This window comes from Oryza glaberrima, chromosome 11 (genome assembly GCF_000147395.1).
Source record: "Oryza glaberrima chromosome 11, OglaRS2, whole genome shotgun sequence".
NCBI lineage: Eukaryota > Viridiplantae > Streptophyta > Magnoliopsida > Poales > Poaceae > Oryza > Oryza glaberrima.
The window spans coordinates 7,581,111-7,717,951 of NC_068336.1; the positions used below are offsets into that span (position 1 = coordinate 7,581,111).

At 42.7% G+C, this 136,841-nt stretch overlaps 9 protein-coding genes and 2 pseudogenes across 18 annotated transcripts; 3 read left to right on the forward strand and 8 right to left on the reverse strand.

Moving 5' to 3' along the window:
- Positions 1-601: 601 nt before the first annotated feature.
- Positions 602-9,130, reverse strand: LOC127754653 (la-related protein 6B-like). The gene is made up of 10 exons (XM_052280221.1): positions 8,499-9,130; positions 6,723-6,804; positions 5,084-5,178; positions 4,669-4,740; positions 4,516-4,595; positions 4,316-4,412; positions 3,582-3,629; positions 3,417-3,485; positions 2,113-2,256; positions 602-1,217 (listed from the first exon to the last, which is right to left on the reverse strand). The coding sequence occupies exons 1-10, from the start codon at positions 8,898-8,900 to the stop codon at positions 855-857; spliced, it is 1,452 nt and encodes a 483-aa protein (XP_052136181.1). The 5' UTR covers positions 8,901-9,130; the 3' UTR covers positions 602-854.
- A 20,066-nt stretch (positions 9,131-29,196) lies between these two features.
- LOC127753976 (disease resistance protein Pik-2-like) lies at positions 29,197-38,133 on the forward strand. Its single transcript, XM_052279424.1, has 2 exons — positions 29,197-30,112; positions 32,610-38,133. Exons 1-2 carry the CDS (start codon positions 29,334-29,336, stop codon positions 34,576-34,578), a joined length of 2,748 nt encoding a protein of 915 aa, XP_052135384.1. The 5' UTR covers positions 29,197-29,333; the 3' UTR covers positions 34,579-38,133.
- A 1,408-nt stretch (positions 38,134-39,541) lies between these two features.
- On the reverse strand, positions 39,542-41,510 carry LOC127753895 (uncharacterized). 2 transcript variants are annotated; one of them, XM_052279343.1, is made up of 4 exons: positions 41,379-41,510; positions 41,180-41,219; positions 40,973-41,088; positions 39,542-40,808 (listed from the first exon to the last, which is right to left on the reverse strand). In XM_052279343.1, the coding sequence occupies exons 1-4, from the start codon at positions 41,415-41,417 to the stop codon at positions 39,768-39,770; spliced, it is 1,236 nt and encodes a 411-aa protein (XP_052135303.1). In that variant the 5' UTR covers positions 41,418-41,510; the 3' UTR covers positions 39,542-39,767. The 2 variants fall into 2 exon arrangements, with proteins under 2 accessions (XP_052135303.1, XP_052135301.1); XM_052279341.1 differs by having other exon boundaries at positions 39,542-40,817.
- Positions 41,511-41,714: 204 nt separating this feature from the next.
- LOC127753896 (polygalacturonase-like) lies at positions 41,715-43,296 on the reverse strand. Its single transcript, XM_052279344.1, has 3 exons — positions 42,451-43,296; positions 42,145-42,373; positions 41,715-42,057 (listed from the first exon to the last, which is right to left on the reverse strand). The coding sequence occupies exons 1-3, from the start codon at positions 43,203-43,205 to the stop codon at positions 41,809-41,811; spliced, it is 1,233 nt and encodes a 410-aa protein (XP_052135304.1). The 5' UTR covers positions 43,206-43,296; the 3' UTR covers positions 41,715-41,808.
- A 3,715-nt stretch (positions 43,297-47,011) lies between these two features.
- Positions 47,012-48,920, reverse strand: LOC127755571 (polygalacturonase-like). The gene is made up of 3 exons (XM_052281251.1): positions 48,486-48,920; positions 47,882-48,400; positions 47,012-47,425 (listed from the first exon to the last, which is right to left on the reverse strand). The coding sequence occupies exons 1-3, from the start codon at positions 48,918-48,920 to the stop codon at positions 47,048-47,050; spliced, it is 1,332 nt and encodes a 443-aa protein (XP_052137211.1). The 3' UTR covers positions 47,012-47,047.
- A 3,643-nt stretch (positions 48,921-52,563) lies between these two features.
- Positions 52,564-56,303, forward strand: LOC127754864 (probably inactive leucine-rich repeat receptor-like protein kinase At5g48380). 2 transcript variants are annotated; one of them, XM_052280453.1, is made up of 3 exons: positions 52,564-52,866; positions 53,440-54,322; positions 54,850-56,303. In XM_052280453.1, exons 2-3 carry the CDS (start codon positions 53,504-53,506, stop codon positions 55,849-55,851), a joined length of 1,821 nt encoding a protein of 606 aa, XP_052136413.1. In that variant the 5' UTR covers positions 52,564-52,866; positions 53,440-53,503; the 3' UTR covers positions 55,852-56,303. The 2 variants fall into 2 exon arrangements, with proteins under 2 accessions (XP_052136413.1, XP_052136414.1); XM_052280454.1 differs by having other exon boundaries at positions 52,564-52,863.
- A 1,214-nt stretch (positions 56,304-57,517) lies between these two features.
- Positions 57,518-62,185, reverse strand: LOC127754803 (heterogeneous nuclear ribonucleoprotein Q-like). The gene is made up of 9 exons (XM_052280393.1): positions 62,033-62,185; positions 61,451-61,862; positions 61,236-61,352; positions 61,002-61,142; positions 60,740-60,919; positions 58,573-58,777; positions 58,138-58,298; positions 57,971-58,056; positions 57,518-57,889 (listed from the first exon to the last, which is right to left on the reverse strand). Exons 2-9 carry the CDS (start codon positions 61,844-61,846, stop codon positions 57,778-57,780), a joined length of 1,398 nt encoding a protein of 465 aa, XP_052136353.1. The 5' UTR covers positions 61,847-61,862; positions 62,033-62,185; the 3' UTR covers positions 57,518-57,777.
- A 559-nt stretch (positions 62,186-62,744) lies between these two features.
- Positions 62,745-63,642, forward strand: LOC127755655 (uncharacterized; annotated as a pseudogene).
- Positions 63,643-68,157: 4,515 nt separating this feature from the next.
- Positions 68,158-86,425, reverse strand: LOC127755333 (ankyrin repeat-containing protein NPR4-like; annotated as a pseudogene).
- Positions 86,426-106,302: 19,877 nt separating this feature from the next.
- On the reverse strand, positions 106,303-111,324 carry LOC127754559 (ankyrin repeat-containing protein At5g02620-like). 4 transcript variants are annotated; one of them, XM_052280135.1, is made up of 5 exons: positions 110,731-111,324; positions 109,850-109,919; positions 108,577-109,396; positions 107,939-108,465; positions 106,303-106,962 (listed from the first exon to the last, which is right to left on the reverse strand). In XM_052280135.1, the coding sequence occupies exons 3-5, from the start codon at positions 109,136-109,138 to the stop codon at positions 106,372-106,374; spliced, it is 1,680 nt and encodes a 559-aa protein (XP_052136095.1). In that variant the 5' UTR covers positions 109,139-109,396; positions 109,850-109,919; positions 110,731-111,324; the 3' UTR covers positions 106,303-106,371. The 4 variants fall into 4 exon arrangements, with proteins under 4 accessions (XP_052136095.1, XP_052136096.1, XP_052136093.1 ...); XM_052280136.1 differs by having other exon boundaries at positions 108,577-109,146; positions 109,252-109,396; positions 109,850-111,324; XM_052280133.1 differs by having other exon boundaries at positions 108,577-109,181; positions 109,252-109,396; positions 109,850-111,324.
- An 823-nt stretch (positions 111,325-112,147) lies between these two features.
- Positions 112,148-119,155, reverse strand: LOC127754558 (ankyrin repeat-containing protein At5g02620-like). 5 transcript variants are annotated; one of them, XM_052280128.1, is made up of 5 exons: positions 118,945-119,155; positions 116,817-118,399; positions 115,095-115,781; positions 114,270-114,799; positions 112,148-113,375 (listed from the first exon to the last, which is right to left on the reverse strand). In XM_052280128.1, the coding sequence occupies exons 3-5, from the start codon at positions 115,717-115,719 to the stop codon at positions 112,776-112,778; spliced, it is 1,755 nt and encodes a 584-aa protein (XP_052136088.1). In that variant the 5' UTR covers positions 115,720-115,781; positions 116,817-118,399; positions 118,945-119,155; the 3' UTR covers positions 112,148-112,775. The 5 variants fall into 5 exon arrangements, with proteins under 5 accessions (XP_052136088.1, XP_052136092.1, XP_052136087.1 ...); XM_052280127.1 differs by having other exon boundaries at positions 112,149-113,375; positions 118,056-118,399; XM_052280130.1 differs by having other exon boundaries at positions 112,149-113,375; positions 118,056-118,389; positions 118,945-118,993.
- Positions 119,156-136,841: the final 17,686 nt, after the last annotated feature.

Below are 136,841 nucleotides of genomic sequence, written 5' to 3' on the forward strand. Positions count from 1 at the left end.
TGTGTTTGTTTGGTTGTCTATGTGCTAATTCTAAGGACACGCCACAGGCTTTAGGCGTGACACAATTTGTTACATCGATGCTTTGCTTCATTGTTAGTCTTTCCTACATATCATGTACTACCGTTCTAAACTATAGTAACCCTGTACAAGATTATAGACACAACCTATAGTAGTATGAATTTGGAGAAGTCTATAATGTTGTATCTAATTCAATACTAAATTGTTATATTGCCAGGTCATGATCATATGCCTGTTCAGTAACCAACCAAACATGCTCTGAATAACACACTTCCAAAATTTCTAGCATTTGCTTCTCAACATTCCTATAATTTGTTCTTGCACATTCTATTTCACAATTTAATCAAACCATATTAAGGTGATACTACGTCGTTATTTACGGGAACTTCAATTATATCGCTTTCAAAGTAAGGTACAAGCATGACACACCAAAACATCCAGTTGAGCAACAAAAACAGAGGACAACACAACACAGTACAAGAAACATCATCACATTTTACTATGTTCTCCTCCCCTATCTTTCTGGAATCAGCTTTTACTACTACAATCTTACAGTCAGGGCGGCAAAAATGGTTTAAAAAAAAAACAGAGCTGCAAAGTGACAGGGAGCACACTCAGGTCACTCACTCACACCGAGTCACACAAACGGTGTGTGCTCTACCTGTTTCAGAAGTAGTACTACACAACAACAGCACACGGCAGAAAAACGTGTATATATAGAACAAACAACAAAAGGAGGCACGCTTCCAAGGACAGACTTATAAAAAAGACAAGTCTCTCTCAACCGCATCTCTCTCTATCAACATGACCAACAGCAACATTGCGTGTTTTGAGTTTCAAGGTTCGCTACCGGATGATGCGCTGGGTGTTGTCGTCAATGTTTGCGGCATCCCTCTGCCCATGGCGAACCCGCGTGTTCCGTCAGGCATGCGTGGCCCTGGAGGCTGCTTGTTTGCTCCTGCTGGTGGCTGTGGCTGTGCCTGCTGTTGCTGCTCGTTCTTGGCAGGATGGTTGGATGGCGGCGTTCCGACTGGATGGGCGGTGTTCCGGTTGTTGCTGTTCTGATGATTATGCTGCTGATGGTTGTGGTAGCTCTGTTGATTGTTGTTGTGGTAGTGGTAGCCACGCCCTCGGCCTCTACCTCCACGGCCACGGCCTTTGCCACGCCCTCGTCCCATATCCCCCGCGCTCTCATCAGGCTGTACAGAAACAAATTGGTTTCAGATCTTTGGGAGTATAGTTTCTTTAACAAGCTTAGATGCACAACGCAACTATTAGGTAAAATTTTTACAACCAATCATGAACCTTCAAATGAGAGAGAGAACCATTCATTGTGATGTAACTAGTTATGTTTTTGGCATGAGCTGCTTAAAGAAAACACTATATGTTCAAAGGTAGAGCCCATATAGACACTTAGATAACGCATGCTTATTTAGAGATTATACCTTTACAATGGTGAGACAACAAATGCTCTAAACCATATTGATCCAGAAAAAAAATATATTACTATTCTTTCCTTCTTCACACCCTCATACAACAAAGTTTCCATTTTATATAGGTTAAGAGTCATTGCTAAGCAGTTGTTAACAGTAGCAACGACGTTTGCCTCTCCTCGCTTCTCTCTTCCATGTCAGCGAACACTCCTAACTAGTAGAGACCGGAATGGTCTCTACCTTAATTAGAGGCTATCATGTTACAATAGTTAAAGACAATACGGTCTCTAACCATTAATGTACCAAAATACTTTCTTACTAGTCATCTTTCCTTTATTAGACTCAATGCAACGAAAAATTTCCTAATAAATGCTAAGAGTCGACTCTATGCCGTTGTCATGCGTAGCAACCATCTTTCTCTTTCCTTCTTCCTCTCTCTTCCACGTCACCAAATATGCTTGCATGACAATAAAGAGAGACCGCTAATAAAGACCATTGTACATGCCATAAGAAACCCTTATTAACACCAGTGCCACAAATTGTGCTCATATTTGGAAATAAGTTTACGCACACTTGGAAACTCTACAGCAGTAAAGCACTGTTTTGTTTCTTTTTTGTGTTTCCAAATAAGGGATTATACAAAGTAAAATGGAGAGCTTACCAATTGTTCTCCCTGTGCATCTGGTGTTTGCAGTGCTTCTTCTCCATGTTTCTCATTTGATTGGTTAGAAGTGGAGACATCATCCTCTACACCATGTCCATCATTGATATCATGGCCACCCTTTTTCCCTTTGCCTCCCTTTGTCTATACCACAAAAAAGGAACATTATATAAAGGTAAAGAGAATTCCTTTCTTTTGCATTGTGCAAACAAATTAAAGAAGCATTTATGGCATGCATTAAACTACATAATCATTTTGAGATATGCAACCAATTTAAGGATAGCACTGCGCAAATAAATTAAGATAGCACTGCGCAAATTGATTACACTACATAATTGTTGCAGTGAACACAAACAAAAGAAAGGAAGGATTGATGGCATACACTAAACTGATGATGATGATTATGCCAATTGTTGTATACATATTACTGATAGAAAATAACCCAAATAGAAGGGGGGTACTTGTTACTTGAAGTTCGAAGTAAGTCTGAACATGGCATAAATTGCGCTCACAGAAAATAAACATGAATTGTCCACGCTGAGAGCATAAAAACATGCTTATTTTGGCACTGAACTGCTTGTGATCTTTTAGTCAAATGGCTATTTAGATAAATATGACTTCTCTGTTGATCTGCTGCCATGTTTATAATTTCTTGAGTAACTGGTTATGTTCACACATATTAGCAACAAGTTAAGATTATGACGTTGAAAGTTGAAACACATCAACCTATATACCACAATACCAAACTTTCCCTATATTCTTGCAAATGCATTCTCTAGACCTGTCTATAATATATTGGACAATATATGAGGTACAGGGTCACCAACTCCCCATATTTGATCTGTTATTAATATTCGTGGAGAGTTGGGATCAAAGTGGGGTCACCTGCAAATTGGGGGCATAACAACTGAAGTGTATTTCTTTTCAAGGTTACTTGTGCCATACTTGAGAGCAAATCTGAAATGTAACGCTATTATGAGTGCACTAGTGCAATCCCCTAAATCTTGCGTATTTAAAGCTGGATAGATTAATGGACCTCATACTCTATTAGATGTTCCAATGGATGTTAAGTGCCATACGATTGAATCCGTCCGCATGGTTTGATCCATTCTAATAAGGATTAGATTTAAAATCATGGTCTCTTGCCATTAGAGCAGATTCATACACAGCAAAACCAACTAATGTTCTCTCAGACAGGTAAAGCAACACATACATAACAAGTGCGCATTAACATGACATTTGCATATGCACTTAAGCACCAAAGTACTGAACTCTCATGTGCAATTGACTAATCCAATGGTTACCATGCAAGTATTCAATAATCGAACTCTCAGCCCATTTCTCCAGTTCCTCTCATCATTAAGTTCCACGATCTGCATAGGATGAAGAAAACATCAGAGATGATGCATGTGCAACAGTGATTACCATGTTCATGAAAATATTACAATGCATCATGTAATGGTCCATACCGCTTTCTCAGCATCCTCTACAGTATCGTACTCAACAAAAGCATGCAGCTGCCAACAAGGGGAAAATATATTAATCCAACAAGAAATCAATGACAAAAAGTGTAGCACATATGTCGGCCACAACAAAAATGGAACAAAGAAATAACCTTGTTAACAAGGAATATTAGTCATTTGAGCCAAGTTAATTAATATCTTATTATTACTTCCTATGTTTATCCATCATTTCATCTGGACCTACATCGAAAAAATAATGAAATATTCCCCCCCCCCCCCCTAAAAATACTGAAATGAAATAATGAATATGCATGCACATATATATAGAATATAAAGTTTTTTTTTTTCCTCAAAACACATCAGATAAAGCAAAATATCGACCATGTCATGATTTTATTCATGCAATCTAGTGCAAACAGAATAACCATAGGTCAAGATGGCAATTGGGTTTCCAGAATTTCCTGCACCATATAATCAGACTCTGAACCCCCAATAAAGGAACTGAGATGTCTCACATGCAAGGACCAGTGTGTTGTAATGGAGTTAACCCACTCGTTTTTTTTCTAAATCCTCATTAGACTTTTAATTTCCATAAATCTTTTGGTAGTTGTATTATGCTCAATAATTATTGCTACTGTGCAAGAATACATTGTTCAGGGAAGATTACTACAGGAATTACTAGAACTCAGTGATCGGTAACAAAGTGGTGTTTGAGTAATGGAAATATTAAAAGTAATTACCTTGTTAGCAAAAAGCATATCTAGCTTGGCAGATCTATTAGTAACTGGACCAGTGCCATTTGGGGTTTGAGGATAGCATGTTCGAATTGTCTTGACACTGGAACATAACAAAACATCAATCTAAATAGAAATATATAGAACAATTATTTTATGATCGAAAGGAAGAGGAGCATATTACATTGACCTAGATAAATCTTTACCTGCCAACAGTTGAAAAAAGCTTCATGAGATTCTGGTAACAATGATCATCTGGAAGATTTTCTGCAACAACGATTCGGGCCTACAAGACAGGTGAAGTGTTCACCTTACTGTCTAGCATTTTTTTCATAAAAAGCAATCTAGGATATGGTTACCTGGAGCTCTTCTAAATCTGACTCTGTAAACGGTTGCTCACGTTTTACTCTTGTTCCATCATTACTAACAACCTACATGTATTGCCAAATAGTTATAAATTTATTGCAGGCATAAGCAACATGCATTTTGCAGAGGAAAGACATAAGCAGCTGTAGTTGTATGTTGTCACTATTCTGATGCCTATGACTTATGAAGAATTGCAACCCATTGGTAAACAAAACAACTTTAGAATAATACGTACTCCCTCCGTCCAGCAAAAACCAACACCTGGCAATGAATCTGGACATAGGCTTGTCCAGATTTGTTGCCAGGAGTTGATTTTTTTTCTAGGGCGGAGGGAGTACATTACAAGATCAAGCATTAAAGCCACAGGATATAGGTATAAGTGTATAACACAATTGTAATGAAACTTACGAGTTTTGATGATGTCCGAAGAGCTGAAGCAAGCATTGCATTACTTTGTATCAAAGCCTTAATCTTCTTAAAGCCAGCAACAACTGATATCGGAACTGCATTAAGTGAGATGACACGTCAGTTTTCCCTAAAAAAACAGATTTATATTGGCTTGCCCTAGACCAGTAGTTTTATTTCATAACTTCTTCTGCTTCTGTGAGTAACTGCCTTTGGTTTTTCAAACTCATTTTTTCCTAGATCCACTTTATTAATTATATCATTTTTATAAACTTGCTTAGATACCAAACATAACTTGTTCCCCACATATTAAATGTACAAACAAACTTCGCAAAAAGAAAATGAAGAAGTACTGAAATAAACATAATTAGAAAACTGAAATGTTGGAGTTGTCATCTGCACTGAGACTAGTTAGTTGAATAATAAAGAGGTAGATTATAGTTAGCAACACAATACTATTGTTTTACTAATAGCTACTACCTCCGTCCCAAAATTTAGCTATTTCTAGCACAGTACCTTGTCCCAAAATAAAGCTATTTATCCACCTACCTATTCCTCTCAACAAATCACAACTATTCTCTTTCATCTACTTTCTCTTCTCAACCAATCACACACTTATTCCAATCATTTCCACCTACTTTCTTAATACCCGTGCCAACCTCAAAAATGCTTACATTTTGGCACGGAGGAAGTATGAGCTTAATTTGGAAATATAAGAAATAAATTACAAGGACTCATAGAAACCAGTCTATTGCACACATATGAAATATGATAAGATATATAAAGATTTATGTTTTGATTTTGAACTAAAAACACTGTACCAGTTGGTTCCTTTACTACAAATTAAAATATAATGAATCAATCTTATCCTGATTATTTAACAAAAAAAATATCCTGTTAAGACACATACTCCCACCTGTAAATACATGTCGTTTCGAACATCAACTCAGTCTCCCACTCCCAAACGCAACTTTGGCCACTAATTTCTATTGTAGTATATCCATAAAATCTACAGAAGTTACAATATTATGGAAGTACATTCAGGGACAACTTTACATATATGATTATCATGTATCCAGTCTATATTTGTTCAAAGATATTCATACTAAGTTTTGAAAGCTTGGCCTAATGCTTCTTCAAAACAACAAGTATTTGTGAGCAGAGTGCATGAGAAAATGCATCTACCACATGAGCAATGCATGATATTTAATAAAACATAGAAATTCTAGCATATGAGAATATAGTTTGTAAAGTTGATTAAATTATCTTCATTGTCTTTGATGGTAAACATAATGTTGTTTCTAATGATGGAACAAAGGCTCTAAATGTTAGTCCCTCCTAATAATATTTGTATCATCTGATCACTTTAGATTAAAAATTGTCACCTTACATTTACATATGCGTGCATTCCAACTTTCCCTGTACTTATTCCTCTAGCACTACACATTTGGTCAGACAACGGCCTGTTGACTTAGTTTTCTAAGGCAGATCGGTCGCATTGGATAAAAACAAATGATTGTCTAGGTTAGCATGTGTTGTCAAGTGTTACTGGTATTTGTGAAGGTGCTATAAAAGGAATAAAAAGAAACACGTATAATTTCATTCTGGAAGAAAAGGCTTCAGATTGAAAAATTCAACTCACCATATCCTTCTGGATCCTTGGTAATGAATCTCATCAAATGTTCCGTGGTGGCTAGATTTATATCACTGAAATAGTACTCCACCTACAATATTTCAATTTGTGAAAAAAGACATTGTAGGAACTAAAAAGGGTTTTCATCACAATACAAACTAAAAGCAACAGCATTCCTCTTTATCAGGGCTTAACAATAATGGCTAGAGGACTATAAGCATGCAATTCCCATCTGGCTCTTCGCACCCATATCAAACTAATTATAAAATCAACACTATCCGAACTAAAAAGGTAAGGTAAGAAGCACCAAAGGATAGGTAAGTAGAGATTCTCAAAACATAATTAATAATCTAAATGGAAGTACTCCATCTGGTTGTTGTTAACACTTGACATTTAGGACTGGAGGTAGAAAAACAAGGAATGAATTCTAGATTCTTTAATCACTATTCATGTTCATCTATCCATTAATTCCTAATTATCGTTTTATTTTTATTTACTGTGTGGGGCCTCTATTTACTCCACTCCATGTTTTTTGCTGCTGCTGCCTCTCTCTCTCCCTTATGTGCAGACCAAGCATGCATGCACAAAAAAGGCACAAGCCTACCACTAACTAATGCCAATAAAATTGCATGCATGCAGATCTAATTATAGGGCCTTCAGTGGAAGAAGCCTGAGAGAACCAGAATGTCTGGTTTTCTTGAACTTCTGCAATCAGCCCAGAACTACAGCTATTCTCCGAATGGATGTAGTAGTAAGCTGAGTCATACACACAAATCAACACATGAAACTATTTAATTTGGCAAGATCACACCAAAGAAACTGGATAAATTTTCAATCAGACAATACACAACCAAACAATTTGGCACTTTAGTGGCTAGAAAGAGGATCACAAATTGTCAGAAAATAAAAACAGATAGTTGGTTAAAACTGACAGAAATAACCACCATGCATGTCTACAAAATAAAATAAGCATGGTGCCTGGTGAGATAAAGGAAAGTATTGGCGGTAAAAAAAAAGGTTCACGATAACATGACACCATGAGCTTAGACTAGAGTAGTTGAGCATTGAAGCATGAAGATACACCACACACATACCCCTAAATGTTCACCATAAGTAAATAACTGAAAAATTGCCACCATAACTAACTGTAAATAGCATGAAGTACATTAGGTTCAGAGAGCAGAAGATAAAATAATATATTATAAAAACATAAAAACGGTAGATACTTAGGACCTTAAGTCATAAGTCGAAACACTACACAGAACAAAAATTAAGGAGCAACCTGAATTTTGGCTGAGTCACTACCTTAGAGACAACAGCATGAACCACGAGACATCCCCTACGGACATTACCACCAAGCAAACAACACGGGAATACCTATACCTTGCAAGCTGCAACTACCAGCAAGCAAACATCACAACAATAATTAATACATCGTAAGCTGCAAACAATTCCAACATAACGGGAATACTTGATCCCTAGCAACTGCAACTACATCCATATACTGATATACACCTCTGACTGAGTGCAATCAGAAGTACAGCTCACTTCCCACCCACCACCCACCAAAGCAACCAGAATGACTTTTCCTGTTTATATTTGATCCAATCCTAGTAGTATCCTAGTGCATCGAACAATCTGAAGTTACTAATTTTCTGATTTACTAAGGCATCACTAAGCTTCCAACATATTACTGCGGTAGTTTGACTAAAAGATGACCCAATCTCCTCCCTGATCTAATCGCACCAATCGAATAGGGACAACGCAGCACGACGGAGAATCCACCTGCTTCGTGATCTTGTGCACCACGTCGTCGGAGATCCCGTCCCTCCCCGACTGCTGCCCCGGCGGCGGCTGCTGCTCGGCCTCCGCCTCGAGCTCCACCGGCGCACCGAACCCGCCACCCCCACCGACCGCGGGGTAGTACTCGAACGGCGGCGGGGGCGGAGGGGGCACCGCGGCGAAGAACGACGCGGGGGGAGGGGGCGGCGCCGCGGCGAACACCCGGATCACCTGCGGCGGCGGCGGCGGCGCTGCCACCGCCGCCTGAGGCGGTGCCGCCGCGGCGCGCGGCACGAACTCCGGCGCCTGCGCGTTGAGCCTGCTGGAGGAGCCGCTCCGCGGCAGCTCCCCCGGCCCCTCCTCCTCCGCCGCCTGCGCCGGATCCGCCACCTCCTGCTGCGACATTCTAGGGTTACGCTCCCCGCAGCGCCAGCTAGTACTACTAGCTGAGTAGCTCAGTGGCAGCAGCGGCGGTAGTACTAGTAGTGGGCGTGATCAGTAGTAGTGGTAGGGGGGTAGCGACAAGAAGAGAGCGCCGTCGCCGTCTCCGCCGCCGCCGTGGGATTTCTCGCGGGGTCGCCGGCGAGGTCGGATATTTATAGCGCGTGGGGGGGAATCCGGCGCCGCGGCCACCACCCGCTGCGTCCGATCGGAGAGGGGGAGGGGGAATCTGTGGACCCGGCGCACGGTGGAATAGGGGCATGGAACGTACGATCAGCCTCGTGATGCGTGGGGGCAGGGGTTGGCTGGTGTATGGACGAGGCGTAGGAAGCGGTGGCGGTGGGGGGATCGGAGGGGTGTCACTGAGGGGTGGGGCCCATGAGGGTAGGAGGAGGATTGGATCGAAGCGAGGAGAGGCGGACCGACCGCACCGCGGATCGTGTCCCGGTGTCCGTGGAGTTTGGTTGCTCGTGCTGTCGTGCGATGCGATCGTGCGCGCAGGCAGGACACGCAGGTGGATCGGGCTGTGTTCTCTCTTGGTCACCCAGGATGCTGTCCCTCCGTTCCAAAACAGGTCCGTTCTTTTCTCCAACAAAAATTAAATAAAGATTAAGATTTATATGTCACGCTTTTTAAACTGCTAAATAGTGTGTTTCGTGTGAAAATTTTCTATATGAAAGTTGCTTTACAATATTATACTACATCCATTCTAGAATACTCGTCGCTTTGATTTTTTTTAAACATCTTTCGTCTTATTTGAAAAATTATAAAATTATTATTATTATTATTTGTTTTATTATCAAAAGTATTTTAAGTATAACTTCTCCGTTTTTATATTTGCACTAATTTTTTAAATAAGACGAATAGTCAAACATTATAAGGAAAAAGTCAAAGCGGCTACTAATTTAGGACGGATGTAGTATTAATCTATTTTTTAAGTTTGTAATAATTAAAACTCAATCAGTCATACCTTAATACCACTTTTAATACCACCTAGTTTTGCGTAAAAAACTTAATATTTATCTTCAGGAGAAAAGAACACCACCAATCTAATTAAAATACTGACTAGAATCATATTATATTCTAAATTAATTTATTTAGGATGAATGGAGTGAACTACTATAAAAGATGGTACATCTATGCGAGTTGAACTGAACCAGAGGGGTAAAGGCTGTTGTCGGTACTTCTGAGGTTATTTTCATGGATAGCCTAGATGGTGCGGGGATTTTTTTTTTAAGAAAAAGAAAAGTTAATGTGTAAAACCACTATATGACTCGACTGTTTATTCTTAGTACTAAATTTATTTTTACACCTAAATTATCAGGAGTGTATGATTTAACCATTTCTATTATGTTATCACACAAATTCACCCTTTTGTAATTTCTTCTTACACGTTGTACGATAGACTAATTTTTACATTGTCATGGTCGGTATCACATATCATAGTAGGTGGAAGAAGGCGCAACACGGGGCAAAACAGACGCCGCGGGCATCTCACGCGGCAGCTACATAAGCAGCGTGTGCCAGATGCGCTACAGTGGCTAGAGGATTTTGATTGAGATAGAAGTTGTTAAGTTAGTTTGAGTTTATTAGGATTTGGATTTATCTCTTCAGCTGTAAGCTTATAAAACCACAGGTTTTATCAATAAGAAATCAAGCCAGATTCAATCTACTCTCTCATCTCTTTATCCATTTTCTCTCCTCATCTCTTCTCGGTGTCGCCATCGGCAACGCTCGTCCCGTCAGCCGTGCCCTCGTCCGCCCACATTCCACACATATAGGTGAGGGATGTTATGTCCCAATCTTCCGATAGATATTGATAAACAGTCGATTTGGGCGGAGTCGCGACACAACTCGATCCGGCTTCTAAACGAACACGCTATTGAGCCCTGCAATCACAGCACCACGTCTCCTCTGGTTATCACTGTGCCGAAACCCGGTTGACCTCGCCGAGAAGGCTAATCCCTGCATGCGAATCGAAGAACACAAGCAAGAACAAGATAAATAACAACACAATTGCATATGAATGATTAAGCACTCGAATTTGGGGTTCAACAAACCAATCTAGCAGCGAAACTGTTCTTGACAAAATAATCTAAGCAAAACCCGACTCTAAACAATGACGGCTACTGATTAAGTATGATTAGGGACGTCCTAGGGTTTCCCTAGGGTGCACACCCCCGTGGGCTTAGGGCACACACCACCATGGGCTAAGCCCACGACACAATTACAAGGCCCAAAAACCCAAATCAGATTCGGACTGGATGAGACACGTGGCTTGTTTTGCAGATTCCCGGCAGCTCGGTAGGAATTTTGACGCAGGGCCAAAACCATCTGAAAGTAGACTACATAAGCTTTCCAACAAGTACTCATGGGACCCGAAATTCCATATAGTCAACGGCTAGGTCCGTTGGAAGTTGATGCTATCAGGAGGCTCGAATCCGAATCCAAAACGTGTAAAAATTTATCTTTTGTCTTCTATGAACCAAAAGTGACGTGGTGAGATGAAAAAAGACTTGGAGAAGGTCTTGTTTGGTCCCCAATCAACTTCTTCAATCATACATGCATTTCTTACGCTCGGTCTCCTTTCTTTCGCCCAACCAAGTACCTCTGCAAACAAAAATACACAAAACTCATTGTGTAGCAACGTTTGTTCAAATATATAACAAGTAAATCTAATATAGAACATATACATCTTTGGTTGATTAATATATAAGGTAATCATAGTTATATCCGAGCTAGTTGTGTCCTCATCATCCTCCCCTTCTTGATTGAAAACCGTACTCGGTTTCACCTTGTCATGGAGCGTATTGAACTTATCATTATATATCACAACATCCGGAGAGGAACATTTATTGATGGCTATATGGTTAGATCCTGAAATCTTTGTAGTCGAAAAACCACAACACTCCCCTTCCCCGACAACACTAAGGACTAGATATGAATCTGCACAACTCTACACTCTAAAAACATACTCAAAGGATGAATGATTTTTTTTGTGTGTGGCTTTTTTTAAGCACCTTTTTGCCTTTTTTCTTTTTTAGGTGCGGCTTTTTCTTTCTTTTCTTTCTTTGCACCTTTCTGCCTTTTCTTTCTTCTTTTTTTTTTACTTCTTTTATCAACAAAAACTAACCATTAAATGTAAATATGAATATTATAGGGACTCAAACGCAAAGTGCAAAACTAAAATTAGACCATCTCAAAAAATGAAATGGTCACATCGCGTAGGTTCCGTTTTTATAAAAATATCTCAAATCTACACCCACCAAAATACCTAACAATGTGATGACCGAGGAGGAAGCACGGAAGGAACCGTGAGGAGGAGGTGGGGGTGGTCGATCGTGAGGTGGAGGTGGGAGTCGGCCAAAGGGAAAAGTCGGTAGAAGCACTAGCAAACCCTAGCCGTAACTCCAAACTCGTCCGATAAAAACTTCTGAAAAGTATAAAAAGGGAAACTCGATGACGTGACGATTCAATTTTTCAAGGTCCCGGCAACAACCGGAGATGCAAAACTGGACCCAAAACTGACGTACAACTGATAGAGACTTGAGTGATGAACCCTAGACCTAAGTAATGGACAGATACAATACTCAAAACTAAAAATTAAATCTAAAACTAAACCAGCACTCGACACGACGATGCAACCTAAAATTCAACAAAGCAAAACCTAATAGAACAATGCAACGACTCAAATTGTCTAGGTAAAGAATAAATATTTTTGTGTGGCAATTTTTTGGTTATGGGAAGATAAATTACCTAATGGGCAACCGCGCTCTAATACCAACAGATGAGGGATGTTAGGTCCCAATCTTCTGATAGGTATTGATAAACAGTCGAGTTGGGCGGAGTTGTGACACAACTCGATCCGGCTTCTGAACGAACACGTTACTGAGCCTCGCAATCGCAGCACCACATCTCCTCTAGTTATCAACCGTGCCGAAACCTGGTTGATCTCGCTGAGAAGGCTAATCCCTGCATATGAATCGAAGAACACAAGCAAGAACAAGATAAATTGAAACACAATTACATATGAATGATTAAGCACTCGAATTTGGGGTTCCACAAACCGATCTAGAAGCGAAACTGTTCTTGACAGAATAATCTAAGCAAAACCCGACTCTAAACAATGACGGCTACTGATTAAGTATTATTAGGGACATCCTAGGGTTGCCCTAGGGTGCACACCCATATAGGCTTAAGCCCACGACACAATTACAAGGCCCAAAAACCCAAATCAGATTCGGACTGGATAAGACATGTGGCTTGTTTTGCAGATTCCCGGCAACTTGGTAGGAATTTTGACGTGGGATCAAAACCAACTGAAAGTAGACTCCATAAGCTTTCCAACAAGTACTCATGGGCCCCGAAATTCCTTCTAGATCAACGGCTGGGTCCGTTTGAAGTTGATGCTGTCAGGAGGCCCGAATCCGAATCCAAAACGTGTAAAAATTTATCTTTTGTCTTCTATGAACCAAAAGTGACGTGGTGAGATAAAAGAAGACTTGGAGAAGGTCTTGGTTTGGTCCCCAATCAACTTCTTCAGTCATACATGCATTCCTTATGCTCAGTCTCCTTTCTTTCGCCCAAGCTAGTACCTCTGCAAACAAAGGCAAAATTTGCTATAGGACACAAAAAAAAAAAACGCGTAGTTAGCTGAGGGACACCGAGAAAACGTGAAACCACCCCAGGACACTACAAAATTTATGAAATTTGCCATAGGACATTGAGCTTATTATTTTATCATTTCCCGGCTAAAAATGGCGAGTATTTTTCCAAAATACCCAGATTGCCCCTGCGTCCCAAACTCGGTCGCCACACCCTACTCGGCGGATGGCATCACGGAGCTCGCCGCCGGGGAGTCGGCCACGTGCAGCCGTCGGCAGGACCCATCACAAAGTGGGTCCATGTCACTGCCGTCTACTTTTTGCCCTCTCCGTCACTTTCTCGTCGTCCTGCAGCTTCTAATTCCTTCTTTCTTTTTCTCTTCTCACCTATCGGCGTGGAGGGGCGGCGCGGCATCGGCGCCGAGCAAAGCAAGCGGCTCTTGCGGGTTTAGCAGTGAAGCGCAGCCCGAATGAGGCTAGCGACCGTCTCCCCCTCGTTGATCAGGAACTGCTGCACTGCGCCCCGAGCACAGTCCATCACCAGCATGTACGCTCAGCCGCCGGACCCTGCCGACGCCAGCTTGCTGATGGCGGAATTTGCCTTGCGCAGCTTCATCATGGACGGCACAGCAATGGCCAAAGCTAACCAATAAATCCAACCAAATCAAAAGAATCGTTTCTCTTTCATCGGCATGCTAACTCCCATGGCGACGGTGATCGTCGTCTCCGGTGGCGGGACGAGCAGGCTGTCGGCGCCGCCGGCGACGACGACGACGGAGCACAAGATCTGCCTACAACACATGGGGGAGGAGGAGACGATTATGCACCGGCAGGAGCTGGTGATCCGCCAGGACAGGCGGTGCCGCCGTCGGCAGGACCAATCACCGGAGTCGCCGGCGCAGACCGACCGCGACGTGGAGATGGGCCTCCCCTGCGGCGAGAGCAGCGCGACGAAGCCGCAGCCAGGTTTTTGATTGCGAAATTGCGAGCGAGTTTGGTCCAACCGTGCGACCGAGTTTGGTCCGACCGGACCGCGCATCGGTATAATTGGGATGCGGGGGCAATCTAGGCATTTTCAAAAAAATACTCGTCACTTTCAGCTGGAAAATGATAAAATAATGAGCTTGGTGTCCTACGGCAAATTTCACAAATTTTGTAGTGTCCTAAGGCAGATCCACGTTTTCTCGGTGTCCCTCAGCTAATTATGTGTTTTTGGGTATCCTGTAGCAAATTTTTCCGCAAACAATAACACACAAAACTCATTGTGTAGAAGCGTTTGTTCAAATATATAATTAGTAAATCTAATATAGAATATATGCACCTTTGGTTGATTAATATATAAGGTAGTCATGGTTATATCTGAGCTAGTTGTGTCCTCATCATCCTATACGCTCTCTTCCTATAGCTCGTGACAACTTAGTATCAGATACTATGGTTTAAGACTATGGTTTAAGGTGACTCCTCATCCGATAAGCAGCCGCTGCTGGAACCAACGAACTCCATCGCTAACCTCCAGGACATGTCCGACGTCCTTTCCGGGCTTTCGCTCTTGGCATCCAAGTGCGATCTCGTGGACATTCGTTGTTCGGTGGCCGTGGTCACACCCCGGCTGACGTCTCTACAACAGCACCAAGGGTCATTGTAACACCCTGAAAATTTTGGTTTTTAAATACGAATTTAAAAATTCAGAATAACCAAAAAAAATCTTTTCAAACTTCCTTGATGTTAACAACTAAATTTGGTAATTCAAGTATCAGAGATGAAGATAGAAACGAAGAGGAATTTCAAGATGGAGATCGTTACGGAAACAGAGCAAGAATCGGCTAAAGTCCGAATCGGCTGCGACCAGGATTGGAAGAGTTCGAGTCGGACAAGATTGGCCGATTGAGCCGATATCGATAATGTGACGAGGTACACGTTGTCGGGTTGAGTTAATGTGCTTCATGAGGATTGCCATGACCGGATTGAGTCCTGAAAAGGCAATTGTATCTATTAATTAGGATATTTCATGTAATTTCCTTAGAGATAAGTTTGGGCAAAAGTCTGCCACAAAGACTTATGGTATCTTAGAGTTTGTTAGAAATAAGAGTCGTGTTGAACACGGACATATTTTGTAATCTCGGGTATAAATAGACCCCGAGCCCCATGTAATACAACAACACACGTTCAATACAATCTCGGCGCATCGCCACCCTTTTACTTTCGTTTTGTTTCGACGAGTTCTTGCTTTCGGGTTGAGCTACATCAGTTTCAATCTTCAACTAGAGGTAAAACTTGTTATGGCGGCTTGCGTTCTCGGGATTAGTACTTCCATCTTTATGATACTTTAATCTTGTTTATGTAATTCGTCGAGTTATCATATATTCTGTATAATCTTCGACAATATCGTTATCTAACCTTCAATCGGCTAACATCTATTATTGGAAGGCAGCCGATTAAGTTAAATATCTATGTTGACTTAGATTATACAGGGTATCTACCACTATGAAACATCCAACAGCTTGATTGTCTAGATATTATCCTTCTTTTCATACTTAATGCTGCATGAGTTAAGTTTGATCTATTAAGTCGTGCTTAGAATCTCAATCTCTAGCCTGCTTTTGGTTGCCGATTAGGGTAGTATCAAGGTTTCAGCCGATCTTACCTGATTTAGCCTTATGTTTCATGTGCTTAATTGATATGCTAGATCTGCCCTTTATGTTAAGATTTTATTACAACAAAGTATATTAGGCTTCTGTTTGGTATATTTTACTTGCTTTAATATCTTAATACAGAGTACTATCGGAGTATTAGCCGATACATGCTAGATCTATCTGATCGGCTATGCTATAAACATCTATAATCTCATTGTTAATATATATTTCGATCTAAGTGATTTATACTGTCTCGGCATGGCGACCGATCTATCCCAATCACTTGATTTAAGTATATATCGACATAAGGATTACATATTGTTAATATCTACAGCCGATCGAATAGATTTAGTCCTTTCTTACTTATCTATATCTGCCGATCGATTCAAATATGACATCGGCTCAGAGATAAATGATATGTCATCGGCAACTAGCCGATCGACTATCATTTATGGATTTAACTGCTATTTTCATGTCTTTATTTCTTGTTGATTGCAGGATCAAATCAACTGGCACGCTCACGAACCTAAAGGCATGATTTTTGGACCTGCACTGAAGTTAAGCAGATCTTTCAGGCCTCTTGTTTTTCGCATCAACACTTGCATACTGGAATTTATTTGATTTTATTTTCTGTGTTTTTCATGCTATGCATGGGCTAAAGGACCGACGTATGAGAATATGCGTGTATGTTGATTTCAAACATTATTTATTCAAAGAACCATGATTTTGTAATATATTAATATTTGAAAATACCAATTATTTTCCTAAAAACCCTTCTCTGTATATTAGAATCCCTCTGATATATTTGTTCTATACCTAAAGTTATATATATTACAATTTTGGATAAAAAACCCCCTGAGGGATAGTATTAAACAAATACTATTTTACAAGGGAAATATAACTTTGACTATTTTCCAAGAATCCTTGAAAAGGAATAAGTCCTTTGGAAAAACTTGCAAATAATACCTAGTAGCAAAGTATTTACTAAAAACTCTATTTGTGAAATATAATTCCTAAAAGGCTATTTTAAAAGAAAAGGCTTTCTTAGATGAAGTCTGGTCTCCCTCTTTGAAAGGCCTAGCCCAGCCCGCATAATAGAATTTCTGTTATTTGTGTGTGTTTAGGTTTGTGCCAAAGATCTGGATTAAATCCTAAACTCTAAAAGGTTGTCCTCTGTTTGACACCCTCTCCTTTCCTTATTCTCTCCGTCTGTTTGGTTAAGCGCCCCGATGCTAAACTAATCACAGATCCGAAGCTCTCTCCTCCTATCACAATATTATCGCTCTCTCTCAAACTCTTATCTACGGTTAATTTACAACCGCTCTGTCGATTGAAACTCGATGATTCCCTCGAATACCTATAATCGATCGACGTATTTATTTACTGTACATTGGTTCGAATATCCTCGATTCTATTCCTGCCGCGACGATTGGATTTGTATGCCACCCGTCGTCCCTAAAACCCCTTTTTGTGTTACCATCGTTCGTTCGTGCAAGCGGCTAAGCACTCACACCTAAGACAACCGATGAACTCGTTTATTGGGCGTTAATCCTAAATCCCTATTTGACAACACGGTGTATCCATCCAAGCAAATTCAGGGAAATTGCTAAGATTGATCCTCGCACGTCTAAATGTCGAATTTAATTCAAAAGTCCATATTTGACAATCCGAGTGCAGTCCAACTATACAGCACCGTGTACTATCCAAACTATAAATATACAGTCCATTATGCAGTCCAATTATACAGTACCTTGCACAGTCCAAATTATAAAAAAGAAAACGAGCACAAAACGATGGAGGAACGGAGCGAGTACCGTGTTCATGAGTGCTTGGAACGTCGCCGGCGCATTCGTGAGCCCGCACGGCTTCACCAAGAATTCAAAATGCCCTTGATGTGTGCGGAATGTCGTCTTAAGTACATCGGCGGTGTGCATCCTGACTTGGTAGTACCCGGAGCGTAGGTCGAGCTTGGAGAAGTAGCGCGCACTGCGCAATTCGTCGAGCAACTCGTCAATGATGGGAATGGGGAACTTATCCTTCGCCGTCACCAAGTTGAGCGCTTGGTAGTCCACACAAAGACACCAGGTTGCGTCGCTCTTGCAGCCTAGGAGCACCGGGGAGGAGAATGGCGACGTGGTCAGCCAGATGATCCCTTGGTGGAGCATGGTGGTCGGACTGCGACTGGCACCGAATCGGATTTGAGATGAATTCGATGATCAATGGCTCGGGCAGGTGGCATCTATTGACGGTCGTTAGAAACCAATTTCAACCGTCAATATAACTAAAATAAAGGAGAACTAGTTATGCTTGTAATGCATATTTATTTTAGAATAATATAGTTCCACTTGTACTTGGAGCATTAATTGTTTGCAGGGATTAACATATAAATTGAGAAGAAATGAGTAAAACTCACTCCTAAGCAAGCTTAAGGATAAGATGGGCCCACATGTCAGGTGTAACCATCCCGAAAACCGCCATAACTGCCACAACCGTCATAGGGACCCACCTGTCAGTGACCCTAGAAAGTTTGGAGGCCTGTTGGGCCGGCCAAGGTTCGGCCGAACTCTGGTGACGCCGTCTCTAGCTGGCCTTACACGTGGACGCTCCAGATGGCTTGCTAATGACGGTTGTATGGCATTTTGGACATTTCGCATAGGCTACAACTGTCATACCTGCCTATATAAGGAGCTCAATTCATTCTCAACACACTCAAGCAAGACTTGTTCTCTCTCTCTCAACTTTAGTTTAGTGCTCTAGTGCTAAGTAGAGTAGTATAGAATAGTTTTTGGAGTCCTCGAGTCTTCAGAGGAATTCGGGTATGGCTCTAGTAGTTTTCCTTTCCTCTTTATATATTCTCGGTACTTTACTTTGTCTGAGTATCGGTTTTACTTTATATCTATGTCGCTATAATTGTGTGGTTAGCCTACCAGAGAGGTACAGTGGTGTGGATTTAATGTCCGATTATACGGTTACTCTATGTCATTCATGGGGATATAGAGTAGTATTTAATAATGTGGGCGTGGTGTTTAGATTATTAAATATCATTATTTGGGCATATATGCTACGGGACAATAGATGTGGGCCGCTGATGGTGATAGCTCAATATGGGTATTCCTTCACGTTAGTATATATTCTAATTCCCTAGGGATGATACTCTTCCGTATTTAGCCCCGGTTGGACGGCCATGAGGGTGGTCTCTCGAAACACCAGGAGGGCACTGTTAGGGGGTATTGGCCGCACGGTTGTATACTAGTAGATGTGGACTAGAATTAAGTGTATATTAGAAGTATAGGAATTGATTGTTTTTGTATTTTTCCACATAGCCAAGGATTTATTAATGAGAGAATCAACATTCTTCTGCTTCGTGTTACTCTACCCATATATGATTTAACCCCTGCTTAGACTTTGATTATACAAGTGAAGTATATAAATTGTTAGCATAGTTCTCTCTTATAAATCTTCCCTTGGGATTAAATAAATACAATACCTTGAAATACTTCCGGGTAAAATGCTACAATGGTATATTCGTGGGCTTGCGGATTACTTCTGTGACCATAAATATACCAAGGCTATTTCTGCGCCATTACTGGGAATTCATATTTCTAGTAATGTCGTTAAGAAATACCAACAAGTATTTCTGGTGCTGTTGCCGGGGAAGATTAATAAACAAATTACTATATGCTAATAATTTTATATGCATTAGCTCTGTATGGATCACTGTCCTTTGCAGGCTAACCGTGATTGTTTTCACTTGTATTGTGAAAACATGGTAGGGTATGACTGGTTTCAACTTGCCGGAAAACTTTAAGGAAAACCCAGAAGTTTTCTTCCGGAGTGTTAAGCCGCGAGTCGATCCACCAAAGAAAACTCTTCCGACCAAGAAACTAGCCATCCTCGCGCCACCAAACTTTTAGACTATGACAGAAGACCCTCTGTGAGTTCGCTGCTCCCTCTGTTGACAACGTGCCGCAAATCAACCTGGGGGATGACGACTTTGACTTGAAGACCAGCCTCATTACAATGGCGCAGGCTAGCCCATTCTATGGTAAGCCAAACGAGGATGCAAGTGCACACCTGCAGCAGTTCCAGGAAATCTGCAACACATACACCATGAAGGGTGTCAACCCGGACACCGTCAGGTTACGACTGTTTCCGTTTTCCCTCATAGGGAAGGCAAAGCATCGGCTTTAGGCCAATCGTGCTACAGTAAATACATGGGACAAATGCTCAACTGCATTCCTCTCGAAGTTCTTCCCGATGGGTAAGACAAATGCCCTTCACGGAAGAATCTCAATGTAATACCCCAAGTTTCGAATTAGTGTATTTCGGAAAATATTATAACAAACACGCAAAAATTCAACTTTTAAACCGTTTTTTGAATAGGCAATCAAGAACCGTGGATGTGTAGGGCTCGCCGAGTAGTGCGAAATAGACTATAAGTTTGTAGTAATCGGAGTCCGATCGAAGTCTCAGCAACTGAATTGATGTGGGCCGTTAGATCTCGTTTATAGTCTCTTTATATAACCAACAAAATAAAAAAAAAGAAAAGGGGAAAAGGAGAGATCGAGGGCCTGAAACCCTAGCCGCCACTGCTCTTGCGCCCCTGCTGCTGCTGCTGCTGCCATTCCTGTCATCGCCGGCACCGCCTCTGCGCCGCCGCCGCTGGTTCAGCCGTCGACGTCCTTCGCCGCCAAGTGAATCCATCTGCTCGTCTCCTTGGTGAGTTGCTGCTGCTGTTTTCCTTGCTGCTGCCGCCTGTGCTGGTTTTCCTTGCTGCTGCTGCTGCTGGTGGTCTTCAACGAACAGAGAGGAGGTTTAAAAGCAGAGAAAACAGGAGGGGAAATAAGATAGAAGAAAGGGAAATTTGAGGAATTTGGTGGATAATTCCAAATTCATTGTTTTTCTTACAAATCAGTACTGCTAGGTAATCCGTTTAGTCCTAGTTGTTTCTAATTTATATATAAGACGATCCGTTTCCGGTAGCTCGAATTTATTTTATCATCCGCTAGGCTAAAACCGTATTTTCAAATCTGGTAATTATTCATATGGATTCAAGTTTGGTGACCTAAATAAGATTTGTAGGTTTCGTTGTTATCTTTCCAACACTGCTGGTTTCGTTTGATTCCGATAAACAGTTCAGGAGAAACACTAGAAACAGTGCTGCTGACCGGGTTCGAAACCGGTAGTTTATCGTTTTGCTTGATCTGGGATTGATATATGCAAAATCAGTTATTCCACTCAACATGAAAGTTGTAGATTATTTTCTGTAGATGCCTAAAGTGCTATTATTTGCTATTTTTCATTGGGCGATTTATGAGTTATGTCTATAATATTTAATGGATCGATATAGGTTGTTCATGCGCATGTCGTTGAATAATTTAGATTTATAGTCCTAGCAAGCGTTGTATAGAGTCTAATATGTAGATTGCTCCACAGGTGTGGGGGGTTCCGGAACGAGAGGTGTTATGTTATTTGACCGGTGGAGTTAAAGGCAAGTGCATGACGAACCAATTATGTGATTCATGGATTGTTTGCTCTATTTATTTATTTCCGATATATTTCTATGTGATATATAACTGCTTATGTTTAGATTATTGTTAACGCCATTTAGATTTCAATTTTATCTTATTTTTACGATGTTATTCTTATTTCAATATTCTGGATTCTGGTTCTGGGTAAATAATTCAAGTTCCATGCTGGTCATGGATGTGCAATATGGTATTAATTTGGTTCTTTGTTTCTGGTTTCAATTATTCATGATCTATGCGAGTCATGGATATGTTATCTGGTTTTTATTCATGTTCCTGTGGGTAAGCACTGATCACGCTTAGTCGGCTTTACCAGCAAATGCTAAGATGTATTCACAACTGTCCGGGATGGAAACTACTACTTTATTTCATGAATGCCCGGGATAGGAACTACTATTTTCTTTAACCTTAATATTTATTTTCAAAGAAATATAGCTTTTTGCTCATTCTTTATTTCCAATCATGTGTGTACATGTTTTCTAATTCCATATTGTACTTGCTGAGTATTTCCGTACTCACTCTTATGTTTATTTGGTTTTAGGTACACATTAAGATCAGCATGCATGGATGGGAAGTAGCACACTATCTGTACACTATCAAACTATATTGCTTAAGTCCATAATGATACTTAAACTATATCCTGGTTTGGTCGTGTAGTAATCTTTTAGATATCGATTAGTTTCTTTCCATGGATTATATGGATGGGTAGCACTGTGGGAATGAAATTATTATTAGACTAATTTATAATTGCATGTCATGGATATCCATATTTACAGGGGATATCCATATTTTGTTCCATAGTGTGTAGCATACTAGGTAGGAGAATACCTGGGGTGTTACACTCAAGCTTCCAGCAAACAAGGGATGAGTCAATTCCCAAAGCATGGGAACGACTACAGGAGTACGTGGCCGCTTGTCTGCACCACGGGATGGACAACTGGCTTATCCTGCAGATTTTCTACAATAGACTCACTCCCTCATCCTGGGATCACCTGGACGCAGCTGCTGGAGGAGCATTCTTCTCCAAAACAGTTAGAGGGGTCGTTGATCTAAAAGAGAAGACGGTGTCCAATATATGGTCTGGAGCGAATAATGACTCCAGACCCGTCAACGTGGCATGCACACTGCTGGTATCTCTTAACGACATTACTAGAAATATAATTGCCAGCAATGACGTCAGAAATATTCATGGTATATTATGGTTACATATCATATCTACAAGCGCACGGATATACCGTTGTAGCATTTCACCTGAGAGTATTCCAAGGGTATCATATTTGTTTAATCCAGTGGGAAGATTATAATAGAGAGAACCAAGCTAATATTTATATGTTACTTGTAATAATCAAAGTCTAAGTAGGGGTTAATTCCATTCAAGGGTAGAGTGACACAAAGCAGAAGCACTCAATATTCCCATACATACTAATTCTAGGATAAGTGGAAAAGAATTAGAAAAGAATCATTTCCTATACTTCTAATATACATACATATAACTTTGGTCAATATTATCTACTATATAATTATATAGCCAATACCCCCCTTATGATGCCCTCCTGGTGTTTCGAGAGACTACCCCTGGTTGCCAAGTTCCTTACGACAACCCGTCATGGCCATCCAAGGGGGTTAAATACGGAGAAGTACCATCCCCAGGAAAGTAACTTAGGATTATATATTAACGTGGAGGAATACCCGTACTGAGCTGTCACCATCAGCAGCCCACCTCTACTGTCCCACAGCATATAACCCCAAATAATGATATTCAATAGCCTAAGCACCTCGCTTATACTACCAAATACTACTCTACAATCATCCTCATAACATAGAGTAATCATATGAATGAACATTATACCCACACCATTGCATCTCCCAAGTAAGCTAGCTAGACAATTATATATATCTCGAATAATATATCAAAAAGCTGGTACTCAAATGATCAGAGTGAAGTAAAGTACCGTAAATATATTGAGAAGAATATTCTATAAATGGTACATGTCTTACAAAAGAAGGGAAAGCTAGTAGAGCCATACCCGAACTCTTCCGAAGACTCTATTCTATTTCTATTCCACTATATTCTAGAGACTAAACTAAACTTGACAGAATATAAGAAGCTTCTTGCTTAAGTGTGTGGAAGAGTGAAGGATGAGAGCTCCTTAAATAACCTTCCAGTGATGGTTGTGGCGGATGGAATGGTCGGAAATGTCCTCCAACCGACATTGGGATTCAATCCTGGACGTCCACGCCAAACCTTGCATCCAATGACACTGGTGGGGGTGGTTCGGCCGAACCATGGGCTGGCCCAATCCAGCCCATTTTCGGCTGGCGGCCTCTTTGACTTCTTCTCTCCGCAGACTTGTGAATTTTGGCCCAATTTGGTTGTGTCATTTCTGAGATTTTGGCCCATCTTCCTCTAAGTCTGATTCTCGACATCGTCTTATTGATCGATCGTCTATTTTTTGTCGGTTCTCCTCCATTTAATGTTTATTCTCTACAAGAGGTTAGAAATCCTAGTGCTAGTGGAAAATATCTTATTCTAACATGAATATGCATTGCAAGCATAACTAGTTCTCTTTTATTGGTAATATTGACGGGTGAAACTGATCAATAACGACCGTCAACACACACCATCAAGGAAACAGAGATGCTAGCCGCAAAGTTGGACCTCCTGATGAAAATGCTGGACGATCAGGACAAAAGCAAGCCTCAAGGAACTGTGAAGGCATTGGATTCGCACATCACGTGCGAGGTCTGCAGGAACATGGGCCACTCGGGAAATGACTGCCCCGAGACCCGTGAGGAGGCCATGTTCATGGGGAACAACAACAACAACAATGGGTATCGTCCGCACGGAGGCCAGGGGTGGAACCAGCCCCGCCCGTTCTACCATGGACGTAACAACAACTATGGTAATTTCAATAACCAACCCTCTTTACGGCACACTGTTCCGCCGAATCACGAAAGGTGAGAGCAAAGAAGCATCCATCCATCCATCCATCCATCGGTCGATCCTTGGATGTATCTAGCTCTGCCGCATGGGGATCGATGGTGCTAGTGATATATTGTGCCAAGCTATAGCCACAATGTCGAGCAACAGGGGCTTGCCGACCTCGATCGGAAAGGAATCCAGGTCGCTGACCTTCCCCGTTAGCTGCCAATCGATATCATCGTCTCTCTTTGATCCCGGACTCTCCGAGTGGGCCATGTTTAGTTCACGAAAAGAAAATTTTTGGGTGTCGCATCAGACGTTTGACCGGATGTCGGAAGGGGTTTTCGGACCAGGGTTTAATGTTTCGGTTTGATGATTTGTATCGGGGGTGGCCGAAATACTAAAATTTCAAAAATTTCGGTCCGAAATTTTATGAATTTTTGAATAAAATTTGATCAAATTTGAACAAAATATTACCAAATTCATGAAAAAATGAAAAAAAAAATAAAAATTTCGGCTGAAACTATATTGTATCAGGGGGAGGGGTCCAATAGAACCGAAATTTCCGAAATTTCGAAAATTTCGAACCGAAATTGTGAATCCTATTTCGCACACGAATGGAAAAACTAATTTCATAACTGTTGGTATTTCTTAACGGCATTACTAGAAATATAATTCCCAGCGATGGCGCAGAAATACTCCTGGTATATTATGGTTACAGAGTTCATCTGCAAGCGCACGGATATACCATTGTAGCATTTCACCTGAGAGTATTCCAATGGTATTGTATTTATTTAATCCCGTGGAAAGATCATAATAGAGAGAACTTGACTAATAATTTATATGTTACTCTCAAATGGTATGCCTCCATCTTAATAGAGAGAACTTGATCAACCCCCTAGATCAAGTGGTATGCCTCCATCTCCAGGTGAATGGCGCTCAAGTTCCTCTCGTTGGGACTTGGGTGAAATCACCAGGAGAATGGATACCCTTGATATGCATATGGGATAGATCCAATACAACATCGAGGAATACATAGCATAGACGCAATAATAGCAACAGAGTGCTGATGTTCAGTTCACCAACATCAACAACCTGATGCAGCAACAGCATGATGACCTTCAAGCGTGCTTCCACTTTCAGGGTATTAGCTAGTTAATCATATAACTAGAATGTATGTATACTATGTATACTAGAAGTATAGGAATAGATTCTCTTTCTATTTTCTTTCCACTTAGCTTAGATATTTTAGTATGAGAGTGAGTAGCTCCTTGCTTGTGTGTCACTCTACCCTTGGATTATCTTAACCCCTACTTAGACTCTGATTATTATGAGTAATATATAAATTATTAGTCCGGTTCTCTCTACTATGATCTTTCCACAGGATTAAAAAAATACGATACCCTTAGAATACTCTCGGGTTAAATGCTACAATGGTATATACGTGGGCTCGCGGATGAACTCTGTAACCATAATATACCAGGAGTATTTCTGTGTCATTGCTGAGAATTATATTTCTAGTAATAATGTCTTTAAGAAATACCAACAATAATCAATATAGTTTGGATATATGGTAAAGTTGGTATTCATATACTCGGAAAGTGGTACAATACCAGAATACTAGAGTAGTATAAAGAAAAATATTCTAATAAAAGTATAAGTCTTACAAAAGAAAGTAAAGCTCCTAGAGCCATACCTGAATTCCTCCGAAAACTTCTCGGATTAAGACTCCTATTCTATTCCTACTCCACTAACTTGAGAACACTACTAAACTAGAGATAGCTTGATTCTTCTTGCTTGAGGTGTGTTTAAGAAATGAGGAGGTGAAGACTTTATATAGCTCTCCAATGACAGTTGTGACGGTTGAAATGGTCTGAAATGCCCTCCAACCGTCATTGGAGAGTGATCCAGAGCGTCCAGAAGAAATCCTGCATCCAACAGCACATGGGATGGTTCGGCCGAACCATGGGCTGGGCCTTCCTGGCCCATTTTCATCAGGTGGCCTCCTCTCTTGCTCCCATATGCAGACTTGTGAATTTTAGGCTGCTTTGATCGTGTCAAATTAGTGTTCTCAGCCCACTTGTCCGTAAGTTTGATTCTCGCAGCGTCAGATTGATCGATCGTCTATTTTGCTGTCGGTTCTCCTCCATTTATGCTCATTCTCTGCAAAAGGTTAGAAAGCTTTGTGCTAGTGGAACATGTCTTATTTTAATACGATATGCATTGCAAGCATAACTTAGTTCTCGTTTATTTTAGCAATATTGATGAGCGAAACTGATCGATAACGACCGTCAACAGTGGGTTACTGTAACACTTATGGCTAATCATGGACTAATTAGGCTCAAAAGATTCGTCTTGCGATTTTCATGTAAATAGTGCAATTAGTTTTTATTTTTATATATATTTCATGCTTCTGTATGTGTCCAAAGATTCGATGCGACATTTAAAAAAAATTGGGAACTAAAACCAGGCCTGACAGGAGGAAATAATAGCAGATGGCGGCGGCGTGCACATGGCGGCAGCGTGTGCAACAGCGTCATTGCTGATTATGAGCTTGAGTAGTGCCAACTTTTAATTTGGACTGGGCTACCCCTCCGTCTCAAAATATCTATACACCAAATTAAAAAAAAAATACAAAGCTTCCGCACCAATTTTCATTTGGTCCTTTCTCCCTCCCTCCTGGCACCCCATCTCTTACGGCATGTTTAGTTCGCGAAATGAAATTTTTTGGGTGTCACATCGGATGTTTGACCGGATATCAGAAGGGGTTTCGGACACGAATGAAAAAACTAATTTCATAACTCGCCTGGAAACCGCGAGATGAATCTTTTGAGCCTAATTAATCCGCCATTAGCACATGTGGATTACTGTAGCACTTATGGCTAATCATGGACTAATTAGGCTCAAAAGATTCATCTCGCGATTTCCTCCTTAACAGTGCAATTAGTTTTTCTTTTAATCTATATTTAATGCTTCATGCATGTATCCAAAGATTCGATATGATGTTTTTGAGATAAACTTTTTTGAACTAAATGGGGCCTTAGTAAACTTCGTCTCTACAGCTTTCAACTATTGCTGAATCGTAGATGTGTTCTGAATTTCTGCATGTTTCTTTTATCCTGACTTTTGTTTTCTTATACTCTCCTGGTGAAATATTTTATGTAGTGGACTTTGACTAGCCATTTTATTTAAAAAATAAAATTGATATAATATCATTTTATGTTATGTCTTATTTTATTATTAAAAATATTTTAAATGTGAATTATGTTTTATATATTTACACTAAATTTCTAAATAAATTGTCAAACTTAATGGTCAAATCAATTGCGTGACTAGTGGTAGTACTCCCTTCGTCCCAAAATAAACTAACCTCGACTATAATGTGACACATAATCTTAGTACAACGAATCTGGAGATAGTTGTAGTAGGATATGTCACATCCTTAGGCCCTGTTTTGTTAGGGATGAAAAGTTTTTACGTGTCACATCAGATATACGGACACACGTTTAAAGTATTAAATGTAGTCTAATAACAAAACAAATTACAGATTCCGCCTGTAAACACGAGACGAATTTATTAAGCCTAATTAATCCGTTATTTTCAAATATTTACTGTAGCACCACATTGTCAAATCATGACGCGATTAGGCTTAAAAGATTCGTCTCGCAATTTACACTCAATCTGTGTAATTAGTTTTTTTCTATATTTAATACTCCATGCATGTGTCCAAACATTCAATGTGATAGGGTGAAAAGTTTTTGTTTGGGAACTAAACAGTGCCTTAGGGCCTGTTCACATCGAACATTTGAATAGCTACATGAAGTATTAAATATAGGCTAAAAAAATACTCCCTCCATTCTTAAAAAAAGGCAACCTACTACAACAAATCTGGACATAGGGGTTATCTAGATTCGTTCTAGTAGGAGGGGTCACATCATATCCCCTCCTAGGTTGCCTTTTTTATAGACGGAGGGAGTAATTAATTGCACAGATTGTGACTAATTTGCGAGACGAATGTTTTAAGCGTAATTGCTCCATAATTTAACAATGTGGTGCTACAGTAAACATGTGGTAATGACGGATTAATTAGGCTTAATAAATTCGTCTCGCGGTTTACTGATGGATTATGTAATTAGTTTTTTTATTAGTGCCTAAATACTCCATGTGTCACCCTATATAATACCCGATGTGACACGCCAAAACTTTACGCCCCTTATCTAAATATCCCTTAATACGAGGATGGTTTATTTTAGGACGGAGGAGGGAGTATATATATGTCCCAGTCCAGCTGTGGTCCAGTCTGGCTGTTCTTTTTCAATGATACATACGTAAGTACTGACGCAGTCTGCAAACGCGCTAAAATAAAAGTGCAAATAGTGTCATGAAAGCTCTTGTCGTGGAAATGAAACATCAAATGACCAGAAAATATTGTATTTGTGGTTAGTGGCTAGCCACGCATGACAAGAAAAATAAATTATGACATATGAGGAGGCTATTAACTATAGTCATATTGCATTTGCGCGTGAGAAGATGTGGCCGTGCGACTGCTTGTTACGTGATGAATAGCGAAATTCTACCCAAAAGAGAGAGAGAGAGAGAGAGAGAGAACAGCTCAGTGTGCTAGAGACATACAAGGAGAGGCACCATTGCTCTTACACCAGCACAAGTGCACAACATGTGCTGGGAATTTGAAAGGGGAACTACCAGCTATGGAAGCAGCGATAGTGAGTGCTTCGACGGGAGTGATGCGTTCCCTCCTCGCCAAGCTCACAAACCTTCTTGGTGGTGAGTACAAGCTACTTAAGTGGCTCCGTAGGGAGATGGAGTTCCTCGAGAGCGAGCTCCGTAGCATGAGCATCTTCTTGGAGAGGTTGGAGGACACGCAAAAGCTTCACCCCCAAATGAAGGATTGGAGGGATCGAGTACGCGAGTTGGCATACGACATTGAGGATTGCATCGACGACTTCATACTACAGCTTGATTCCAAGGTTGGGTTTGGGCAAAAGCTTCTTGCATCCCGTAGGATTGGCCACATGATTCGAGAACTCAAGGCGCGTGTAATGGAGGAGAGTGAGAGACAAAGGAGGTACATGCTTGATGGCTTGGCATCTGGGCCTAGTGTTCGTGTGAAGGTTGATCCACGGCTATCGGCTCTCTATGTCGACGAGGACAGATTAGTTGGTATTGATGCCCCGAGAGATGAGATCATTGGGCGGCTGTTGGACAAGCGGAGAAGTGCCTCAGCAAAACAGGTCATGACAATTTCCATCGTGGGTTGCGGAGGATTGGGGAAGACCACCCTTGCCAATCAAATTTACTGCAAAATCAAAGGAAAATTTGAGTGCGCAGCTTTTGTGTCAGTGTTCCAAAATCCCAACACCAAGAAGGTTTTGACGAATATTCTTTCCCAAGTGGCCACTACTGCTGCTGTGGAAGACGATGAGCAAGCCATCATCAACAAGCTAAGGGAATACCTTAGTGACAAGAGGTATGTACACCACCATCCCTATGTTTTTTTTATGACGTTTTAATATGGATTAGGATCTAATACTCCCTCTATTTTAACTTTGACCAAGTTTACAGAGAAATTTTAGCAACATCTATAACAACAAATTTGTTTTATTAAAACTAACATTCAATATATTTGATAATATGTTTGTTTTGTGTTGAACATGTTGCTATATTTTTTATAAACCTGGTCAAACATAAAAAATTAACTAACAAAAGAGTCAAAACGATTAATGATATGAAACACATGTAGTAATTGATATTCGTAGTATACCATGTAGGGTACTACACTCAAGGGTAATATAGACTTTTCGCTAATGCTATACACCTCACATACTACAAATGCTGATCTAATATGGTACTTCTCCACACTCCTTATAAGTGGACAGGTGCTCCGTAACAATTGAGACCTGCCAATAATCCTTCCATTTACCCTTGTATGTGTGAACCCAAATGTACTTATTTGTAAAAAGGACCAATACAATAGTTTTAAATCTCGATGGGTTGTACAATTTTGTTGTTTGTGCTTTTTACATTTAAAACAAAAAAATCAGCCTAAAATTAAATTTAAAGTTCTCATAAATTGAAAATAAAAAATACCACATAAATTGAATATAAACATTTCATATGGAAAATGGAAAAAATATTCATCGGTGATAGGCATTAGTTAATGGCCGATAGAGATTAAGTCATCTCAATCGGGCATTAGTATAGGGCCCGTCACGGATGAGTCATCTGTGATGGGCTTTAGTTAATGCCCGATAGAGATTAAGTCATCTCAATCGGGCAGGGGGATAATTCGGTCAACCGCGATAGTTCGGGGGGGGGGGGTAAGTCGTACTTTTTCCATTGGAAGATTCAACAATTTAAATTTTGAATGTTCAAAATTTGACAACTTCGAACAAAAATTAGGGTTAATAAATGATTTTAAATAGAAAAGTCACCAAAACCAAAGTTTTTATTTTAAAACTCTATTTGAACGATTTGAAATTTGAAATTCAAAGTTTGAGAACTTCAAATAGAATTTTTTATTAGTGAACAACTTGAACTGAAAAGTCATCAACAACAAAGTTATATAACTCATCAAGGTCTATAACTTTTATTTTGGCCATTTTTCTATATAACATTTTTTTGAACAATTTGAATTTGAATTTGAAAATATGACAACTTCAAACAACATTTTTAAATACTAAATGATTTCAACTGAAAAAGTCATCAACAACAAAGTTTTATAACTCATCAAGATCTATAATTTTTATTTTGGTCATTTCTTCATCCGACAAAGTGATAGTAACATTGTTCACAAAATTCACATATCTCTCCTCTGGCTATTTTGTGAACAATGTTATTAACATTTTGTCAGATGAAGAAATAACAAAAATAAAAGTTATAGATCTTGATGAGTTATACAACTTTGTTGTTGATGACTTTTTTAGTTGTAATCATTTAGTATTTGAAAATGTTGTTTTGAAGTTGTCATATTTTCAAATTCAAATTCAAACTGTTCAAAAAAGTTATATAAAAAAATGACCAAACTAAAAGTTGTAAATCTTGATAAGTTATACAATTTTGTTTTTGACAATTTTTCTATTTGGAATCATTTAGTATTTGGAAAATATTAATTGAAGTTGTCCTATTTTTAAATTCAAATTCAAACTGTTCAAAAAAAAGTTATATAAAAAAATGACCAAAGTAAAAGTTGTAAATCTTGATAAGTTATACAACTTTGTTGTTGACAATTTTTCTATTTGAAATCATTTACTACCCCAAAAAAATTATTTTGACTAATAAAACAAATTATTATACTGCGGTTAATTATTTTGCTACAGGTCAACTTACAAATATAAACATTTCATATAAAAGATGGAAAAATACTCATCGGTGACGGGCATTGGTTATAGCCTGATAGAGATTAAGTCGTATCAATCGAGCATTAGTATAGAGCCCGTCACAGATGAGTCATCTTTGACGGGCCTAGTTGTTATCTCAATCGGGCCCCGAGTTGGTCCCATCATCCGTGACGGGCGCCAACTTGAGGCCTGATTGAGATATGGAATGTTATCTCAATCGGGCCTAAACTACGGACCGTCACGGATAGGTGACATCCGTGACGGGCCTGAGTTTTATACCCATCTAACATGTCTGTGCGACCATATCTCAATCGGACGCTTTTTCGGCCCGATTGAGATGACTTTCTTGTGACGGCCCACTAATTCCAGGCATGATAGAGGCCGTCACAGATGGAAGGATCTGTACTAGTGTCAGATAAGCATAAAAATTTCGTCTAGCTCCATTGCTCATGCTCCCTTTTTACTTATTTTTTATTTTTTTTTTGTCACTCATTTTAACATAAGAATTAATAGTTATTTGAGATTTAATTTCCTATTTACATGTAATAATTAAGGTAGGACATGGTTATTCCTCAGAAAACTGTAACTCCGTGCGTGCATAACTCAAGCATGTGATGTGTTACACAGGTACATTGTCATAGTTGATGATATATGGGATATGCAAATATGGAAATTTATTGAATGTGCGTTGGTCAAGAACTGCCGTGGTAGCAGAATTATCACAACAACACGTATACATGATATTGCTAAATTGTGCTGTTCATCTCATGGCGATTATATTTACGAAATGAAGCCTCTTGGAGTTATTGACTCCAAAATATTGTTCGACAAAAGAATTTTTGATCCAGAGGAAAGGCGCCCACCGCAGTTGACAGAAGTTTCTGAGGAAATATTGAAAAAATGTGGTGGTTTGCCTTTGGCGATCATTTCCATATCAAGTTTGTTGGCAAGCAAACCAAAGTCAAAAGATCAATGGGACAGGGTCAAGGTTTCTCTTAGCTCTACGCTTGAAAGGACTCCAGACATTGAAACCATGGAATGGGTGCTATCACTCAGTTACTCTGATCTTCCTAATCATTTAAAAACATGTTTGTTATATTTGAGTATATTCCCTGAGGGCTATGAGATAAACAGGGAACGTTTGGTGAGTAGATGGATTGCTGAAGGATTCATTTACAAAAAACATGGACAAAATCCATATGAAGTGGGGGACAGTTATTTTAATGAGCTTGTGAACAGAAGCTTGATTCAACCAGCAAACATTAAGCCTGATGGTCAGACAAATGCTTGTCGAGTGGATGACACCGTTCATGATTTTATTGTGTCCATGTCAGTTGAAGAAAATTTCGTTACATTATTTGGTGGTTCAAAATTGGTACCAAGGTCACATGGTAAGGTTCGTCGATTATCTATTCAAAATGGCGGCATCCAAGAAAATATTATCACATCAACACACTTGGTTACATCGTCGCAAGTCCGGTCACTAACTTTATTTGCTGTAGAAATGCCATATCTTTTAGGTTTTGGTATGTTACGTGTATTGGACCTAGAAGATTGTTATGCATTAGAAGACCATCATCTTACGAACCTGGAAAGGCTAGTCCAGTTACGGTATTTGAGTATAAAAACATCACCCATTAGTGAACTCCCGAAACAAATTGGGCAGCTTCAATATCTGGAAACACTAGATTTAAGAGCTACGGGTGTGCAAGAATTGCCATCAACCATTGGTAGACTAAAGAGTTTGGTCCGTTTATTCGTTGATTATCATGTTAAATTACCAAAAGAAATCAGCAATATGCATGCACTGGAAGAGCTAACAAGTTTCTCAGCCTTGATGTACTCTCCAGACTTTCTGAAAGAACTAGGTCAGCTTACAAACATGAGGGTGCTCCGAGTAATTTGTGACTGTGATGGCTTTAAAGGTGATGCAGGAAGTTGCTTGGAAAATTTAGCTTCTTCTTTATGTAATCTAGGCACATCTAACCTTCATTCCCTTTTTGTTGACATCAATGGATATGGTGAAGACAACTTCTCACTAGATACATGGCAACCTGTTCCATCTAGACTAAGATTTTCCATTGACCGGTGGTGCCCCATCAATAAGATTCCGAATTGGGTGGGTTCACTGATCAACCTTGAAGAGTTAGTCCTATATGTCAACAAAATTTGGCAGGAGGATTTCGAATTGCTAGGACATATGCCTGCTCTGTCATCTCTGACCATATACTCAAATACTGCCCTTCAAGGGAGGATCATCATCAGTGGATTCCATTCTACCAAGTTTTTCAAGTTCTATTGCAATCCTGCAGGGTTAACCTTTGACGCAGGAAGTCTGTTAAAGCTCGAATGCCTTGATGTCATAATGAATGTGTTCAACACGAAGTCTTCAAATGGTAGCTTTGATTTTGGCATTCAATATCTTACCAACCTTAGAAATGTCTACATTCAACTTGATTGTAATGGGTCGACTGGTGGAGAATTGGAAGCAGCTAAAGCTTCCATCAAGAGCTCAGTAAACAAACTTCCAGGACAGCCTAAGCTGAACTTGAGCACATTGAATGAAAATATGTTAGTCCATGAAGAAGCTAATTAATTAAATGGAAGGGGACGTAAATTTCGAGTACGAACATTGCAGGTATCAATTTCGGTTTTGATTTTTTTTTTTTTGCAGAAAGGACCAGTACCAAAAATGCCATTTGTAATTTATAGTCTAATAATTCTTTACCCATCAAAATAATTCTCCAGAATTTCTGTTGAATTTGGTAAATGTTCACCATCACACTCCTAGAAAAAGCATTTCCCCATGCAGGGGAAATGCGTCTTCCCAGGCAGATGGTGGCTCCGCCTGCACACCAACGTCGATCTTCGCAGGCGGGCAGGAGGTCCGCCTGGGAAGATCATTTTCCCTGGCGGACTGGAGCTAGACACGCTACCTGGGAAAATATATCTTAGTCCGCCTGAAAAAATGAGATAACGCCGCCTGCGAAAATAGGTAAAAAATTTGAAAAAATGTTACAATAATAATTTGTGATAAATAATGTTCCAATTAATTAATTAATTGATGCTTAAATAATATTAGTAACTAACAAACATTTGATACTGACAAATATACATATATTGCATAAGTGAATAGCGTCATCAAAATGTTAAAATATTTTTTACATTGTCACTTCGAGTACACTATCTAATTATATTATGGCATCGCGTTGTTCGGTTGTTCCACTCCCGAAGATTCTTGTAAGCTTCGCTTGTAGCCAGAATGCTCTCTGCGTCAAAGAATCGTACTTTGACATGATAGCACTCATGGTAGATGAAGTGGTAGAGGTCGCACTGCACATTTATAATGCATGTATCGTCAAAGCTTGTTCGAAGTTCTATTCTAGGCAACTGCATGCATGAAAGAAACACAATATATTAGTATCATCTAGATGTGCAGTTCTCCGATGCACTTATACGTTGAGTCAAGAGATTTACATCCTCTGCATTAACCATGTATCTTCCATTAACCCTGAGGAATTCGCATGCATAATACCCGCAGAGGACCGTGCCTCTAGGTTGCTTGTGACACTTCATGACATATCATAGAAGAAAATAGTTAAGTTTTATAATTAGTAAAACAATTGAAATACATTAAGTGAGTGGAGTATTACCGGCCAATATGTATATACTAACAGCTTCTCCCTTGTTTGAATCTACTCTCCACCCTTCTTCTTGTAGTAGTTGTATGCACTGTATGGATTTTTTACCGTTTCATATTAAGTAGGAGATTTAATTTTAATACATTATTAGTAGACATGCAAGAGTATTAGAATCACTTACTATTATAAGATTGTTAGAAATTGTTTGTACGTCATGTGATGATAATCAAGGGGGTCCAAGATTGTCACGGTGCCGTAGTTCGGTTAGATAATGAAACAGATGTAATAATCGCTACATAGTAACGACGTTGTAGTTAGTCACGGATGAAATAACACAGATATGTACAAAAAAATCTACTGGACTTACTTAAAGTTGTACGCGGTCAGGATGACTCTTATTGTGAAAGTGTAAGTGTTGACAGTCCTTAAATCATAATTTCTGACCGTCAATGCCTGCATATAATGAGATAAAATATGATATCCAACTTAGTGGTAGGGATTATTACTAATAATTTCCACTAGTGCTGGTGAAATATGTGTATGCAGGTATTTTACGAAGAAAACATATCCGTCATGCAACAAAATACACCTCCGAACAATCAGGACGCGTTTACACAGATTGGAGGCCCAATAAGTCAATAAAAACCACTTAGAATTGGACCAAAACATAGTACATAATGTTAGGGGCCCAATAAGCAACCTCCCAGCTGAAGGAGAGGCTAGGAGGAGTGTTTTTGGGTTCGACCGAACCCTTCCTGGCGCATCCTGCCATCTGCTTTCACGTGGACAGCCCTGATTACTCCCTAATGATGGTTGAAGGGTATTTTTGTCATTTCCCATGGCTATAACTGCCATCTGGAGCCTATAAAAGGAGGAGAGGCTCTCGTTCCAAAACACACAACTTTGAGCTGAATTACAAGAGGCTCTATTGTATCTTTTGTACATTAGAAAATAGGTAGAGAGTGAGGGGAAACTCTGGAGGAGTGCCCGAAAGTTTGGCGCTCTCTCCAACTTCTACCTCGACGAGTGTAGCTTTCTTTCTATGAGGAATTCTAGAGGAGTACCGGAGCTGTCGGTACACTCTGCTCCGGGTTCGGAGAGTCTTCTTCTATAAAGTAAGTATTCGGGATCATTTCTTATGTTATTTAATTACTTAGTCTAAGTAGCAGAGATTTTCATCTTTGTGGGTTTATTTTTTAGTATTCATACTAAGTGCTCTAGTACTAGAACTTCGGATAAAGAAGGAAGTTCCTGCGCAAGTATTATAGAGTAGTATTATGTTTTGGCTAGACACCTAGACATCCCTAGTGGCTAGACGACCTAACCATGAGCAGTCTTCTTCTTCCAGATGACCACGCAAACGCTTGGCTAAAAAAAGACCACGCAAACAGGAACCTCACCTCGACCACCAAATCATATGCTGCTGCCTGTGGATTTCATTGCCAGCTACTGAAAATCAAACCCTTTACAATTCCGGTCTCATGTAGCTTATTATCCCCATCGATTAATCTGTGTAGAGGCTCTGATTTGAAACCTAATCCAAGTCTAGGCAGCAGCAGGAAAGCTTCCCTCGAGGCCTAGAGCCCAAGACGGACGAAGGGCGAAGGAAACGATCCGGATTTAGGAGCGATGCGTGAAGCCGATTGAAAAGTTATGAATTTTTTAAGTTGTTATATATATTAAGGATTTGTTGGTATAAGATAACGGGTCCATCAATTTAAGTGAAAATCGATGGCAATATAGATCTAATCTAACGATATAAAATAACGGGTCCATTAATTTAAATGAAAATCGACGGTGAGATTAGACAGTACCACGTGGCTGCCTATGAGCATTTGTAGGAGTGCAATGTGACGACCTAGGAGTGTTTGTAGAAAATTTAATAGACTTTTAGTGTATAACTAGTTGGGCGGCCCACGCAATTGCGTGGCTTGCATCAATTTTTAATTATCTATTTTTACACATTATTTTTTTTAAATTATCATTCGCTACCCCTTACTCCTTTGACACCTTTTCATTTGGTTACTCGATCTACCACTACATCCATTTATCCTCTTTAGAACTTTAAAAATTAAGCCTTATAGTTTTTAGAGTTCATTATCTTGTTGGGTTTCGTTTTCATAATTTTTAGAAGTATCATTAAACATCGCCAATTTACTACTCTACAGCCCGTCTGCTGCCACCTCTCCCAATTTACTACTCTACAGCCCGTCTGCTGCCACCTCTCTTTATTGTCATTGGGATTTTAAAAGTCTTTCCAAATCGTTAGTGGTTTCACCACTATACTCCTCTACAGCCCGCCCGCTGCCTTCCCTCCTTATTGTCATTGAGATTTTAAAAATCGAACATGATTATGGCATTTATTTTTACTCTCCATAAGTCCCGCTAACCGTCATGACCATGCTGCTTAACGGCATGCCTATCGTCACTCCTCTTAATCATTATTAGGATTCCATTTGGGGTTTTGTCTACAGTTTTTAGATATACCATCAACTGCCAGCACTCTACTCCTTGCCTATTGCTTCTCCCCTCTTTATTGTCATTTATCATCGTTGTGTTCTAGATGAACTATTTTAAAAAAAATTGCATATTTTTCATTCTGATAACTTTTATTCATAAATTATACTCCTACTTGAACTCTTATAATTACTTTTCTATTTTTTAAAATTTATTCTATTTATTATTTTGAACTTTAATTAATCTCATCATGTGTTCTAGATTGTATTTTATTTCAATAGTCTTTATTTTTTTACAAATGTTAGTTATTTATAAATTGTATTCTAGTTGAGCTCTTATTTTTCTTTTTCTATATTCTGAATTTATTTTACTTTTTATTTTGAAATTTAATTAATCTCGTATTGTGTTCTATATAAACTATTCTTTTAATATATTTCTTATTTTTATTTTAAATTTCAATTGTTTCAAAATTGTATTCCTACTTGAACTCTTGGATTTTATTTGATATTTAATTTTTAATTTTAATTAATATTATCTCCGTCCCAAAATACCTGGCGCTTTGAGTTTTTATTTATAATATTTGATCATTCGTCTTATTCAAAAAATTATGGAATTATTGTTTATTTTGTTTGTGGCTTGCTTTATTATCAAAACTACTTTAAGTATAACTTATCATTTTATATATTTGCACTAATTTTTCAAATAAGACGAATAGTCAAACATTCCAAGCAAAATCTCAAAGCGACCACTAATTTGGGATGGAGGTAGTATCGTATTGGTTTCTTATCAAAACTCTTCTTTCAATATCACTTATTTTTATTTTCGAATTTTAGTTATTTTCAAATTATATTCCTACGTGAACTCTTATTATTTATTTTCTAATTTCAGATTTTATTTTATTTTTATTCCGAATTTTAATTAATCGCGTATTGGATTCTTATATTGACTCTTATTTCAATATTTCTTATTTTTAATTCCGAATTTAAGTTATTTTTAAATTTTATTCATACTTGGACTTTTTTTTTCTAATTTCAGATTTTATTTTTATTTTTATCCAAATTTTGATTACTCTTGTGTTAGATTCTTATATGGACTCTTCTTTCAATATTGCTTAATTTTAATTCCGAATTTCAGCTGTTTTTAAATTGTATTTCTACTTAGACTCTTCTTTTCTTTTTCTCCGATTAATGTGAGAATTTCTAGCCCCCACAGCGAACATGGTGCCTATTTTCAAAGCTGTTTAATAATATAATACTCCCTCCGTTTCGAAATGTTTGACGCCGTTGACTTTTTAGCACATGTTTGACCATTCGTCTTATTCAAAAAAATTTAAGTAATTATTAATTCTTTTTCTATCATTTGATTCATTGTTAAATATATTTTTATGTAGCCATATAATTTTACATATTTCACAAAAGTTTTTGAATAAGACGAACGGTTAAATATGTGCTAAAAAGTCAATGGTGTCAAATATTTCGAAATGGAGGGAGTAGATAGATAAATAGATAATAGATAGATAGATAGATGACCATAGAAGCAGGCATATAGTGTTTTCTGCCTGACATATATAGTGGCATGCACTCGTACAACAGGCTGGGTAAAAACACCAAACCTGAAAACATGGCACCAAATCACCAGTTGCCAATACAAAAGGAAAAATTGCTTCAACCTGAACAATGCATATGCTTCAATCCAGTCGGCGCAACCATTGCCCCAAACGCAGCTGTTTCAACGGAGGACCAACATAGTGCTTCCCTTTGCGAGGGCACTTCCATTTACCGCGGATCTCTGTCGTTGTTGGAGCAGCTGCTACTTCTGAAACATTAGTCATGTCTGCTAAGGGGCTTCTGCTAGTGCGTTCTTGGACTACGACTTTCTGTTCCACAATGTCACGGTTCTCTTGCAACGTCGTGGACTTCGCTCTTCTCGTTGGGGGCTTAGGAATTTTGTTTGTGTTGAATGTTTGTTCTGGTTTCTCCTTTCTCTTGATGGCAACAAAACCATCAGCTGCAACTGTTTCTTCCTGCTCTTTGTCATCCATTGCAGGGTTGCCATGGCAAGTTTCTTCTCCTGGAGAATTTTCTTCAGTGTCAGGTATGATGATATCATTACAACCGATGGATGGTAGGCTGCTCTGAATGCCATTTCCGTCAAACCGCCTTTTGGTGCGATCCTTGCATGTTCTAGTACAATCAACTGACAGTTTGCTCTGCTCATTACCATCTTTCGGGGTGATTTTGTCAGCATGAAATGAACTCATACCATCACCAATTAGCAGTTTGCTCTGCTCTTTCTCCTGATCAACCTGGGAACCTTCTTGAGTATCACCTACATCGATGCCATTACAATCCACCGGCAGCTCACTGCATTCGATCGCGCCTTCCTGACCTCCTTGAGTATCATCATCATCAGGCAAGCCCATGGCATTGCGATCTGGCAGAGGCTCGGCTTCATTTCTCTGAACAGACAACACCGCCTGAGTTTCAGTTTCAGAAGTCTCACCGATGTTGTCAAGAAAGCCATCTCCGAACAAGCTCCACAAGCTTTGCTTCCTCTTCGTGCCACGCTCCACTTTGCTCTTACTAATGGGAATGAACTCTCTAATAGCAGAAACCTCATGCTCGTGTTGCTGTCCACATTGGTTTCCCCTCAAAGCAGAATCACCATCACCATCACCATCACCATCATGGGTGGTCGGTTCCAACAACGAATCCACAGGCACCCCGACCTGGATATTCTAGAACAAAATATGAATTTAAGGAAGTCAATTTGGATAGGAATCTCTGAGAAAAAAAATTGGATTGTAATAATTTGTGAGAATGGGTAGCAAGATAAATAGAAGCAAATCGAGCATGATCTGACCAAAAAGAAAAAATTGCAGCAACATTTTACCTCCAGCGGGTCTTGGGTCTCGCTGCCGCTATTGCCGCCATTGCCACCAACCAGCTCCGGCACCTCCGGCGACTCGTACTCGTAGCTCGAGAACCAGTTCTTGATATCCGGCGGCTCTGACGAACAACACCGAAAATGAGATCGGAAGATCCAAAATTGCCGTATCAAGAAATGCTACAATCTGTCAGGGAACACAAGGGAACCTACGGGAAGGGAACGAGAACGGGTGCGAGCTCCATCCTTGCGCCTGCAGGACCAAAAAAAAAAAATCGCCATCGTAAGGGTAAGAGCATCCCGAAAGGCCAATCGGTTGAGCCGGCGAGCGGCGGTCGACGGGATAGCATTGAAGAAGCAAGGATTGGGAGGATAGGAGGAGATCGAAGGGGAATGCCTTGAGGCGGCGTACCTCGATTGCGGCCGCGGATTCGTCGGGGGTCTCGGCCATGGCGGCGACCGAGGCCGGAGGGTGGGAGTCGCGAGGAGGAAGAAGAAGATGCCGCTCTGCCGCGGTGCCGCGTCTGGGGCTCTGAAAATTCGAAGTGCCCGCGAAGCGAAAAGCTCATGTTGCCGCGCGAAATGAAAAAGGGGAAAAAGAAATCGCCAAAGACTTTTCGGCTTCCCGTCAATGCATTGACCAGGCCGTGAGGCCCCTCGTGGCTAGAAATGGCGGGCACAAATGAGCCGGCCCATATAAAGTTTTTCTTTTCCTCTTTCTGTATTCGTAACAACCCGTAATAAAATATTGACTCGTCAGGCAACTGTCACGCTTTACGTTTCTTGATCTTGACAGAAGCTAGTCAACCGTCTCTGACAAAAGTCAACCAACATTTTGATCTCTACTCGGTTAGACAGCTCGGTGGATCGACGTCCCCAAACGCCACCCCGTGCGCGTTCCGGCAGAACGACGCCGCCGGCTGCTCCTCCGCCGCCGCCGCCGCCGGTGGCTGGTACCTCAGCCGGACGTCCCTCATGGCGATCCCGGCGCACGGCCGGCTCGGGCTGCAGTCGAACCTCACCGCCGTCGCCGTCGCCGACGTCCCCTCGATGTCCGTGTACGACACGCCGCTGATCTCGATCCCCGACCCCTGAACACACAGCAGAGAGAGAAGCCATTACGACGTCGGCATCCATGGCGATGGCGCGACGAGGTCACAGGTTTCAGGGCTGCGTGCCTCGGTTGGGCAGCTGGCGTTGCCGGGGCAGTAGTTCTGGTCGACGATGATCGGGTTGCTGACGTTCCGCATGACGACGCCGGAGAAGGAGACGCCGGCGACCGCGCCGGCGTTCGCCTTCGCCCACGTCTTGATCCGCAGCCCGTTCGTCGTCCCGGCGAGCGCCGAGCCCTTCACGGTGATGTTCCGCACCGCCACCTGCTCCGGCGTGTCCCCCAGGCTCCCGATGCTGCCACACAACACAGCAATGGAGCTCTCTCTGAGCATCTTCGAGCAGACGACATGGATTCCGGCTGTGTCGCTCACCTGATGCCGTGGCCGGGGCCGCAAGTGACGGCCTCGATCAGGACGTCGGAGGAGCCCTCGACCATGGAGACGCAGTCGTCGCCGGTGCCGATGACGGCGTTGCGGACGGTCACGCCGGTGGACTGCTTGATGTGGATGCCGTCGGTGTTGGGGCTGCGCCCCGGCGCCGACACCACCGTGTCCACGATCGCCACGCCGGCGCTCGCCTGCACGGTGATGTGGATCCCGGCGCTGTCCCGCGACGTCAGCCCGCGCACCGCCACGTTCCTCGACCGGTATATCGTCAGCGACCTCGTGGCGGGCGGGCAGTCGGGGCGGCGTGCGCGCCGGCACGCCCAGAGCGCGCGGCCGCGGCCGTCCAGCGTCCCGCCGGCGACGGACACGCCGTCCACGTCCTGGAACACGATCCACAGCTGCACGCCGGCGTACGGCACGGGCGCGACCACCGTGGCGCCCGTCATGTTCACGGCCACCGCGCCGCTCCGGCACGGCCCGGCGAACCTCGCCCTGGACACCAGGTACACCCCGCCCGCCGGCACGACCACCGTCGCCGCCGCCGCCGCCGCGTCGCCCGCGCACGCCGCCGCCCACGCGGCCTCGAACGCCCGCGCGCTGTCCGTCACCCCGCCGTCGTCGCCCACCGCGCCATAGTCGATGACATTGTACGTCGCCGCCGCCGCCGCCGCCGCCGCAACGAACGCCGACACCAGCAAGTGCGCGGCGACGGCGGCATGAGCATGAGCGCGGCGCGGCATTGGGTGGTGGGGGAAGATAAGCTTGCGATGCAACAAGAGTTGGTTGTGTTAAAGCGACACGTTGATGTGGCCTTCAAAACTGTCTTGGACGTGTGTGCCATGAGTGGTTTGAGGGGCAATTACTTGTAAGATTAGGCAATGTTATGTACTGCTGCTAATGTGTGGACCAGTTGCTACGCCACTTATTCGTGTGCACGGGTGCACAGCAAGGTTAGGCAGGACTTCAGGAGCTTGCAGTGCAGTGCAGCCTTGCAGGACATTACCTTCTTTTCTCAGTTCCCTCTAGGCCTTGGTGCTACGAATCTTAGGGCATGTATAAGGCCATTTACAGTGCGGTGAGGTGTCGTGTGGCAATCTCCATCCACGTTGGCCCAATGCATGCGTGGAGGAGAGAAGGAGGTAGGGCCCACGTTTTTCCCAGGTTCGCGTGGCTAGTTTTGGCTCCAAGAACCTCAGCAAATTTTGTCAGAGAAAAGCACATGCCACAGAGCAAGAGAGAGAGAGAGAGAGTGAAGAAGCTCGCCGGAGAGGGAGAGGAGTAGGGGCGCCGAATCCGTGCTAGATCCGCACCGAGTTCGCCATCCCATCCGGCGGCGACGAGAAGAGCTCGCCCGCGGAGGTGGTGAAGCGACGGCGCCCTGCTGGCCGACGCCGAGCTACCCGGCGGCCGAATCCTCCGCCGCCGAGCTCCCCCGCCGCCCAATCCTCCTGCTACGAGTGGTCTCGATGTGACATGCAGGATAAGACCACTTAAAGACCACAACTCCCACAATGGAAACCACTCTTGAGTGTTTTTTGTGTTTCAGCCCTTAGTTTCTTACATGTCGGCCCTTGTAAAACTTTATTATTAAATCCTTGATTTTTTTTATAATTGGACTCTATGACAACAAAAAGAAACACAAATATACCCCTGATCTCCTGTCGGTCCCACTTGTCAGCCCCTATCTCCTTTTCCTCCCCTCCCCCACTCATTTTCCCCATCGAAGCCACCAGACGCCACCAACTCCTCCCCTCCCACTCCGCTCACCGCCGGTGGCAGCACTGCCTCTACCCTCCCCCGGCTACACTGATCGGGGCGTCAAGCTCCGTGGCGGAGGGCTACGAGCTCGAGCTCTCTCCTCTCTCCGCCGGCGAACTGGAGCTCTCTAGTCTCTCCCCTCTCCTCGCGACGGACCGAGGGGGGCACGGCAGCGATGAGACAACGAGCTCACCTGATCCGACCGTTATCTCGGCAGGCAATGAGCTCGTGCGGTGGAGTCCTTGGCGATGGCGCAGACGATCTCGTTGAATTCAGACGCAATCTTGCTAGATCCGGCCATGACCTTGGCAGGCGACAAGCTTGTGCGGTGGAGTTCGTGGCACGTACGAGCTCGCCGGATCTGGACGCAGGCTCGTCAAATCTGAACGTTGGTGACTTGCCGTACTCCTCGGAGGCGTTGGCGGCACACGACGACAACCTTGGCAGTGGCGGCGGCGCATATATAAGTCATCCCTCATATATAAGTCAACCTTGGGGCAGGGCGGGCAGTGCAGCCGTCATGGCCCCAGGCGTTAAGCACCCCCCCCCCCTCCCAACCAAACTATATGTAGTTAAGTGTGCATATATAGTTTGGGTTTATAAGTGCATGTTGCTTTATGTTGTACTTCCTCAGGAAAAAAAAAAAAGCCTCATATTCATTATACTATATTATGTTACGTCCCCTTCTAGATTTTTTTTTTGATGGAGTATTAGTTATCTCTTGGAAACAGAGTTAGGTTCTTATATATATATTATGCTATATGTATGTACTACTTCCATCACAAATAAACCAACATGGACATGGGTAGGGATGCGATACTAGGCAGTACAACAAATCTGGACATGATTCATTGTACTATCTACTGTCACATCCATACTCAGCTTGGTTTATTTTGAGATGGAGGTAGTATGGTTAAAATCCCTTGAACACACAAAAAAAAAGATAATAGTTCGATGATTTTTATTTGTTCTACGAGATGGCCATGTTAGTTAGTGCCTTAGTAATCTATAGCATAATTTCCATGATTGATTCATTTCTCTTGTAGCACTGCACTAATTTTCTACAGATTGCGTGATTTTTAAATTTTAGGGCCATAACAGATATTATACACTTGAAAAGTTTGGTGTTGATAATTCCTTTTTATAGTTAATTTGTTTTTCTATTCAATTATCACCTAACAAATAGTTTATGTTTAGTGATGTGTTAAAGTTAAACATTCCATTCTATTTAAAATAAAAGGCCACCCGTTAGGGTTCAAATCCTATTGCCCATATACATTAAGCACACGTAAGTGGACTTTCAATAAGAATTTATTCAGGCTACGGATGTGAAATTGGTCTTCGTGTATGTTAGGGGTAGACTTGTGTGTAGTAATGTGCACATGTGTGTCTCCCGTATAGTATGAAAAGTTTACTCATATTTATATATACAAATGCTAGTTATCGTAGGGTCTCAATTTTTTTCTCGCTCTACACTAAAATTTCAGGTCCGGCCCTGCTCACGTAGGGCAATCTCTAGACAAACTCCAAGAAAAAGTAGTGAAAATAAAAGGTGAATTAAACAAACAAATAAAATAAAAATATTAAGGTGATAGATTGTACAAATTATCTTTTAGTTTACAAGAATAGAATTAGAGGTGATAATTGCCTATTCTACACAACTTGCTCTTGCTCCCTCCGTCCCTAAATATTTAACGTTATTGACTTTTTTAAACATGTTTGTCCATTCGTCTTATCCAAAAAATTTAAGTAATTATTAATTCTTTTCCTATTATTTGATTCATTGTTAAATATATTTTTATGTATACATATAGTTTTACATATTTCACAACAGTTTTTAAATAAGATAAATAGTGAAATATATTTAAAAAAGTCAACAACGTTAAATATTTAGTGACGGAGGGAGTATTACCCTGTAAACTGATGGTGTATGGTCAGCGGCGTTGTCCGTTTGGAATTTGATCGTTTCTGCTAACTAAAAGCGAACCTAGTTTCAAGTGATATATCTCGGACTTTCAGACGGAAATTAATTTGACATTCATGTGGAAAGCGCGACAGCTTTTGAGTAAAGTTGGGTAAACTTAAACTGAAATTAAAGGCAGAACAACTTCCACCTAAAGATATCCCATCCACTCTCAACCAAAAGTCTCGAGCTTCCGGTTCACTTTCAATTAATCATTGGCATTATTAACCATGATTTTGGAGCGGTTTAAAGTCAGATATTATCGGCTGACCGCTCAGGACAATTTTGCAGAGGCACATGCATGAAACATTCGAAACATTTGTTCTTTTTTTTCCGGACACTCAAGCTTTGGCATGAGCTTAGCACGACAATCCATTAGAAGATGCAGAGTCAGGCCTGGGCGACAAGGCTACTCGTTTATCTCAAAATTTATAGAAAGTCTGAAAATATCATATCACCGTTTCGCTCACGGTACTTAGGTGAAACGGCTGTTAGCGTAAAAGTTTTTATAAGTAATACTTTTGTGTTCCTCAATGACTTAAAAGTAAATGCTGAAAAATTAACTACAAACAGAAAAACTCAAAATCAAATCTAGTTAAACTTAAGTTTTAAAATTCAATGTTTTATGCTTAAAAAAGAAACCATATTTGATACCGGAATATTTGTTTTGATAACATGCAACTGGTTTCCCCGTTGGGTAATCCTTCACATTTGGCAAAAAAAGAAATTTCAAGAACTAGAAAGCCTACGTGGCTACGTAATACTCTGTTTTTATATTAATAATTTGGAATATTTTGAGCATACTTTAGCTTTCTTTGCAAAAATCCAAGAGAGTGGCTTAATCCGCCCGTTAGTCCGTTACTAGGGCCGGCCGTCGTAGCTTCCGGATACACCAACCAATATGGCTTGCTTTTTCCGTCGCAAATCACCAAGATTTTCACATGTAGATGCAACCATTGTACGCTTGCTGCCGTACGTCGGCGGCGTCGTGCCGTGCCGTGCGGTCGCCGGTCGGAGGCAGCTCGGCGGGATGACCACGCCGGACGCCGACCCGCCGGCGTTCTTGCAGAAGGACCTCGCCGGCTTGCCGCCGCCGCCGTCGTACGTCAGGTTGATGTTCCTGAGCCTGATCCCCGTGCATGGGTTGCTCCCGCTGCAGTCGAACCTCACCGCCACCGTCGTCGCCGACGTCCCCGTGATTCCCTCGTACTCCACGTCGCTGATCTTCACCCCCGAGCTCTGTTGATCATCAGCCATGGCGCCCGATCAGCTCACACGCACCGAGCTCCAAGCTCAAGCATGGCGTGTTGCTAGCAACAAGCTAGGTTTGGATTTTTATTTTTATTTTTTTTGAACTTTTTTAATTTTAAAAATATAAACTCTTTCAAAACTTATTTACAAGATATGAATCATTTGACCATGCCAACCAGACAAACGTTCAGTTTACCTGATGTGATAGTGTTATTTGGCCACGCCGGATTGATTGGAGTGACAATGTTATTTGGTCACACCACCCTAATTGATGGTAAGATAAAACTGTCATGCCAACTGTGTGTTTGGTATGTCAGTGTTATTTTACTATGTCAGACGGGCTAGGGTAGCCAAAAGGTTCATATTTTAAAAAAAGTTTTGGAAGATTTATTTTTAAAATTTCAAAAAGAAAAAAGAAAAAAAATATCCTATGTTTGTGGTTACCTGGCCGGGGCAGTTGACGTTGCCGGGGCAGTAGTTCTGGTCGACGACGATGGGGTTCTGGACGTCGCGCATGGCGACGTTGGCGAACCGTACGCCGGAGACGCGGCCGGCGAAGGGCTTCCCCCACGTCTTGATCCGGAGGCCGTTCTGCGTGCCGGCGAGCGACGCGGACTCCACCGTCACGTTCCGGACCTCACCCTCGCTGGCGCGCCCGCCGAGGCTGCCGATGCTGATCCCGTGCCCGGGGCCGCACCGGATGTTGCGGATGGCCACGCCGGAGGTGCCGGGCCCCACGGAGACGCAGTCGTCGCCGGTGCGCACCGTCGCGCTGAGGACGGCGACGTCGCGGGACAGCGCGACGTGGATGCCGTCGGTGTTGGGGCTGTCCGCCGGCGCCGCGATCCGCACGCCCTGGAGCGTCACGCCGGCGCAGTCGAAGATGGAGACGTGCACGTTCTTGCTGTCCACCAGCGTCACCCGCTTCACCGACACGTTGTTCGACTGGCTGATGTCCAGCGTCTAAAAGCCAAATTCGATCAAATTTACGAACAAATTCAAACGTGAAACACAGTATGGGTTTGAATATTTGAAAGAAATTAATTACTGTGGTGCCTGGTGGGCAGCGGCGGCCGGCGGCGGCCTTGCACGCCCAGAAGGCGTGGCCGTTGCCGTCGAGCGTGCCGCCGCGGATGGCGAGGCCGTGGGCGTAGTGGAACGTGATCCACGACGCGTTGCCGACGGCCGGCGGCGCGACGACGGTGCCGTCGATGGCGAGCACCACGCCGCCGGCGCTGCGGCAGGGCCCGCGGAAGTACGCCCGCCCGACCAGGAACGTCCCCGCGGGGACGCGCATCACCGGCCGCTCGCCGTCGTCGCCGCACGCCGCCGCCCACGCGGCCAGGAACGCCCCCGCCGCGTCCGCCCTCCCGCCCGCCCGCGCGCCGTAGTCCACCACGCTGTACTCCGCCGCCATTACTGACGCCGCCGCCGCGAGCGCGAGGACGACGCCGACCACCACAACCACCGTGATGACGCTCATCTCCTCTGCTCGATCTCAAGGTGATCGAGAGAGAGGGAGATCCAGAGACGGGATCGGCTGCGAGATTGCTCGTATTTAATGGCGATCTTTCTTGCATTTGCGTTGATTTGCGGGCGGCGCGGCCATGTTGGGGTGCCTCGATCGGAGTGCGTGTGATCGGCTAGGTAGGAGTGTGGGGTGAAGGATTGCGCGGCGGCTTCGCGCGCTTGAATGGCGGGAAGGATCGGATGCACGGAATGGAATGAGATTAGCGGCCGTACAGAATGCCGTGGTGTGTACGGATTGCTTGCCGTACAGATGAATGTGTAGGAGAGACGGTTTGACCGCGGGCGACGGAAAATTGTTGGTGATTATGCATATTTGTGGTTTCATCCATGATACTAATGTGTCTTTCAAAATACTCTCTCCTTCCCCCTAAATGTTTGACGCCGTTGACTTTTTTAAATATATTTCCCCCTAAATGTTTGACGCCGTTGACTTTTTTAAATATATTTGACCATTCGTCTTATTCAAAAACTTTTATGGAATATATAAAACTATATGTATATATAAAATTATATTTAACAATAAATCAAATGATAGGAAAAGAATTAATAATTACTTAAATTTTTTAAATATAAGACAAACGGTCAAACATTTTTAAAAAAATTAACGGCGTCAAATATTTTGGGATGGAGAGAATATAGTAGAAGTGTTATATTAATAAGAGAGTACCTTTTTTTTGAATGGGCTGACATTTCTTAGCTGGACGTTCTGCTATGGTTCTTTTGTAATTGTACTGAGCAGATAAATTACTTAAAAGAAACTAGCACTATATATCATGAAGAAATGAAAACATACGGTATAGTTGTTTAATATAGTATAGGAGGAATTAGATTACTTTGTAATATATATTGGATTCGTTGTATTGAGTCCTGTATATATGACCAGTATATATAGAGATTATATGGATAGAGATAAGAAAGGATAGGATACAATCAATCCTATCGTATTACAAATTTAACTATCATATACTTTAGTAATATAATATATTCTAATAGTATATAATTGAATGTGTCAAACAAATAGGGCTTATGATCTTGATTATGAATCGAACAACTATGTAAATGTAAGAATGATGTGATCTGACTTTTGTGTGTTGTCCATGTACAAGCTATAAACTATATATACCTAATGAGTGCATTGAAATATCTGATTGCTAAAAATAACGAAAAGTTAACCTACTGCCGCTTATTCGTGCTGTTTGTACGCTACTGACTGGTCATTCGTCTGGTTAATTTGCTACCTACTTTCTTCCTTCGTCCTAAAATGTTGCTATTTAAGATTGTGATCCAAATAAACCTTTGATTTGTACTTTATCCAAAAAAGAACTCAACATAATATAGGATATGATCTGTCCATATTCATTTTACTAGAAGATTCATTTTACTAGAAGAAGTCATATCTCCATCTACAAGCATAGGTATCTTTGATAATAGTGTTTTCATTGTCTTGATGAGCTCCTCTTTACTTAGGCTTACGAGCCATCTTATTAAAAAAAAGAGAATAAAGCCCAAACAAATAAACAACTTAATCCGATGAATAGGATGGCAGGAAAGGTATCATCCTAAATGAACTTATCATGATACATGCCAAATTAATACTTAGTCACATAAAACCCCGGCCTTAAACTACTAATCCACAGAAAATACCAAAAATTGATGGGCGGATGCGTGCATGTTTCTTTTTTTTTTCTCTCCCACCGCATTATCCTCTTCTGTGTAAGCAGAAATTTTATATGGCCAATTCTGATTCAGAATTGAAAGTTTCTTAGGGCATTCTCAATGGTTAAGGTCACTAGAGCAATAAGATGGGACCCACATTCTTATGTTCTTTTGTATATAACATATGCTACAATGTATATAGCTTTTTCTTGATATTAAGCTGGGACCCACTCATGAAAAAACTCTATTCAACATAAAGAGCATCATGCGTGGTGCAAAAGGTATGAAATATTTTTTTATTTCTTATGGTCTAACCTTAAGGTTGGTTATAGCCATATTTTTTACTTTCTCCTCTCCCAATGCATAAAGGTAGAAAAAATACTACTTTATTCTTTAAGGTGGCTTTGCATGCAACGTTGTGGATGCCCTTATGGAAAAGTTTTCGAGAATAACACTTTATGATAGACTTGACAATCCCAAGCCAAACCATACACATTTATGTGTGCACCAGGGATGCAAGTGTGCTTCTTTTTCTCGCTTATCCTATCTATATTTTATTTTTTTTCTAAAATTTATATTACCATGTAAAAAATAAACCACCAAGCATGTTTTTATATGGATAGTAGAACTGCCCATTTATGCATTTGTACGTGTTTTTATATGGATAATAGAACTGCCCACTTTCATGGCTAAAGTACATAAACATTCGCCAATTTATCTATTATATAATTAAAGGAATAGAAAAAGAAGCCTACACGGTCGCTCTCATGGCCTAGAAATTCTCACATTAATCGGAGAAAAAGAAAAAACAAAGTCCATATAGAAATATAATTTAAAAATAGCTGAAATTCGAAATTAAATAATAAGGAATATTAGAAGAGGAGACTAGAGTCCATATATAAGTACAATTTAGAAATAGTTGAAATCGGAATTAAAAAATAAGGAATATTAGAAGAGGAGACTATAGTCCATATAGAAATACAATTAGGAAATAACTGAAATTCGGAATTAAAAATAAGGAATATTAGAAGAAGAGACTAGAGTCCATATTGAAATACAATTAGGAAATAACTGAAATTTGAAATTAAAAATAAGGAATATTAGAAGAGGAGACTAGAGTCCATATAGAAATATAATTAGAAAATAACTGAAATTCGGAATTAAAAATAAGGAATATTAGAAGAGGAGGCTAGAGTCCATATAGAAAAACAATTAGAAAATAACTGAAATTCGAAATTAAAAATAAGGAATATTAGAAGTAGAGTATAGAGTCCATATAGAAATACAATTAGGAAATAACTGAAATTCGGAATTAAAAATAAAAAATATTAGAAGTAGAGTATAGAGTCCATATAGAAATACAATTAGGAAATAACTGAAATTCGGAATTAAAAATAAGGGATATTAGAAGTAGAGTATAAAGTCCATATAGAAATACAATTTATAGAAAATTCGGAATTTTTTTTAAAAAAATATTAAAAGACGAGTGTAGAGTCCATATAGGAATATATATAATTTACAAATAACTAAAATTTGATATTAAAAATAATTAATAACTAACACGTATATAAAATATAATATGAATATTACACATTAGTAGTTTTATAAAGTTATTGCAAAATTTAAAATTATGTTGTCATTTTAATATATTTGAATAATAAAATGAGAAAACATATATGCTATTATATGAGAAAAAAATATAATGATGATAGCAGCGTAATCTGCGCGGGCCACCATGCTAGTTATATAAAACCAACCAAATTTAGCGTAAAAACAACCATTCATCACGGCTTACCTCACCCAAAACAAACAAAAAAAAAAACAAACAAACAGCTGAGCTCCTCTTTTTGACTGAACTATCACAATCCACCATCAGTTGACTAACCCAAACCATCATCATCCAACGGCCCTCCGCCCTCCTCTCCACATCGTCATCACATCAAATCCGTCGCACCAGACCAAAGCACCCCACCCCACTCCAGTCCACGCTCCAAACCCTCACGCCCCCACCTCACCGCCGCCGGACGGCGACCCCTCCCCGGCCGGGATCGGCGGCCAGGCGAGCTCGGGCGCCCACGGCTAGCCCCAATCTTCGGGGATCCACGCGCGGCTCGGCTGCAGCCGGCGAGCGCGAGATCGACTGCGGGGGAGGCCGCGGCCTAGGTGTACGGGATCGGGCGGCGGCCGCTGCGACGGCGAGCTCTCTCGGCTGCGTGACCGCCGGCGTGGTGCGGGGGACTGTGGTATTCTCTTTACCTCCACCGGCCTCTCGCGACCTAGCTGTTTCTTGGTCAAAGTCAAACCTCCTCCTGATTAGCTCTGTATTTAGCTGTTCATAGTGATGTCGATTTCCGCTTTTCCCCTGATTTGCTCTGCTGCTAGTATCGGATCGAATTCCTGCTGACGGGGATGCTCCTGTTTCGCTCGTTAGGTGATCCAGGTTGCATGTCCTAGTGCTAGTTGGTTGTTGACCATTGGTGAGAGCTTTTTCATGTTAAGCTGTGGTCTGGTCGATGACCAAAAAAAAAAAGAACTCTTGCTGTTGTTATCTTTCGGTTCCAGCATTTATTTTGTATAGATCCATGGTGCATTTAATCCACTTGCCTTCATGCCTTGTATATATCTTAAATAAGTTTGCCTAGCAAGAATGATGTACTTGATGCCTCGATGAGCCACAGCATCAATGTGTGTGTTACGTGTGATTTAGCTATAGTCTGATGTGCTACAAATCTACACGTTAGTTCTTATGCATTGGTAAACTCTGTATGAGTATTCTTGTGAATGTTCACACTATTTTCTCTTATGTTTCCATGTAGGCATCCAAGAGCTTCATTCTCAAGTTTGGATGTTGAAGGGGTTCAGGAAGTAGAGCACACCAGGATGTCTGTCAAGTGTTCCATTACTATTATCATCCAACTTCTCTTCTGCTATATGCTTTGTCAGCCATGCTATGGCACATTAAGTGACATCCAATGCCTAAAGAGACTGAAGGAATCAGTTGACCCAAACAATAAATTGGAATGGACATTTACTAACACTACTGAGGGATCTATATGCGGATTCAATGGCGTGGAGTGTTGGCATCCTAATGAAAACAAGATTCTTTCTCTTCATCTTGGCAGCATGGGTCTTAAGGGCCATTTCCCTGATGGGCTTGAGAATTGTAGTAGCATGACTTCACTGGATCTCTCGAGCAACAGCCTTTCCGGTCCAATCCCAGCTGACATCTCAAAACAGCTGCCATTCATTACAAACCTTGATCTATCTTATAATAGTTTCTCAGGGGAGATTCCAGAATCCCTAGCTAATTGTACTTATCTAAATATTGTCAATTTGCAAAATAACAAATTAACTGGAGCAATCCCAGGGCAGCTTGGTATTCTATCTCGCCTAAGCCAGTTTAATGTTGCCAACAATCAACTGTCAGGGCCGATACCTTCATCTTTTGGCAAATTCGCGTCATCCAATTTTGCAAATCAAGACCTCTGTGGGAGACCTCTGAGCAATGATTGCACTGCCACTTCAAGCAGCCGTACAGGGGTCATTATTGGTTCTGCTGTTGGTGGTGCAGTTATAATGTTTATGATAGTTGGTGTTATCCTGTTCATTTTCTTGCGGAAAATGCCTGCCAAGAAGAAGGAAAAGGATTTGGAAGAGAATAAGTGGGCAAAGAATATCAAGAGTGCAAAAGGAGCGAAGGTATACTTCTCATTTTGGAATTGTGGCGTATTTTTGAGCGTGCACATCTATCTATTTGAATTCACCTTGTTACTCTTCCCAATTTATGAAACTTGGTTATTTTCTGGTGGTGGCAGTTATTGTCTTTTCCAATCACGCTTTTGTTCTTGGGATTTAAGAATTAATAGGTGCCTGTACTTGTTCAGATGTTCAAAAATTGTGGGTGTTGGTTAACTCGCTAAGCATACTAACATATTTTCATGCCACCAAATAACCACTTAACAAAGATTTTATTGTTATACAATCTCTCTTTCGTAATTGATGGTATATTAATGTCCAAAGCATGTTTCTATTTTCCCAATCTGTTATCAAGTGGCACCCTCTTCCCAGTTCCCACCCATCTCTAAAGAAACTTAATTGTATATTTTATCAGTACAGCGCTTAGGGATTTATTTTTAGCATCAGACCTGATAATATTTGATTAGTCAGCACATTCACCTACAGAAACAGTATTGTTTGATGGATTTTCAACCTTTTTTTTTATTCAGGTATCCATGTTTGAGAAATCAGTTGCAAAGATGAAGTTAAATGATCTGCTGAAGGCAACAGGTGATTTTACTAAGGATAATATTATTGGATCTGGTCGATCAGGAACTATGTACAAAGCTACACTCCCAGATGGTTCATTCCTTGCTATCAAGAGGCTACAGGATACTCAACATTCCGAGAGTCAATTTGCATCTGAGATGTCAACATTGGGAAGTGTAAGGCAGCGCAACTTACTTCCTCTTTTAGGCTATTGTATTGCTAAGAAAGAGAGGCTCTTGGTATACAAGTATATGCCCAAGGGTTCACTCTATGATCAGCTACACCAACAGACTAGTGAGAAAAAGGCATTGGAGTGGCCATTGAGGCTCAAAATTGCCATTGGGTCTGCTAAAGGTTTGGCATGGCTTCACCACAGTTGCAATCCCCGCATCCTTCACCGGAACATTAGTTCGAAGTGCATATTACTCGATGATGACTATGACCCTAAAATTTCTGATTTTGGGTTGGCAAGGCTTATGAACCCCATCGACACCCACCTGAGCACATTTGTCAACGGTGAATTTGGAGACTTGGGGTATGTAGCTCCTGAGTATGCACGTACCCTCGTGGCCACTCCAAAAGGGGATGTTTATAGCTTTGGAGTTGTGTTGCTTGAACTTGTCACTGGTGAAGAGCCCACACAGGTGAAAAATGCCCCGGAAAACTTCAAAGGAAGTTTGGTGGATTGGATAACATACCTGTCAAACAATGCTATCCTTCAGGATGCAGTTGATAAGTCCTTGATTGGAAAGGATCATGATGCTGAGCTGCTTCAATTCATGAAGGTTGCATGCTCGTGTGTGCTTTCCGCTCCAAAGGAAAGACCGACAATGTTTGAGGTTTACCAGCTAATGAGAGCTATTGGAGAGAAATACCATTTTAGCGCTGCAGACGATGAATTGACGATGCAGCCGCAGAATGCTGAAGCCGAAAAGCTTGATGAGCTTATTGTAGCAAACTAGATGAGGGTGATGAATGGATGTTGCTCAGATGCAGTAGCTACTGTGAAGCTTCTAGATAATCAGGGTGATCCGAACTGAATGGAATCCTGCTCAGTATATTTTTTCCAGCAATTGCACTACTGAGCAACACTAGGTAAAGCTGTAAGCTCCAAGATATGCATGCCATTTGGTTTGTAAGATCTGTATCAATTAGCCATGTTAAAACTTTTTCTGTACATTCTTGCCTTGCTGTGTACTATCTCTAGGATTGGCATGTCCTGCTGTTGTAAGATGGATCAACTGTATCAGCATCCGAATTTAGTTGTAGTAGCTCTTAGATTTAGCAATGTTGAACAGTACTACTGGGTTGTTGATCCTCCACATTTTTTTCGGTGCGTTCCTTTGTCATTTTTGTTAGTTAATGTGGAGTGAGCCCCTACAATAATCTGATGAGATGTGGGATTACTGGTTTCTTTGGTTTCTTGGTGAGTTTCAGCTACCGAGTTGGTAGTTATCACCCTTGTGAAAAGACTTTGTCTTCATGTCTTTGTTTGCATGAAAATTACCACGCTAATATCAGCATTACAATAGCTAGGGATCTCGAAAGGAAGCAATCTGTTATGCATGCACAGCAGATCAAGAATCAATTTAAGAGTGAGAACTAAGATCTAAGCTCTTCAATGCTGACAAGTGACAATTGCAAAATCCGCATCAAGTAACAAATCCAACAGTTTCAGTTTCATACCCCTGAACTGTATTATACGGATTACGGAGTGTTGATATTACTGAAGAAAATGTTGCCAAAAATAGCACATTATTAGTGTAGGATAATTTGATGTCACCTCTTAAACTGAAACTACATGCCAGTACGCAGTACGCAGACATTAGCTCAATCACCGCAATACGTATCAGTATTAGAGAATTGGTTAAATTCATTGCAATATATGCTGCAGCCTAGGAGAAACAAAAACTTGTGAAAATTTTGAGGAAGAGATAAAACAGACAATAGAAGAAATATACACTACAAATATTATAATGGCATTGTCAATGAAGTTGGGGTATTAGTTGCCAAGAGAAAAAAACACACACATAATCAGCCATGGAGTACCATTTTCCTATCGGTCGGCAGATGAGACACTTCCTGCAAAATCAGGAAAATAGTACTCTCCGTTCCATATTCAGGCATGGAAGAAATCACCGTGTTGAAAAACACTTTCCTTAATTTCACTGGCTTGAGATCAATCGTGTGGATATCGACTCTTTTATTTTCGTTAAAATGAAAACTACCTCAGAAGCATGCCGATTTGGATGACACGACCTGAAGAGCCTCATCTGTTACCCTAGTAGGTCAAAGCCAAAACCAAAATTTAAATTTCCAAACTTAATTTTGAAGTTGATTTTAAAATACTTTTAACGCAGCTTCTTTTTCAGCATTGGCTTTTAAATCGCTAAGAACACACATAAAATTTTTATCTATAAATTAATTCTTATTCCCTAATAAGGGAAAACAAATATGGGCAACCGATGAGGACCAAAGAAATGGATGACACGACATGATGTTTGGCAAGGCTCCCTAAGAACTCGAGATTTGGCAACCAAATCACAAGCACAAAACTGGCATAAGCTCGAGTGCTGGACGTGCATTTGCCAAAAAGAAAAAGGAAGAACATATGTAGGTCCAACTGGATGTCTGCAGATAAATTCTTCCATCGGTTTACTGCTAAAGACGCCGCGAGAAATACAAAGCTTGAACACACTGTTTTCAAGTCACAAGCACCGCATTACACGACTATAATTGGAGAAAAAAAAAGGTGGTACGTGTCTCACGCTATTGCAGGTGTTATGCTGGAACAGGAATACAAGCTTCTCTCTTGTTTCATAAGTTAACAAATCCATCACACTGCATGATGGCTGGTGGCACAGGGGAACGGAAAAAAAAAAGAAAAACTAGTAAGGGCGATATCGCCGGCCATGACTCCCTTCACCACCTCGGCTGCCACCATCCCTCCGGTCACCGCGTCGCATTGGTGGTGGAGGGGGAATTCCACCAGGCTGTTGCCTATCGACATTGGAAACAAATCGTGAGGAATGGAGATGGTATGCTAAAAAATTGTCTAGGGCAGCAGAAAAATTGTCTTACAGAACATATCCAAGACGACCGTCAGGGAGCACCATTGGGACCATCCTCATTCCAGCTGGTGCTGGTCCTCTACCATAGATCATAGGCTGCCAAAAAAAAGGAGAAAAGTCCATAAAGACAGACTACAATGTCAATATGGTAGCCTACAAATGTTTAGTTTGGTTTACCTGGTTGAATCCAGGACCACCACCACCATAAGCACCATATGGATCTCCCATGTAGCCACCATAAGGAGGAAGTGGAAAATTTGGAGCTCCTGCTGGCTTGAACGAGTGATCAGGTTTCTTGTCACCCAAAGGTTTGGCCATGGATACTTCCAGCACTTGCCCTGTGTTTCAGTCAGAGCAAGATTAACTCTAGTTCTGATGAACAAAATTTAGAAGTAGCCATTCACATAGTCCTTGGCAATGCCAGTGGTTCCTTGATATCCAAAACTAACAAGTTACTAATATACAGTGTAACAGTGCTGACTGCAAAGGTCCTGTAAAATCATCAGAGCAAATGATCTAAACATATCTGCTTTCCACAGGAAGCAACTACCTAAACAAAGAATACCAAGTTCCATAAATAGTGATAAATGATAAACAAGGAGAAAACATTACCATCAAATTCATATTTTTCGCTTCCTTTAACTGCCTTCAGTGCACTTGATCTTTCAGCAAAGTGAACAAAACCAAAATCTCTCTTATGCCCATCCTTAGCAGGTGGCAAAACGACTTTTGTGACCTCTCCATGCTTTTCAAAAATCTCCTTAATCTTCTCTTTAGAAGCATTTTCTGGTAAGTTCTTCACATATATAGTCTTCACCTGTAAAGGAAATGTCATTCAGACAAAAATTTCCTAGGACTCAACAAAAAAGGTGATATGACATATCAAAGCTAATAATCTCTGTGAATATAAAAAATTGATAAGCTAAAAGTGCATCACATAAGGAGAAACCATCGACCACATAAACAATCTTGCACAGGCATTGAACGAGTAGACCAACTTCAAGTCAACCTAACTACTATGTCAGATTGTTTTAATGTACAGACAACAAGCAATTACTGGTTATACATCCCCTACTGTACCATGTAGAAATAAAAGTAAGAATGCGACTGGGACCTAGAAATACATCAGCAAAAAGATGGTTATTCTGGTTCAGCCATGGTAACCAGTAATTATGGTTCACAAAATCTTTTAATGTCACAGATTAATGTTTCCTTATTCATTTGCCAGTTCCTTCTCTAGCAAACATTATATGGCATAAAGGAAGCAAATTCAGTGCCTCTTTTCCAAGTAAATTACCCTAATAGATTCGCAATATTGACAGTTTTTTTCCTAAGGGGTTCTACTTCAGTGTTCATAGCTGTACTCCGTACATTGAAGCATAAATTATGCTGAGTTTTTCATTTACAGTGTGCCAACTGAGTGGCCCGTGCACTGCAATGGGATCAAAACATTTCAAAGCTAATACTAAAATTAAAGGTAGTACTGCATGTTTCATGTGTAAGAAAATGTCATCAATATAGTACCTGCAAGAAAAAAAAAACACAAGAAGCATAGATGCATGGACAGACAAGGTTGCATATGAACTCTTGGTGTATGAATGAAATTTAGGGTTCAGGTATATATGTCTTTAAGAAAAGTGATTGAATCATTTTTCTTGGAAACTACAGCGTTAAGTTCTAGACAAAACAATTGGCAAGCCAAAGACCACCGCTAAAGAAGCAATGCACTGATTATTATAATTTCACACTTCTGACTGCTGGTGCTCACCACACCAAACATGAAGAGTCCAACTTCAAGAAAAAGTAGGCCTCTTTCCATTCAGACCACCTCCCCATTTGCTAAAGAAAGACCCGACAACTTCAACACAACAAATTAAGAAGTTACTGAATGATCTAAAATCTGTTAGTCTTGACTCTTGGAGTATTTTCTCAAGCACCTTGTATGCATACATAACTGAATGCTATTATCCAAGGCAATTCCTTGTTTGAATCCCCTGGCAGCAACACAGGAACCAAAAGAGGAAAAAAAGTCAGCAAATGTCACCATTTCAATGGACGGCTGGACACGAGTCCAGACAATCTTGTTGATGCATGCTTTCTCCCACTTGCCGTGCAGCCGTTCCCCTGCAGCTTCCTTGAGCTGCCATGCACATGGCCCATGCCACATTGCCGCCTTTTGTTGTGCTCGCGCCAGTGGGCTAGCGTGTAGGAGGGTGGTAGCGGATGTAAAAGAGGGTGAGACGGTAGATCTGTGGGTAGGTGATGCCAGTTAGCAACTTGAGGTCAAGCGGCCAACGGGAAGATAGCAGTGGGGCGTGGTGCATGCAACAGTTGGGGGCATGGGGAACATATGGTCAGTATCGGCACGGCTTGGGAGGCGCCAAGCACGCAAGCATTCCATCCATAGAGCATCGATGTCGGTAGGGTGTCGACCTGTACTGAAGGCGCAACGCATGAGGCAGGATAAATGTGTGCGAGAGGAAGATAATGGATTAATGGCATACGTCAGGTGTGGGATATGATCACGAGTGGAGATGGGGAAACAGTTTCTGCGGGACGTGGGGGCAGATGGTTTGGAGATGATGTGCTGGTGCTTGATTTTGTTCATGATGACAGAATAAGGCCACAGCACAACATTGCACGCCGTGCACAATGGGAAGGACATGTGATGGTTGGGGCGGAAGGGCAGAGCAAACTCTGCTTTTTATAGTAGTAGAGATAAGGGTACTAATGGATGGTAGATTCACCAATAGGTTTTCTTTTCATATAGTAAAGATACCTGGGCAGCTGCAGAAGAAGAATCTGATGAACCCTTAGGTTCAGCCCAGCTGACGGTCAATTGGCTACCATCAACCTTAAAGTTTGGTGCTGACAATTTCTGCCTGGCATAGTCTGCACAAGCGTGGTTATAATACTCAACAAAGAGGAACCCACGGTTACGGCTTGGGTCATGTAAATCCTGCAGGACCAAGAGAACATCTCTATTAGCAAACTTGGGACCTTTGTCATACAAAATACAACTGTGAAATCAAAAGACACACCTTGAACATCTCAATGTTGACAATACCTGGCCCCTTCCCTTGGATTATCTTTCTCAGCTCCTCCTCACCCAACCCCTTGGGTACATTGCCAACGAATAGCCTGTGCTTTGCCTGCGACAGTGAGCACCGCAGTGTCCTCCCCTGCACCAAAGACCAAACCATCCAATGTAAGCACATCATACGTGATAGAACAAAGCCTCCTCTATGGCGACCAACAGAGCTACAAGGTAATACCTTGTGTTCTTTGTCATGCAGTTCCTCGATAGCACGCTGAGCCGCTTCCTTCGCGGTGAAGTTGACGAATGCGAATCCTTTGTTCTCCTTGGTCTCTTTATCCTTCATCAACCTCACCTGTCATCGATCCATCCATGGCGTCATATCAAAGTTGCATTGTGTTACAGGCCGGGCAAACAATACTGAAAAAGAAGATGCTGATAGCATTCAGATACCTCATAGATTTCGCCGAACGAGTCGCAGAGCTCACGGAGGTCCTCCTCGGTGGTGTCGCGGGGGAGACCGCCGATGAACACCTCGGAGCCCTGAGGCGGCAGAGCGAGCAGCTCATCCCACTTCCGCTTCTCGTCATCGTCCTCAGGCCCATCGCCGCCGCCGCCGGCGGCCTTGTCCATCTCATCCGCTCCTCCTTCGCCCGCCGCGGTCCCCGCGTCTCCGTGGCCATCGCCCTCGACCTCGGGATCCTCCTCGTCGTCGTCCGGCTCGTCGGAGTCCTCGCGGCGGCGGCGGCGGCGGTACCCGTCCTCGTCGTCGTCCATGACGTCGTTGTCGTCGTCCCCCTCCAGGTCCACCTGCTCCTCCGGCTCCTCCGACTGCTGCCGGTCGGACATCCCCAAAACCCTAACCCTAGAAACGAACCAGCCACCACCACATCACCAAAAAAAAAATCAGAAATCCCATCCCAAAAGACCCGCAAAACCCAAAAAAAAACTCCAGATCTAGAGGAGAAGCTTAGGTTAAGGAAAAAAGATAGAGAAGAAAGAGGAGGAAGAGCTAGAGGGAGGAGGTGCGCTCACCGGCGGCGAGGATGCGGCGGAAGAAGCAGCTGGACGGCGGCGGCGCTGAGCTCGCGAGGAGGTGACGCACGAGGGAAGGGGGAGAGAGAGAGAGAGAGAGAGAGAGGCCTTCTGCTGATCACGGCCCAAATAGCCCAATCGGCTATCAGTCAAAACTTTCACATGTTCTCTAAAATATTTTTATTAGCTACTTCTTCACTTGTTCCCTTATTTATATCTCATCAAATCATAGCCATCTCCTATTTAATTACACTCTCATCGTTATTCTCCATGAAATTATAAAGTGAAAGGTAACCAAACAATTCCAAAGTCTAAAGATAAAACAATTCCAAAGTCTAAAGATAAATTTTTGTACAGGACATTGTGACTTTGTAGTTTTAGCTTTAGGATACCGCATGAAATCACTTTAGTAAACACACTCCGTACATATGGTTATTTGTCACGAACACTCCATCCATTAAAATAATATTTTTGTGCTAACTAGACACTTTTTTACATGGTTTAGATCAAATTGCCTCTCCTTTCTCTTTCGATTCCTCTCTTCTTCCTTATCCCTTTCTTTCTCTCCCTCCTTCATCTCTTCTCCGCGGTGCGTGCGCCCTGCTCGGCGGTTGCGCCCGGAGTGCGTGTGGTCTGCTTAGCGATGGCAGTGGCGCTCGGAGCGTGGGTGGCGACAGCGGCGGCACCCGGAGCGCGTGCGGCCTGCTCGACGATGGCGGCGGCGCTGTACCTTCCCGGCATGGCCAAGAATGCGGCGATTGTGGTCGCCGTCTAGAATCTCCCTGGTGTAGCGAGGAGCACAGTGGATTACACCGTAGAAGCCTCACAGTAGTGGCTGGTAGTGGTGGCCTCCTGCAGGGCCGGCGGTGAAGGCGTGGCTCTCCTCCATGCTGCTTGGCGAGGAGCTTGAGCTGCTCCGGGCCAAGCTGGTCGTGGTCAAGAAGGAGGCGGCGGGGAAGAAGCGGGTGGCGGTGGAGGAGCTCCGCCAGCGCGTTGACTGTGGGCGTGACGAGTTGCAGCGGCTGCGGTCAGATGTCGCCGCACCGAGGAAGGAGAAGCACGCGTTGGAGCAGCGGTGTGCTGGCGTGGTCCGCGGCTGCTGCTGCAGCCGAGCAAGCCGCGTGCGCTCCGGGCGCCGCCGCCGCTGCCAAGCTTGTCTCCCGCTGTGACCAGCCGTCCGCCGCAACGCCTCAGCAGCCGACACCGCCATGCTCTTGGCCGCTTCCGGGAACATTTCGACAACCACAGGGCTCACCTGCCAGCAACACGCCGACAACCTCACCGGAGAAGAGAGAAAGGAGGGAGAGAGAGAAAGGAGGAGCAATTTGGTCATGTAAAAAGTGAGCCTCCTCTTATGCCCGATCCAGGTGGCTCTCTCAACGGTGGCGTGGCTATCCTGGTTGGCAATGGCAGCGAGGCGGCGGTCCACGGTGGTGGCACTGTTATGCTTGATGTCTGCGTGGCAGTCCTAGATGGCGACGTGACGGTCCATGGTGGCGGCGCTATGCCCGGTGTCGGTGCAACAGTCACAGGGAGCAGCGGCGTGGAGGTCACGGGAGGTAGCATGGGGTCCGAAGGCGGCGGCACGGGGTCCGCAGGCGACGGCATGATGGTCACAGGAGGCGAGGAGGCCGCAAGCGGCGAATCGACGATCACTGGGGGCGGCGAGGAGGCCACAGTTGCCGGTCCCTGACCGTCTTCATCGCCGTCTCTCAGGTGCTGCCGACAATCACCCGAGAAGACCCGATGACATGACCTGGGTGTGACGGCACCCAGATCGTCACACCCTCGCATCACCCCAGCCCCGCCCCATCGCGCCCTCCCAACGCCCATTTTGGGAATCTGCCTATCCTCCTAGGATAGGAGGAAGGGCACTGTGGAGAGGAGAAAGGGGAGATGGCGGTGCCGGCATGCTGCTGCAGATGAGGGGCCAGAAACAGGTCAATAGCTCTGTTCTATTGCTAGCTACTCCGTACCTTGTTTCTTTTTTTCTTTTACTTACTATATGACAAATTGATTAATCTCCCTGTTGGGTTTTTATTAATTCTGATGGAGGGAAGTACGTTTTGTTTTGATTGATAACTTTTGTGCCATGTGATTTGAAGGATTACTTTGCTAAATTTAGGGCCTCATCCTTTGGCTTTTTCCGTAATAAGCCAAAACGGCTTATTAGAGAATAAAAATGAATTTGTAGGTAAAACGTTTATATATGTGTTCTGGTGACTTAAAAGCCAATGCTGAAAAAGAAACTACGTTGAAAATATCTCAAAATCAATGTCAAAAAAAAAGTTTGAAAATTCAAATTTTAGCTTTTTCTTTAGCTGAATAGGCCATCCGATGGGAGCCGAGCAATTGCATAAAATTCAAAACGGAGGCTTGCAGTACTATCACTAATTAGAGAACAGAAACAGATACTACAATATAGAGTGAGAGTTGGTGTACCCTTGCAAAAGTCTGATGATAATATGGCATTATGCTCAATGAATCCTTTATTCAGGGATAAGTAATTTGGGTTGGATCAATTCTAAGAAGTGTGTCTATGTACTGAATACCATTTTAACGAGGGAGCTGTGAGGGTTTTTAGAATTCAATTCTAATGAAATCAATGAAAATCTCTTGAAGATATTTCTCAGGTTATTGTTGCCTTTTGTGTCCTTCAGAGATGGATATTTTGTACTCATTGTGTCCTTCAGAGATGGAAATTTGAGTCAACACAAAATAATGTTGTCTAAGCAAATGGTTGTCTAGAGGTAAGATTGTCTTTTCATACAACTTAACGGAGAGTTGTTAATAACAAGTTGATGGTGATGGTATTTTTAGGAAGTTGCTCTTGTCGATGACATTTATGGGATTAGGGTGCTTATCCATGAATATATATATGTTAAAAATATTGTGCAAAATAATGTGAAGGGAGATGATTGGATGTTGATTCGTGAACGGTATTGCTAAAAAAATGTCGCAAGTTTTTTGGGCAAAAGACTTTCAAATGTGGCTATAGTATAGTTGTAATGGAACTACAATGCAATTACGGCTATAGTATAGTTGTAATGGAACTACAATGCAATTACATAGTAGTTACAATAGTGTAGCACTGTAGCTACATTGTAATCTCTATATAAGTTAGATATAAAGTTGTATATATTATTTTAACTAGCATGGTGGCCCCCGCAGATTGCGCGGCTAGCATCATTATATTTTTTCTCATATATGTTTTCTCATTATATTATTAAAATATATTACAATGACAACATAATTTTAAATTTTGCAATAACTTTACGAAACTACTAATGTGTAATAACTACTCTAGTCTCCTCTTCTAATATTCCTTATCTTTTAATTCCGAATTTCAGCTATTTCTAAATTGTATTTCTATATGGACTCTGCTTTTTCTTTTTCTCCGATTAATGTGACAATTCCTAGGCCATGAGAGCGAACGTGGAGACTCCTTTTTATTCTAAATTTTAGTTAGTTTTAAATTCCAATAGGAACTATATACTCTACTTCTAATATTCCTTATTTTTTATTTCCAAATTTCTATTTTTTTCTTAATTGTATTTCTATATGGACTCTATACTCTACTTCTAATATTTCTTATTTTTAATTCCGAATTTTTATTATTTCCTAATTGTATTTTCATATGGACTCTATACTCTACTTCTAATATTCCTTATTTTTAATTCCGAATTTCAATTATTTCCAAATTGTATTTCTATATGGACTCTAGTCCCCTCTTCTAATATTCCTTATTTTTTAATTCCGAATTTCAAATATTTCTAAATTGTATTTCTATATGGACTCTAGTCTCCTCTTCTAATATTCCTTATTTTTTAATTCTGAATTTTAGCTATTTCTAAACTGTATTTCTATATGGACTATGTTTTTTCCTTTTCTTCGATTAATGTGAGAATTTCTAGGTCATGAGAGCGAACGTGGAGACTCCTTTTTTTCTAAATTTTAGTTACTGTTAAATTCCTATATGGACTCTATACTCTACTTCTAATATTACTTATTTTTTAATTCCGAATTTCTATCTTTTTTCTTAATTGACTCTATACTCTACTTCTAATATTCCTTATTTTTAATTCTGAATTTCTATTATTTCCTAATTGTATTTCTATACTCTACTTCTAATATTCCTTATTTTTTAATTCCGAATTTCAAATATTTCTAAATTGTATTTCTATATGGACTCTAGTCTCCTCTTCTAATATTCCTTATTTTTTAATTCTGAATTTTAGCTATTTCTAAACTGTATTTCTATAGACTATGTTTTTTCTTTTTCTCCGATTAATGTGAGAATTTCTAGGTTATGAGAGCGAACGTGGAGACTCCTTTTTTTCTAAATTTTAGTTAGTGTTAAATTCCTATATGGACTCTATACTCTACTTCTAATATTACTTATTTTTTAATTCCGAATTTCTATCTTTTTTCTTAATTGTATTTCTATATGGACTCTATACTCTACTTATAATATTCCTTATTTTTAATTCCAAGTTTCAGTTATTTTCTAATTGTATTTTTATATGAACTCTATACTCTACTTCTAATATTCCTTATTTTTAATTCCGAATTTTAGTTATTTCCTAATTATATTTCTATATGAACTCTAGTCTCCTCTTCTAATATTCCTTATTTTTTAATTCCGAATTTCAGCTATTCCTAAATTCTATTTCTATATGGACTCTAGTCTTCTCTTCTAATATTTCTTATTTTTAATTCCGAATTTCAGCTATTTTTAAATTGTATTTCTATATGGACTATGCTTTTTCTTTTTCTCTGATTAATGTGAGAATTTCTAGGCCATGAAAGTGAACATGGAGGCTCCTCTAATATTCCTTATTTTTTAATTCCGAATTTCAGCTATTTCTAAATTGTATTTCTATATGAACTCTGCTTTTTCTTTTTCTCCGATTAATGTGAGAATTTCTGGGTCATGAGCGCGAACGTGGAGGCTCCTTTTTGTTACGAATTTTAGTTAGTTTTAAATTCCTATATGGACTCTATACTCTACTTCTAATATTCCTTATTTTTAATTTTGAATTTCTATTATTTCCTAATTGTATTTCTACATGGACTCTATACTCTACTTCTAATATTCCTTATTTTTTATTCCGAATTTCTATTATTTCCTAATTATATTTCTACATGGATTCTATACTCTACTTCTAATATTCCTTATTTTTAATTCCGAATTTCAGTTATTTCCTAATTGTATTTCTATATGGACTCTATACTCTACTTCTTATATTCCTTATTTTTAATTTCGAATTTCATTTATTTCCTAATTGTATTTCTATATGGACTCTAGTCTCCTCTTCTAATATTCCTTATTTTTTATTTCCAAATTTCACCTATTTCTAAATTGTATTTCTATATGGACTCTAGTCTCCTCTTCTAATATTCCTTATTTTTTAATTCCGAATTTCAGCTATTTCTAAATTGTATTTCTATATGGACTCTGCCTTTTCTTTTTCTCCGATTAATGTGAGAATTTCTAGGCCATGAGAACGAATGTGGAGGCTCCTTTTTTTATTCCTTTAACAATATAATATATATACAAGTTATATTATATTATAGTTATAGTGGAATTATATTACAATTATACTATAGTTAGATTTGAAAGTTTTTCCCTTCAAAAAACTTGCGGCAGTTTTTCAGATAGTCCCGAATTCTATGAATTGGTAGGTGATGTTGCATACTTGCATGAGTTTGTTATCTTTGCATGTTGAGCCTTAGGATTTAGTGAATTTTAACTTTATAGTAAGATAGGATGCGCCTAATCTAACCTACATGTGTGTATGTGAAATGTAATCGTAAATCAATTTTTATGCTGATCATCTATTTATCTTATTTTGACTTGTATGTAATTTCCGACATAACCAGTTTCACAAATAATTAAGTACTCGTTAGGTAATATAATTGGCAGGAAAGTAAAGCATGAGGCAACAAGAATAACATTATTCATTGTTTCATAAGCATTGTTTTGCTGTATCACCAACGCCACATACAGAGTTTGAGAGAATTTTATAAACAATATTACAAATGTAGCAAACCAAAAATAAAACATCAGCTTCTGACTTCAATACTGTAGCATACCAAAATGACAGGAATGTGAACCGTTCAATTCAGACCATGTTAAGGAAATCTGACTTATAAGTCTTACCAAGCCGAAATCTGAGCTTCAAGACAGGCCATTCACCTATCAGCTTGGTAAGAACGGGCAACAGTGCTGGGACAAGGCAAATCACAATGGCCAACCACCGAAGACGAGCAAGTAAAACCGTGTACAAACTGTCGATGGGGGATACTCGTAGACCGGATATAGAGGGTATTGGGGTACTCTGGTATGAGGATCTACGTAATACTACATCAAGCAAACAGAAAACAGGGATTATACTGGTTTAGGCCCCTTGATAGGTAATAGCCCTAATCCAGTTGATATGAGATTATATGACGGAAATCACGGATTACAAAGGGAATAGTGGAACTCGATGATACCGACGAGATCGTAGCCGAATTGGTTCAACTAGATCACTCGGCGACTTGGCTCCTGTAGGCTCCGACTTTGTAAGCTGTGGTGGATGTGTTGGCGGTGAGATTCGAGATGCCTTAGGTCCTCTCGGGGGTCCCTTTTATACCGCTGGTCAGTTAGTCTCCAAGTAGGACTCAGAGACATTGGACCCTACACGATACAGTGACGACCCAGTTCTGTATGAGTAGGACTCCTTCCATCTGTGGACTCCGTGATGAATTTCCTTAACGTATACAGAAAACGTCCGTATACGCGCAGATATACCATATCTATACACGAAGTATATTCGAGGGTAGAGGGTATACCTTACCCGTAACCCTGACAGTAGCCCCCGACTTCTGCTTAAATGAACTCATGTAACTGATCGCGACTTCCGATGTCGAGGTTGTTGTCGTTTTCGCCTGATCGATCTCGGTATGAGAACCGTGGAGACAAAGAGTAATCGACAACACCATGCGAAGTTCAACGGTCATGAGTGAATTTAAATTGAAGTCCGAAAAACTGCCGCGCGTAACGGACCAAGAAATTTCCAGCGGGCATCTCTCTCCTTTCCTTGGAATTCGCACCGTCGGTAGTGCGTCTATTTAAGGAAGTTTTGGGGATCCATTTTGAAGTCCGCCTGTTGCGAAAAACTCTCCAGCCTCCAAGCGTTCCTCGTCTTCTCCGCTCTCGCAAAAACCCTAGCTTGCTCATCTCGGTCCTTTCTCCGGCGACCTCCGGCGGCAATGGATCTCGACAAGTCTACTTCCACCAGTGCGTCGCTGAAGAAGCTGCAGGAAGACGGCGCCCTTCCCGGTCACGGGACCATAGAGAGAAGCAGGAGGTATTGAACCTAGCATGTCCTGGGCCGCATGGGCGCGGTCGAGGACTATATTCTCTGTGGTTTTCTTCCTCCGCCTTCTGAGTTTCTTCTTTTGGTCTTGAATTTCTACGGTCTTTCTTTGCTCCTTTTGAACCCCAATTCCATCGCCTTCCTCAGTATCTTTTCGCATCTTTGTGAGGCCTACATTGGGGTAGAGCCGTTTCTTGTCCTCTTTCGTTTCTACTATGAATTGCGTTGGATGGAATCCAACAGGGTATCTGGATGCGTTGGTTTCCGACTTCGGGATGGCTTGAAGTCGCGCTATATCCCCTTCCAGTGCCCCTCTTCTCGTAGTAAATGGCGGGCGAGGTGGTTCTATCTTCAGATAGAAAACTCGGATCCGGTCTTCGTTGTTCCTGAGGAACAGCCAGACAAGATTTTGTCTTGGACCGCCAAACCCGCCTTAACCCCTTCCCTTCAGTCCTTCATCGATATCATCGATGACCTCCGAATACGAGGGTTGTTGGGGTATGAAGTCACTGCCGACTTCATTGGTAGGCGGATCCAGCTGCTCCAGGCTCGAGCCCACCCAGCCTTTGACTATTCTGGGCCGGAGGACGCGACCCGGGTTTCTCCTCGGGGTATTTTTCTTGTATTTTGGATTCTATTCCTTATGTGCATGTCCTCCTGACTTATCGAATTCTGGTTCTCGATCTATAGGTTTGAACCGTGAAACCGTGGAGCGCCGTGTTGGCCAAGTGATGATCAGCGGCCCGACAACGGCGAGCAACGTCCCTGTCCCCCTTTGCGAGAAGGGGACAGCCGAGCGTGAAGCCGCAATCCACGTGAGTGTAGTCGACGACCCCTTTATATTTTTCTTCCCGAATCGCATAGTGACTTCATATGGTGCAGGCTTTCCCTCTGACTGACGTCATCGGGCCGCTTGTGGACCACCAGGCGACGGCTTCGTTGAAAGAGGGCGTCGCCCAGGAGGCGTCCAACGTTGCTGCTGCTGCTACGACCAGTGGTGGCAATGTTCCGAAGAGGGGGAGTAAGTTTTCCTCCGTGCTCGGTAACCGTCGTAAGGCGCCCACCCCATCGGTAAGCCCCTTTGGTCATTCGTCGCGTAGTCGAAAGATATTGTCCTCACATCGTACTCATTTTACTTAGGCCTCGGATGCCTCTCCCCTGCCTCCGTGACGGCAGAGGCTAGTGACACTTGGCGAGAAGTAAGTAGACGAACTTGAGGTCTTGTTAATCCATCGAACTTTGGTAGCCTGTCTTGATGGCAAACTGCGGCAATCATTCATAGGGCTGTGCGGGCGCAGGCGGCGCAAGACGGGTCTGGAGGAAACTCCAGCATGTCCCTTGCAGCGACTTCGACAGATGTCGTGGTCGCACTGAGGGGCCGTGAGGCGACGCCCAGTGGTCCTGCCGGCGGCCTTGTGCCTGCTTAGGGCCCGCACGCCGACGTCCTCACCTGGGGGGAGCTCCAGATCGAGATGGAGCGTATCCTCCAGGCCGGTGCTCGTGGCATAGGGCGCGAGATCGAGGAGGCGAAGGCAGCGGCGGCGTCGTTGGCTAATGAACACGCCGACAAGTTGGCGCATGACCTGGCGGAGGTCCGCGAGGACCTCCAGAAGATGAAGGAGCTGGTGGCTGGCAACGAGCGGCAGCGGCAGGGGCTCGAGCACTGCATGTTGGAGCTCGAGAACAATTTGTCAGAGATCCGTGGCTCGCTACGGGTTACCTACACCAGCTTGCATCAGCTAGCCGGGGAGTGCGGCGTCACGACCACCATCCCGGCGAATCCCGATGAGTTCTCGCTGACGACTTCACTCGCGGAACTGGCCACGGCGATGGAGGAGATCCCCTCCAAGCATGCGGCCAGGATCGGAGAGGAAACGTCCAACGGGATCTACACCGGGGCATGCCACGTCCTTGCGTGCGTAAGGTTGGCGCACCCTGAACTCAACCTCCAGAGGATCTTGGATCAGGGGGCGACTAACGATGTGCGTAAGGGCGTGATAGAAGAAGTCGGTGATTTGGGGGAGTCTGTTCTCCCCCCTTTTGAAGAGTAGGACTTCAGTTTCCCTGTACTCCTTAATTAGTCATGCTTTGTAAAACTTTTGTTCGCTCCAACTGCCTTTGTGTGTGCATTCATCACCTTAGTTTTCTTTAGCATTTTGATCTCGAGTACTTTGTTGTTTGTAGAGATGTCGATGTTGAGGATGTCCAGCAGCGCGGGCAGCCTGAGTTGCCAGTGATCGTTCCAGCACTTGCGTTCGAGCCGTATGTGCTGCAGGACGACGTAGATCAGAACTTGTCCGTGGAAACGGGCATGGCGACGACTTCCTTAGGTTGGTCCTTTTTGTTTTCATCTCCTTTGCTCTTCTGTCTGGATTGACTTAATTTGCTGTGTTCTCGAGAGAGAAAGGAAGCTTGACTTAGTCGTTTCCATGCTGAGCAGACCTCGAGAGTGTGCTTGCTGACCGAGATCGTCGCATCCAATACTGGAGGACGAAGTTTGAGGTGGCAGAACTCGAGAGGACTATGTTGGAAGTGAAAAAGGACCGGGCCGTGGAAGCACTCCGAGGTCGCGAGGTGTGGTTCAACTCATACCTCCGGAGTTGTTGCACAGCCATGGCCGGAGTCTGCAGGGAACTCCGAGTACCTTGCGGGGATCCCGAGGAGTCGGCGGCCGGATATATCTCGTGGCTGAATGGGGCCTGCGCTCAGCTCGAAGGGATCGGCAAGCGTATCGACGAGGCCCTGAAGCAGGAGTGCCGTCGATCGAGCCGATATGCCGGAGGGCACGTGCTGGCCTGTATACGAGATCATCATCCGTAGCTACACCTCGAGTTCCTCCATGAAGGGTTTGCACGTTCTCGGAGAACTCCCGCAGAGATAGATCTCCTGGCGAAGTCTATGGCGCCGTTTGCGGAGAAAGTTTTCCAGTCGATGGACTAGCGTTGGCCTTCCTTGTAGTCTCTGTATCTTGTGACAAATATCTCAGGGAAGAGTGTAATATGATTTGAATTTTTACGGACTGTAAGAAGTACTTGTGAAATAGAAAAGAAATCTATCTAACTAAGCTTTCTTACTCTAGACGTGGTGTGTACGAGTGTCTTCTCATTTCGCGACTTCGATCGGTCACTTGAGTTATACACTCTCCCTAGCCCCCTAGCCTTGTCATCGGAGAATTCTTCTCGGAAGATAAGGCTCTTGGACCTTTGACCTGCCTTGGTTGAGCAAGTACTGATCCTTGCCCCCAGCCGTGAAGTTGGAAAATCAATTTCCGATTACACGGCTTGGTTAATACACACAGCGAGAACTCTTAGACGACCAGATCTTACATGGTCTTTCGTCTCTACAGGATCCGACAAGGCCTTATCGGCTCTGGGCGTCCCCAGCCGAAGTTCCCTTAGGTTCCTCGGAGGCCTTGTCAAGACGGCGTAAAGGGACATGAGGATAGGTTTCAACGCTAGGTGTCGTCTGGGTAAGGGATTATCGGGAAGTAACACTTTGGTTGTAATCTGTACCTGAAAATAGGCTTTATTGAAGCTGTAAGATGTCTTACAGGTATGGATACTATTGATTTATACATAGAATTTATGTAATTGATCAATGTTCCAAGAATTTGCTAACTCGCGACCATCGCCGTCTGCAATCTTGAATGCGCCTGGCCGCAAGACTTGGGTGATCGTGTACGGTCCTTCCCATTTGGGTGAGAGCTTGTTTCGCCCTGCTTGGCTTTGAACCCATCGGAGGATGTAGTCGCCGATTGAAAGCGTGCGTGCTCAGATGCGCTTCTCGTGGTAACGGCGAAGGGCTTGTTGGTAGCTGGCTGCTCTAACGGTAACTCGTTCTCGATGTTCCTCAAGTAGATTCACATCGTCGTTTTGCTGCTCCTTCTGATCCTCATCGGAGTACTTCTGTACTCGTGTACTCTGATGTTGTAGCTTGGTGGGGAGCATGGCCTCTGAGCCATACACGAGGAAAAAGGGTGTCTCCTGGTTAGACGTTGTCGGTGTGGTACGCACGACCCATAGCACTGATGGGAGTTCTTCGACCCACTTCTTGTCATGTGACATGAGCCTGTCGTAGACACGGGTCTTGATTCCTTGTAGTACTATGCCGTTTGCTCTCTCGACCTGTCCATTGCTCTGAGGGTGAGAAACCGAAGCGAAGCAGATCTTGACTCCCAGCCTGATGCAGTAATCCTGGAAGTCGGCACTGATGAACTAGGAGTCGTTGTCCGTTATGATGCGGTGAGGCAATCCATATCTGCAGAATATCCCTTTGATGAATTTGATGGCGTTGTCGGCCTTGATTTCCCCCGTGGGTGTCGCTTCAATTCACTTAGTGAATTTGTCGATCGCCACGAATAGGAACCTGTAGCCGCCCTGTCCTCGTGGGAATGGTTCGAGTATGTCGAGCCCCCAGCACAAGAACGGCCAAGTAAGAGGGATAGTTTGGAGCGCTTGCGCTGGTAGCTTTGTGTGTTTATTGTGAAATTGACAGGCTTCACACCGCTGAACCATGTCGCAAGCGTCTTTGAGGGCGGTTGGCCAGAAAAACCCTTGTCGAAAAGCTTTTCCGACCAATGTACGACCGGCGGCGTGTGACCCGCAGATCCCTTCATGTATGTCGAGGAGGAGATGTCCGCCGTCGTCGAACGAGACGCATTTGAGAAGTATCCCGTTTGGCGCCTTCTTGTATAGATCGTTGCCGATCATACAGTAGATTTTTGCTTGACATGTTATTTTCTCGGCTTCTGCATCGTCCTCGGGCAACTCTTCGCTGCTTATGAATTTAATGAGTGGGGTCCGCCAGTCATCTGTGGTCTCGATATCGGCAACGGCGTGCTCTGCCTCTGTAGCCCCCGAGCTGATGTCGGGGGGCGACTGGGCTATCTTCGCCGTTTGCATCTTTCGCTGATGGCTTTGTCAGGATGTTCAGAAAGGTGCCGGGTTCGAGTGGCTCTCGTCTGGATGCACACCGTGCTAGATCGTCCGGCTCGATGTTGACCTTGCGGTATACGTGTCGAACCTCGATCCCATCGAATCTTTTTTCCAGCTTCCTGACTTCTGCGAGATACTTGGATAACTCGGGATTAGAGCACTTGTAGTCTTTGTGTACTTGGTTTGCGACTAGTTCGGAATCTCCTTTTACGATCAGTCGCTTGACTCCAAGTGCGGCTGCTGCTCTTATCCCAGCGAGTAGTCCTTCGTATTCGGCAGTGTTGTTGGTCGCCCTGAAGTTGAGGTGAATCGCATGCTTGAACTGATCTCTCGAAGGTGATGTCAAGATGAATCCTGCCCCTGCTCCCTGGCTGTTGAGTGCACTGTCGAATGCCATTGTCAATGTTTCGTTGTCTGTTTGACTGTTTGACCTGTTTTCAGGTATAGTCCAATCGGCTACGAAGTCGGCGAGGACCTGGGACTTGATGGCTGTTCGTGGCACAAAGTGGACGTCAAACTGGCTTAGCTCAACTACCCATTTCGCAATGCGGCCGACAACATCTTTGTTTCTCACGACTTCACCGGGAGGGAAGGAGGAAACAACTGTGACCCTGTGGGCCTGGAAGTAGTGGCGTAGCTTTCTTGACGTCATGATTACTGCATAGAGCAGTTTTTGGATCTGTGGGTATCTTGTCTTCGTGTCGTGGAGAGCTTCGCTGATGTAGTAGACTGGTCTTTGCACCTTCTCTCTCTCGACAACAATGACAGTGTTAACGGAGTATGGCGTGGCGGCGATATAGAGAAATAATTCTTCATTAGGTTGGGGAGCAACAAGTACAGGGGGATTTGACAGGTAGCGCTTGAGTGCGATGAATGCCTCTTCGGCTTCCTGTGTCCATACAAATTTGCCTTGTTTCTTCAGCAGAGCGAAGAAGGGTTGTCCTCGTTCTCCCATCCTAGCGACGAACCTGCTTAGTGCCGCCATGCACCTGGTTAGCTTCTGTACTTCCTTGAGTCTTGTGGGCGACTTCATGTTCTCGATTGCCTTGATCTTCTCGGGGTTTGCTTCTATTCCTCTGCTAGAGACGAGAAACCCGAGCAGCTTGCCCGATGGTACTCCGAACGTGCACTTCTCTGGATTGAGCATGAGGCGATATCGTCGGAGGTTGTCGAACGTTTCCCGCAGATCGTCAATCAATGAGTCGCTTGTCTTGGTCTTGACAACAATGTCATCGACGTAGGCCTCGTCATTGTTCCCAAGCTGATTGCTAAGTGCCCCCTGGACCGTGCGCTGGAAAGTGTTTCCTGCGGTTATCAGTCCGAACGGCATCTTAACGTAGCAGAATACCCCGAACGGCGTGATGAATGCTGTCTTCTCCTCGTCCTCTTTCGCCATGCTGATTTGGTGGTAGCCGGAGTAAGCGTCGAGTAAGCTCAACAACTCACAACCGGCTGTTGAGTCCACCAGTTGGTCTATTCGAGGAAGTGGGAAGTGATCCTTGGGACACGCCTTGTTGAGGTCAGTAAAATCTACACACATTCTCCATTTCCCGTTGGCCTTCCGCACCATGACTGGATTGGCTAGCCACTCTGGATGGAGTACCTCTCTGATGAAACCAGCTTTGAGAAGCTTGTCGAGTTCTTCTCGTATGGCTTGTTTTCAATCTGGTGCAAATCTCCGCAGTTTTTGCTTTACTGGCTTGGCGTCGGGTCGCACCATGAGTTTGTGCTCAATCACCTCCCTGGGGACCCCCGGCATGTCGGACGGCTGCCAAGCGAACACGTCAGCATTGTCGCGGAGGAAGGTGATGAGCGCGAGTTCCTATTTCTCGCCTAGTGATGCCCCGATCTTGACGGTCTTGTCGGGGTTGGCACTGGAGAGTGGAACGATCTTGATTGCGCCGTCTGGTTTCGGCGTCTTGATTGTTTTGCTGACTTTCTTGGGTGGCTCAGCTGTGGCAGGTGGGCTGGGCGTGTGCTCGACCATGTCGAGGCTCCGCTTGTCGCATTGCACCGCCAGCTTAGCGTTCCCTTGAATAGTGATTGTTCCCTTCAGTCCGGGCATCTTGAGCACTTGATACGCGTAGTGAGATGCGGCCATGAACTTCGCAAGTGCAGTTCTTCCAATGATGGCATTGTATGCTGTATCAAATTCAGCGACATCAAAGGTGATCTACTCCGTACGGAAGTTATTTGCTTGGCCGAAAGTCATAGGCAACGTAGTCTTGCCTAATGGTTTGGACGATGATTGAGGAGTGATTCCATGGAAGGGTTGATCGGTTGGCATCAACTCGCTTCGTGGGATCCCCATCGCGTCCAAGGTGCTGGCGAAGAGAAGGTTGATTGAGCTGCCGCCGTCGATGAGAACTCGCGCGACCTTGATATTCCGAATAGTGGGTTCGACTACGATCGAATATCGTCCTGGGATGACAGCAGTCTTGGGGTGGTCTTCTTCTGAGAATTCGATCTTCTGTTCGGACCACTTCATCTTGGGCGCGGCCCCCTGCCACGTCGAACAGACTTCACGTTCCACTTTCTTGTACTCTCGCTTTGAGGAGTATGCCGTGGAACCTTCGAAGATGTGCGAGACATGGAGATCAGAGTCTGGGTATGCTGAGTCCGATTCCTAAGTAGCTACCTCAGCGTCCTTCTCGACTACATGTACTCGCTTGCCTTTTTCCAATGCCATGTGCTTTGCGAGCGACTTTTTGAAGACGAGGCAATCCTCCAGAGAGTGCCTGTTCGACTTGTGTATAGGGCACCATATTTTCTTCATGTCGCTGCTTTGTGGGTCTGGGCGCTTGGGAGGGTCCGCGTATTTTGCCGCGAGAACTTCCGCTTGAGCTTTCCTTTTCGCACTCTTGCGATTTTTCTTCTTGCTTGATTTAGGTGCGTCCTTGGCTGGTTTCTTCTCTCTCCCGGTCTTCGGCTTGTCGTTCTTGCGTCTCAGTGCGTCATCCGCGTGAGCGCATCGATCGACAATCTTGAATAGTCTTCGAGTAGTCGTGATGCGCCTCGTTGCCAACTCCTGGGTAGTATAGCGATCTCTGACACCGGACTTGAAAGCGCGGATTACAGAAGCATCGGTGATTTCGGGGATTGTGTTTCTGCACTCATTAAAGCGCCGAACATAGTCCCTCAAGGATTCACCCGGGGTCTGTGTCAATACGTGTAGGTTGTCTTCGATCGCGTGGTGCTTGTAAGTTCCTTGGAAGTTAGCGACGAACTGCTGCCATAGATTTGCCCACGAAGAAATCGAGTAGGGCGGGAGATGCATCAGCCATGAACGCGTAGAGCCTTTCAATGCAGTTGGCAAATAATTCGCCAACGCGTTGTCGTCTGCTCCGGCAGCGTAGAGTACCGCGGAGTAGACCTGAAGGAATTCTTCTGGGTCGGTACTCCCATCGTACTTCTCTATCGCTCCTGGTCGGAATCTCTCAGGCCATCGGACATCGGGCAGCGAACGATTGAAAGCTCTACACCTGGCGCTGGGGGCGGTGGGTTGTCGGCGATCGTACGTCCTTCGTGGATGTCTATCTGACGATGAGGATGAAGAGGATGATGACGATAACGACGGGTCACTTGGTTCCGGTGTACGATTACGAGGACGCCGTCCAGGTTCTCGAGAATCCTATCGTCGCCCCCCGTTGTTGTCTCGGCGCCGATCTCCATCGTCTTCATCGTTTTGGCGGCGTCCTCGACCAGTATCGCCCGGCATCCGCCGTTCGCGATCGTCGTGATCGCGGCGTGTGGCGGTTATCACGGTCTCGGTCTTCGCTCGAGCGGCCTCCTTGTTCTTTGTTTTCGTGATGTCGTGAAGAGACGCGATGTCGGGAACAGTTCCCGTTGTCTCGTGTGCGTCGTGCTTCTCGGCGGCCATTCAGATGATCACGGAGATCGCCGGTGCCGCGAGGTGGAGGAGTGGCTTGACGAGGCGACCCCCGCTGCTCAGGGAGTTCGCCATTAGCACCGCCAGCTAGCGGCTGTTCCGGGTGCGCTGCAGTAGCGGCCTCCTCGAACGCGTTGCTGAGGTTGGTCACTGATTCCTGTAGCCGTTCTGTCCACCGTGCGAGATCATCGTTCAGAACGGGATCGTAAAGGGTTTCCCTCAGTATTGCGTTGATGGCCCCGATGTGCTGGGCCGGTGTAACCACTTGATTTTCCGCTTCCACATTAGCGCGTGTTGACGTGCTGGTCCCATCGATAGCAAATACATCGCGCGGTGTACTCGTTGATGATGAGCCATAGTCTTTGAGCAAGTGTAGGACTGACGGCTCGTGGGGATCGATGTCGATTACCCCAACGAATCGATCCGAGATCAGCGTCGCTCCTTGTTCCTTGTCTGTATCCCTAAGAGAGATTCGCGACTGCTGGACCTTAGGAGGCGGTGTCTTCATGGCGTTGAGAAAGACCTTGCAGCTTAAGGGGTCGTGATTCTTTGTCTTGTGAATAGGACAATAGACCTCATGAGTTGGAGAAGTACGCTGAATTCCACGCTCCTTGCAAGCACGAATTTCAGCTTGCACGTTGAGAAAAACCCAGCAGGCTTGCAAGGTGTGTTTCCTGGTTTTGTGGATAGGACACCAGGACCTTGTCATCTCGGAAGTTGTCCTTGTCTGCTCGTGATTCTTATTGGAAGGACAAGTTTTGGCCGCACTAGGATCCTTCTCGGGCTCGGATGTCGTCGACGTTCCGTTCTCCGCTTCGACGGGTGGATTCTTCGACATGGAGTCATCCAGGGTTGTAGCCACGGTGTTCTCGCTTCCGATCATTGATGGACCAGCTGAGATCGACACCGTGGTGTAAACCGGGAAGACGAGTTCGCCGACTTGAGTCCACACCAACATTGTTGAAGCAGGAACTCCTTGGTTGAGGCCGGTGTTGACGCTGTTGTCGACGAAGCCTGATGACATAGTAGTAGAACCTTGAGCACCACGAGCCCCTACCTGGCGCGCTACTGTCGACGGGGGATACCCGTAGACCGGATATAGAGGTTATTGGGGTAGGCTGGTACGAGGATCTACGTAATACGACATCAAGCAAACGGAAAACAGAGATTATACTGGTTCAGGCCCCTTGATAGGTAATAGCCCTAATCCAGTTGATATGGGATTATATGACGGAAATCACAGATTACAAAGGGAATAGTGGAACTCGATGATACCGACGAGATCGTAGTCGAATTGGTTCAACTGGATCACTCGGCGACTTGGCTCCTGTAGGCTCCGACTTCGTAAGCTGTGGTGGATGTGTTGGCGGTGAGATTCGATGCTTAGGTCCTCTCGGGGGGTCCCTTTTATACTGCAGATCAGTTGGTCTCCAAGTAGGACTCGGAGACATCGGACCCTACATGATACAGTGATGACCCAGTTCTGTACGAGTAGGACTCCTTCCATCTGGTGGACTCCGTGATGAATTTCCTTAACGTATACAGAAAACGTCCATATACGCGCAGATACACCATATCTATACACGACGTATATCTGAGGGTAGAGGGTATATCTTACCCGTAACCCTGACACAAACCAGTTGCAAATGTTGTGATAGTTGCCATGTATGAAAACCACATGAGCTTCTTAGTAATAAACCTGTAATGAAGCAAAAACTGGAGATCCTCCCACTTGGCTATGATGCATATGAATGCAACAGCAAATGAGGAACATATTGCTAAGGTGTCTGAGATCAAGAAGGACTGAAATGCAACCTTTTTTGCCATAACAGGAAGTCCCTCACTTCCAGCATCAGCACTATATCCTCCAGGCAAGGTGAAAGCTGCTGCAAATGTAATTGTTGCTATAAGGATCGCTACTAATGAAGTGTTGCTTGTGTATCTCTCAGTTAGTGCCTTGACATCCTTCCTTGATTTATTAGTTACTTTTTCCTTTGCTTCCATATGAACATTATGCATAAAGGATGCATCTTGGGGATCAGCTTCCAACATAAGCAAGGACACTTCATTCTGCATGGAAATCCAAATAAAGTCATAAATAATGGAACTAGGATCAATATAGTAGCAGCAGCAGCAACAACAGTAGCAACAATTAAAATAATAAAATCCCCAAAATAATATGAATGTAATATTGTTACATTAATTATAGTTGTCAGCAATAAATTATAAAATTTGACAACAAAACCAATTCTATGATATTAAGGATGCATGCTAGTGTTGAATAATAATTGTATAGGGAAACAATTCAAAGGTCCAAAAAATCTTTTGCACGGTCATGGGATAGTGCCAATGTAATAACATGAAAATGTATAATGATAAAAACCAATAAGATTTTGAACTTCTTAAAACTTTTGCATCATGCATGTTAGATGTTCTGGTTGTCATTACTTATAAACCCTAAGGCAGTAAGGCCCTGTTTGGATCATGGGATTTTCAAATGAACTGTACAAGATTCTTTTAGAATGGTTCCCATGCATTCCTCCAGTTTCATAGGAAATAAAACATCCAACCAAAGCTAAAAGAACAATTCCTTCACTCATTCTTCCTCACTCTATATCTATTTGCCCTGTGTTTTCCTGTTATCGGAATCCCTTATGTTTCACTGTTCGTGTGTTTTGAATTCATTATTTTCCACTTTACGTACTCAACCCTATTTCATCTTTGTCGGTTTATAGTAGAGGCCCATCAAAGATGACTCATAAGTGACAGGTTCTAGTTAACTCCTCTACTGGGTCAAAACTATCGATTATGAGGTTTAATATTGGCTCGACAAACATAATAGTTATCGGTGACAGCGACCAGCTCATAAAGATGACTTTTTACATCACAGACCATTAGTTCGTGACGGAGCCTCTCACCGATACAGATAAGCCCCCCCCCCCCCCCCGGACATAGATGAGGTGTTCCATACTAGTGTCTATATTTATTTTTTTTTCCTAACGGGCCCTGAATTGACAAACAGGAAAAATAATAAACAATGGTCACAAATACACAACTAAATTAATATCAGATGAGCCCCTCAAAGAAACAATTTTGTATCTCCCATCATCTAAACCCCAATTGTCAAAAATGTCATAAAAAGTGCACTACTGTTCGCTATTTTGTATTTTGTTGGGAAGTCTGTCTGAGGGTGTGTAAAATGACTCAAATGCTGTTCTTCTATTCCTGTGCTTTCTCATTCTCATCCTCGCAATTTCTCTCTCTTCCCTGTGGACGAACTCGATATAGCTAGGACTAGCTCGATATAGAATACTAACAATATGATGACATGGGAATTTTGTTCATGATCTACTGGTATAAGCTGGCTTTCCTAAGTCTAAACCAAGTAATTTAGTTGATGCCGTCATCGAAGTTTTTAAAGTTGAATTGCACTTGCACGTATTCAAGAAGATGTACTTGTGAGATCAGAGGGGAATGAAACAAGCATACATACCCAGTTTAACGTCTTAGCGCGACCCGTGACTTTCCATAATTGCCAACTTGGTGGATTACTGTCACGCCCAGAAATTTAGCCCAAATTTCCAGACTATTTTGTGTATTAAATCCCTATCCAGGACCAGCCAGGGTACACAAAACGACAAGTAATAAACAGTTCCAAACGTAAATAAAACGTAAAATACTTACAGAAGAGGCACTTAGTCCTCACATCGAAACAAAAGCAGCAACAGCGGAAAAGGCGATCCCAGCGGGGCTTCAGCTCCACTCCACAGGTAAAACTCAACTGGGGTCTGAGCCTTGGTCTTTTAACTTCGTCTTCAGCTCAGAAGCACTACACTTCTGAAAAAGGAGAACAATAGCAAGGCTGAGTACAACCACCATACTCAGCAAGCCACACCAATGATGCAGACGTGCAAGGGGAGACAAGGACGGCTTGTGGCTATTTGCATAAAGGTGGTTGTAAAGCATTTTATTAAGCAAAATAGTAAAACGGTTGAGTAATTAAGGTAATATTAAATCTCCACTGATCAACGCTACACCACGTTGAACAGGCCCAACCATCCCACTTGAACCAACTAGTGCATTGAGTCGATTTATTAAGGGTGAGACTAATCACGGTGAATCTGGTTGATCGCCCATAACCGTGGGTACGGCTATTCGAATAGTTTTACTCTGGCCAGAGGTGCACAACTGTACCCACAAGACACAATCCACCGGCATGTCACCGTGCCTGCGCAGACACGTCACCATGTCGAGTGATTGTGACAAGACCCTCCGCATAACCCTCCCATAACCATCCACACCACGCTAAGGTTTCACCCCCACCCCTACCCCAGAGGTGGGCAGTCCCCTCATGCGCCGCGGTGAATCCGGCAGCTGGACAACCGGACACCCCGGCCGACCCAACTCCATCACGCCCACCCTCGCCACCGGTGCCTAGGAAAGGGTCGAGCTATACTTCAGATCAGTTACCCACTCCCGTTTGTGGCAAGCGCTGTAAGTCTTCCAGGGTTTCCCATGAACCGGTCCTTAATTGCCATGGATGCGACTCGCAAAACCATACACCCACAGCCCACCATTGAGTCGCGTTTTAGTTGGATAATTACGACCATGAAACATGGCCAGATGTCTCGAGCACGCAGCTCATCAAGATACTAGAATGTCTAATACTGTAATCATCGACTGAGCTAGTGGTAATTAAGCATGGCTAAGCATATAGTTCTAGCTAGGTTAACATAAGTAACACAAGCTAGTCGATTTATGACCTAAGGTTGACAAAGAACAGATATCAAGTAAACATGGCACAAGCGAAAAGAAAGAAAAACCCTGATCCCATGTAATTAGCAAAACATGCATATTTATTTGCAAACGGTAAAACATATGTAAATTGGGATCAACATGCTCAAGGGGAATGTGTGAATTGCATTGCTTCTTCAAACAATCTTCTGAACTGAACTCTGATCCTTGCGACCGCGAACATCCGAAACAACGGATTCTACACGCTAGCACGCAAAACGACGAAAAACTCTAATAAACACCAAGAAAACAGTACATAAAAAGTAAACAAACATGTGGATCTCAATTTTAGCTGAATCTTACAACTTGAATGGCCCAATTCGGAGTTCGTATGAATTAGATATGAATTTTAGAAGTTTTGAGCCATTTAAACGGATTTCTAGAATTATTAATGATTTATTGCGCAATTAATATTTGTTTTTACAAAGGAAATGGGACATCGCTGACGTCAGCAGGGGGCGGCCGGCGCTAACACGCGGGCCCTACGCATCAGCGGCACAAGGGGAGGGGTGCACGGTGGACACGGTCCACCGCGGCCTCGGGCGCATGTCCACCACATGGACGGCCCAGATGGAGGCCCAGCCGATCCGACGGCCTAGACCGACCGTGGCTAGGATCAAGGGGAGGCGGCCAGCCGGCGGTGGCGCGGCGCGGCGCGTGGTGGCGGCGACCCAGCCGGACGGCCACCGGTGGCGGCAGTGCGACGCGGCGGCCGGCGAAGGAGGGATAAAGAGAGGGGAGGGAGGCAGTTCTCACCGTTGGGCATGGCGACAGAGGGAGGCGGCCGGCGGAGCGCGGGATGGATGGGAGGCGGCGGCGTTCCTCGGGGAGGCGACGCGGACGGCGCTCCGGCGACGACCAGCGAAGGTGGAGGAGCGGCCGAGGCAGTCCTCCCGCGAGGCCGAAGGAGGCGACAAAGCGACGCCAGGTGGTCCGGAATGGCGCGCAATGGTAGCCGATGGTGATAGAGGTGGCGGCGGCTTGAGTTGACAGTGGAGTGGAGGTGGAGTTTTGGTGAGGGGTTGGGGAAATGGAGCGGCGGTTGGGCTTGTCCTCACGGTGGTGGAGCTAACAGATGCGGCGGTGTGGTGTGAGGTGGCTGGGAACGGCGGCAATGGTGGTGGTGGCTTGGGTGCACGGTGGGGTGGCGGTTCTAGCGGCGAAATGGAGGAGCGGAGGGGATGCCGGGGTACGGTACGACGCTGCGAAGCCGCCAGTGGCAGTTGCGTGGAGCGGCGGCGGCGGGAGCGGCTGTGGCGGCCGGCTGGAGTGTCGCCGGCGAGCGGCGGAGAGAGGGATCACGGTGGGGAGGTGATTAGGGGGTGTGGCGAGCTCGAGGTGGAGGGAAAATGGGAGAGGGAGCCCCGGGGATGCTTTTTATAGCCTTGGAATGGCGGGATCGAGCCCAGGAGAGGCGGAATCGGCCGGTGTCGTGGGACGCCGACGTGGGCTCGTGGCGGCGGTTCGTCACCGATCTTCGAGGGGCGAGTAGGGGTATCGGTTGAGGAGGTGGAGAGGAACCGGTCCACACGGTTAGATGCGAGCTCGGGAATGGGAGGGCGCCGGATTTGGCGGTGGAGTGGGCGGCGGTTGGCTGGAGGTGGGAGATGACCCCGATAGGTGGGACCCACCTGTCGGCGGTTCAGGGGGGAGGAGGGAGGAGACGGTTGGGGGAGGCAAAGTAGACTTCGGGAGAGAGAGCCGAGCAGGCCGAGGGAAGGGAGGCCGGCCTGTGAAGGAGGAGGGGGAGGAATTTGGGCCGAGCCTGAAAGGGAGGAAGGGGAAAGAAGGAGAATTAAATTTGTTTTCTTGTTATTTAAATGAGTTTAATGAACTTTGTGACTTTAAAATTACTTCTTGAGCTCTGAAAATTCGTGGGAAATTTCAGAGAGTACATTAGGGGCGCAAAGAATATTATAAAATATTCTCGGCCATAATTTTCAAAGGAAATTTTTAATTCCCTCAATAATTCACTTGATTAAATTGATTTAACTTTTATTTAATTTCTAGAAAATGTATTATTAAATGATTTTTAATCCCGAACAAAAATTGGGGCGTTACAATTACCATGGTTGTCAAGCATTGTGACATCAGTGCCTCTATGAGACAACAAAGCAGCCACCATTTTTGGGTTACCCTTATGGACAGCAACACGTAGAGCAGTTTTCCCATGGCTATCTCGCATGCCAGTGAGTTTCCGTAGTTGTGGTGTGCTCAGGATAAACTTAACATACTCTACTTGGTCTGCGGGTACAGCTCCATGAAGGCATGTCCAACCAGTCTTTGTGCAATAGGGAGCATCTGGACAATGGATAAGAATCTCTTGAGCAATGCCAATATGCCCTCGAATTCCGGCAGAAACAAGAAGAGGATCTAGTGGCGGTGTCATTGTCTGATACGATGTACCCTAGAGAAGAATCATGTTCCAGCAATACTCGTAACACGGACCATGCCCCAGAGGGCGGCATAGTGAATAGGAGCACGCATATATTCGTTTTGTTGTTTGGCCAGCCAAGGGCGGTTCTCCATAACCTTTTTAGCAGCGTCTGAAAGTATGTCCAAGGAAACAATATGGTTGTTACAATTACATAGTGTCTGTGTTGTACTGTGTAATTCTAAAAAAAAAGAAATTAACAACGAGAAATACCTCGACCTACAAAATCTCACCTGCATTTCCACTTCTCACGGCAGCATGTAGAGCGTTGAAACCTTTGCATCCTACATCAGAGGAGTCTGGGATAGCCAACAACTTCTCGAAAATGTCAGCAAAATCTCTCATCATCGCAATGAACATGGGTGACTCGTTGTCCTTGTTCACGGCTCGCGACAGCGCCGGCTCTTTAGCTATTAGCTCCAGTGCAAGGTCCTTGTGGCCGCACCGAATAGCATGGTGCAGCGCATTACATCCACTGCCATCTTGCTTCAGAATCACGTCGCCCAAGCCAGATTCACTGCAACATCTGAGTAGTTCTGAAGCCAATGCAGTATGTCCGCTTGTCACGGCGGCGAGTAGTGGCGTCTCCCCGTATGAGTTGACGGCGGCGAGGAGAGACGACTGGTTGATCTCGAGGGCGTCCTTGCAGAATTTCAGGTGACCGTGGATACAGGCTATGTGAAGGCAGTTGCTCCCGTTCTTAGTTGTTCGAAGCAGCACGTCTGCTTCACGGGCAGCCATGTCCTCCTTCAACGTTGTGGAATCACCAGATTTGGCTGCTTCCAGGAGTTGTCTGTCGATATAGATGGCCCGCCCGGCACGGCCTGGCCCAGGCACGGCCCACCAGCCATCGGGCCGGCACGGCCCGATCGGCACTTCGTGCCGGGCCGTGCCGGCCCATGGGCTGCGCCTCCCGCCCAGGAACGGCCACCAGCCGTCGGGCCGTGCCGGGCCGGCCCGAAGGCGCGGGTGGCCCATCGTGCCTTTTTTTATATAAGTCTATTTTCATCCCTCCTCTTTGAGCTGTGACATATATATATGCGAAAATAAGTCTATTTTCCATCCCTCTTCTTTGGGCTGTGGCATATATATAGTGAAGATAAGTCTATTTTCTGACCCTCCTCTTTGGGTTGACATATATATATATAGCTAAATAAGTCTATTTTACATCCCTATTCTTTCGACCATGGCATATAATATGTCTATTTTTACTCCCTATTGTTTATGTGTCGGGCCTAGCCTTCGGCCCATCGTGCTGTGCCGGGCTAGCCCAACGTGCCGGTGGAGAGGCCCAGGCACGGCCCGATGGTTGGGCCGGGCCGGCACGGGCCTGACCCCTGACGGGCCGTGCCGTGCTTGGGCCGAGCCAAAACGTCGTGCCGTGGGCCTGGCCATCGGGCCTCAGGCCTCTTGGCCATCTATATCTGTCAATCGTTTCTACTACATTCTCTGATAGGTTAGTGTCGGTGCCTTATGTTTCCTCCATGGAATTTTACCTCCAATTTTAGAATATTGTGTGCACAGATTATCTGTTTTCCGTTCAATATTTTGGACAAAGTACGGAGTACTCCAACTGGATGACTTAACACTCTGGAAGCCTTCTCTGTTAATTAGGCAAAAAAAACATATTGGATCATGTCAAGAAATTAATAGGACTATAATGTTACTAGTTTTTAGCGAAAATAAAACCCGGGCCTAACGTGTTGATCGACATGCCCAGCTGGGCTAAACTACTTTGTCAGAGAAGAAGAGAAATAACGCGAGCGTTCGACAGAAAATGATTGTGTACGTATTTTGCAACAAAAGAAAGAAGAAAATATCGTGTAATAGTTAAATTACAACATTCTGTGACATCCTTTTGAAATATGTCAACTGTCAGCGTATTTTTGCAAGGATATATATATATATGTGTTCTTTGGTGTGGATTCGAAACTAATTATTCCTCATACATGAAAAATGGAACGATAATTAACACACAATTAATTAAGTATTAAAAAATAGTAATATGATTTTTAAAAGCATTTTTTTTAAAAAAATTCGCAAAACATTCATTTACCAGTCTGGAAAGCATGTGGGTGGAAAATGAGGAACGGGAGGTTGGTAAGCTCAAGAAATGAAAACGACCTAGAAGCATTCATATTAATCATATTTATATTCTGTTTTAAGTTCAATATGTTCAAGGCCGCAGCTCTAATAAAAAGCACTAAATCTCTAGAAAAGATTTTACCCGTTACATAGGAAGGTTTGTAACGGTTTTATTATGCATCGAACACTGTGTCACTACTAGAAAAACGATTTTTTAATGATGTTGGCCTTTTATTTTTCTAGTAGGATATGACTCTCGGAGCCAAATGTCCGCCTACGGAAATGTAAACCGGAGTGTATTTTCATCATCCATCTACGAAAAACAATTTTTCAGGGCACAGACGGACCTCTTAAGTGGCCGGCTGAAAAAAATTGATTTTCGCATGCGGAACGTTATGTGGTCTGCATGCAAAAATCATGCATAAAAAAAATCTAAGTCATCCTTATCTTCTCTTCCACCCCTCCCCACAGCTCATTTCCCCTCTCCACTCTCTCTCTCTCACACGCCCCTCACTCTCTCCTCCCTCCCTCCCTCAAAATCTGACTGGAGGAGAGGAGGGCGACGGTGGTGCGGCGGCTCCCCCTCTCTCCCTCCCTGCTCCTAGATCTGGCCGGAGGAAAGGGAGCGACAACGGCGGCGCGCACTGTAGCGCCTACAGCATCTGGAAAGATTGGATTTGCTGCCTGCGAAAATCATTTTCGCAGGTGGTGCTTTGGTCTGCCTGTAAAATTTAGGTATTTTTACGGGCCTTTAGATACATACGGAAGGTTTGGCCGCCTCGAAAATGTGTTTTTACCGCCAGGAACAACGCTTTTTCAGTAGTGTGTGCATAATGTTTTTTTTCGTCAAATGAACGAGTGGTGAAATTAAGTTAAAGTGACTTAGAAACTGGTCAAAGTTTCGCGTGTAGTTGCTTAAAAGGGTAAGCTACAAAATATTATAGCCCTTAATTTAATGCATGCATGATACGTGGTTAAGGGCTTCTTCAGATTGTAGCCAAAATAAATTTTACCAAATTTTGGTAATTTAAGTAATATTGTCAAGTTTTGGCAAGATTTCTTACGTTTTTCACTAAGAAACTATATTGATACATATATATATATATATGACAACTTTACTTAAAAAATGACATGGTTTGAAATAACATCAATATAAACAACCCCTAAGTTTAGAGGCGGTAATTGTGAGTGCTCACTTTTACTTCTTGTCTTGTTACAGTAAATCTGGACCATATTTATTGTACTACCTAATATAATACTCCCTTCGTTTTACATTATAAGTTATTTAAATTTTTTTTCTGAGTCAAAGATATTTAAGGCTTGACCAAGTTCATAGAAAAAGTTAGCAATATTTATAACACTAAATTAGTTTTACTAAATTTAACATTGAATATATTTTGATAATATGTTTGTTTTGTATTGAAAATGTTAGTGTATTTTTCTACAAATTTGATCAAACTTAAAAAAGTTTTGACTAGGAGAAAATTCAAATGACTTATATCATGAAATGGAGTGAGTACAATAAATATGTACTAGATTATGTCTCATCTTATTCTAAGATACTCTCTCTGTTCCAAAATAAATCAATCTCATACTAAGATATGACATATCATAATACAATAAATATTGTTATATTTTATATGCAGATTTATTATAATAGGATGCGTCAAATTCTAGTGCGAGGTGAGGTTAATTTATTTTTGGTTGACGGAGAGAGTACTGTACAGTCCGTACTAAATCAAAATATAGCCGATGCATCAAGCCAGTTTTTCTTTTTTTTTTTTTTTTGCTCCTGTGCGTCTCAAGGTGCCGGGACCCTGGCTAATCAGTGCCGCCTTGCGGGTGTTGGTTGGGCAAACCGGTACCTAAGAGGTTTTCCATCGGGCACCATTTAGGATTTCTGTACTAGTGTTTGTATCACTCAACGTATATTGTTAGACTAATTGCTTGTCAAATTTATGAAGTTTGAATTTTAAAATGGTGCACGCCGAAGCGAACATATTAACTAAAAGTAGTACGCGTTGCCGTTAGAAAAGAAAAACAGATAGATAACCAAAGAATAAGATTTTATTGCACTCTCACATGTATTTACATTGGTAAAAGAGCTAAATGATTATATAGATTTATCGTTTCTCAACTATTATAAAAATTGAAGATGTTTTTGCCGAGATTTTGGTATGTCAACCTTGTGTTTGAGTTGATTTCTAATTTCATCTTTATCTTTTTTTGTCTGTCTTCTTTTTTTCGCTGCTTTTTTTTTTCGATTCGTTTTTTCATCCGGTTTCTTTTGCTCCCTTTTTTTTCGCTATTTTTTTCATCCGGTTTTTTATCTCATATCATATATGTTGCACGCCGCCGCTGTTTACCAAATCTAGCGCAGTCCCACTTCAATATGTCTCCCATGCATTTTCTGCTCTAATTGATTGCAAAAATTGATTTCCCACACCTCTCTCATTATTTTTTTCTCACAATTTTCCTTTCAATTCGCTTTAATCCATTGGATTTAGTTTTAGTCGCTGATGATAGCTGGCCAGCCTTTAATTTTGCGGATTCGTTCTGTTTCGGAAAAGCGAAAAGAGTAGATCGAGTGAATCAAAACCCCTCGACCAATTTTCAGATATAAAAAAAGATTTGACTAGATTTGATAGGGAGAATCAGCTCCTGCATACGGGCATAGGACTAGGAGGTTAAAGACGGTGGTTGGATGTGTGAATTAGGCCTATAGCTCCACTTGTGGCCTGGATTAGAGAGATAGGACAGTCGGCTGTACGAGCTGGACATGTTGCTCCATTTGTGGGCTAGAATGGAGAGAATCAGGTCGAGCAGAGGGAGGAAAGAATGGGCTTTCGACCCAAACAAAGGAACAATTTTTATTAAGTTTTTTAATTATAATGTATATATAGTGATCCTAACATTTCATTCATCGCTCAGTTCCTAATAGCAGTTGTACCACGGAAAAACGTTTTTACCCGTTGCAATGCACGGGTATTTTTCTAGTAGAAGAAAAAGACAAAGAAACTTATGTTAAAAGGTAGAGCCCATCGGCTGACTAAGAGCTGATTATAAGTCGTAACGGCTATTACTGAAAAATACTAATAATAGAACAAATTAAGAGTAAGACTTTTATACCTGTATTGTTAGCATCTTAAAACTCAATATTAAAAAAGGGGACTACGATAAAAATACTCTAAAATCAGCTTTAAAAATATTTATTATAAACGAGATGAGGACTTACAATACGTAGTGTGTCCGCTCGGGACTACTGTCGAGAGGGCATGGAATTGAAACGCCTTAGCAATGCTTCGCGGCGACGGCAATAAACGAAGAGAGTTTGAGCATGTTGGAATTAATGAATGGGCCTTAGCCCACTCAAAGATTAATTCTTTGGAAAATCACAAAAACCCACCTTATGGGATGGCATGCATGTGGAGTTTAGTACTACCTTACTTATTCTAGGAGAGGGGGACCTCCTTAAAAGGGAGGATGCCCTCCTAGCCACTTGAAGCATGTGTAGTGGAGAGAAGAGGGGAAACACACGCGCTCGCCTCGCCTCGCCTCGCCTCGCCTGGGCTGGGCAGGCGGCGCGCGTGCACGACGTACGCGTCGAATGGTCCGAAAAATTGGCTTCTCACCCTTGCGCAGATGCAGCCTCCTTTTGTAGTTTTGTTTTGCTGCAAATTCGGATTCGTTTTTGTTTTGGAAACGTTCTGAAAAATTCGGTGCGTGCAAACGGCGTGGAGTCCGGATAAGTTACGCGCGACTTATCCGGTTCGGTTACACGCAGTAGAGATCGTGCGGGCACCCTGATCAAGCGACCCTTCTCTATATAAACCGACCTGCCGTCTTCACGGAACACACGCGAAATCAATCTAGGGTTTGCCTCCTACTCTGTACTGCACCGTCGCTCGTAGACTACTCCATCTCGCTCGCCGGCGTGCACCGGCGATCGGGAGAGCAGGTCTCCGGAACCTCTGCCTTCGACGTCCTGCACCGGGAGAAGGCGGCAATAAGGTTTTTGGGAAGCGCTTCGCGCGACTGCTCCCTGTTCATTCGCGACGGCTCGTCTTCCTCTTCGCTCGCGTGTTTCGTGCCTTCGTAGATGCCTGCGAAAAGTTTCGACCAAGCAGCCGGTCTTTCCGTCACCTCGGTACGTGTTCAATATGTTGCGCATATTTGATCTGTTCATATTATACTGTGTAGTTTACATGTGTAGATCTAATGATGCGTTCATGCTAGTTTTCATCTGTAATGTCATGATTTATTTATGGAATAGATTAAATCATTATATGCCTATAATCTCAACAATCCAAAAACCTTATTATAGGCACTGTGATTTTACTATGGCTGGTTTTGCCGATGCACTGAGGCCGGATAAATTCATCGGTGTGCATTTTAAGAGATGGCAGATCAGGGTCACTCTGTGGCTGACAGCTATGAAATGCTTCTGGGTGAGTACTGGCAAACCTGAAGGAGTTCTTACTGCTGAACAGCAGAAGCAATTCGAGGAAGCCACTACTCTCTTTGTGGGATGCATTCTTAGCGTTCTTGGCGATTGTCTGGTCGAGGTGTATATGCATATGACCGACACTAAGGAGTTGTGGGATGCACTGAATACTAAATTCGGTGCTACTGATGCTAGCAATGATCTGTATATCATGGAGCAGTTTCATGACTACAAGATGGCTGACAACTGTTCTGTAGTCGAACAGGCTCATGAGATACAAACCATGGCTAAGGAACTCGAACTCCTTAAGTGTGTCTTACCCGACAAATTTGTGGCCGGGTGCATTATTGCGAAATTACCTCCATCTTGGAGAAGTTTCGGTACTGCACTCAAACACAAGAGACAGGAATACTCCGTTGAGGGGTTAATAGCGTCTCTTGATGTTGAGGAGAAAGCTCGGGAAAAGGATGCCGCGTCTAAGGGCGATGGTGGGCAGTCCAGTGCCAATGTTGTGCACAAGGCCCAGAACAAGAGCAAGGGAAAATACAAAGCTCAGCAGACCATCAACTTCAAGAAGCAGAAGAAGAACAACAACAATCCTAATCAGGATGAGAGGACTTGCTTTGTGTGTGGCCAAGTTGGTCATCTGGCTAGGAAGTGTCCACAGCGCAAGGGGATGAAGGCACCTGCAGGGCAGACTTCTAAGTCTGCTAATGTGACTATTGGCAACACTGGAGATGGAAGCGGGTATGGTAATCTACCTACTGTTTTTTCAGTTAATCAGTCTACTAATTGGTGGGTTGACACTGGGGCCAATGTACATGTTTGTGCTGACATCTCATTGTTTTCTTCTTATCAGGTCGCACGGGGTTCCACCGTCCTAATGGGGAATGGGTCACATGCTTCTGTTCATGGTGTTGGCATGGTAGATCTGAAGTTTACTTCGGGAAAGATCGTGCAGCTGAAGAACGTGCAACATGTCCCTTCTATCGACAGGAATCTTGTTAGTGGCTCCCGTCTGACTAGAGACGGATTTAAGTTGGTTTTTGAGTCTAATAAAGTAGTCGTGTCTAAACATGGATATTTTATTGGTAAAGGTTATGAGTGCGGAGGCCTGTTCCGCTTTTCCCTTTCTGATTTTTGCAATAAGTCTGTGAACCATATTTGTGGCAGTGTGGATGATGAGGCTAATGTTTGGCACTCACGTTTATGTCATATTAATTTTGGCTTGATGTCTCGGCTTTCGAGCATGTGTTTAATTCCTAAGTTTTCCATTGTCAAAGGTTCTAAGTGCCATAGTTGTGTGCAATCGAAGCAACCTCGCAAGCCTCATAAGGCTGCCGAGGAGAGAAACTTGGCACCACTAGAACTCCTACATTCAGATCTTTGTGAAATGAATGGGGTGTTGACGAAGGGTGGAAAACGATATTTCATGACGTTGATTGATGATGCTACTAAATTTTGCTATGTGTATTTGTTGAAAACGAAAGACGAGGCTCTAGACTATTTTAAAATTTATAAGGCAGAAGTTGAAAATCAACTTGACAGAAAGATAAAAAGGCTTATGTCTGATCGTGGTGGAGAGTTTTTCTCGAACGAGTTTGACTTATTCTGTGAGGAACATGGCATCATACATGAGAGGACGCCTCCCTATTCTCCCGAGTCTAATGGGATTGCTGAAAGGAAGAACCGCACACTGACTGACTTGGTGAATGCCATGTTGGACACCGCGGGACTGCCTAAGGCATGGTGGGGGGAGGCATTGTTGACCTCAAATCATGTGTTAAACAGAGTTCCTAACAGAAATAAGGACAAAACACCATATGAGATATGGATTGGGAGAAAACCATCACTTTCTTATTTGCGCACATGGGGGTGCTTGGCGAAAGTCAATGTACCAATAACGAAAAAGCGCAAACTTGGACCCAAGACTGTGGACTGTGTCTTTCTGGGATATGCTCATCATAGCATTGCCTATAGATTTTTAATAGTTAAATCCGAGGTACCGGTCATGCATGTTGGTACAATTATGGAATCTCGTGATGCTACCTTCTTTGAGAGCTTTTTCCCAATGAAGGATACACATAGTGGTTCGAACCAACCCTCTGAAATAATTCCCAGTTCAATCACACCACCAGAACAAACTGAACATACACATGAACATGTCTCTGAGGAGGATGTCAGTGAAGCTCCTTGAAGGAGTAAGAGACAAAGGACGGCTAAGTATTTTGGTGATGATTTCACTGTGTACCTCGTGGATGACACTCCTAAGTCAATTTCAAAAGCATATGCATCTTCTGATGCAGACTACTGGAAGGAGACTGTCCGTAGTGAAATGGATTCCATTATCGCTAACGGGACTTGGGAGGTGACAGAGCGACCCTATGGGTGTAAACCTGTGGGGTGCAAGTGGGTGTTCAAGAAAAAGCTTAGGCCTGACGGTATTATTGAAAAGTACAAGGCTCGGCTTGTTTCTAAGGGCTATACTCAGAAAGAAGGCGAAGATTTCTTTGACACTTACTCACCTGTTGCTAGATTGACCACAATTCGTGTGATACTTTCCCTAGCAGCTTCACATGGTCTTCTCGTTCATCAAATAGACGTTAAGACAACTTTTCTTAATGGAGAGCTGGATGAGGAGATCTATATGGATCAACCTGATGGGTTTGTAGTTGAAGGTCAAGAAGGCAAAGTGTGCAAATTGTTGAAGTCTTTGTATGGTCTGAAACAAGCTCCTAAGCAATGGCACGAGAAATTTGATAAAACATTGACATCTGCAGGCTTTGCAGTCAATGAGGCAGATAAATGTGTGTACTATCGCCATGGTGGGGGTGAGGGAGTTATTTTGTGCTTGTATGTTGACGACATACTGATATTTGGGACAAACCTTGAGGTGATAAATGAGGTTAAATTATTCTTGTCTCAAAATTTTGATATGAAGGATTTGGGAGTAGCTGATGTTATCTTAAACATTAAGTTAATTAGAGGTGAGAATGGGATTACACTCTTGCAGTCTCATTATGTGGAGAAGATTTTGAATCGCTTTGGCTACACTGATAGTAAGCCTTCTCCAACACCTTATGATCCTAGCTTGTTGCTTCGCAAGAACAAGAGAATTGCTAGGAATCAACTGGAATACTCCCAAATCATTGGCTCGTTGATGTACCTGGCTAGTGCAACTAGGCCTGATATCTCCTTTGCTGTGAGCAAGTTGAGCCGATTTACCTCTAATCCAGGAGATGATCACTGGCGTGCGCTTGAGCGAGTAATGCGCTATCTGAAAGGTACTGTGGAATTGGGGCTTCACTATACTGGGTATCCTGCGGTACTGGAGGGTTATAGTGATTCTAACTGGATCTCTGATGTGGATGAGATCAAAGCCACTAGTGGATATATCTTCACACTGGGTGGTGGTGCTGTTTCATGGAGGTCTTGCAAACAGACCATTTTGACGAGGTCAACCATGGAAGCAGAGCTGACGGCACTAGATACTGCTACTGTTGAGGCAGAATGGCTGCGTGATCTATTAATGAATTTGCCTATTGTTGAAAAACCGGTGCCGGCTATCCTTATGAACTGTGACAATCAAACGGTAATTGTCAAAGTGAATAGTTCTAAGGATAATATGAAATCGTCTAGACAGGTGAAAAGACGATTGAAGTCTGTCAGGAAATTAAGAAACTCCGGAGTTATAACGTTGGATTACATCCAAACAGCGAGAAACCTGGCAGATCCCTTCACGAAGGGACTATCACGAAATGTGATAGACAATGCATCGAAGGAGATGGGTTTGAGACCTATGTGAGTTATACTATGGTGGTAACCCAGTCTATGTGATCGGAGATCCCGTGAATTAGATCCTGGGAAGAACAAATCATTAGTAAACTAGAGGAGAGTACCAATATATACCCTCTCCAAGTGAAGATGCATGTACTCTCGTGAGCTGCAAGGCAGGTTGGCTATGCCTTAATGAGTTCTGTTGGCTTTAATTAGCGAAGATGTTGTCCTGTAGAGCATTCTTGAAAGAACTCACCTTTGTGAGCTTGACTGTTGGTCGCAGTCTATGAAGATTTTGGGTGAATCTTCTAGGAAGCTTACTAAAGACCTAGGAGTATGACTTATACGCTCCACCCGAGGGGTAGTCTACAGACGGTCTAGTACCAGATAAGACTTTGAGTGAAACTTGCTTGCACAAGACTTGCAATTCAAGGCGTAGTCCATTGTTCAAGTTGTGAGTAAGTGTAGCTTGGAGTTCTAGGTGGATGTTCAACCTTAATCGGTCTCCATCGAACCGCTGGTATATAAACAGTACATTGGAAAAGGCAAATCTCAGTGGGATTTTGAGATTTGGTGGGGGATTGTTGGAATTAATGAATGGGCCTTAGCCCACTCGAAGATTAATTCTTTGGAAAATCACAAAAACCCACCTCATGGGATGGCATGCATGTGGAGTTTAGTACCACCTTGCTTATTCTAGGAGAGGGGGACCTCCTTAAAAGGGAGGATGCCCTACTAGCCACTTGAAGCATGTGTAGTGGAGAGAAGAGGGGAAACACACGCGCGCGCTCGCTCGCCTCGCCTGGCCTGGCCTGGCCTGGGCAGGGCAGGGCAGGGCAGGGCAGGGCAGGCGGTGCGCGTGCACGACGTACGCGTCGAATGGTCCGAAAAATTGGCTTCTCACCCTTGCGCAGATGCAGCCTCCTTTTGCAGTTTTGTTTTGCTGCAAATTCGGATTCGTTTTTGTTTTGGAAACGTTCTGAAAAATTCGGTGCGTGCAAACGGCGTGGCGGCAATAAGGTTTTTGGGAAGCGCTTCGCTATTCGTTCGCGACGGCTCGTCTTCCTCTTCGCTCGCGTGTTTCGTGCCTTCGTAGACGCCTGCGAAAAGTTTCGACCAAGCAGCCGGTCTTTCCGTCACCTCGGTACGTGTTCAATATGTTGCGCATATTTGATCTGTTCATGTTATACTGTGTAGTTTACATGTGTAGATCTAATGATGTGTTCATGCTAGTTTTCATCTGTAATGTCATGATTTATTTATGGAATAGATTAAATCATTATATGCCTATAATCTCAACAGAGCATAGCACAGATGACCCGATGGATGGCACGAGAGTATATATATGTACAAATCGTTCATGAACTGAGGGCACGAATGCCGCGAAGACTTCGTATAACAAATCGGGGGTGGTGGTCAGCTCAGATGATGACATGTGAACAACAAGGCGAAGACTTGAGACGACGTCAATGGGCCTCATCGTTTGGAACAGTACTAACCTAACATGTTGTTGGGTTTGCTGTCCCGTGTACCATGCATCTGTTTCTGAATGTAAAATCTCTTTATAGCACAAATTTTATCACTTCTATAGTATTGTTATTTATTTCATTAATATCCTCTTATTTTAATATATCTATAAGTTACGAACAATCACCATTACATTTCTACTTTTAGGGCAACCACATTGTGGCTCAAAAGCAGACAGTAAGCAATGAATACACTTTTTACCAGGTTATAAGCATTGTAAAAAGAGGTAACAACAACTACTTGATTGTAGTGTTACTACCGGGTAGCAAGCATAGGAAGTTAGCAACCAAATAGCAGATAAGGAACGTAGCAATTCTACTGGATAGGAAATAATATTTTTTTCTTAGTGGACCCAATCTTATTCTCTATGGCAGGCAACAAACATTGTGCCCTCTATCATAAACTATTACCTCCTGCTGCTTGGGCCCACACTAATATCAAGTTGGGTTGGATAGACTGGACCTGTTCTGCTGCCCGGGCTGCGGCCGCAGCCGGCAAGGACAGTGCCGCACTCACTATGCGCGACTGTAGCCGTCGCAGTCGGCCTGCCGAACATGCCCACTAAAAATGTACTTAAGAGGGAGTGGTGGTGGTGAATTTGCCACACCTTTACCACCATCTACTTTTATTTTTGCAAACAAAAAAAGAAGGTCCTACATGTCAAGCTCCCCACGGTCAACTTTTTACTTTTCTGTGAGAATAAAATATATAATGCTGTTAGTAACAAATTAAATAAAGAGGATATATATTGAAAATAATGGTAATAACGAGTTAATGATATTTTTAGTTAAAACTTCTGTTGCACAGATAAGATGCTAAACAACCCAAATATATGGCCTTATTAATTTCGCTTATGCCTATACTTATATTACTTATATTATAAGCTAAAATTTAAATTATAAAACTTAATATTTTATTTTTCTATCGATGTTTATTTCACAAAATTTATTTTTATTTTTATTACTAAGGACACGTATATAAAATTTACTTATAAATTATTTTTATTTGCTAATAAGAGATATAAAGGAAAAATTGGAAAAACCACCCCATAAATCACTCGAAGTTTGACATTCCACCCATAAGTTATTTTGTTGCAAATGTCCACTCACCTACTAAGTTTTGTTGCAAAAAACCATCCCAGTAAACACATGCTTAATCCAATCAATATGTTTTCATAAAGTGTGAGCGATTAATGTGGTTTTACCAAAATTAAATACTTCCAAAGTATTCTTAATATTTTTTTTTTGAGATACCACAAATAAAATTGCAGACGAGAGCTTAAACGTTATCACACTGAGTTTCTCTATATGAAAAAAAGTTCAATCAAATATGGAAAATAAGTCTAATGCAAACGCTTGGACGGTATTGACTTGGCTAGCTTAGCCTGTGATAACTATACACCAGCGATAATAAACTGATTTGATTAAGTATGTGTGCATTATGGTGATTTTTTTAACAAAACTAAGTAGAGGGTAGGTATTTGCAACAAAATGACTTACGGGGTGGAATGCCAAACTTCGAGTGATTTATGGGGTGGTTTTTACATTTTTCCCCGATATAAATAAGCACAACAATAGGACTCATGCTTATTTTCTAAAACTAAGAGGTACGGCAACCTAAACATTATAGTACTATGTTGTCTTTTTTTTTTTTGAACGGAGAGAGTAGGTGGCTGTCCTACCTGCCTGTCGGGTGTACCGGTTAGTAGTATTAAAGTCGCATATTAACTTTTTTCCTACAATTAATTTACACCAGTAGTCATCCCATATATGTATATCTATTAATTTCATTTCATTATTGACATTTTACATTAAATTTGCCTCATCGATGTTGATATCATTTGGCGGTATTAATATGCTACTTTTTTTTTTCGGAAAGAGAGAGCTCTATGTATTAATCATTTGAGGGATTACAATCGCGAGCTTTTAGCTCGGAAACACACGCCGGCGCTTGCAAGCACAAAACCACCAATTGCTTCAAGGCAAAGCAAGTTGGGCTAAACTATATGCTACTTTATTAGGACAAGTTTTACGAAAGAGGTGGATGTCATAACTAATCTTAACTATAACATCAACTAATAAATATATGTAACATGTACAATACTCCCTTCTTCCAAATGTCTAAGACCTATCTCTTTTTTATCAAGGCCAAGAAGCAATTAATCCATTCACCATATGATAAAACCAATGGACATGGAACCAATAAGTACTAAAATGACTTCTTCGATTCCGATCAACAATTTAATTTAGTACATGGTGACTACATATAGGACTTAGACTTTTAGAAAACTAAATAATAGACTAAGTCTTAGACTTTCGAATGGAGAAAATATATCACATCTATACTAGTTCTAGTGCCCCAATGTTTGTTTGCCTAATCTACTCTTTTTTGTCTCTCTCCTTTTATTTTGAATTTTGTGCAGTGGTTGTCTCTTACATGAGGGGGTGGCTCCTTATCTCTCTCATCTCTTCTCTCCTTCACCTAACTATTTAAGCTTATGTGGCATCTAGGAGATTGTGTTTGGATGCTTATAGTATTTGACGTGGCGGACGTGAGCCTATTTTTTGACGCGGTCGGACTGAAATGCCCCGGCGCCTTATCTCCTCATATTGCTTGCTGGACACTAAATACATAGGTAGATACATTGTACATATATGTGACAGATATACCGGCGTGGACTACGTTCTATCCAGCCACCGCCGCCGGCGAGCTCCACCGTCGTCATGGTTGTCGCACCGGGCGTGAGAGGTATACACGGCATTGCATCACCGTCCAGCCAACTTTGAACCCCAGCACAACGGTGAACCCGACAGCGCGGTCACCGCTGCCGCCCCCAGCGCTGTGTCACTGTCACCGTTGGCGTCCATATCGCCCCCCGGCAGCCGCCTGGAAGATGGTGCTCACACCGCCATCGAACGTGAGGAAGAGGCAATGCAGTAACCAGACGTGGCGCGCCATCTTGGCGAACTCGACGAACCATGGCGTGTCGGAGAACGCGCCCCAGCGCTCGCCACGGTGCCGTGCTGCGCGGTGCTCCCAAAGAACGCCGCCTCCATCCGCTTATGCACCACGGACAGGTACCTGTCGCACGGGAACTCGTCGAGCGTGCCCCACCGCGAGCTCCGCGCGTCGAGGAACTCTGCCGCTGGTGCCGCCTTAAGCTCCACGAACTCGTCGAAGAACCGTCACCGGTCATAGGAGCTCCGGTCGTGGAGGGCGCTCAGGCCGAAGTCCCACTGGTGGAAGCCAACGAACATATTGAGCGCGACGAACGACTCGAGCGTGAACTTGGCATCGCCGGCGTGGCACAGCGGGATGCCCGGGTGCACGATGGGATCCCACCCCGCCTGCCGCATCTCGCCGATAGAACCCTAGCTCAATATGAGGAGATAAGGCGCAGGGGCATTTCGGTTCGACCGTGTCAAAAAATGTACTCCCGACCACCACGTCAGCACAGCAAGTTTTATATATTTAGACGGCGCGGTCCATCGGCAAATATCGACGGTTATGTAGTGTCTTTCCCTAAAACTTTGTTTTTGCGATGTCTTGTAGCAAAATTTGCCATATATCATTGACCAAATTTACCTCAAGAAAGAAGAGAAGATTGTCGGAAGGTTGTTCCTCCAGCCGAGGGTGTGTCGCTTGCCATATAACTAGAATTAAACACAGGAGGATGCTGCCATGTGGCGTGGCGTGTGGATCGCCGGGTGTAACACCACAGGTAACCACTTACCTAGAGTGCCACACCAAAATACACTCAAAACCATTAACTTCCAAAATTATTAGAAATTTCAGCAGAGTCTCCCCTATAAATATGGACATCCACAACAGACAGTTATATTGAACTAATAATAATATCATTCCCACAGTGTGATCCATCCATATAATCCATGGAAAGAAACTAATAGATATCTAAAGGATTATTTCAAGACCAAACCAGGATATAGTTTAAGTGTCATTATGTACCTAAGCAATATAGTTTGATAGTGCACAGATAGGTGTGTATACATAGATGCGTATACAGGGGTGCTACTTCCCGCCCATACATGCCAATCTCAATGTGGACCTAAAACCGAAAAAACACAAGAGTGAGTACAGAAATAGTCAGCAAGTACAATATGAAACTAGAAAACACATATACACATCATTGGCAATAAAGCATGCACAGAAAGATTTTTTTTCTTTGATAAGAAACACATTTTTAAACACCAAGTCAAAGAAAAATAGTAGTTCCCATCCCGTGCAGGCATGAATTGAAATAGTAGTTTACATCCCAGATAATTGTGAATACATCCTAGCATTTGTCGGCAAAGCCGAGTAAGCGTGATCAACGCTTACCCACAGGAACATGAATAGAAAACCAGATAGCACATCCATGACTCGCATGGAGCATGAATAATTGAAAAAAAAACAAAGAACCAAATTGAAACCATATTGCACATCCATGTCAAGCATGAAACTTGAATTATTTAACTAGAACCAAATCCGGAATATTGAAACAAGAATAACATTGTAAACATAAGATGAACTCGAAATCTAAATAGCGTGAACAACAATTTTGAACACTTGTCACAAACAAATATATCGGAAATAAATAGATAGAGCAAACAATCCATGAATCACACAATTAGTTCGTCATGCACTTGCCTCCAATGAAGGGTTGGTATCATGCACGATCTGAAGGACCACCACCTAATCACAAACAAAACCTCAGCAAACACATTCAAACATGCATATAAAACAATGAAAAATGTGAACCTACTCCCCCATCCTATCAAAACGCAATTACAAGAAACGCCGCTTGCACTATAAACAATACTGCTGCTTCAAACCTTTATATCTTGAAAAATAAAAAGGCTATGACTGAAAATATATACATTTTGAAAATCTACAGAACAATACCTACAACTTTTATATAGAAAGCATATTTTTATTCTACCATTTAAATGGACTAATTTGCGCTTGAAAGCAGGCTTCAGAATCTGTCTAGAATTTCAGAGGGCATATACAAAAACAACTATATCTGGAGTTCTACTCATCTAATCAAAGTGTATTTTACCAATATGGAAATCTCAGAGAAAACTCTACAACTTTGTCTATAAGAGGCCTGACTGATTCCGCTGTTTAACCACTCCAAAAAGGGTTCAATCTACTACTATCCAGATTATGACATAGAAACAACAGTTGTACTAAAAAATCCATATCGCCTAAACCACTTGAGATAAATTCGCGCCCTTTGGTCAGAAGATAGATCCAAATATTATCTACAACTTCCTAGTTATACACTTTTGCAGAAAATATCATTTAAACCTCCGAAACTTCGAAAACCGAAACAGTGTAAATCTGCCAACGTGGAGAACAGCCAAATTGAATCACAACAAATAAAACTCCTTCTCTAACCTTCCTTATCCACGAATTAAAGCACTGAAAACACCCTAGAACAACTGATAGTACAAGGGGATAAACCTCACCTAGAGTTTCCTTCAAGATTCCAAGGGAAAAACAATGGGGAGCACTGATCTACCTTTCTCCTTTCTCCTCTCCTCCTCCTTGTTTCGTTTTTCCACTTCGTTTCTTGTTCGAAGTTCATGGGGTGGAGATCTATGAAGGCAAGTTGCTGTAGAGGAGTGGGGGATGTGATATCACGTACAGACAGGAGGAGGGGAGGGAGAATGGCGGCGACGGGTGAGGGAAAGGTTGGGTTTCCGGTTCCCCTCCTCTCTCTCTCTAGGTTTTAGGGGAGAATCAATGGGCTGGGCTTATGGGCCTTCCCAGGTTGGCCCACTTCTAAATGTTTTTTTTCTACCAAAGAATTTCTGCCAAACATCTTTATTTTTAATGCAACTCAAAACCAAGAACCAAACCAACATATGTTTTTTTTATTTTTTTCGAGGTGTTACACCGGGTCGCTACTTGCCTCATGACTTGCGTGGTGGAATTGAAAAGAAATAAGTTCACTTTGACTCCCAGAAAAGTGACTCGAATCTAATCTATCCATGACCCTCAATAGCAAAACCTGATATCGTGATTCCTAAATTGTTAAACTGGTGCAATTTAACTCTCTCGGCGGTTTTGGAGGACAGTTTCACTAACGTGGCACCTGCGTGGCCGTATTGACGTGGCACTTATATAGCATTAGAATTAAAATATATACGTGAGGCCCACTTGTCATCCTCTCCTCCCTCACCTTCTCTTCTCTATTCTCTCTTACGCAGTTGGGCAGCGATGGCAGGCAGCGCTGCTGCGGGAAGTGGAGGAGAGGGCAGCGGCGGGCAGCCGCAGGGCATTGCTCAGCGGTAGGCGGCGTTGCGGCGGGAGATGGAGGTGAGGGCAGCGGTGGGCAATAGCAGGGGCGCTGCTCGGCAGAGGGGCTCGAGGGCTCCACAATTTGTTTCTGAATGACAAATGGGTCCCATATATAATTTTTAATTCTAATGCCACATAAGCATCATGTCAAACGTCACGTGTGACGAAAACTAGGTCAACACCGCCATGTCAGCGAAACCGCTCTACAAAACCGCCGAGGGAGTTGGATTGTACAGGTTTTAAATATTTAGGGGCTCAAGATATCTGGTATTATGGTTCAGGGTCACATTTAAGGTAGTCATTTTGAAATTATTCCAATTGGAAATATCGTGGCGAACATCTAGGATTTGCCGCACGGCGCATGTGTTAAGACTTTGCCACACGTCCACACTTACACTGGGTTTTGGGGGCTTAGACAGCCGCACTGATCGCCCTCCTCCAGGGCCGGGCCTGTGTCCTGTGCAACAATCCGATGCATTGCGAGTAGTCATGTCCTTCTGGATCTCTCGCGTATGTGTGCCTGGGCCAATACAGACACCCGGCCAGACTCAGTCACCATGCTAGTGCACAGCCCACTGTGCAATATTAGGCCTTATTCGTTTTGAAAGATTCCTAAATCTCAATTCCTTTGGAATAAATACTATTCATGTATTATTCATGTATTCGGTTTGTAGAATTCAAAGGAAAATTTTTCATAGGAACACTATGCCAATCCTCTAAAAATCCTGCAAAATGTACTAATTCCATAGGAATGAAAACATCCACTCTATCCTCTTTTGTTTAGCTCGGTGGAGAAAAAATTTCTGTGTTCCAATCCTTTGTTTTGCACGTGCATTCCTATATTATTCCTTCGTTTTTCCTATTCCTGTGATTTGGAAATCATGTGAACCGAATAGCCACACTAATCTAAACTACCGATTTCAAGGTGCAAACTCTACCAAATCATTGGGCCACGTGGCCAAACCAAAAACCAAGTTCACATATCGTTAAAATGTGCCACGTGTCCAAAAGAGCACGCTCATTTTGAACGTGTGTGAAGAGTCCAGATAAAACAAAGGAAAAATCCAGAGCATTCTAAACTCGGTTGAAAAAAATCACATGATAACACGAAAAGAACTGGTGAAAAAGAACTTTTAAAACAACTATAATATAATTATAATATAATTTCACTATAACTATATCATAACAATATTATAACTTGTATATAAGTATTAAAATACTATATGCAACTTTATATCTAACTTATATAGAGATTACAATGTAGTTACAGTACAGTTACACTATTGTGTACTCCCTCCGTCCCATAATACAAGGGATTTTGAATTTTTGCTTGCGTTGTTTGACTACTCGTCTTATTTAAAAAAATTTGAAATTATTATTTATTTTTTTTGACTTACTTTATTATCTAAAGTACTTTAAACATAACTTTTCATTTTTTATATTTGCACAAATCTTTTAAATAAGACGAGTGATCAAACCGTGCAAGCGAAAACTCAAAATCCCTTATATTATGGGACGGAGGGAGTACAATGTAACTATAGTGTAGTTACAGTACTCTATAATAACATTTAAAAGTTTTTTTTGCCAAAAAAACTTGTGACAGCTTTTTAGCAATTCCAAAAAAAATATAAACAGCGAGCTAATGTTAGCTGTCGTAAACCGGCGACAAGGAAGACATCTACCGCAATATTTTCCGGATCCACGGAAGCTGTTGCCAACGAGCAAGATCCATTCACTCAATGGAGCAAGCGGAGGGCGTCGAGCCGTACCAGCTGTGATGGTCTGCGAGTGTGGACGTGCCAACCAGCCAACGAGCGTCGAGGTCGAGACGCCATCCACGGTAGCAACGACCGCCACCCCAAGCTCGACCACATCCAGGAGGAAGAAGAGAGAGGGATGAAGAAGGGCTCAATGAGGATATCCAGATTTGGACAATCAAGGGATGAGGGCGATGTTACCTCCGCTACCATCCTCTTCCTCCTCTTCTCCTTGTTCTTGCAAGTGTTGTCTTCCTCAATAGCTGATGCCTTTCTCCTAGCACCGACGCGGCAATCCTTGTTCTCGCAAGCGCCATCTTCCCCAATGGTTGTCGCCTTTCTCCCAGCACTGACGTGGCAATCCTTGTTCTTGCGAGTGTCGTCTTCCCCAACAGCTATCGCCTTTCTCCCAGCACCGACGCGACAAGTAAAGCTCCAATGCCAGGATCCAACGACCAGTTCTCTAAGCCACCAGATCTGACATCCTTTAACCCACCGGATCCGGGGCCATGATCTCCAGTGATGCTAAGACATGGCGGGCTGCGATGGCAATGAGCGGTGACGGGGACGAATCATCGAGGATTCTAGGCCCTTCCACTTTCTATTACTAGGTGATTCTCCATGCTTTGCTACAGGTTTGCTAAGCAATTTTTAATATATATTTTTTTTCATCAATGGAGCTAAGAGTAAAAAGAATAGAAGATAATGAAACTAAGCCTCATCTTAAAAGCGAACAATTTTTACTTGTCAAATTACAGTTTTGCCCTTGACTAGAGAACAATTGCCAAGCCTAAAAATTTTAAAACGGTTTATTTACACGACAAGCAAAGGCCTAAGAATGAACTAATAACAATTTGACATTGGAACATAAGATGCAAGTAAACACCCATTGACATAAGTCATGTATAGAAGCAATTTTCAGAGTACATAGATTAGGACTTGCGCAGAATTCCACTATCAACAATATATAATAAACATAGTCAGCTAAGTAATGTACAATCTGTAATCAATAATAAATTTTTTTGGGCTCAAACAATATCAAGATACTTGGTCTTAAAAGCATGACCCAACCGAAATCTGAGCTTCAAGACCGGCCATTCACCAATTAGCTTAGTCAGAACAGGCAATAAGATTGATAGAAAACAAATTCCAATAGCCAACCACAGGATGCGAGGGGCAAGAACAGTGTATAACCCAGTGGCAAATGCTGTTGTGGTTGCCATGTATGCCAACCACATGAGGTTTCTAGTAATGGTTCTATAGTAGAGCAAGAACTCAAGGTCCTCTGACCTAGACAGGATGCACACGAAGGCAACAGCAAGTGAGGAGCACATAGCTAAGGTGTCAGAGATCAAGAATGCCTGAAATGCCAGCTTTCTAGCCATGATAGGATGCCCATCATCGCTGCTATATCCTCCAGGTAAGGTGAAAGCAGCAGCGAATGTGATTGTTGCGATGAGGATTGCCACCAAAGAAGTGTTGTTTGTGTATGATTGAGTCAGTGACTTGACATCTTTCCTTGATTCATTAGTTACCTTTTGCTTGGCTTCCTCAAGAAGGTTAGAAAGACATGTTGCATCTTCTGGATCAGCTCTCAACATAAGCATAGACACTTCATTCTGCACACGTAAAAAAAAGGTGCACATGAAGCACATGATATTATCATAGCAATGCAAATGAGTGGTGCTATAAGTTTGTGATTAGAGGCCAGAATGAAGGAGAATGTAATTATGTAACAGCATTTTATAAGACTACGCATATCCTACAAATCAAATGGAAATGATGTATTTATGCCACATGTTTTTCTCTGTCATTTGTCCCTTTGTTTACTTTTTGATTCATGCTGCTGATGCTTGTTTGGGTTTGCTTTATTAATAGTATATTGCACAGTATTTAACAGGCATCAATTCTGGTTTATTACTCCCTCCATCTCAAATTATAGAGTGTCATCTTTTTTAGGAAAAATCAAACTCACTAACTTTTGACTAATAACCATACTAATCATATAAATACTAAGTATTATGTATGTTATATCACAAGATTCATATTTTAAAATATTTTTATGTGATGTTAATTTCATATTCATTAGGAATATAACATGGAATAAATTAATGGTCAAAGTATGTTATTGAAGACCGTGTAAAAAATAAAGATCTTATAATTTGGAATGAAGGGAATACATTTTACTACTAGATCTTATGGATATTTAATGCATTCTACTAAATCAAATGACCATTTTTGACTGAATACAATAACTTCAATTATAGCTACTACTACTACTACTCCGTAAATCAAATAAAGTGATTGTACAAATTTATATACGAGAGCTCTATTTCCGGGTAAGATACTGGGAATCGATCCAAATAGGATAATAAAAATGAGAAATCAACAAGTACTTTGAAATTGCGGTGCACTAATGCCTTTCATGGTTCCTAATCAATGTTACTTTTCAGTTTCATTGCTATTGCCTTACATGAGTATGTATGCTTAATTTGTTCAGCAGCTTACTGATTTCCAGTCAAATTTATCTTCCTTTTCTACCATGAATTAACTGCAACAGTTTTATGGAAATTAATTTGCGGCAAATATACGTACCCAGATGAGAGTCTTAGCATCCTTGGCATCCCATAGATGCGAGCTTGCTGTCTGTGCACTGTTGTCAACCATTGTGTAGTCAACGTCTTTCCGAGACAGTAGAGCGGCAACCATCTTCGGATTACGCTTCATGACCGCGTAATGTAGAGCAGTCTTTCCGCTGCTATCCCGCATGTTTACGAGTCTCTGGAGTTGCGGTGTCCTCATGATGAACTCAAAGAACTCTGTATTACCAGCGTGCACAGCTTGATGCAGGCATGTCCAGCCATTCGCACTGCAACAGGGAGCATCTGGACAATGCTTCAGAAGCTCACGAGCTGCACCAATGTGACCTCGGTATGCGGCAGCATTGAGGAGGGGTGTGCCATTTGTGGTTGTTATATATCCTAAAGACTGGTCATGTTCCAAGAATACTCGTAGCACATCAGCCTTATCCCAGAGTACAGTGAGGTGCACCGGAGAAGTCCCTTTCGTGTTTTCTTCTCTGGCCAGCCAAGGACGTGCCTCCACAATCTTCTTAGCAATAGCTGAAAAACAAGTGATCATGGCACAAGTGGAATATGTAAATTTGAGTAGTAGAAGTGGTCAATGTTCTACATAGTCCTAAATGTCAAAATCACGATTGATGCTGAAGATACCTGCATTTCCATTCCTCACAGCAGCAGCCAAAGCATTGTAGCTGCAGGCTCCCACATGAGAAGAATTGGGAATTTCCAGCACTTTCTCGAGAACATCTGTGAGATCTCTCATCGCTGCAATGAACATGGGAGACTCGTTGTGCTTGTTCACACCTTGCGACAGCGCAGGCTCAGCTTCTATCAGCTCCAGGGCAAGCTCCTTGTGGCCACTGCGGATGGCATGGTGTAGAGCGTTGCATCCATCCCTGTCTTGCCTCAAGATTGCCTCGCTCTGTCCCAGCTCGAGGCAGCATCTGAGTAAAACTGAGGCCAGAGCATCATGGCCACTCGTCACCGCAGTGAGCAGTGGTGTCTCCCCATACAAGTTGACTTTAGCGACAAGACACGGGGATAGCACCATTAAATCTTTGCAGAAGCTCTCACGGCCATGAATGGAGGATATGTGAAGGCAGGTGTTGCCCTGTGGAGTTGTTCCGAGCAGCATGCTTGGATCCTGCGAAACCATGTTCTTCAATGATCTGGAATCACCTGATGTGGCTGCTTCCAGGAGCCCCCTGTTCATCTCTACTCCTGGTGTTTCAGACTTTCAGTGCTTGATGTACTGGCTGAAACAATAAATATAGCTATAGGACCAGTAGCTGGTGACTAATTTTTTGGGGCATTGTGGCTACATACTTGATGAGATATCTTTTTGGTGCTGATTGTGAAGATATTGAATGATGTCTTTGTGCAATGCCTTACAAGAAGTAAAACTCCAACCAGATTCCACTCTTCACATGTAGAGAGCACTGCATTTTCCACACATGTAAAAAGCCCGAAACTGCAAAGAAAAATGTACAGTATATCACATCATAGCATGTATCATTTCTACATGTTTATTATCTATCGTATAATAAAATCCACTGACATGTGGTCTAAGCTTTCTTGACAAGACAAAAGGAAAATATATAGTAGTACAAGATTTAACTGAAAAATATCAACATTTAGCACTTGATTTGATGAAAATCTAGGATTAGAGTAAAATTAATCTGGAAGCTATTACTACTTAAACTACAATTGTAATGTAGGATCTAATAGGATATCACGATTTCAGGGAGCGGGGTTCAGAGCCAGTTGATAGGGTGGTCCAATGTGGGTTGACTGAACTCAACTCATTAAAACCCATCACTGAAGGTACACATGAGACACGGTGACATGACCGAATTGATGAACTAGCAGAACTGTTTTCAATGGTTTGTCAAAAGTCAAAACCAGGTTTGAACAACACCCATACCTGTTGGCACGATGCTGTTTTCCCCCATGGGGCTGGTTGCTGCAGCTTGGACACCATGGTGTTGACTATGCTGCTCTTATATGGACACAAATAGAAATGGATTGGGCTGAAAACAGAGGAGGATGACAAGAAAGCAATTTTCTACGTTTTCCTAAATTTACCCCCCACCCCCGTGAGCTGGCTAATCCTGGCTTCAACCAGACCAGTGTAACTGCGTAAGTGATGGTGTGTTGTCTATTGTGCTCTCTGCTAGTGCTATTCTTCAGTGTTTGCCTGTGGTAGCTTGTATCAACTACCTTCTTATTGAATCTTGCACTTCTTTCCTACCAAAAGTGTAGGAATAAGTAATAATGCTGGCTTCGTCTAGCCTTTGAGCCACGCATACCCAGCAGTGATGGTTAACAATTAACTCAACGGCTAGTTGAATAATAATAGAAAAAAGAACCGATCAGCTCCAACTAGTTTTGAGCCCCTTAATATAAACTAATGCACGTATTGTGCCTATTCAGTTCCCCATTTTCAAACAAGTAACTCACTGTAAATCGTTCTTTCGTCCTCACATCATCAGGTTAAATGGTTAACTACCCCTTCAGCCAACTTGGCATTCCAACAAACACCTTGTGTACACAACCTTTGAGCCCTAACAAACACCATACATGTGCACAGTTGTACACGATCTCTGCGCTCTAATCTGAATAAAAACTACAGTTGCATCATAAAAGAAACATTCCACATCCAAAAATAATAATAATAAAGCAACAACTCTCAGATAAAACACGAAGCGACAATCAAGCCAGGGCTAATATCTGGGGATTTTTATTTGAGCAAGAACAAGGGGCTAATACTTGGGATTTTCGTTCGAGCAAGAGGAGAGGATGCACCTTGTCCGTGCGTCGGCAATCCTAACGACTGGCCAGCCAACTCCTCCGCCATGGATACGACAAGCCAACTCCGCTGCGGGCTGCGGCTGTGTGCGCCGCTGTGGCCAGCCTCGCTGCACTCGGATAGAGAAGCATGGGTCGGCGTAATGCTTTTCGGCACCCGCCCCCGCGCCGAGAGCTGGTTTCTCCCCCACTTCCCCGGCGCCGCCGCGTCCCGTCGCCGGCATCTCTGCGCCTCGCCGCCACTACGGCTGGGGCTAGCTCGCCTCGCCTGCTCGCGCGTCGCCCTGGGCCCGCCGTTCCAGCGGGACAATCCTAGAAGGAAAAAGTTCCTTTTACCGTCGAGTTTCATTCGTTTTTTTTTTTTTGTTTTTGACTGAAGAAGGTAGAGGAGAGAGGCTCTATCTTATTAGTTAAGGTGTTACAGCAAAAGTACATCAGAGCAGAAAAACAAGGGAAGAAGAAAAAAAATAGAGAAAAAGAGGAAGAAAAAGAAGAATCATTCGTAATTCTAATCCGCAAAACTAGATATATAAATAACTATCAAATTTTCTTTTTATCCTATATCATACTAGTAATTGCCCGTACCAACGCTATGGTGATATTTTATAGTACAATAGTGATAAACAGAAAAATCCCACCGGATGTTTTTGTTGTTCTATTTCCACCTGTAAATAATCATAAGAGGATTCCATCAAACGTGACAAGTATAACTGATGACAAGATCAAAATCTCTAAAATTCCCAAATTTTTTTAGCACATATACAACAAAATCCACAAAAGAATGGCATAGAAGATCAAATTGTATGAAATAAGAATGGCATAAAACTCGCAGAAGTACTGTACCTTATATAAAATCGGAGAGCAGTAGCTAAAGATCCATATATGCTGCTGAAGGCAGTTATAGGGATCTTAAGAGGGTCGCCAACCCAGCCTTCTTATCGTTTTATCTATTGCACGCCAAACGCTAAACAATTTCGATAATGACATCAACACTGATTTAGCCCCCTGTTTTGATTAGGTCTTCTAATTGCATTGTCATGGTGCACACCATTGTGATTAAACTACATAGTATATACTAGGGGCGGAGCCAGGAAACCACCAAAAGTAGGGCTCACAACCTGTTTAGATACCTTATATCTTCGAAAGTTTCACTAAAATTTAAATGAATCTTATAGGAATTTAGGAAACAAGCCTAAAGCCCTAGCTGCCCTAGGCTTGTCATATACTAACTATTCTTTCTTGTATAAAAGTTAGACACATATACTCACGCACACAAGCCACATTCACGCTCATGTACACCCCAGATGGGTGCACCTTAGATTGGACTAGTCTCACGCAATTATATATATGAATTTGGTTGAAGTTTGATTAAACTGCTTCAAATTCAGTCAACTTTTGTTCAAGATCTGAATTTTTCATGGTGAGGTTTTGCCCAGACATGCAAAATCATGCTATCTCAGGCTCTCCCATGATCATTTTACCCAGAATGATATATTCTGTTCCCAATATTCAACTGAGCTGTACATCGCTTGGTATGTTGTTATTTTTTTTAATAACCAGAAGTGATGGACAAAAAATAGTGGCTATGGAGATGAAGGTAAGATGAGCTCAAGACTAATTTATTAATTTACTATTAATTAACAAAACTTTTTTTTACCCCTACCAATGAATTAGAAATTTACAACTTCATATCCCCATCCTTGTAATAATTTTACAATCAAGTATGTGACACATTAGTTTGCATTAATTTTTCCATTGTTCACAAATTATCCTTGAACATCCCTAAAAGGCTAAAACTGTGATGAAAACTCGCATATAATTTGCAGTTAACAAATCAATAACAATAAACAAGAACTTGAAAAAAAAGATACAAGTCATTACATAAGCTCCACATGAATAATGTTCAGAGTACATTATTTAGATTATATACATGAAGTTAAAGATTTAACAATGTATGCTATTATTGATCAAACAACACGTGACACATATATTTGAACAATAACGATATAATATGCTATCATTTACAAGATATATCGATAATATCAGACCATATCAAGGAACTCTGATTTGAAAGCTTGGCCCAACCGAATTCTGAGCTTTAAGACAGGCCATTCCCCGAGCACCTTAGTGAGAATTGGCATTAAAACAGCAACAGAGCAAATTCCAACAGCTAACCATAGCAGCCGAGGGGCCAATACTGTGTATAAACCGGTTGCAAATGCTGTAGTTGTTGCCATGTACGCGAACCACATAAGCTTCTTGGTGAAGGATCTGTAGTAAAGCAAGAAATCGAGATCCTCCCATCTTGCTATGATGCATATGAACGCAACAGCAAGTGAGGCGCACATTGCTAAGGTATCTGATATCAAGAATGCCTTAAAGGCAACGTTCCTTGCCATTATAGGAAGTCCCTGGCTTCCAGCATCGCTGCTGTATCCTCCAGGCAGGGTGAAAGCAGCAGCAAAGGTAATTGTTGCGATGAGGATCGCCACTAGCGAAGTGTTGCTTGTGTATGTTTGAGTCAGCGACCTTGCATCCTTCCTTGACGCATTGATCAACTTTTCTTTGGCTTCCTCATGAAGATTATAAACGGATTTTGCATTTGGAGGATCAGCTTTAATCATAAGCATTGACACTTCATTCTGCATTAATCCAGAGAGAGGAATAAATAGAGTTCACAGTATGTCTAAAATATCAGCTAATCTATTACATGAATAAGTTTTTCTATGTGGTCCTTGATGATATATGATGAAGTACTACACTTAACCAGAAGGGTTCATGAACACTTCAGAAAGCCAAAAAGGATTTCCTCTGGGGCTTGGGGGTGTGAGGAGCCAATAGATCTGAAATTAAGAAATATTTTGTCCCAAAAAAGTTGAAATTCAAAATTTTTTCACCAAGTTTAAATATTTTTTCCTAAATTCAAAAAATGAAACTTTCAGGTGAAATAATTTCGTGCAATCCCTGTTTACAGAGATAATTTTGTGCTACTGTAACATAATGAGGAATATAAATAAGAACTACCACATAAATGTGTGTGAACATCAATGCTTTTAATAGTAAGTTATAATCTGAAAAGATGCATCACCAAAGCTTGCTGTTGTACCATCAATTATTGGGACCAGAATGTGCCTGTACTATTATAACTGGTGAGATTTGATAAGGTGCAATGGCACAGAAACAAGAATCCTCTGAAACTATGGGGATGACATGGCATCATTTCACAATTTCTCTGTTTGCTACCATCTTGCAAAGTTACCATATAAAATTCAAATTGTTCCAGATGTTTTTATTGCAAGTATGTGTTTGGTTTTACTCCAAATTAGGCAAGATCATTGTGTAAATAGTAAAGTGTTTTGAAATATTAAGTTTTAATTAATCAGATTATTCTTTTCACGGGAGTTGAGATGTTCCCTAATTAATGTTTGTTAATTTCTTGATAGTAAAATCAAGTTACTAGCGGTGATTGCAAAATGGACAAAATGACCACATCATCAATGGAAAAAAAAAAATCAACCTATGGCAAACATACATACCCAGTTTAATGTCTTCGCACTATCCAAGGCATCCCGTAATTCCCAAGCGGCTGCATTACCGTCACTGCCAAGAATTGTCAAGTCTATTTTCTTGTCAAGTAAAGCAGCAACAATTTTCGGATCACACTTCTGGACGGCATAATGTAGACCTGTTTTCCCCTTGCTGCTACGCATGTTCACGAGTTTCTGAAGTCGTGGTTCCCCAAGGATAAACTCAACGAATTCCATATTACCTGATTTGACAGCTTTATGAAGACATGTCCACCCATCTTTTTTGCAATATGGAGCATCTGGGCAATATTTGATAATCTCTCGGGCAACAGCAACATGACCTCGATGTGCAGCAGAAAGGAGGAGAGGATAACCATTTTTTCTGTTGATAACATACCCTTGAGATCTGTCATGTTTCAACAATACTCGTAGCATGTCGATCTTTCCCCAACGTACAGCTAGCTGAATTGGAGTATTACCATCCTTATTTTCTTCTGTGGCCAGATTTGGGCGTTCAACGATGATTCTTTTAGCAATATCTGAGGACAAACCAAGGCATGAAGGATGTATCAATTTGAGGATTATCAAAGTTTTTATTGTCCTGAGAAGGTAATATGAGATACCACACTTTCTAGCGTTAGTTTATGGTGCCTCCTTGCACTTACCTATTATTGAGGTACCGAGAGGTATCATATATAAATACTAAAAAGTATGGCATCTCCTCAAGGACAATACAAAGCATGTCCCCAAGGATCTTAAAAAGCTCAAAGCATAAAGTTTCATGATACTAGGCTAGTTTGCCATGTGATCTCAATTGAACTCCATAGTTCTCACCTGGATTTCCATTTCTAATAGCTGCATGGAGAGCATTGTAGCCATAGGTTCCTGAATGAGAAGAACCATCAATTCCCAACAGTTTCTCAAAAATATCTGTAAACTTAGAATCCCTCATCATCAACGCAATGTACATGGGAGACTCGCCGTATTTGTTGACATCTTTGGACAAGGCAGGCTGAGTCGCTATCAACTCCAGTGCCAGGTCCTTGTGGCCGTTGCGAATGGCATGGTGCAGTGCATTACATTTGTGCTTGTCCTGTTTCAAGATTACCTCACTGAATCCTTGTTCATGGCAGTATTTGAGTAGAAAAGCAGCTAAAGTAACATGGCCACTTGTTATGGCAGTAAGCAGTGGCGTCTCATTCATCACATTCACAGTAGTGAGTAGTTTCTTCTTCACGGTTGGATCCTGTGGAAGTGAAAGAACATCTTTGCAAAATTCCAAATGGCCACACATGGAAGATATATGAAGACATGTGTTTCCTTGTGGATTTTTTCCAAGCAGAATTGTAGGATCATGTGAATCCATGTACTTCATCTTCATTGACCTGGTATCACCAGATATGGCCGCTTCCAGGAGCTCCCAATCTATGGTTGCAGTACTGGCTGCACAGGCTGCCATCTATCTTATGGAAAGGATAGAGAATGATCTCCCTTTTATTTCAACAACTTTGGATGAAGTCCCTAAAAGAAAAAAAAATGGATGAAGGTTAGAGGAAAGAGATAACACTATTCAGTCTCCTCTTCAAGTCTTTTGCTATAGAGCTTGATCAGGGAACATAAATTTCAGGAAGAACACAAAAAGAATTGAAAAGAAGTGTTCAAACAATCCTAAACGTGACACTTAGGAAATGAACTTAAACAAGAAAAATTCTTGGCCTCTTTAGTTCTTTCAAACTATACTACATTGCTAGTAAAAGTTTTATTGGTAGTGTTCATGCAATGGATAACGTTCAGGGACATATATCAAGCAACAAATGGTTAATGGGGACTTGTTTCAGTACACCTCTTTCTGAAATGCAAAACGTATGTGAACTTCAGATAAATTTTGTTTCTAATGATTAAGCAAATATGTACTCCTTTGAGTCATGAAAACTTCTTTTTTTTGAAACAAAATGTCATGAAAACAAGTTGTTCAGGACATGTTTGAAGTCAAACTATAAAACTTTTAACATCAATTTCATTTAAAATATTTAGATTGGATGTATGAAACTCATGCATATATTTGCCTCAAAAAGGTTAGTAATGTTACAATAATTTAAATGTTTTACAATATGAATTAGAGGTCAAACTTGTATTTTTAAAGACCATTTTAAGATCTAAAATGAGTATTGTTTATAATATATTTGTTACATAACTTTTTGTCGTTATCTCCGTAATTTGAAAGTGAGATCTAACTAATTCCGCAACAATTGAGTGTTGAGATCAGATAAACGCATCGCTCTCCCACGCATAATTGAAAGCTTTTTTCTAACCAAAGTATTTATCAAACGCGAGGGCCGCAAGCATTGTTAGAGCTAGGATTATTTAGACAATGAGGATGCAAAACTGATTACATCTTCGCCATGATTTATTATTCTACGGGTCCACATTGATTGTTGATCATTGAATTCAAACACATCTGAGGATGAACCAACTAAGATACAACCTTCAAAAATAAATTAAAAAAGAAAAAAAAAACTAGTTCGCCACCTTAGATTTCAACGAACAAGAACTTACATAGAGGGGTGTGGGTTGGCCAACCCCAGGTCGCCGTTGACCGGATCCCCCTGGACGCCGCCGTTCGGCATTTGCCGGTGGGCGGTGGAGTACGGCCGGAGCTCATCGGCGTGGGTGCCTACGCGGTGGCCGCCGGCAGCAGGGGATTCGATGAGCGTTGCGTGGACGTGGTGGGTCATCTGCTGGTGGTGGCTAGGCTTATTGGCAGGAATATAATGGGCCTTTCTCTACCTTACTTAATTGGGCTGAAATGGATCACAAGTTGACAACATATTGCACCTGTCTAAAATTTGGTGGAAATTTTGCTACAGCACACCGTGACTTCGCGGTTTTAGCCATAGGACACAAGACGAAGTGACTTTTGGGGGAAAAACACACCCAAAAGTTAGATATTTTCTGGTGGACACCGCATCCATTAAAATAATAATTTTCGTGTGAAATGTAAAAAATGCCTTTGGACCCACATGCCAGCTCTCCTATTTCTCTTCTCTCTATCACCTCCTTCTCTTTTCTCTCATCTCACATGTCAGCAACGACGGCGGCAAGCGAGGTCCGACAGCGGCAGGAGGGCTAGGTGGAGCGGCCGCGGTTTTTAAATCATATTTGGACATAAAGGTGCAGGTTTTTGAATATTTAATGTGTGGAGGGGGGTGCATAGGCGGGAAAGGCATTATAGGTGTCGGTTTTAGCTGTTCCGACACTTATAGTGACGACATCGGATGTCTAAGGTTAGCCCATCGTTGTATCTCTGCCAGATCCTCCTTGATAGTCAGTACCCTACGTCGCCATTTCTAATTTTGTATATGGGGGGCAGAAAATGCTGATTTGGTCTTACTCTAATTTTGTATTAGTTCTGTTATATGATCAGAATCATCTTTTTGCAAAATTTTTATTCCCATTGAACGTCCCGGAGCAAATTTTGCAAAATTTTGACCCCCACACGAGAATCATCCCGGAGCAATTTAATTCCCATTGAACAACTAAAATACAAAACTAGAACGTCCCGGAGCAAATTTTGCAGTCCATTTTATTAATACTTTGTATACTAAATCGTCTAAAAGATTATTCTTTACTAATTAGGTGCTCACTATAAATTTCCACATTATTTGGAGAAACAGTGAAGTACCTACATATCAGGCCACACGCGTCCTTATGTAACGACCATTTTATGAATCGGCCTGACGATGAAGCATATCAAATAGTAAGACAAAGCTGAAGTGCTGAACAACACGAACGTACCTTGCGCAGGCAGCACAATGCTCGCTGTGAGAGACGACGGAGATGACAGCCAATTAACTGGGGTGTTTAGTTGGTGATTGCAGATGAAAGGTCGACATATATACTATGAAGTTTCATGTCAACGTAAGTACGTAACCTTCACGCTTCCATGAATAATGGATTAAGGTCAGTTGGTCTCCCTCTTGTTCTTATCATATCATCGTTTCAAACAATTAATTCTATCGAGCGTGATGCCTGCCCGCACGTTGTTGCCCATTACCTCTTCTCCTTCTTCTTCTTGGTATGTACAGCACAGTATGCTCGCGCTTTTTTGGTTTTGTATGTTCATCAGCAGCTGGTTTCCACTAAAAACAAAATATAAAAAAAATGTTGATGCAATAATGGAGGAAAGACATCAAGGAAGCACTAGATAGATGGTGTTAGAGTAACGGGTGTACGACTATATTCAGCAGGGTTGAATGGTAACCAGAATTTTGATGTTTTAGATAAGGGTAATGACAAATAATTAGAACTTTGACTATTGATCATGTTTAAAATACTTAGTTTGAAGGCACTAGAACATGACATATAGATTAGTTTTAAAAAATTATATTAATAAAAATTAAATATTTACCTCTTTTTACATATTATAATATACAATTATAGTTAAAAGATATGTTTTCACTACTACACAAAATAAAGCTAATCGGTGTCGGTGGGAACCGGCCTTAGGTGCCGGTTTTCCCAACAGACACCACCGAGGCGGCAATGATGACTGAAAGCCGGCTCGATACATCGAGCAATTTCACTTCAAGAACAGATGAACACAACATGAACATTAAGAACATAAGATAAACACACAAAATGAACACAAGAACACACATGAACACATGAACACAAGAATACGCACATGAACACTCCTGTCGGGCCGTCGCCGAGTCCCCTCCTGCCGGGCCGTCGCCTTCCCTTCCGCCACCGCCCACCACTGCCGCCCCCGCCTCCCCTCCTGCTAGGCCGTTGCTCCCGGCCAGATCTGGCGGAGGGGAGGCGCCGCCGCCGCCCCCGCCTCCCCTCCTGCCAGGCTGCCGCTCTTGGCCAGATCTGGTGGAGGGGAGGCGCCGCCGCCGCCTTCCCTCCCGCCACCACCCGCAGCCGCCGCCCCGCCTCCCCTCCTGCCGGGCCGCCGCTACCTTCCCTCCTGCCACCGCGCGCCGCCGACGCGCGAGAGAGGCGACAGAGCCGAGGGAAAGAGAGCGATAAGAACGAGAGAGAGAGCAGCGGGGGATGAATGGATAAGAACGATGACTCGGGCAGTGTGGATAAGAACGAGAGCAGTGACTCGGCGGCTCGGCTCACGGCTCGGTTTTTACAAGTGTCTTTTCTAAAAACAACCGACACCTTTAATTTATTATAGGTGTCTATACTAACAACCGACACCTATAGTATAACTATAGATGTCGGTTTTTTTACATAACCGACACCTATAATCACTTAAAGGTGCCGGTTTTTTGTGTTTCGGGCCGCGGAGGTGGGAAAAGACCTATAGGTGCCGGTTTTAACACTTCCGGCTCCTATAGTGGCGACATCTATTTGATGTTTTGTAGTAGTGTTTTAAGGTTGTGTCATTATTCAAAATGTAAAGAACTATGATATTGGAGGAAGTATAAAGCACATGTAACAGTACTTTTAACAAGAATTTAGTGTTTTTAATAATAATTTATCGACATGGAGCAAGCAGCTTGAACATGAATTATGGGATGAAGTCAGCACATGAAGAACCCGAACAGCAGCCAGAGCGACCTTGCACACTGAGTGAGCAGCACTAAGACTACGACGAGGATAATGATAACACTAATCGTAAACATATCGTCAGTAGCAAATATGGAAACCCTGATCCAAATGAAACAGGCGGCATTTGACGGTTTTGAGCTGAGAAACAAGCTAGCTAGCTTACTTTATTTATATTCCCTTCAATGTTTCAGCTCTTACTTGTGAAGTTGTGATGTGCACCGCTAAAGAACAAAGAAGAAAAAAGAAGAAGAAAAAGAGGACTTGTGATGTGCTATTTGGACAGTGGGCAGGGATTTCAATATTTCGGCTGCACCCGGTCGATCGAATAATGCTAATGCTGTTGGTGAAGCAGATCAGAGGCTGCGCAGCGCCAGCTTCTTCAGGCACTGTTTGTCCAGCTAGGTCTACTGTGAGAATGTTAATTAGTGTCTCAATTATCCATGATTCTGGTGTGGCACCAACGCATCAAGCATATCGAGATCGATTTGCAATTTATCCGAGAACGCAATTCATGCTTTGCATGAGTTCGTGTTCTCACATCTTCACCAAAAGGCTACCTACGTACATCCAGCCGTCATCATCGAGTTCATGTTTAAGCATGAACATTTATATTACTCATGTTCCAACGAGCCACCACAGCGAAAACCACTCTCAAAACCACTGAGGGAATCATTTTGCACCAGTTTTAATATTTGAGGGTTCAAAATATTGTGATTTAGGGATACAAATTAGATGAACACATATTGAGAGAGTTAAAGTGGACTTATTCCTTTAAGTAAGTTCTACTTGTAGAGGGTCAAATGTTGTTCCTTATTTCGAGTCCTCTGTTTTGTTGCTGAGTCAGATATCGTTTTATGTAGAACATTATTGCGCGATTATTTTCGCACTATTGTATAGGTAGATTCTATTAGAGGCGACCTTACTCGCTCTTGTACATCCAATTTCTCCCTTGTTATCTGGTTTAACATCAACTAGGAGTATTTCATAGAGGATTTGTCGCTCTTGAAAACCCACTTGTTGCGTTTATTCCATAGCTCCAGTCCTATTTGAATTGCGTCTTCGATCCCTTGGGTCAGCAGCAAGTTTCTCTGCAAAATATGTTCCCAAATATTTCGTAGACCACAATGACCGACTTGGCCTCCGGCTCCATGCCTTTCTCGGTCACCTCTTCCGCTCACCTTTCCCGCCCTCATGCTTGTCGTCAGCCTTCTCTCTGCTCTTGTTTTCACTGTTATCATCATTATTGGAGTCCTCCAACGGTGAGTCCTTGTTAGAGTTCTTCGGCAGGGGCCCGTCGTACCATCAGGCATCCCTGACCTCCCTCGCTCCATTCCTCGCCGCCCCACTATTGGAAATATAGTCATATATCTGCATATTTTAATTTAAAATATTAAGACAATAATCATGACATAAATAATGTGAGGTGATCTAGTGATAAAATTAAACATAACCAGGAACATGCTTAAGATAGAATAGGCATCATCATCATGTAGAGAACGCAATAACATTGCGACTAACAGAAGTAATAAAAACAGAGATAGCGGTAGAATGTTATACCCTGTGAAAGTCCCTTCGCTGGATTGTGAGGTAGAACTGCCTCCGTTGGTGTTGTCGATCGGTGCGCCAGCTCCTGCTCCGGGTGCACCATCTCCAGAAGACATGGTGATGCATACAAATGGACGACGAACAGAAGAAAAAGAGCAGTCGTGCGGAAGAACTCCCTAAAAACCTGATCACCCGCCTACCCGGTGCAGATCTCAGGCGAAGGTGTGATTCCGGAGGCCCTGCTCGTTCCGATCCCTCGTGCGCGCAAGAGATCAGAACTGGGGAAGCAGAAGCAGCATAGGCGCAAGGAGGAAGAACCAGCGTTGGGAGAGAAAGCGTAGTAATCTGATCGGGGGTCTCTGTTTCCTAATAGCGCATGAGAGGAATCCGCCCATTGCCGCAGTAACGACACGATCAATGCGTATTGAATAGACTACCCGTTACAGAGGCAATCTCGCGGGGTTGGATTCCGGTCCGTTGCAAAAGGAGAGAGAGAGAGAGACGCACGCACCCCACGGCCACGGCCCGGCTCGGCACGCGCGCGCGCGTGGCTTTCCGATCCCCACCTCAACCGGTCAACAAGGAGCCTCCAGTAACTCCCTGTTTAAGTTGATATACTCCACTTTTAATTTCCAGGGTGGTATTATTATCCTTAATATTTATTATGGGCCCTTGAGATTTTAATAAAAAAACGGGCCTAGCCCATTTATTCTAACAATCCCCACCAAATTTCATGGCTCATAAGAAATGTTCGCACAGTTGAACCTGTTTGATATACTAGTTTTTTGGTAGAGACTGTTAAGTTGAACTTCCACCTAGAAAAAGAGCTACATCAGACCACAACTGAACAATAGACTATGCCTTGAATTGTCAGTCTTGTGTGATCAGGTTTCACTCAAACCCTTGCATCTCCTCTATTTGGAGCATATAAGTCAAACTCCAGGCCCTTCCATGAGTATCTAGAGATTGCCCAAATCTCATAGACTGTGACTAGCAGTCGAACTCATATAGGTGTGCTCCTTCTGAGATGTTCTGCAGTTCAACATCTCTGCTTAGAAAAGCCACTTGGACCACATTAAGGCATAAGCCATCCTACCATGCAGTATAGAAGTAAAGTACATCATGAAAATGAGCCCTTTTTAAGGGTCTCTTCTCTCAGCCACACAATAGTTTGTTTCGCTATCCAAATTCACAGGATCTCCGATCACAATGGACAGGTTTCCACTATTGTGCAACCTTAGGTGGGTATCAAGCCCATTTCCCTCGATGCACTGTCTATCACATTACGTGGTAGCCCCTTGGTAAGCTGATCTGCTAGAATTTTAGCCGTCTGGACATAGTCCAATGCTATCACTCCGGGGTTTTTTTTGCTTTCTGACAGATTTCAGTCTTCTTTTGATATGCCTAGATGACTTCATGTTGTCCATTGAACTGTTCACTTTAATAATCACTGTTTGATTATCACAGTTCATTAGGATAGCTGGCACTGGTTTTTCAACCACCGGCAAATCCATCAGGAGTTCATGAAGCCACTCGGCCTCAACTGTCGCAGTATCTAGTGCTGTATGTTCTGCTTCCATTGTTGACCTCGTTAAGATGGTCTGCTTTCAAGACTTCTAGGAAACAGCGCCACCTACAAGTGTGAACACATATCCACTTGTGGCCTTTATCTTATCAGCATCAGATCTCCAGTTTGAGTTACTATACCCTTCCAGTACTTTTGGGTAACCGGTATAGTGAATTCCATAGCTCATAGTGCCCTTTAGATAGCGCATTACTCTTTCCAGAGCCTGCCAATGATCATCTCCCGGATTTGAGACAAACCGGCTCAGCTTGCTTACAGCAAATGAGATGTCAGGCCTCGTTGCACTAGCCAAGTACATCAATGAACCAATGATTTGGGAGTATCTCAGTTGATCCCTTGCTATTCTTCGGTTTTTCCTTAATAGCACGCTGGGATCATAAGGAGTAGGAGCTAGCTTGTAGTCACTGTAGCCAAAGCGACTTAAAACCTTGTCCACAGAGTGGGATTGCACAAGTGTAATCCCACCTTCATCTCCTCTCAGCAGCTTAATGTTAAGAATAACATCAGCCTCTCCCAAATCCTTCATTTCAAAGCTCTTGGACAGAAAGTCCTTGACCTCCTCAATCACATTGAGGCTGGTCCCAAAGATCAATATGTCATCGATATATAAACACAAGATCACTCCTTCTCCCCCACCATAGCGATAGTGCACACATTTGTCAGCTTCGTTCACAACAAAGCCAGCAGATGTAAGTGCGGTGTCAAACTTCTCATGCCATTGCTTAGGTGCTTGCTTAAGGCCATACAAGGATTTCAACAGTTTACACACAATTCCCTCCTGACCTTCTAGTACATATCCGTCTGGTTGATCCATATAGATCTCCTCCTCTAGCTCTCCGTTTAGGAAAACTGTCTTAACGTCCATCTGATGGACGAGAAAACCATGAGAGGCTGCCAGAGCAAGTAGTACTCGAATCGTGATCAAACGGTCAACTGGTGAGTAGGTGTCGAAAAAACCCTCGCCTTCTTTTTGGGTATAACCCTTGGCCACAAGCCTTGCCTTGTATTTTTCAATTGTACCATCAGGCCCAAGCTTTTTCTTGAAAACCCATTTGCATCCTACAAGCTTGCACCCATATGGACGCTCAACGACTTCCCAAGTACCATTAGAAATAATTGAGTCCATCTCACTGCGTACTGCTTCCTTCTAGTAGTCAGCGTCAGGAGATGAATATGCCTCTTCTATGGTTCTTGGAGTGTCATCCACGAGGTATACAATGTAGTCATCTCCAAAGGATTTTGCAACCCTTTGTCTCTTACTCTTACGAGTACCTACAATGTTATCCTCCTCAGGATTTCCCTCAGGCGTTTGATCATTGTGTTCTATCGGTGCAAAGTGCTCATGGGGTATGACAGTTTCTTGACTAGAAGTGCTAGGTGTATTTTTTATGGGAAATTCATTCTCAAAGAATGTGGCATCTCTTGACTCAATAATTGTACTAACTTGAATGTTGGGTACTCCAGAGTTTACTATTAAGAATCTATAACCCACGCTATGAATAGCATAACCAAGGAACATACAATCAACAGTATTCGGTCCAAGTTTACGCTTTTTGGCTATAGGTACATTTACCTTGACCAAACAGCACCATGTTCGTAAGTATGAGAAATTTAATTTCTTCCTTTCTCATTCCTCGAATGGTGTTACTTCCTTATGCTTCATTGGAATTTTATTCAGGACATGACAAGTAGTCAAAACTGCCTCACCCCACCATTCCTTGGAAAGTCCCGCAGTGTCTAACATGACATTCACCATCTCAGTTTGAGTACGGTTCTTTGTTTGGCTACCCCATTTGATTGGGGTGAATAGGGAGGCATCCTCTCATGAATAATTCCAAACTCTTCGCAAAAGGATATAAACTCATTGGAAAAATACTCTCCACCCCTATCAGACCTCAACCATTTGTTTTTCCTTTCAAGTTGGTTTTCTACCTCAGCTTTATAGGTCTTAAAGTAATGCAATGCTTCATTCTTTGTTTTCAATAGATACACATAACAAAATCTAGTGCAATCATCTATCAGTGTCATGAAATATTTCTTTCCCTCTTTAGTCAACACGCCGTTCATTTCGCACAGATCGGAATGAACAAGTTGTAGAGGTGCCAAATCCCTTGTCTCAGATGCCTTGTGAGGCTTGCGAGGTTATTTCGATTGAACACAAGTATGGCACTTGGAACCTTTGACCAAAGTGAATTTTGGAATTAAACTCATGTTAGCCAAGCGCGTCATACAACCGAAATTCACATGACAAAGTCACGAATGCCACACATTGGACTCATCATTCTCGCTAATATGGTTCACAACATTATTATTATTACACATGTCATCCAAAGAAAAGCGGAACAAGCCTCCGCTGTCATAACCTTTTCCAATAAAATTTTCATATTTAGATACGACACATTTATTGGATTCAAACACAAGTCTAAAATCTTCTCTACACAGTAGAGAGTCGCTAACTAGATTCTTCTTTATTGAAGGGACATGCTACACGTTCTTCAGCTGCACGGTCTTTCCCAAAGTAAACTTCAGATGGACCGTACCAACACCATGAACAGCCGCAAGTGACCCGTTTCCCATCAACAAGGAGGAACCTCTCCCGACCTAATAAGAAGAAAACAGGGAAATATCAGCACATACATGAATATTAGCACCAGTATCAACCCACCAATCAGGTGAATGAAAAACAGAGAGAACTGTAGGTAAAATTTTACCGTACCCCGATGTTCATCCGCCCTCGCTAATGACCATGTTGGCGGACTTCCTGTCTTTGCGCTTAGGATAGACCTTGGCCCAATGCCCAGACTTGCCACATACAAAGCAGTCTCCCTTTGCCTTTCCCTTGCCTTTCTTCTTGAAATTGGTTGTAGCCTTGGGTTTGACATCAGGCTTGACTTTCTTGTTGTTGTGGGATGCATGAGGGTTCTTCTTCTGTACCATATTGGCACTAGAACCTCCCTCGACCTTTTTGCTCCGGTTGTCCTTTGCCCTCGCCTTCTCCTCAACACCCAAAGAGCCAATGAGATCAGAAACACTAAACTCTTGTCTCTTGTGCTTTAGAGAAGTGGTAAAGTCCGACCAAGAAGGTGGCAATTTGGCAATAATGCCCCCACCAGAAATTTGTCCGGCAACACACAGTTGTTCTCAAGTGTAGACCCCGATTTTGGAAATCGGAAATCTTCTGTGTTTATCCGTACCAATCCCTGGATCAGTAGTTGGTACACAGATACGTAGTTGGATCACAACATATCACGAATGAATTCAGGCTAAAAGAGTTAAATACTTACATTAGGGCTAGGTAGGCCAACAACTATCAGAGAGCAACAGCGGAAGACAAAATAATATAAGGGCCCGGTTAACATGACATAGGCAGTTGACTGGGGAACGAGACCTAGAACAAGACCGCACTCCAATCATCTTGTTGGATACGCAAGCGTATCGACAAGGGCTTCTCTTCAACACTCCCCTAAAAGATATATAAATAGCAAGGGTGAGTACCAACCGTACTCAGCAAGCCACCACAACAACAATGCATATGATAGAGGGTATTCAAGGAATGGCTTCAGGTTCTTTTGCATAAAGCTGCGTTTTGCAAATATTTTCACAAGCCTAAGACCTATCATAGACTGATCAAATTTTAGTTCCAGTGTTCACATTAAACAACGATGGTTCTGTCCACCATCCATTGTGATCCCAAGGATAGCTTCCCGCCATTGAGTCGTCATGGTTTTCTGAGGACGTCCACCTTCCCTCCTCTCAAGAAGTGGCTCCATCAGTATAAATATCATCATGCAATATCCCATCCCACACAAGTTAAGAATTTAGAGTCTAGCCAAGTGTAATACATGTCCCGGTGCTCAATAACCGCGAGCACGGCTATTCGAATAGATTTGGTTTACTCACACTGCAGTGGATGTACACTTTACCCGCACTCCGCGACTGCCCAACACATGAGCCTCGTCCCAACACATGAGACGCATCACGGCAAAGCTTTTCGATAACCTCGCATTGGCAGTACCCGCTCCATGAACTTTAGCCCTCATGCACTCTAGGCATCATATGTTTCTAGCAGTGAGAGGAGTTCTGGCGCTCCCGGGCAGGGAAAAACACACACATTCCTACATTGCTTCTTGTCGTTGAATCCAGTCCATCATGATTGTTCTCTTATGGGTATCCTCATGCAGTATTGCCAAGCCAGCCTCTAACCATCCGGAACGGGCATCCGCCATCCACTTGGCCATCCGAACTAGACATCCGCCAGCAGACTGCTTGCCGCATCACACACCTAAAAGAAGACCACTATGCATGGATACTGCCTCCGCTCAGCTATCTACTCCGCTAGGTCTATACCCATACGAGAAGTGCGGTTGTACGGGGATCGTTTCATGCTTAACTTCATGGCTCGGTCCTTAATTGACCAGGGACGGCACTAGCCTTTTTCCGGATACCACCCAAATCCTCCATCTGTCCCAGTCGAAAACATTTGTTTAGTTTCATTTTCCTTTCACAAATCATGTCATCAATATCATGGCAATGTGGCGCTCATGTCTCCACATGCCGTATCTCAATTACCTTCCCAAAGGTAATTGCCCAAGCATATAGCATTTGATAAATATGAGTATGCATAAATCTAGAGTAGCATTTCTAAGCATTTGTCATAGTTGACTAGGGACTCATATGTAAACATGGTTACGAAGGCATAAGGGGTAAACAATAATCAAGGCATGGCATAATCACAAGTAGGATGTTCATCATTGCATGCAATTTGTTTGTAAACAAAATAATTTCGCAATTGGGATCAACATGTTCAAAGAATAGTGATGACTTGCCTTACTCAGAGTAGTCCTTATTCTTAATATAATCTTGATCAACCTTCACCTCCTGGAAGCTGCATACGTTGCCTCACGACTAACCGATACACAGTCTAGAATACGCGAGAAAAACCAATATTCAAGCAACAATCAAATATGCACAAACAAAATATATTTGTTGAGGTCGAACCTAAGGTTGCTCATATTATTCGCGCTTGCTAATGGACTCTAATCAAGCTAAGAGCTAAGGTTTCTTAGTCTTTCTGTTGTCATGGTGGTTCAGTCTAGCTAATGGCTAAGGAAGGATTATGGTTACACATGCATCTATCTAAATAGAACGGTTATACACTAGAGGTTCTGTTGCCGGATGGATTTTGGATCGGTCAAATAACTACTGTGAATCATTTGTATTATTATTTTATTAATGGAGGCTTTATTTTAATTATGTACATATTTTACTTGTCAAAATAAATTATAAAAGGTTAACAATTACCCATGCTTTGTATGTTAGAATTGTTTAGGTTAATCATATTATGGGTACGGATTATCCCATCACATAATTTTACAATGAATATTCCAAATTTACAGTTGATCTGTAATTATACGAGGACAAGATGTATAACTAGTATTTATCTAATATTGATGTTTGTCATATACTCCCTCTAAATTAATATATGCAACAAGCAAATTAATACGATACCATATATCTATAATGGGATGTACAATATATGTGTGTGTACAATATCTTAATATATATTGAATCATTTATTTGAATAGTTGCTATTTACTGCTTGGTTAACTAAGGGTTGCTCACCTCTCCTACTATATGCTATTATATGGGATATGTCGTTGATTAATTTCATATAGGTGATTTAATCACACTAGCTCTGTTATTATTTGCCATAAACAAGCTTAGGACCGATCTATGTGTATCCATATTTTACTTACCTAATAATTATAAGGCTAACTTTATTTAAATAACTAATAAGTCATGGGTTTTAATTATATTTGGACATAGTTTAATAAATGGCGCTAATATTTTCCTATATATCCATTAATTTCAAACAGTGATTAGAATTAATTTATGTGGTTGCTACACTGACAAAACATATTAAAGGTAATTATTCTACTGTACATTATCCATTTTTATTTATTGGCACATTTTTAAGTTAACTATTATGCATCATCTTGATATTAATTATTTAATATTTATAAATATATTTTATTATCATAAGTTTTTAATTTAATCTACCCGAGCATTATATCCATATAATAGGTTAGAAATTTCTATCGCGAACTAAATATCGGACGGAATATTAAAATTATCTTATAATGTTATACGATTTAGTTTAGTCTATGAATAAACGATTAAATATAATATACGTCTAAAATTCCTAGTGATTAAATCCGAATTTCTACCGTGAATCGATTACTTATAGAGATTACCCAAAAATAATCTATAATAGTCTATAAAAATTCATCTAATTGTTTAGTTGTTAATTACATCTAAATTATTACCGCGGATTGGTTTCTTGTAGAAATTATCAAGAATAATCCATAATTTATATTAAATTTCGCAATTCTACGACTATAATTGATCTATAACTAAATTCTAATTATTTTAAATTTTCTAAACTCCCCTAATCTCCCTCTAATTTCCTATTTATTTCCCTTTTCTTTTTCTCCCTCTCTTCTTCTTTTTTCCTTCCTTTCGTTTTCTTTTCTTTTTCTTTCTCTCTCTCTTTTCTTTCTTTTTTTTTCTTTCTCTCTTTCTCCCTTCCGGTTTCTCTCCTCCTTCCTTCTTTCTCTCCCTCGGCCTCTCCCTCCGGCGGTGACGGCAGTGGGCGCGAGGTGGAGGGGGAGGGGGGAAAGACGGCTCACCGGCGGCGGCGGTGGTGGCGACGACGGCGACGGCGGCGCAGTCGCGGCACGGCGCGGCGGCACGGCGGCTTCGCGGCGGCGGCGCGGCGACTTCGCGGCAGCGGCGCGGCGGCTCCGAAGACGGCGGCGCGGCGGCACGACGACGGCGGCGTGGTGGAGAGGGAGGGGAATGGAGGAGTGGTGTGGGGTGGAGGAGGGGGAAGGGGTCGGGGTTTTTATAGGGGAGAGAGGGGGAAAAGGGAGAGAAGGAGGGGGGGAAGGGGTGGAGCGTCGGCGGCGCGAGGCGGCGCGGCACGGGGCGCGACGCGGGGCGACGGGTGACGCAACGGCGATGCGGCGTGGCAGCGGCGTGGGGCACGAGGCGGCGGGCACGCGGCGCGAGGCGACGGGACGGCGCGCGGCGCGGCAGTGGCAATGGGACGGCGAGCGGCGCGGCAGGGGCTCGGCGCGGCTCGGCGAGGGGACGGGCGAGCGGCACGCGCGGGCGCGGGGCGCGAGGCGGCGCGACGGCGCGCGGCGGCAGCGGCGGAGCGGGGCGATTGCGACAGGTGAGCGGCGACGGGACGGCCGACGGCGACGGCGCGACAGTGGCGACGCGACAGACGGGCGTCTAGGGCTAGGGGACGTGATCGAACACTTAGGAGGCAATGAACAGTGACTTTTCCTATTTATCCCGATTTTAGTGTATTTCCCATATAAATTTGATTCCACAATTCCTAATTTTTGCATATATGCATTTTACTCAATATTTGTGTTATCTCCACTAATGAATTCACCCTAGATTAATATTACTCATATTTTATTTATATTATATATTTGTTTCTAATTTTTCCTATTTTCCTACGTTTAGGGCTTTGATTGATTTATAAATTGAGAAAAGTTGCAAATTAAATTTGTATTTTCACTAGTGCATTTGAGTGCTCCTATTATGTATCCAAGTGTGAATTTGTCCAAAATTAATATTGTCTAATATTTACAACTTATTAAAGATTCTATAATTTCCTAATGAGACCATCATTAACATAGTAGCACATTAGCTCAACTTATTTAGATGTTAATTTATTTTGTATGGAGGGGTTTAATCTATTTATTCTATAAATAGTAAATTGAGACTCGGCACAATACTAATCTAATTGTTTAATTAGACACCCACATATTCTTATAAAGCTTAATTTATTTATATGACCATTATTTTATATGAGTGATTTTCATGTCATGAGGAACTCGGCGAAATGTTCTAAGTATCAATCTATATATCCTGGTGAATTACTTATTTATAGACACGATCATTATAGTGGTGATCATCATTTCATGTGTTCTTATATTTCATGTGAGATTGGATTCAAATGAATTAGATTTGATTTTACTATTTCTTTTAGCTAATCATGGCATTAAGCCATCAGCATGGTTCGAATATTTAATATTTGATCTGTGATTTATAATAGAAATTAATATTTGACTTATGCTTGATTTGGCTTGCTTTCTTGTGCACTAATATTTGCAGGGTTAGTAACAAATAACATATTCTCGTAAATTATATCTATTGCTTAAATTTTAGATCTTTTCTTTACTTTCTTTGTGATCATTTACGGTTTGGCAAGCAATAGCAATCAACCAACATGATGCAAAAGTTTTAAAAAGTTCAAGATTTTAGTGATTTTTATTACTGGGAATTTTCAGGATGTTACATCAAGTTCCTTAGCCAGCATCTGAATCTCATGAGCTTGTTCCACTACAGAACGGTCATCGACCATCTTCTAGTCATAGAACTGCTCCATGACATACAGCTCACTGCCAGCGTCGAGAACTCCGAACTTGGCCTAAAGTACATCCCACATGTCCTTCCCTGAAGGCATGTGCATATACACGTCCACTATATTGTCAGTGAGTACACTGATCAATGCTCCATGGAACAGGCAATCTGAAGCCTCGAACTTAACCTTCTCCTCAGGACAGAGAGGTGGTTCACTTTGTTTACCCCGTGAAACATAGAAACATTGCATCGCTGTCAACCACAGTAGTGCACGTGCTTTTCATCTCTTATAATTAGAACCATCAAAAGCATGTGGTTTCAGTGCAACAACAAAGCCAACTATCGAAAATGACCTATCAGGTTTTTGGATTGTTGAAAATATAGTCATATATCAGCATATTTTAATCCAAAATATTAAGACAATAATCATGATATGAATAATGTTAGGTGATCTAGTGATAAAATTAAACATAACCAAGAGAATGCTTAAGATAGAATAAGCATCATCATCATGTAGAAAACGCAATAACATTGCGACTAACAGAAGTAACAAAAACAGAGATAGCGGTAGAATGTTATACCCTGTGAAAGTCCCTCCGCTGGATTGTGAGGCAGAACTGCCCCCGTTGGTGTTGTCGATCGGTGCGCCAGCTCTTGCTCCGGGTGCGCCATCTCGAGAAGACATGGTGATGCAAACAAACGGACGACCACTTATTATGGGCCCTTGAGATTTTAATAGAAAAATCGGGACTAACCTATTTATTCTAACACCCACTCCCTGGCCTACCTCGCTCTATCTTGTCTCCCTTTCTCCTCACGGAGCCGGTGCCTTTCCGCCGCCTCTCCTAGTGCCGCTGCTCCTCGCCGCTGAAGACGGAGGCTCGCCGGAGTTCACCGCCAACCACCCCTCGTCCGCTATCCACCGTAGGCAGCCGCCCGACCCTGAGTCGCCCCTACTTCCTTGTGCGAGGAGGAAGAAGAGATACAGAGTCAATGACATGTGGGCCTGACTTAGTCCCACCTCTCCTTAATCCGCACTCAACAGTAAGCCCTCAGTAATCCCTCTCACTGCCATGTGGGCTGTCACGCCCTGAAAATCGCCTAATTTAATAATTCATTCTTTAATGCATTTTTAGAAATTATTTTAAAAGCTTACAAGTTAAACTCTAATAATCTAGGAAAAATCACAACATAAAACTGAGTTAGATAAAATTTCATTAAATACTTTGCTTGTTTATCTATTTTCTAGATTTTTCTGGGAATTATTTGAGCAATGGAAGTATTTTTAATAAATGAAACATCATTTCACGAATTATTTTAATTGAGAAAGTTTAAAAAACCCTCTTCTAAGCCGTTGGGCTGACTCCAGCCCAACCCTTTTTCCCCCCCTTGCGCGGCAGTGTGGCCCAAGCCGGCCCAAGCCGAGCCGCCGCCCCTCCCTCCTGTCAGCCGCCGACATGTGGGGCCCACATGTCGGGGCCTTCTTCAACCTCCGGCCGACAGCCAAGCCCGAGCGCCGCTGCCTCCCGTTCGAATCCGCCCCAACCGGCCATCCCCGAGTCCGATTGATTGAGGGGAAATTATCTCCTCTTTATCCTCTTCCTTTCCCCTAAAGTTTCGGAGATCAATTTTGCCCGGATAAACCGAATTAAACTCGTTTTGATTTTATCTCTCCAAACTAACCCTAGGATTTTTCGACTTCGATTCCTCTCGTTTGGAGTTCGATCTCTTTAATCCGAGCCTATAAATAGCATCCCCTAGTCGTCCTCTTCCGTTTGCCCCAAGTCCAAGCCGCCGCCGTTGCCCGTAGCGCCGCCGCCACGCTAGCCCTAGCGCCGCCGCCGCCGTCGCCGCTTCAGCCGCGCCGCGCCGCTGCTGTGGTCGTCGCCGCCGTCTTCCGTCGCCACCGTCGGGTTCGTGAGGTGGAGGAGCACCCCGTCCGCCCCTTCGCAGCCGCCGAAGACCGCCGGAGCGCTGTCGCCAACGTTGAGCCGAGCCGAGTCGCCGCCGGACCTCGTCGCCGGCCGTCGTCCGTCGTCGTCCGTCGTTGTTCTTTGTGTCGGTGAGTTCGCGTCGCCGTCCTCTTCGCATAGGTGTCCTCGGATAGCCCGGCCGAGCCCTCTATCTCCGGTGGTCGCGTGGAGCCGAGCCTACGCCGGCGATGATGTCATGATGACGTCATTTTTGTCCTTTTTGTTAGTTTTTCTCTATTAGATGAAAATCGATTAAACTTAGAAAATTCATAACTAAATCATAGCTAAATTTATCTAAAATTGAGATCTACATATTAAAAATATCCACATGTACTGTTGATGCTTGTTTTTGTACTATTTTGTTGATTTTGTTTATTTGCTTTAGTTTCCAACGTTCCGGAGGAGAGCGTTTTCGTTGAGGAAGGTTCAGAAGCGTTTGAAGAAGCTTAAGACAAGTCACACAGATCCCAAACAACCCTTTGAGCATGTTGAACCCGTTTAAAGCTAATGTGTTATTTCAACTTATGCATTATTTTTGAATGTCATCGGGTGGTGAGCCTTTCCCAATTAATTAATGGCCGAAGATGACTTTATTTTCTTATGGGTAATAAATTAATTAGCTTGGACCTTATATATTGGTTTGGTTAAGCTAAATGCTATGTATATAATTGCTTAGCCATGCTTAGAAACCTTAGCTCATTAATGGGATGAATCATACTACATTATTATTTATGATTATATTTAATGGTAGCTCACGATGGTTAATCGTGTTACGATAATTAATTGATAATTAAAACCTGATTAAAGGTGGGTTGTGAGCACATGGTTTTGATGGTCGTGCTCATGACAATTAAGGAACGGTTCGCGAGCTACTGTTGTGAAACATTTACCGTGCCAACCACAAGCCAGCGTGGGCAATGGCTTTATCTTTTATATAGCATGATTCATTATGGGGTGCCAGACTAAGAAGCGGCAAGAAGTCCGTGGGGGTCGCTGGGGAGTCCATGCCTCTGGTTTTTGAGGGGGAGATTATGATCCAGGAACGGTGCACTGTGGTGAGTTGTGTTGTGTGAGAGGTATTGTCACAGTTCCTTTCCAAGGTACCGTGGTGGTATCGAGGCGCATGGTGACATGTCGTGGAGCTGTGTCTTGTGGGTACAGTGGTACATCTCTAGCCAGAGTAAAACTATTCGAATAGCCGTGCCCACGGTTATGGGTGGGTTTAACAATGTTTTTCGTGATTAGTCTCACACTACTCATTATTGGTGTTAATCTGTGATAGTTAAGTTGACTCCTGGTTTGGAATGGTATATTCCTGGTATGGAGGTTTGATTTGTACAACCGGGTTGGTTGTTTAGATGTGGTTGGGCCTATGCAACACGGGTGTGTTGTATAGTGTTTACTTAATATTGTTTAATTATTCAACTGTTTTACTATTTTCTCAAATGTTTATTAAATGCTATTTATGCAAATAAATTATATTATGCCATCCTTTGTTATCCTATGCACTTGCATATTTGCTGTGTGGCTTGTTAAGTATGTCATATGCTCATTCTTGCAATATTCATTCATCAGAGGAGGAGTATTTCAGTGAAGGTGAGTATTTCAGTGAAGGTGATGATCTGGAGGGTTAGGTTTTGTTTGGGTCAAGTTGCTTGTGGAGTGGAGTCACCATAGCTGTTTAGTCTCTTGTTTATTTTTTTCCGCTGTGTAGAATTTTATTCTTTTGAGAGGAACTATCTACCTCTGTAATAGTTTATTATTTTGCGAATATTAATTAGCTGTTTGATAGTACTCTATTATCAATTTGTTATTGTATGCCTCGGCTGATTCCTGGACGAGGATTTAACACACATGTAAGCGTTTGGAATTTTGGATAGAAATTCCGGGCGTGACATGGGCCCACGACCATTTAGTTTAACTAAACCTGATTTTAAATAATGAGTCCATGACATGTGAACCCTACCGGTCCACACCCTTAACCTGTCTTGATGGACTCAGTCCACCATGGACTGGAGACTCATCTCTCTTCAGTCTCCACCTCTCACTGACAACCTTACCCCACCAGGGAATATTCCCTCCATTTTTCAGTTAGGATCCTTTTCTAGAAATCCAGAAAATCCATATAATCTTCCAAACTTCATACCTGTCAAACCGTAACTCCGATCAACCCCGTTCAACTTCTTAAATTTTTCTAAAAATGAGTTCTATCTAATTCAACTATTAATTTATAAGAGATACTGTTTATTTGTAGGATTCTTGTTAGGATTGTTTTGTTGATTGCGTAGCACTGTTTTAGATTTTGGTTGACGGAGAAGATTTCCAAGATTTGAATAGCCATGCCCACAATCAAGGGCAAATGTAAGGTGATTTTGTTAGCATAGATTTATTTGCTAATGCTTTTGTGAAAAATGTTTGTGGTTGCCGGAGCCAGTCTTGGTGACGGACGAACGACCTGGGTGGTTTGAAACGGGCCTGCGTGACCGGGATGCCGAGATAGTATCATAGAGTAGGCTTTCCGAGTTAAAGCGAAGTGTTGTAGGGCTATGGATGGCGAGAAGCCGAAGATTAAGTGTTGTTGCGAGAAGTGCTAGGTTTCCCGAAAGGGAAATGAGATGACATGCATGATATGGTTTGACTAGATGAGGAGATGATGCCATGTAGAGTTGGAAAGTGAAAAGAAGCTAATAAGCACTAAAAGTTTGATCTCTCTCTCTCTCGCTGTCTACTTGGGTTGTTGCAAAGCAATTCATAGATGGATCAAAAGATGAGAGTTTCCTTCCAATTAGTTTTGTAGAAACCCACACTTAGAAGTTTCGAGAAATGTTAATTTTGTAGAAATCCACACTTAGAAGTTTCAAGAAATGTTTTTAAAAGAAAGCCTTTTGAAATAAACCCAACCTTCCATTGAAGCTTACATAATCACATTTAGTGTGTCTTGCGAGGACGGAAGTACCTACTCTCCTTTTGTTGTTGTTTTTCTTCTCCATCGAGTTCAGGCTGAAGATGTTGAAGGTCACCATTTTGTCCATAGACCAAAGCCATTGCCTTTGGATTGATGTGCTAGCCATGCTAAGTTTCGCCATTGCAGTTTTTGATTGAAGGTTGTCTATCCGGGTCTACCTGATGTTGAAACAAGGTATAATTTATATTACGAGTTTAGTTAAATGTTGCAATGATTCTTATTTTGTTACCATGGGTACCAACTTGGAACCCTGTGACTGGTACCGGCGAACACGGTTCCGTATGCGATGGCCGATGGCTCGCTATCCTATGGCACACTCCATCTGACATCGTCTTTTAAGGTGTTATTAGATCAGGGTGTGACAAAAAAAAAAGAGGGGAGTGTGGCGAGAAAACCTCCATTTCCCTCTATTTGTTGGAAAATTGATGCGACGTGGCAAGTGAGAAGACGCGGAGTGGTAATGGAAGACGTGACCACCGTTCGGCAATTCGTCTTCCCAGGAGTTC

Bases quoted from the DNA above. Each gene is read 5' to 3' on its own strand.
- LOC127754653 (XM_052280221.1), bottom strand. From the start codon at position 8,900: ATGTCGCAGCAGGAGGTGGCGGATCCGGCGCAGGCGGCGGAGGAGGAG. The intron at 5,179-6,722 runs GTGAGTTGAATT...CACTTAATGCAG, and splicing joins CAAGGATCCAGAAGGATATG to TTCCGATATCAGTTGTTGCT. The intron at 4,596-4,668 runs GTAACCATATCC...CCTGTCTTGTAG, and splicing joins CAGATTTAGAAGAGCTCCAG to GCCCGAATCGTTGTTGCAGA.
- LOC127753976 (XM_052279424.1), top strand. From the start codon at position 29,334: ATGGAAGCAGCGATAGTGAGTGCTTCGACGGGAGTGATGCGTTCCCTC. The intron at 30,113-32,609 runs GTATGTACACCA...TGTGTTACACAG, and splicing joins GAATACCTTAGTGACAAGAG to GTACATTGTCATAGTTGATG.
- LOC127753895 (XM_052279341.1), bottom strand. From the start codon at position 41,417: ATGGCCGAGACCCCCGACGAATCCGCGGCCGCAATCGAG. The intron at 41,220-41,378 runs GTACGCCGCCTC...TTGGTCCTGCAG, and splicing joins AATCCGCGGCCGCAATCGAG to GCGCAAGGATGGAGCTCGCA. The intron at 41,089-41,179 runs GTAGGTTCCCTT...GTTGTTCGTCAG, and splicing joins CCCGTTCTCGTTCCCTTCCC to AGCCGCCGGATATCAAGAAC.
- LOC127753896 (XM_052279344.1), bottom strand. From the start codon at position 43,205: ATGCCGCGCCGCGCTCATGCTCATGCCGCCGTCGCCGCGCACTTGCTG. The intron at 42,374-42,450 runs GTGAGCGACACA...GTTGTGTGGCAG, and splicing joins GGCCCCGGCCACGGCATCAG to CATCGGGAGCCTGGGGGACA. The intron at 42,058-42,144 runs GCACGCAGCCCT...CTGTGTGTTCAG, and splicing joins ACGCCAGCTGCCCAACCGAG to GGGTCGGGGATCGAGATCAG.
- LOC127755571 (XM_052281251.1), bottom strand. From the start codon at position 48,920: ATGAGCGTCATCACGGTGGTTGTGGTGGTCGGCGTCGTCCTCGCGCTC. The intron at 48,401-48,485 runs GTAATTAATTTC...TTTGGCTTTTAG, and splicing joins GCTGCCCACCAGGCACCACA to ACGCTGGACATCAGCCAGTC. The intron at 47,426-47,881 runs GTAACCACAAAC...GATGATCAACAG, and splicing joins ACGTCAACTGCCCCGGCCAG to AGCTCGGGGGTGAAGATCAG.
- LOC127754864 (XM_052280453.1), top strand. From the start codon at position 53,504: ATGTCTGTCAAGTGTTCCATTACTATTATCATCCAACTTCTCTTCTGC. The intron at 54,323-54,849 runs GTATACTTCTCA...TTTTTTATTCAG, and splicing joins AGAGTGCAAAAGGAGCGAAG to GTATCCATGTTTGAGAAATC.
- LOC127754803 (XM_052280393.1), bottom strand. From the start codon at position 61,846: ATGTCCGACCGGCAGCAGTCGGAGGAGCCGGAGGAGCAGGTGGACCTG. The intron at 61,353-61,450 runs GTATCTGAATGC...GATCGATGACAG, and splicing joins CGTTCGGCGAAATCTATGAG to GTGAGGTTGATGAAGGATAA. The intron at 58,057-58,137 runs GTAAACCAAACT...TTTTTTTGGCAG, and splicing joins GTGGTCCTGGATTCAACCAG to CCTATGATCTATGGTAGAGG.
- LOC127754559 (XM_052280134.1), bottom strand. From the start codon at position 109,138: ATGAACAGGGGGCTCCTGGAAGCAGCCACATCAGGTGATTCCAGATCA. The intron at 108,466-108,576 runs GTATCTTCAGCA...CTTGTTTTTCAG, and splicing joins TGTGAGGAATGGAAATGCAG to CTATTGCTAAGAAGATTGTG. The intron at 106,963-107,938 runs GTACGTATATTT...TTACGTGTGCAG, and splicing joins ATGCTAAGACTCTCATCTGG to AATGAAGTGTCTATGCTTAT.
- LOC127754558 (XM_052280128.1), bottom strand. From the start codon at position 115,719: ATGGCAGCCTGTGCAGCCAGTACTGCAACCATAGATTGGGAGCTCCTG. The intron at 114,800-115,094 runs GTGAGAACTATG...GTTTGTCCTCAG, and splicing joins TATTAGAAATGGAAATCCAG to ATATTGCTAAAAGAATCATC. The intron at 113,376-114,269 runs GTATGTATGTTT...GGATTAATGCAG, and splicing joins GTGCGAAGACATTAAACTGG to AATGAAGTGTCAATGCTTAT.